Genomic DNA, 115,876 nt, shown 5'->3' with positions numbered 1-115,876 from the left:
TTCTTTGATGCTTGCATTACTTTTCCATTTATTGTACTTAGCTTTTCTGACATTTGTTTTTACTGTTAACTTTTCAGAATAACCTTTTATATATTAAAACGTATCGTTAAAGATTAAACAAGTGGCACTCAACCCGTTTGGCTTGTGACCCCTTACAACAAAGCAGTGTTTAGTCGGGGCTCCTCGTCAAGTTTCTAAAAGGAAAATAGATGGTTTGATTTCAATAAGTGTTTTAGACAAAAAGAGATAAATTTCAGTGTTTCACACAATAAAGATTAGAGAAAAGTCCAAGATATCAATATAAATTTGTGTAGCCCATTAATCATCTCCTGGACCCTCAGATATTTCTTGTGACCCTTTGAAGGGGACCAACCCCTAGGTTGGAAACCACAGGACTAAACTGTATATAAATTAGTTAAAACTAGCTCCATTTCGAGCAGCTACAACAGTAAAATGCTGCTTACACAGTGATGCATCAGTATTAATCTATTTTCTTGCAGCACGCTGGGTACTTACATGCAATTTTGGATTGAGGACTTGTAATGTACTTGTAATGGATGCTTTTAAAAGCTCAGAGTACTTGTTTTAAATAAACCATTTTCAGCCAAGTTCAATATTATAAATGCAAGGTTTTTATGGTATACAAAATACTGAGCAGTATCTATCAAGAACAATATAAAAAAGTGATTCAGATGTCTGAATCTTAACATGAAATCACATTCATGAGGAACACTTATCTTTAAAATCAGTGAGTATAAAAATACTATTAAATTAAAATAAATAAGAAAAGAATACAGTGGGTTATTTCAGATTGTATTTAGTTAGTTTGGGGACCCTCTTCAGGGCTTTGGCATATGATGAAAATTCATTTACAAATATATATTTGCATATATGAATGAAATACAATACAATTATATTATTAACAACAAATTCAGTTTATTTTTCCTCCACAATAATTCCGTATTGAATACTTTTAAATGTAAAACGTGTACACATGTATTAATTATTCCAGCTTATCTTGACTGTTTAAGGAATGGGAGTAGATTTACATGCTAACTATGCTAACGCTAGCATAGTTAGCATGCTAGCAGGCGTAGCAGTGTTTGACGTCCCCCGGAAGTTGTTCTTCTTCGTGGGAGGAGGAGAGTGTTGCTTAGTGCCACGTTGATGGAGACCAGTGGGGACGTGGAAATCTATCTTGAGTCCGCAGCCGGGACCCGGTAGCCTCCTCTTCTGTTTTTACAGCCGCAAATCCTTAAGCAGAACCGAAAGGGGAACTTGTACGGGTGGACGGCGTTTGTGTTTGTCACCTATTTTATGTGTGCGTTCATGTAAGAAGGAGCAAAAGAGGGAAGGTAAGCCGCTTTTGTGAAGTAATAAGATATGTGAGTGGGTCTCTGTGAGTGTGTAACTGTCTTCCTACTGTTGTATTTTGCCTGCACAGGCAGCTAGCAGGCTAGAAAACATAATGTCCCCTAGCTTTAGGACTTATAAGCACGTACAAAACGTGACAATAAACTGCAGACCGTTTTCTGCTTTTTGACTTTAATTTCTGCTACTGCTGAGGCTCCTTATTGCCGTTGCTGTGCGGCTTTTAATTGGTCCACCAGCTGTTAGCTTGCTGCTAGCTTGTACTGTACTTTTTGTTTGCTAATGTTAACCTTTGGTTCCCCAGTTTCTTGAGAGCTAGACAGTGCATTTGTAATGTCATTGCTCTAACACAGCTCTACAATGCATTGTGATAGTTGGTGTCAGTCAAAGTAGGCCTTTGTCTGTAACTCTTAACTAGTGTATTTATTACAGTAGCGGGGCTGAATGGTGCAAATGCACTATACAGAAGTGGGAGTAAAACCTGAATTGCTTGCTTATAAACCAAACCAATCTTATGCCTTGACTAGTTTGCCTCCTCTTAGCTTTTAAATGAAAGGTTCACATTTTTTCACGTCTATCTTAACACAACACTTACACTCAGTTACCAGTTTCTTAGGTACAGCTAGCTAAGTCTAATACAACAGTCCTGCAATAAATCCTACCTTCATGAAGGTTATAATAAAACTGTTTTGGAGGCTGTAGTTTGTGCTGCTGTTGAACTGTATTGCATTATACAGAGAGGCGTTTCTGTTATTTAGTCTACCCTCATTTATACAAATGGGGTGGACAAAATAATAGATATATTAATAAAATAATCAACTCCTCTCTAAGGTAGGGTTTTTATTGCAGGACTGTTGTATTAGACTGTATTAGTTTTAGCTAGGTGTACCTAATAAACTGGTAACTGAGTGCACATGCCCATATTCCGACCTGATACTACGACCTGTTTATAGTGTTTTATAGTGTATCATATTGTTTGTTAGTACTTTCTCCTGTGTGCACTGACGTAAAGGCGAGCTACTGTAACAAAGAGTTTCCCTACGGGGATCAATAAAGTATTTCTGATTCTGATGTAGGTTGAGTTGTTAGTCTCTGTAATTGTTGTTGCTGTCCATGCTGGAAAATATCCGTTCCTGCTGCGACTACAGTGTAAGTGATGGGGGACAAAATTCAGTCAGTTCTGTGTTAAAATTCATTTTAAAAGTGGGTATCTTTCAGAATTACTGTCTTTCTAGTCTCTCTGTGTTTCATCTTGCCACCGTGGCTCAGCAAGGAAACACAAAGAGAGAATTTCATACTAAATACACATGTACTATACATTGGAATCACATTAGGATGTAATCTTTTCAAAGCCAGAATGGACAGCGACCGATGACTCTGTACATATGGGCATGTGAGTGTTGTTTTAAGAAACACTTGGAAAAAAATTGAACCTATCCTTTACCGCTTAAACATAATGTAAAGTCCAGCAATATAAGCTCTTTTTTATGCATACTGTCAGAGCTAAAATACATCAAACATCGTATGCTCTGTTATCTGTGGTGACTCCTGCAGAAGCCGCATGGAGAGGAACAAAAATAAGATTATAATTTACTGTAACCACTCTGTAGTAATTACTGCATGTTCCTTCAAACCGTTTTTTCCAGGATGAAACTTAAAGAGATCAACCGCACAGCCATCCAGAGCTGGAGTCCTGCACAGCACCACCCCATCTACCTTGCAACAGGTATGAGCATGCAGCAAGCACAGGCCTGCTGCTGTCGCCGCCGCTATCTGGTGTTTTGACAGGACGTTGTATCATTTTTGTCAAGTCTTCCAGCCACTTAAACTAATCTGAGTCATAGAGCATGCACCTCACTTGTTTGCCGTTTTGGTTCACTGGAAAATAATAATAACAGAAACTTCACTTTTACTTCTACTCGCTAACTTAAGAATGAAAGCAATTAAAATTTGTTTCGACTTAAAAAAAAAAACTCCAAGAGGTCTCCAGAGGTGCACTACATAAACAAGAGGTGAGCATAAACCTCCTGAGTAGGGATGGGACGATATTTCCGTATTTATATTACCCTGAAGATAAGTTGATCGTGGTGAATTTCCATTATCGCGATAATTGTGAATATCCTCACGAGTGACTTGAAAAAGCTGTTTGGCTCGCTAACGTACAGTCCTATATTAATTTTCTGTTTTCTTTTGAATTGCCACAAGGGGGAGCCCTCATCTTTCCAGGCAGGGGACCTTATGATTTAAGATTACCTCATTAAGATTGTTTGCTTTTCACTAAAAAAGATGTGTGTCCTCTCTGTGATGCAATAAAAATATTTGTTTCTTAACAAAATGTAAGGTAAAGTGATTCCAGCATGTTTAGTGCCATTTTAGGAGTTTTAAGCATATTTTGATGATTATCAGGATAACATCGTGAATCTCGGTTATTTTGGCCAGGATAATCGTGGCATGAAATTTCGATATTGTCGCATGCTTACTCCTGAGACATGTTTTGGAGTGACTGTACAAAATATACTTGGTCGTGATGAATATTATGTTATCTGAAGCTATTATTTGCATTTGAACATTGAATAGGATGTTACCCCTTTTTGTTTTTCTGGGGGGTTTTTGGGACATTGATCAGGGGTGCAAACAACGCTTTCCATCCATTTTCATTGTCTGCACTCAAAATGCTACCAAATTCTCCTTATTATATGTTTTGTCTGATTTATACCAGCAGCAGAATTTCTTTTCTGCTCCAGTTGGGTTACATATGTTTTTGCAGAATAACGCTTCACTATGAAGAGAATGAAGAGAAGTGTGGTCTCTGATTGGCTGTTCCTGCTCAGAGCAAACATGTTATTAATCATGTGATGACTTGAGAGCTGCTCTTAAAGGTTACCCTTACACTTTGCTGTAGTTAGGAGTAAGTCTCTTGATAAATGTGTCTTATTCTTCACGCTCAGCAAATAACTTTTCTTTCTTAGTTGGCTCTTCACAGCATTCTTCAGTGTAATTTCTAGAAGTTTGATAGATACGAGCCCTGGTGACAAGTCAACATCGTGTAATATGCGACAGAACAAAAGCTTCCTGTGCTCTCTTTCTGCAGGAACATCAGCCCAGCAGCTGGATGCCTCCTTCAGCACCAATGCCTCCCTGGAGTTTTTTGAGCTGGACTTGACTGAGCCATCTCTGGACATGAAGTCATGTGGCAGCTTCTCCTCCTCTCACAGGTACTGAAAGCAGGCTGACTACACTCACGTTGTTGACTTTTCCCTTTTAGTGCAGCTCTACAAGTTTTGTTCTCCTGTCTCCCCACAGATACCACAAACTTGTATGGGGTCCCTATGGAATGGATGCCCAAGGTCACCCATCTGGGGTCCTTATTGCAGGAGGCGAGAACGGCAACGTCATTCTGTACGACCCTGCAAAGATCATCGCTGGAGAGAGCGACGTGATCATTGCTGAGAGTGACAAGCACACGGGGCCGGTGAGAGCTCTCGACGTCAACCCATTCCAGGTGCGATCCATTTAACTCCAGTGTCGGTGAATTTAACATTGTGTTCGTGCACTCAGTTTAAAAACAAATGCAGTGACTCATTTTGTATTTTTTCCTCTGCTGCAGACAAACCTGGTTGCATCAGGTGGGAATGAGTCTGAAATCTATATCTGGGACATGAATAACTTTGGCTCTCCAATGACACCAGGACCTAAAACTCAGGTGTTTTTTTTAACTACATTTTACATGTATCTTCTACTTTTATTTGTAAATGTCAGTGATTCATTTAAATGTACTTTCTGCATCTTCAACAAGGTCAATGATTTAGTGATTTCTGCTGTCAAAATGTGAAATTCCTCTGTGTGAAGTTCTTTTTTTTAAACAAACTCTGTACATGTCATTTGACTTAATTATTTCTCAGACATCACCATAATTAAGTGATAATGACTATTTTCAAACATTGAGTAGTCCGATGCTGTTTGTGACATAATCTGTATCATCTCATGCATGTAAATGATATTTTTAACAGGCTGGATGACTGTAATGAATATATAATGACAAAAAGAGCTCATGTTTTTGTCTTCAAGCCTCTGGAGGACATCAGCTGTGTGTCGTGGAACAGACAGGTACAACACATCCTGGCCTCTGCCAGCCCGAGTGGCCGAGCCTCAGTGTGGGACCTTCGCAAGAATGACCTCATTATTAAAGTTAGCGACCACAGCAACAGAGTACGTTGTTTGTTTTGCACTCAGATGAAGTCTTACGCATGCTGTCTTGGACAAATTTTTTGTTTTGCATTTTCTCACAATCCTTTGGTGCTGTCTGCTCAACTTAAAATGTCTACTTTTGTGTGTGTGTGTCTTTGTTTTTAGATGCATTGCTCAGGGCTGGCTTGGCACCCAGAAGTGGCCACTCAGCTGGTCTTGTCCTCGGAGGACGACCGGATGCCAGTTATCCAGATGTGGGACTTACGTTTTGCTACCTCTCCTTTTAAGATTTTTGAGAATCACACAAGGTAAACACACCTGTTATATTTGGCACCAAAGCAGCATAAAGCTTTCCTTTGCATTCTTAAAGAATAAGGCTGGTGATATTTTATATTTTTCTTATTGTCAACAAATCTCACGAAAAGACCAAAACCAACAAGGAATGAATCTACCAATAAGTATTATCTGTGTATCCAAAAGCCTGATATATCTTCTTCCTCTGTGCCGTAGAGCTCCATTGTTGTCCAAAAACTATTAAAAACACATCAGTGAGCCGCTCTGTTGCACTGGGTGACATGTTCTTTCATCACCATGAACACACACACTGTAGTTTATTCTGACTCAGTCCCACATACACCGTCCTGCTGCCCCAAACACTCACTAGAGCACCAAATGTGGATTCATCGGCCGCTGAAAGTAGTCCCCGACAAATGCACTATTTCCTCCTGTTTGAGGAACAATTGCTGAATTATAGCCTCTTTTTTTTAAATGAAACACTTTATTTGTGACCTGTTTTTAAAGATTTACACTTTCAGTAGGAACCAGTGGGCTTGGAGCTGAGTGCCACAGAAAGACTGGGAAAGTCAGAAAGTATTGAGAGACGGACTAACACATTGCTGGTTTTGGTCTTTTCATCATCGTTTGTTGACAATAAGAACAATATAGAATATCACCAGCCTTATCCCTTAAAAACCATGTGGCTTTTTAAGAAAACTGTGCTGTTCTTTATGTACAGGGGTGTCCTGGCCATCGCCTGGAGTCTGGCTGATCCTGAGCTGCTCCTGAGCTGCGGGAAGGACAGCAGGATCCTGTGCTGGAATCCAAACACAGCAGAGGTAAACGTTTACTGTATTTATATGCAGGTTATTGACACAACCAAAGTTGAAAAAAAAAAAACCTTCTCTACTGTTATCCCTCTGATGTAAGTAAATCTTCTACTTGACTCTTCAGGTGCTGTACGAGTTGCCCATCAGCAGTCAGTGGTGTTTTGACATCCAGTGGTGCCCCAGGAACCCTGCAGTGCTGTCGGCTGCAGGTTTTGACGGACACATCGACATCTATTCCATCATGGGAGGTAGCAACCAGGCACAGAGCCAGAGACACGCTGACCAGGTGAGATTAAATCTCCTCAGACAAAAAACATGAGTCTGCTATGAACAAAGTTGTATATTCTGTCAGAAAACGTGCTCAAAGAGATTTCTGCAAAAGCTATGCGAAAATCAACTGCAACCTGCACTTAAGGGCATAACATTTGATTGACAGCATGTTGAAGATGCGATGATTATTTTAAACTGAAACGTGAAATATGTTAATCAGCAGATTTGCTCAAGCCAAAAAATATGCAGACCTCATAAGGTCAAGAGACTCAATAAAGCCACAATGATCCTGTTAGCGTATAGCAAGTATCATGATAAAATGTCGTTGTCATCTTTTATATTTTGCTATTATATTTTGCAACTGTTTTTTTGTTATTATTGATGCCTTTTCAGATACTATGTGATCGCTTGGTTGCTTAGAGCTGAACATCATGAACTTGGCTGTAAATTAGATTTCTGGCATCTCAAACATCATGCCTTTGTGTCTAACTTGACTATGGGTGTCTGTTACAGATTAGCAACTCGTTTGGGAACATGGATCCTTTTGGGACAGGACAAACTTTGCCCCCGCTGCAGCTACCCAAGACCACTGCCCCTCCAGCTACAATCAACCCCCTGAAGAAGCCACCCAAGTGGATCCGCAGACCTGTTGGAGCCTCGTTTGCTGTGAGTCTTGTTTCTTCTAACCCTAACCCTTTGTTTTACCATCTGAATCACTCACATTCTTTTGGCTTTTGTTCACTCCTAGTTTGGTGGGAAGCTGGTATCTTTGGAGAACACAAAGCCGAACCCTCAGCAGCCTCAGCAGCCCACTTCACATGTTGTTCATATCAGCCAGGTTGTTACAGAAACAGCCTTTTTGAAGCGCTCCGATCAGCTGCAGGCCACTCTGAGTGCAGGCAGCTTTGTGGATTTCTGCCAGGAAAAGATCGATGCAGCTGAAAATGAGTTTGAAAAGACTGTTTGGTCTTTCCTCAAGGTATGAAATTTTGAAAGAATCTTTTTCTAGAAAAATCTGAATAAACTTGGAAATATACAGTTTTTCAATGAATAATGCTGTCATTCTTTAAGTTTTTTGTGTGACTATTTTGTGTTTTCAGGCAAATTTTGCAAGTGACATTCGCAGCAAGTACCTGGAACTTCTGGGGTACAACAAAGAGGAGCTAGCCTTAAAGGTGAGATGTATTTTCTAGGCTACTGTATGCCCCATATGACACTATATATATAATTTGCTCAAAATATTTTCTCTTTAATAGTTTTATCAAGTGTGTCTTTCAGTACATCCTTGTGATAAATGTGTCCTCTTTGTTGTCAGATTTCAGCAGCACTAGAGGAAAAGCCTGCTGACCCTCCGCAGGTGAGTTTGTGTAGAGCAGTCACTCTTTGTGCATTTTAAAGGCGTAGTTTTGACATTTTGGGAAATACGCTTATTCGCAGTTTTGCCGAGAGTTAGATTTGAAGATTGATACCACGCTCATATCTTTCCATTAAATATGAATCTAGAGTCAGGAGACTGTTAGCTTAGCTTAGCATAAAGACTGGAAAAGCCAGGCTTTAACAGACACACATGAGAGTGGTATCGATCTTCTCACCTGTCAGCAAGAAAGTGAATAAGTGCATTTCACAAAATGTCGAACTATTCCTTTAACTATTAGCAGTTTATCTCCAGGTAGTTTAAGTCATGTGGTTAAAAAGATCACCTCCTAATTGAACTAAATATTATATTATGTAGGTTTCTAATTTGCTGCTCGTTCTGGTGCCCGCATATATTTTTATCAGATCCAGTGTGATGATAAGCCACCACTGTTTCTTACAACATACAGTGTGATGTGATGTGATGCAGTCCCAGTAGAATGGTGTTATTTGGCCTTTCCAATGAAAATTACATTTGAAAAACTAAAAGAAGTATAAACACAAAATCTGCAACTGTTTTAAATCCAGAACAGGGAAGAGTGTCCCAGCCCAGTTAGTAGAAATGCTTCCAAATTGCCCATTATCACACTACACTGTTCTCCATTTGTTCCTGCTAACTGTGCCGTTCACATCCTTTTACTGACAGTACAACAAAACTGACCGACGACTGTTGGCAGCAATTAGTGCTTCAGTTCTTGGCTGAAATGCTGCAAACTGTTTGTCTCTGTCTTACATTGTGTAATAAGGAAGTGTTGCAAGTAGTCATAAATTAAGCTTTGTATCAGTGCTACAAATAAGACTTCACTTTTTGAAACTACTCAGAGGAAGCTTTGCACAGACTTGATTTTACAGTGACAGTGAAAGAGTTAAAAACTGTTTATTCTGTTTGATTTCTTACATTTTTAAGTGCACACTGTGCGCTGACTCTTTTCTGTGGATGTGGATGGTCTTTGTGAACTTCTCTGTCTCTCTGTGAGGTGTAAATGTATTGTCTATTCATACACCTTTTTCCACCACTGAACTCAAACGTGACCCTGACTACAGTGTAAAATCCAAAATTAGTGCTGATCTTGAGTTTTTCTTCAGTCTGAAGTTGCCTGGGTCTACTTGCTTTTATGCCACCCACTGCTTGAAAATGGCCTCCAGCCTGAGCTCTCTTTAATTTTATTTATTTGGCATTTTAATTGGACCAAAGAGCCGATCCTGAGACATCTTTACTCTTAAAAATGAAGCAAAGTCTTACCTTAGCCAGCTGATCCCACAGTGTGTGAGTTTAGTTTTGTCTAATTTGAACCTGTTGGTGCACAAATCCCTCAATTATTGATTTTTTTTTTTTTTTTTTACTTTAATTTCACATATCGAACACATCCTTCCAAAAATGATTTAACTTTGGACATGACCAGTAAAGATGAGCATTGTTGCCAATTTGCAGTCCACATTTTCTCCAGCATTTGTTTGACCTCCATTTTGCTGTTATCTGTGGCGTCCGGAAGTATCGTGTTATTACTTTCCATTTAAACTCCCTCCAAGTATTTGAATTGGTCACCAAATGCACCTCCCTACACACTTCTCCCCAAATATCTAAGGATGTCTCTGAGTTCATTTCAGCCTCACATTTCTCCTTTATTTTGCAGTTGAAAAATTTTTGTCCCTGACTTTAAACCCATATCTATCCTCAATATTCAGGTGGAGATACCTGCTCCAGCCAGCCTGCAGCCTTTAGCAGACCTCAGCCTCGTGCCGCCTGCTGACACACCTGAGGCAGCGTTTGACATGATTGCTGCGGCAAACCTTCAGCCAGAAGCCACACTGGTACTAGACTCCACTCCTGAGGCAGCGTTTGACATGATTGCTGCGGCAAACCTTCAGCCAGAAGCCACACTGGTACTAGACTCCACTCCTGAGGCAGCGTTTGACATGATTGCTGCGGCAAACCTTCAGCCAGAAGCCACACTGGAACTAGACTCCACTCCTGACCCAGAGACTGAAGAGCCTGCAGCAGCAGCAGATCCAGAGGACGCTCTCACCAGCGAACCAAAAGAAAATGTGGATCAAGTTCTCCCAGAGGAGGAAGCAGAGGAAGAGGAGATCCTCTTGGAGGAGGTACACTTTCATCACTGCACATTTCCGTAGATGCAGTCGTCTAGCTCAGTTGAATTCCCTTCAAAATTACTGTTGAACTCATGCTTCATCTGATGTATGCACTGTTAAAGACCCTGCACACCATAGTAAACACGCGCGGGTGATTTTAATTATTTTGATTGATTAGACCTTTTCTCAGGACTGTGTGGGCATGTACAGACTGGGTCTGTCCCAATACCCACAGGTATTTGTGAGTAGTCAAGTAGCTACTTGCTTGATGTTTTTCCTGGTAACTGCCACAGTGCCCAAGTGCCCGTTAAGATTGAGGTTTATCAGAGCTCACTGAGACACGATTGATTAATGAGAACATCCGTCAGCACATACTGAACAAACAGGTTGGATCACAAACACAGCATTAGGGATAATCAGATGACAGAGGAGTAATACAATTATTTAAGCAATTAAATCACGTTATCTAGAACCATTAAGGTCTACTGTACATAAGAGACATATTATTTTGAATGGTTTCTGTCTGCTCTAATATTTAGGAATTTCTCAAAATTATTGATTAATGATATTTAATCTTTATTTTTACAATGTCAGTCAAATATTATTGTTATCGCTCATCAAGAAGTATAGAAAATGGATAACCAACTTTGGAGGTTCTACGATGTACCAGATGACAATGTGACAATGTGAAAGGGGTCGAATTATCACCTGAATCTGCAGCTCCACTCAGCTTTATGGAGCTTTATAGTGAGTTTCAGCTCATTGTTCAGCTGTTTGGCTGCAACTTTACTGTTTTGGTTCACTCTCACCGCTCTCAAAGTGTCGTTTTCGGCTGCAGCAGGCAGCTGTTTTCAGTGAAAAAGCTCTAAGAACCCACTGTACACCACCTGCTCAGCAGCAAACAGCAGACAGACACAGTTAGAGACCAGCTGGTGAACACAGTGGAGCATTTAGCAGCTAAAGAGCCAGATATTTCCCTCAGGAGTTGTTTGAGACCTCAAAGAGAGTGAATATTGGACTTGTTGCTCCGTAACTGCTGTCAATAAGCAACTGTTCGCTAACAAGTTCGCCATATTAACTTAAGAGGTGATGATATGTCAATGTTGTGCTCACAACTTGTTTCCACTGCCCCCAAGTGGCCAAAAAATCTGTTATTTTATATATTATATAAATATTATATATTTTATTATAGGTTTAAGGGTAAAAAAAAACAACCCAGAATAATCTGATTGTTTGTGTGTTATTTCTACTTCTCACGTTGGGTTAAATAGTTTCACTGTTTCTTGGTTTTATTTTAATCAATGAGCAGAATCATTTGGTGGTTAAGGAACATTTCATCAAGATACTTATAGTTTTATAATTTTCTTCTGTTGTGATTTAGTACTTTAACTACTATATATCAGCATACCATCTGTTCTAGTTATTATGTGTTTTCACTGGCTGTCTGTACAGTTAGGATCATCAAAATGAGTCAGTGTCTTGCAACACATGGGGGGAGGAGAAGAGTAAACTTGAGACATGACAGGATGTTTCTCTGGTGTTTCAGGAGACAACAGCACCAGTGGAGGAGGAGCCCAGTCCTGCTGAGACCTCAGCTCCAGTTGAGGAGCCCACTAAAGTTCCAGCTCCAGCTCCAGTTCCAGCTCCAGCCAATACAGGAGGAGTCAGTCTCAGCATCAGTCAAGGTAACAGCTCTTTCAACGTTTCATGACGTGAACCTACAGCAGCAGACTTCACTTCACCTTCAGCCAAAGAAAAAGAACTAACCAGTTAAAAAGAATGTGTTGTTGTAGTGTTTAATTATTGTAAAATATTAACTTTTTTTTGTTTTCTTGGAAGATGTGGACGGGCTGATCACACAGGCCCTGCTGACCGGAGACTTTGAGGGAGCTGTGGAGCTCTGTCTCCATGACAACCGAATGGCAGACAGCATCATCCTGGCCATCGCCGGAGGGGCCGAGCTCTTAGAGAAAACCCAGAAGAAGTATTTTACGAAAACACACAGCAAGATAACCAAGGTAACAACTGAAGGAGAATTTTTACTGAGAGTTTATTGTCGATTTATATAACTTGTGTTTTTGTCCTGCAGCTGATCAGTGCAGTGGTGATGAAAGACTGGCATGACATCCTGAAGACGTGTGACCTGCAGAACTGGAAGGAGGCTCTGGCTGCTGTCATGACCTACGCTCAGCCTGAGGAGTTCTCGTCCCTCTGTGGTTAGTTTAAGGATACATGCATATTGTTGTTTGATAGACCTCACTAGACCACAATGTGGCTTTTTCCTGTTTCATTGTTCTAACTGACATGCAGCCTGTACTCAGAGTTTCATCAGTGCCTACTGCCCCTTTTATTAATATTCGTTGTCTCTCAGCTGTGAATTTGCGCTCTCTAACTGAGCTTGTCTGTTTATTAGACCTTCTCGGGGACAGACTGGAGGCAGCAAAGAACGCCCAACTGCAAGCCCAGGCCTGTCTATGTTACATCTGTGCTGGAAATGTGGAGAAACTTGTGACTTGTTGGACCAGAGCACAGAACGGACACTGTCCACTCTCTCTCCAGGTGTGTTGAGATAGTGACTCCAGCTCTGTATCTTTAAACCTGATTTCTTTAGACACTTGGGGGCAGCATCTCTGTCCATCTGATGAATTTAAATCCATAATTCTCTCTCTTGTAGATCTGTTTTTGGTCTCCACCAACTCCTGAGAGAATTATCGGGCTCTTCAGCTGTTAATTGCTCCACTATGTTCACCAGCTAGTCGCTAACTTTGTCTGCTAAACAACACTATGAGAGCAGTAAGAGTGAACCAAAACAGTAAAGTTCAGAGAGATAAACAATGAGCTGAAACTCATTATAAAGCTCCGTAAAGCTGAGGGGAGCTGCAGATTCAACTGATAATTCTCTGTAGGTTCATCACTATGAGCAGCACCTTTCACATTGTCACATTGTCATTTATACATTATTATAAAGCTATCGATTAGAGCTGCTTTAAAGCTGCACTAGTCAACATTTTTGTATTAATAATGGGTCAAATTACTAAGTGTAATGTGTAAGGTGTCCCTCGTAGTGACAAACCCACAGAAAATCACCCAACTCAGCAGTTTCCCTCAGCTCCACAGAGCTTTTTAGCTCATTGTTTTGGTTTTTCCAGCGTTCAGACTCGGCTGTTTTCAGAAAGAAAACTTTGATAAAACCCACTTTACGCTACCTACCCAGCATCAAGAGGCAGACACACACAGTTAGCGATTAGCTGGTGAACACAGTGGAGCATTTAGCAGCTAAAGAGAGAACATCTTATAGAAATGGAAACGCAGGAACCGTAGGAAAAAGAAGTGGTCGGATTTTGTGCTTTCAGCTTGTTCTGTTGCTCCCAAATGACCAAAAAATCTGTTAATGCAGTTTGGATGTTCATTTTTAGTCATGCTAATGTGCTGAGTTTATATTCCTCAGGACCTGGTGGAGAAGGTGGTGGTGCTGCGGCATGCAGTAGAGCAGACCCAGCGCTCTGGTCCCACTGCTATTGGCATCCTGCTGGCTGAGAAGATGAGCCAGTATGCCAACCTGCTGGCCTCCCAGGGCAGTCTGTCCACTGCCATCACCTACCTGCCTGACAACACCAACCAGGTATGTAACACATCAGGACTGGGCTGCACCAGCTATTTGTAAATCCATTACTAAGTTTGTGTGTTGAGTTCTTCCTAAGTTCTTAGTAATAACAATGCCTTAGCTAGTAAAGCCTTTAGTAAAGTGTAAACAAGTTGCTGTGAAACATCTTTTCCTTCATTCAGTCGAAAGTTCAACCGACTATGTAAACAGGAAGTCGCTGTAGTATCACAAGCTGTCACAAAACTGCCAAAAATAACAGTTTTAGGGGGGCAAATTATATATAACTTAAAATCATTTGAAACATCTCTATGTATGCATATATAGATAAACATTTATACCTACATTTTCAGAGATAGTATTCATGCAGTTTTTATTGAGTGGGAAATATCTGATTATGCTAACCTAACCAACATTATGTGATTGTTATGTCTGACGTTATTAGCATAAGGTTTTGTAATTTGAGCTATATTATTTTATTTTTGTGAAATATGATTTAAAATCAATATTAAACAGCATTTTCAGTGTCAGGTCAGATATGTCGACCATATTTCATATTACCTCTTTTAGTCTTCATCCTAAACGGGTCATATATTAGCAAGCTATCGTTAGTTTTGTCAGTTAAGCTAGCCAGTTCAGTAACCTATGCAACATTTACACCTGGCAGTTACTGGGTGTAAATATGTAGTAACAATTAATTTCTATGTAAGAAATAGTTTGTGTGGTGCAACCCATTTTGATTTAGTGATGTCAGGGTGTCTGCAGGACTTGAAAAGTCTGAGTTTCCTCAAAGAAAGGCCTTAGGAGGTAGTAAAAATTTCTAAATTTAATTTGAAAAAGTCTTAAATATTTCGTCTTACCTGCTGTTGGCAGTAATATTAGTTATAAAATGTTTTTGTATCTGATTGCGGGCTGTCGGGGGGCATTATACACCTAAAATTGGGATTGTTTCAACAGTGGATTGTGCTGCAGGAAGCTGTTCGATCCTCTTTTGTTTCAGTCAGCACCATCATAGTAAATATATGGCAAGCTACAGTAGCTAGGAAGTGCCGATTTTAGCAAAGACTTAAATGAATTAATAATTTTTAATTGGTTAATCGATCCATCCATTTTCTTTTCGCTTATCTTGATCCATGTCACATCATTTTTAATTAATTATAGATGCTGCTGGGAAGTACTGAAAAAATTTAATATGATAATAAATAATAATAGGCCATATCATTAACTGGTATGATTATGAAACGGATATTAAATTACATTCTATGTGGTATTTAAAAGGTCTTAAATTTAACTTGTGAACTACACTTCTAATATAACTAGTCTAAGTTTGAACAGAGAGCCGGTGCAACCGACTCCTGGTGTGCAGTTTACTTAAAATTAATGAGACATGGAGACTAACTTAAGTTCACATTTGTCATTTGACTCCACTCATTTGGTCCATACAGGTTGCCATACAGCAGCTTCGTGACCGTCTCAGTTGGGCTCTGGGGCAGCAGGCGGTGGCTCCTGCAGCTCCGGTACAAACCCAGAGACCTCAGTCTCGGCTGCCCGCCGCCACTCCTGCTCAGCACGGCTCAGCCCTGCCCCGGCATCCATTCACCCCGGTCCAGCCCGCCATGGTGCCTCAGCCCGCTGCAGCAGCTCCAGTACCTGCTGCCTCCGCCCCAGCACAGCCGCAGTATTACCAGCCAGTACGTGTTTCTATAGTATCACATAAGTGTTTTTACTCTTCTTCACTTTGACATGATATTACTCATAAACCTGAATCTGTGTGAAACCTGGTGTCTTGTGTTAAAAGTTTTTATCATTAGACATCAGGTTTCACGCAGAATTAGGTTTGTGGTTTTATTAAACCTGAGGGCAAACAGGTCTTTTTCCTTTTCTTCCTCTTAAAAACTGCCAACATCTTCAGGTCACATGGTAGAGATGGGTTCCAATAGCTGGTTCCCAGTCGGCAAAATACTCGTTAAGCTCCGACACTAACGAATCTCTTATGAAACCTTTCTTTTCTCCTCACGAAGAGTAAAGGAAAACATAAAGGTAGCAGCTTCTCATTTTTAGATTATATCAGCTGTAGCTAATTAACAGCTAAAATTAAAAGTTTGGCTGTTCTCTGGTTAATGTGCTCTCTGCAGCTGCTGTCTGTATTCAGACAAAGATTGTGAGTGAAAAGACTTGGTGGTCTTTGTGTTTTGGTAGATCATCAGACTCAACAGTCTCCACTCTGTTGTGTCTGATGATCAGCTGATCACCTCATCAATTTGAGAATCTATCACTTAAAATTTCATTCATATCAAAATTTGTAACTGATTAAATTAATAATTGTGAATCAGGCTAGTAGCTGGTGAAGTACAGGAGGCTACAGCTTTTAACATTTCATATATTATATTGCTCATCTCATTTTCAGGTTGTAGCTACAGGTTGTAAACATTCATTAAGCTGCCACTTAAAACTGTTGTTTCTGCCTTCTCAGCCAACAAAATGTCATTAGACATCTTTAAGTTGGAGGTATTTTAGCATTTAGATACTTGCAAATGTTGACAGGTAAACCTGATAAGATTTGATAAGGCATTCGAAAGGATTTGCTTTCAATACGTGGATTCTGTACTGGATTTGAATTTGATAAAATGCTATCAGACCCCATCCCTATCACATACTAACTAACCACCTGTTGAAGTGCTCATTGCACTTTCCTTTTGTGTTGTAGTCATTTCATTGATTGGATTTCCATTCTAGCCAGGGTTTAAATCACATGCTGATTCCTAAATGTACTTGTGAAATATTAATGATGAATGTGCCTATTGTGGGAGCAAAATGTACAAACTTTCTTTTTTGGGAGGAGTTGTGTTTGTGTAATTTGAACCCTGGCTCCGGTCCAATGTGTGTGTGTTGTGGTGGTGTTGTCGGTGCCCCCCACACACCCCCCCCATGCTGCGGCCATCATTGGTATGTGCCGTGTGTCTCTGTGTGCTTCAGGTGAGGGCTGCCTCCACTGTCACCTCCTGGAGTAACCAAACTCCAACAGCCCTCCCCAATGTCCCTCCTCCTCTACAAGTAGGCAGCGCCTCAGACCAGCAGGTACACTGACCGCCCACCTGACCTCGACACACACCTTTGCTGATGTTCACAGATGTTCTTGCACACAGGCTACCTTGATGATTGCAAATGACAAAACTGTGTTTTCATTGATCGGATCAACACCTGATATCCCAAATTCTTTTTAGCTGCTGTGGTTCGTCTGTGGTAATGCCTTTCGCCTGTCTTTCCCCATCGCCATCCCGCTTCCTGTTGATACTCTGACTGTTGATGCATTCACTGTCTCCACTCTGTCTTTCATTTCTTTCTCCTGCACTCGGATTGTTGTGATTTGACTGTATAGACATCACACAGGCGGTTTTCATGGATGGATGGTTATCGATCTTTTGTTTTGAAATGTGGTTTCAGATTTCTTATTGTTTTTTTTGCAGGCGGAGCCTTCAAACCCCATGTACGGGATGCCACCCTCCGGCACAGCTGCTGCACCTCCACCCTCCTCCACTCCTGCATACATGTACTCCCATCAGTACCAGCGTAAGTGTACATATTACATATGTGTACATATTCTACAGGCCGCAGAACCTGAAGAGTTAGCTGTGTATTACGAGAGTTACTGACCTTAGAAAGAAATCAGTTTCAGATTAGAGTCTAAGGTTAAATGTCATCAAGCAACCTTAAGTTTATATTTAACTGATTTGTTGAGGATATTTTTATATTAAACATATCTGCAAACTGTTCACTCCCACCGCAAAATGTTCATACTGAATGTAACACGTTGACAACTCATCCACTGATTCAGACCAGAGCAAACGAGCTATAGGTTTGAAAACACCCTCGGTCCAGTTGTTAAATCAGCACCAGAATTTAATTGACAGCTTTCACATCAGCCCAAACAAACCGAACCAGACGGGTTAGATTTGAAAGCACCTTTAGTAGTCTAAACCGAACAACATGTGGGACGCAGGACTCCTGTTGGAGTCAAACTGCTGAACATCCAACCATCAACTCTGACCTCAGAGGCTGCAATTATTTGGTAAAGTGAATTAGTAGTGAAATACTAGTATATAAACATTATTTGTAAGAGACAGGTTTGCATCAAGAGGTGGCACAACACCATGCAACCTTTCTTCTCTCTTCTTTAAAACACTGGCAAGCATTTCCTTTTGGAAATGTTTGACTGTAATATCTGATCACCTTTATGTTACTCACTAACAGAAAATGAGAATGTCTTGGTCGAATAACATTTTTACATGTTTATCTCTTTGCCTGTTGAGTCTTTTATAACCTACAAACATAAAGCACTTTAGCATGCACTGTACTGTAACCTGTAGTCTTTATCTGTTTATTAGTCTGTCCTGTTGCATGATACAGTTAGTATAACATGCACCAGTTTTTCACTAACAGCTGTTGAATACTGTGTGAATCCCAGCCTACCCCCAGGTCAGCCAGTACCCACCTGGAGCTGGGGGGGCACCTATCTATCAGCCTCTTCAGTACTCCTCGGCTGCTGCTCCTCCTGCAGAGCCCCCTGGCTTTCTCTCTCAGTACACACAGCCCCTCCCCCCTCAGCCAGCACCTCCGTTCTATCCGGGACAACCTCCCATCAGCCAGTGCCTGTCCTCCTCTCCTCCCTCTTGTTCCCCTTTCTTTCCGACCTCCTCCTCCTCCTTTTCCGCTGCTCCACCCTCCGGAGCGTCTTTCCAGCATGGCGGGCCGGGATCTCCTGTGTCGTACATGCCTCTTCCTCCACCGAGCGGAGTCTCAGGTACACAGCTAGACCCTGACCCCGGGCTGATCCCCGCCTCGCAGAGAACAGGTCTGCATGGCTCTGATCATCCTCACTGTGACTGTCCTCCTCACAAACTCACTCAGCCTGTATGTTCAAAGACAACCGTGGTTCGAATTTCTAATTTCCCGCAGTAACCGTTTTTACTCTCAGTTCAACATGCTGCCTAACTTAGACAAGCATTTTACAGTATGTACAATAATTTCATTAATTGATTAATTAATCAATTAAATTTGCATTGAAATGATACATTAAAAAACGAAGTGAAAAAATTATATTAAAAAAAACTCACAACATTTGCCATTTAATAATTATATGTTTCATTCTGTATTTAATTTAATAATTAACACGTGATTTTTAAAATGGATTGCAAAATATATTTTAGAAAGGCTTTAAAATGTTTAAAACTTTAAAACTTTTTGGTGTTTACTTGTCAATAATTGTTTCCATTTCATGATTGCTTCAATTTAAAGAAGAAATACATTTCAAAAAGAACTAATTTTGTGATTCAAATTTAAAATTATTCAGTTATTAATTTATCATTAAATAGAGTAAGAAGATAAATTATTACTTGTCCCATTTACTTTTTTAACTTTTAATTTTAAATATAAATTTCATTGATCGATTTTAAAATGGATTTTTACATTTATCAATTTATGAATTCATTACAATTAGACACTGTAAAAGTGGCACACTGTATACAGTAGCAAGGACAGATTACGTCTTGGAAAAGATGGCAGGGACAGCAAGCAGTCTGGTTTTGTTTTATTTTAATAATACTACCGGTATTATTACTATTATTATATACTATACTACAAGGCTTAGGAACTTTAAATGATCACTATACAAACCTGCATATACTATATGTAACTATACCTAAAGTCTCTTTGTCTTTTTCAGCAAGATGACTCAGGACATACTTATTTATTGACTCAAGAATGACGGCCATCTTTGTCTAATTTGTAGTTGTAGAAGAGAGTTCATCAACTGTCTGCACACAGGCTATCCCAGACTAGACTTAATATAGATATTAATCTTATTTAACTCATATTTTGAAATTGTATACAACTTAAATAAAAGCTGTGTGCTGTTATGTGGATTAAACCATTTATCTTTGGAATAGAGATAAATGCTAAATGACAGATGCAGGTAATCGTTGTACTTTATTACTTAGATCAAAGTAACAGGAAGAGCTCACAACTATAATTCCACCTAAAGCTTGCAGCAATCATTAATCTGAAAAAGCTTTTCTGAAACAAATTTGCACGGCTTTTTTCCAGTTAGTAATTCACATGGGTTGATTGGCTAAATCCCTGAATTTAACAATCTGTGAGAAATTTGTTTTGAAGCTACATTGAAGATCTTTATATGATTATAAATTACATTACGCTAATCAAAATAAAAGTGTTTTATTAGCCATACTTGAAGCACAATCAATGCAACATTGTAGATTTGTAGTGGGGCTTTAAAGGAATAGCTCGACATTTTGGGAAATAAACTTATTTGCTTTCTTGCTGAGAGTTAGATGAGAAGATCAGCACAACTCTGGTGTCTGTCCCCTTAATACGAAGCTGCAGCCAGTTAGCTTAGCACACAAATAGTGTCCGGCACATAACGCCCTGTAAAATCACAACGTGTCGTTTAACATTACTGGATTAAACACACAAGTTAATTAGTAATCTTAAGAAGTGCTGATAGGCAGATTTTTTTTTTTAACCTTTGAACAGAGTCAAACTAGCTTAAACCAGTCTTTATGCTAAGCTAAGCTAACACCTGTAGCTTCTTATTAAGCGCTCAGACATGAGTGGTATCGATCTTCTCATCTAACTCTAAGCATAAAAGCGAATAAGAGTGTATTTCCCAAAATGTATAGCTTTTCCTTGAAATGTTACATGTATATGATCAAAGCTATGGCTAACAAATTGAATAATTTTCTAACTCTGACACATTTCAAAACATAAAATAGACTGTTTCCTGGTAGTGTGAGAATGAGTGAATGATTAGGATGATTGTTTTTTTCTGTAGGACCTCAGAATGGCTGGAATGACCCTCCGGCCCTGAGCAGAGCATCAAAGAAGAAGGTAAGTCTGCTGACTGAAGTACGTTACTGCAGTCTGTCAGTGAAGACGGTACACATTATGTAAATCTATTACATCTCTTCTTGCAGACAGAGACAGAGATGAGGATGTTGCATGTTTTAAATAACATGTCTTTGCCATCATTCAGCAGGTTCAAGAGAATTACACCCCTCCTGCCCCCATCACTGCTCCCATCATGGCTCCGCTGGGCAGTGACCCTCAGGCCCAGCCGGTATCCTCCGGGGCCCCTCAGGGCATGGTCCAGGGCCAGCACGGTGCCCAGGTACCCTACTCAGGCATGCACCATCAGCAGCTTTCCCCTCCACCCATGAACCCTGCAATGCCCAAGACCAGTATGGAGGGGGCACCAGGAGCACCTACTGGAGATGTTATACAGGTACGCAGTTTTCTACAGATTCTGATGCAAAGTGGTTTAATTTGGAAATATTAAATAAATAAATTGTTTTCTGTGATCATGATGAAAAGGAGAAAATAATTTAGTTGTTAGCTCTTGTGGCATGCAATACACTGCTTTACAAGGATGGTCCCACTCGCACATTTCTTCAATTTCTATTTAGATTTTTGTCGGAGGGGGCTTTTCTCCTTTTAGGTCTACTGTTTTTAATTTGTTGTGTTACACCCTCAGAAAACTGATTATTATCTGTAAGAGTTCATTATATCACACCTGCGGCTGAATGATGGTCACAAAAGCTTTAATGTTGTATAAAATACACAGTTCTGTTGCTCAGACAGACATAGTTAGAGACTAGCTGGTGAACATAGCAGAGCATTTAGCAGCTAAAGACTCAGGAGTTGGTAGAAACCAAAAACAGAGCTAAAAGAGAGAGAATTTTGGACTTACATTCATCAGGTGACACAAACACAACTCTAAATTAATGGCCACATTGCACCTTAACTGCTGTCTGTGTAAATAAGCAACTGTTTGCTAACTAGTTCGCCATATTAGCTTAAGAAAGAGATGATATGTCAGTGTTGTGTTTGACTTGTTTCTGCTGCTCCCCAGTGGCCAAAACAGTCAGTTATTGCAGGTTTAACCAGTTTTCTTTATTTTATTAAAACTATGAAAAGCTGTTTATAATGTCACTCAATTTAAAAAAAAAAAAAAAAAAAAAAAGAAAACGAGATACTGACCAACATTGTGGCCCAATCAGCCAGGTGCTAAAAAACACCAATTCCGACAACAAATTGTTAGTCATTTACACATTAGGCTTGAAATCTTCTTACCCTGTTTAACCCTTTCAGCCGCTGCAGTCCATCCCTGCTGAGAAAATCATGAAGAAGCCCATCCCCGATGAGCACCTGGTCCTGAAGACCACATTTGAGGGGCTCATTCAGAAGTGCTTAGCTGTAGCTACCGACCCTGTGAGTCTATCTGATGGGGATAACAATTCAATTTATCTCTACCAAACAAAGTCAATCACTGGATGTGTAATCATCTATTTTATCTTTTCACAGCAAACTAAGAGGAAGCTTGATGATGCCAACAAACGCCTGGAAGCGCTCTACGACAAACTCAGAGAGCAGACGGTGAGTGTCCCGCTTGGCTTGGCTTCTTGCACTATGACAGATGACAATAATAACAAGAAAGAAAAGGAAGAAGAAGATAAAAGATAAAAAGAATTTAAAGACAAAAAGAAAAGTCAGAAAAAGAAGTAGTGGAAGAAGAAGTTAAGAGAAAAAGAAAAGTGAGAGAAAGAAGAAGTTAAGAGTAAAAGAAAAGTGAGAGAAAGAAGAAGTTAAAAGAGAAAAAGAAAAGTAAGAAAAAGAAGAAGTTAAAAGAGAAAAAGTGAGAGAAAGAAGTTAAGAGAAAAAGAAAAGTGAGAGAAAGAAGTTAAAAGAGAAAAAGAAAAGTGAGAGAAAGAAGTTAAAAGAGAAAAAGAAAAGTGAGAGAAAGAAGAAGTTAAAAGAGTAAAAGAAAAGTGAGAGAAAGAAGTTAAAAGAGTAAAAGAAAAGTGAGAGAAAGAAGTTAAAAGAGAAAAAGAAAAGTAAGAAAAAGAAGTAGTGGAAGAAGAAGTTAAGAGAAAAAGAAGAAATTAAAAGAGAAAAAGAAAAGTAAGAAGAAAACTAAGATGAGGAGGAAGAAGAAGAAGGGCTAAAAGAAGAAAAAGATGAAGAAGAGGAAGGATTAGTTGCGACTTATTCAGAGCGAAAATTTTGTCATAATCCGTCTGCCCAGTTTGAGAGGGCTTGGTGAATCCGTCTTAGGAACACCCGCACGAGCAAACTTCATCGAAAAAAAGAATGAGAGGTTTAGGATAAGAATATGAAAATGTTCTTGCATGAGGCCAAATGAGAGATCAGGACTGATCCTGCTAAATAACTGTGTTTGAGGAACTTTCTAAAGGATATCAGAGCTTTGATTTCCTCACCAACTTTTCTGCTGTTCTTCCCTCCAGCTCTCTCCTGCCATTGTAGGAGGACTTCATAACATAGCCAGGAGTATAGAGTCCAGATCCTACGGGGAGGGCCTCAACATCCACACCCACATAGTCAGCAACAGCAACTTCAGCGAGACGTCAGCGTTTATGCCCGTACTCAAGGTGGTGCTGACACAAGCCAACAAACTCGGGGTCTGATCGGGCAGAAAATCCCAACTCCAAACTCCTCCGAGTCTTGGACGGCGGAGAACGACTGGTCAGGGGTCGAGCTTGTTTCACAGGGAGCTGCATTTGACTCACAGCGCAAATGACGAAGAATTTTGAGATGTATGAAAATCCTGTTAAATTCTTCTTCGTGCCATTCATGTTTTCTGACACAACTCAAACACAAGCCATGCTATCAGTTGCACTCAGTGGTGAAAGTAAATTCTGAGCCCTGTGCAAACAAACGCACACAACAAATAAAGGGCTAGAGACTGTTTAATTCAAGTACCACCTTAATCTACCAACATGCTAACAAGTTCCACTAAACATTTGTTTTGAAATCAAACTTGGATGTAGAAATAAATATAAATAAATATGGAAAAACCTCATTTACAGACCGGTATTAATCAGGAATGAAAACAAAAATAGGAAAAGCAATAGGAGATTTGGGAATTTTAAGGGCATTTCTATCCACTTGTGTTGAGATGATCAAAATAAATGTAGTCAATTTAAAGAATAAAGTTCTTCTCAATGAATTAAGTATTAATAGCAGACTGCTGATACAGCAGTGCAGCATGCTTTTAGCTCACAACTGCGCGATCATGCAAACAACAATTATTTAAGAAATATTAGCTTGTTCATCTTTATAGTCTGTCAATATTTGTGCACTACAATAATGCTCAGATACCTTATAATCCATAAACACATAGAATTTCCTCTTTAAAGTACAAAATCATGCTTTATTTTTACATATAAATGCATCGTTGCCTGCATGCACTTTGCAGTAGACCTGCAAATGAAGCTACAGATAAGTGAGAGATTATAGAGAAGATGTCCATTTTAACAGCAAGAGACAGAATATGGATTAATTTAAAAACAGGCATATCAGATTGGCCGTCAAAACCAATAGACCAATATTAAAATTGACGCTTCAAGTGCCAGTTTATTTAAAATGTGACTAATATGACTTTTGTTAGTACTCTAAACCCCTCTTTCTGCTTTTACTGGCTTACTTTCACCCCTGGTGTCACTACATACAACACGTTGGACCAAGATGTTGTCAGTGTGTGGGATATGTCAATGCAAAGCAATGCAGTCCCATTTGTTGAGGATGTTTAATGTTGTTTTATTTCATTTTATTGTTTGTTTTTTTTTCAGTGTAATCATGAGGCTCAGCAGAGTGCAATGGACTTTTAAAAAGAGACAGTGCTTTTATGGAATTTTAAAGTATGCATGCTTAAACAAATGCTAGCAGTCGTCTTTAATGGCATTCGAGGTAATTGTCTGCTAATTAATCAGACCTCAGAAGGAAACTGGAAGAAGACTTGTTCTTGATTTTCATTCCAACTATGATGAGGGCTGTAGTCTGAGTGGTCAACCTCAGTTCATGTTGTTAATAAAGGAAAACAAGACTTTGTTTTAGATCGACTACATGCAATATTTTCAATAAATAGTATTTATTTACAATATGATGTTGCGTAGTTTTAATTTTAGTGAAATAAGATGCAGGTACAGCAGCTCTGCATGCAGGAGAGGGTTTCATATGAGTAATATACGTTTGTGTATATAGATAGATAGATATCTATATATATATATATAGAGAGAGAGAGAGAGAGAGAGAGAGAGAGAGAGAGAGAGAGAGAGAGAGATATATATATACAGTACAGACCAAAAGTTTGGACACCTCCTTCTCATTCAAAGAGTTTTCTTTATTTTCATGACCATGAAAATTGTAGATTCACACTGAAGGCATCAAAACTATGAATTAACACGTGGAATTATATACATGACAAAAAAGTGTGAACTGAACTGAAAATATGTCATATTCTAGGTTCTTCAAAGTAGCCACCTTTTGCTTTGATTACTGCTTTGCACACTCTTGGCATTCTCTTGATGAGCTTCAAGAGGTAGTCACCTGAAATGGTCTTCCAACAGTCTTGAAGGAGTTCCCAGAGATGCTTAGCACTTGTTGGCCCTTTTGCCTTCACTCTGCGGACCAGCTCACCCCAAACCATCTCGATTGGGTTCAAGTCCGGTGACTGTGGAGGCCAGGTCATCTGGCGCAGCACCCCATCACTCTCCTTCTTGGTCAAATAGCCCTTACACAGTCTGGAGGTGTGTTTGGGGTCATTGTCCTGTTGAAAAATAAATGATGGTCCAACTAAACGCAAACCGGATGGAATAGCATGCCGCTGCAAGATGCTGTGGTAGCCATGCTGGTTCAGTATGCCTTCAATTTTGAATAAATCCCCAACAGTGTCACCAGCAAAGCACCCCCACACCATCACACCTCCTCCTCCATGCTTCACGGTGGGAACCAGGCATGTAGAGTCCATCCGTTCACTTTTTTCTGCGTCGCACAAAGACACGGTGGTTGGAACCAAAGATCTCAAATTTGGACTCATCAGACCAAAGCACAGATTTCCACTGGTCTAATGTCCATTCCTTGTGTTCTTTAGCCCAAACAAGTCTCTTCTGCTTGTTGCCTGTCCTTAGCAGTGGTTTCCTAGCAGATATTCTACCATGAAGGCCTGATTCACACAATCTCCTCTTAACAGTTGTTTTAGAGATGTGTCTGCTGCTAGAACTCTGTGTGGCAGTGACCTGGTCTCTAATCTGAGCTGCTGTTAACCTGCGATTTCTGAGGCTGGTGACTCGGATGAACTTATCCTCCGCAGCAGAGGTGACTCTTGGTCTTCCTTTCCTGGGGCGGTCCGCATGTGAGCCAGTTTCTTTGTAGCGCTTGATGGTTTTTGTGACTACACTTTCAAAGTTTTCCCAATTTTTCGGACTGACTGACCTTCATTTCTTAAAATAATGATGGCCACTCGTTTTTCTTTACTTAGCTGCTTTTTTCTTGCCATAATACAAAGTCTGTTCAGTAGGACTATCAGCTGTGTATCCACCTGACTTCTGCACAACACAACTGATGGTCCCAACCCCATTTATAAGGCAAGAAATCACACTTATTAAACCTGACAGGGCACACTTGTAAAGTGAAAACCATTTCAGGTGACTACCTCTTGAAGCTCATCAAGAGAATGCCAAGAGTGTGCGAAGCAGTAATCAAAGCATGTTCAGATGGATTCTGACTTAATAGCTTTCAGGCTACAGCTATTCTGCGAGATGAAGAGCCAATGCAGAAGATTAGCAAAGTAACAGAATGCACATTGAAACAACTGTTCAAGTTTATTGAACTTGAACAGGTTTAAATGCTGAAGGTTTAAATGCTGTTTCAAAGCCTTCTCCACACAGAAATGTTGAAGCTTTTATTTATTTATTTTGTTGTCCTAAAACAGCCACAACAGCAGCTTTGTGAGGCAGAGTAGTTAGGCATGTCATGGCTTTAGCTAAATGCTAATGTTAGTATGCTAACATGCTCGCAGTGACATTGTTATAATGTTTAACCTTGTTCAGCATCTTAGTTCAGCTTGTTAGCATGCAAACATTTGCTAATTCACCAATGTGAGTACAATTCATTCTGAGGGGACCATGAATGTATGAAAAAAAAATTATGCCAAACATTCAATAGTTGTTGAAATATTTCAGTCTGGACCAAAGTGTTGGACCGACCGACAGAGATTGCAGCTCACTATGTATTTTAGCTACTTTTTATTGTATAAAAGGAGCTAAATATAGTCTATCAGCTAAAGTTTTTATACCATAGGTGGTACATTATATCCCTCTTTATTTAAAGAAGGATTTACACAGTATACATGATAAGATTATAATCTTTTAAAACAAGCACAAATAGACATTTTGTTTAACTCACAAAAAGCTGTCGCTGTGTATATAGGAGTCATCTGTGTTTATCAATGCCAGATTATTCTGCCCCCCCGGGCATTTGCTGTTGAAGTTTAAGTATATTTTGATGCTAAAACTTTTGTACTTTTACATAAATAAGATTTTGAACGCAGGACTTTTACTTTACGAGTATTTTTACACTGTAGTATTGCTACTTTTAATCAGGGGTGGAAGAAGTATTCAGATCCTGGTAGCAATACTAGTCTGTGAAAATACTCCATTAGATGTAAATCCTGCATTGAAAACATTACTTAAGTACAAATATGTATTATCATCAACAAAATGTACTTAAAGTATCAAAAGTAAAAGTACTCATAATGCTGAAAAATTACCTCTGTGAGTGCTTTACTATTATATATTGGGTTATTTTTACTGCATTCATGTGTAATTAACATTTTACTGTTGTAGTTGTTCGTGGTGGAGCTGATTTGAATTATTTTTTTATACTGTTGGGTAGTTTCATATATTTTACTTACAAAACCTATTATGAACTTAGAAAACATGATGCATTATGTTTCATTTGTATGTAAAATCTGAGGCTGCAAAGTAACTAAAGCTGTCGTAGTGAAGTAAAAAAGTACAGTATTTCTCTCTTAATTGCTTTTACTGAAGGATCTGAATACTTCTTCCATCCCTGCATGTATACAGGATACTGTATTTATTTATTTACTGGTATTTTTGAAGGACAGGCGCACAACCCGGAAGTCATGTCCTTCCAGGAAAACGACGACGAGTTTATACCTTTAGTAGTGTGCGTTAGAGCTGTTAACGATTTACGATCGATCTGACATTTATTACCGACCATAAATACAGAGAAAGTAAATGAGAACTTAATATTTACAGTCTCCACCTACAACTGAACCGCGGAGCGCTTGGACCTGTGACAGGTTACCCACAGGACGGACAGGTACGGTCGACAGTTTACGACAGTTATGCTCTATTTACAAACCGACGACAATAACCTGTTTCCATGGTTTCCTACCGTTAATATTTACGTACACGTGGAAAAGTGTTTCTTTTGACGCGTCTAGATGCTTGCAAGATTTGTTACATAACCAAGAAGTTTTAAACCCAAATCTCGCGAGAGTTTCCGCAAATCCAGGGTTACCATCTAGACTCACTTCCTGTATAATGCAGTTCGTTAAATACATATCAAAACTACATAGAAGTACTGTATGATACAGGTGAACTAAAGCCTGAAATGTTGATGCTGATGTGTGTAAATGTTGTGCATTTCCCACCATCTCCCTGACCACAATACACATCAAACATATTTACCAAATTAATGTCTTCCAGACAAACCAACACATTTTCTTCTTCTTCTGTGGTGTCAGAGGAGACAAGATGTGGATTTGTAGCCCGTGGGCTCTTCTGCCTCCCATCTACTCTGTGTTCACTGCTGTGGGACTATGGGTGGTGTAAGTTCTGTTAATTATAGGACTATATTTAACTACCTTTAACTATCAGTTTGACAGCACAACAGCTGTAAGAAAATAAAACCCACATCTCAAGCTATTTTATATAGTGTGTAGAGCCCGACCAATATGGGATTTTTGAGACTGAAACCAATTTTAGAGGGGAAAAATTCACCGATTACAGATATGGCAGTCGAAATAGTGAATTTTTGAGCTGGAATGAAAATAGACCTTTTCTATGATATGACTATGCAAAGGTACTCAGAAGGCTGCTTTCTTAAACAAATAACTTTATTAAAGAATATTTCTGTTAAAAATTCTTTAACATATACACATAATTTAACAGATACATTGTCAACCTATTATAGAAATTTTACCACAAGCATTTTTGTCTGCATTATATACCGGAAAAAAACAGTTTTCATATCAACGCATATCATACAACATATACTGATACCGATATAACAATACAATTGTGATATGCCAATAATATTGGCCGTGCACTCTAGTAAAGTTTTAGTGTCAGTGTGGATCTGCTGTAGCAGGAAGCTTTGGACAGGAGTCAAACAGCTTTTCTTCATCTCCAATGTGAACTAAATACTGAAGTTAAGGTGCACTTTTTGAGCCAACAACAGCACCTGAGAGGTCCGATTCACCTGGAAAATGTCACTGAAAGAGACACAAAAAGACTACAAAGAGACGCAAACGACTAGAAAAAGATGCAAAAGGACTACAAAAAGACAAATGACTACAAAAAGATGCAAAAGGACTACAAAGAGACAAATGACTACAAAAAGATGCAAAATGACTACAAAGAGACACAAACGACTACAAAAAGATGCAGAAAGACTACAAAGTAACACAAAACAACAACACAAAGATGCAAAACTACAAAGAGACTCAATAGACTACAAAGACTCAGATAACAAAAAGACTACAAAAAGAGGCAAAATGACTACAGAAATACACAAAACTACTATAAATATTCACAAAATGAGTGCACAGACTCAAAAGACTACAAAGAGACAAAACAACAACAAAGTGACGGAAAACAACTACAGAGATACAAAAACGACTTCAAAGACACAACATTACTACAAAGACACAAAAATAACTACTAGAATGCACAGAACAACTACAAAGATACAAAAATGACTTCAAAGAGACTCAAAACAACTATAAACACGATCCTGTTGTCTTTCTGTGTAGAAGGGGTGGGAGGCCTTTTACATATCTGTGCCCAGGGGCCCATTTTCATAATTAATTAATTTACATAATTAGTCCATGTCAGTCACACATACACCACACTGTATATTATAATTCTATTGATCTTTATTATTTATCATTTTAATAGATACTTTTTAGCTGTCCGTGATGAGATGATAGCACCTCTGGGTTCAAAATACAGGTAAGATTTAAACAATATTAAGTACAGCAAATAATTACTTTTTTATATTTTTAGATTAAACTTATCTTTTTAAATTTGTTTATAGGAAAATAAATGGATCCTTTTATCCTCCCTACATTAGGTACATACTCATAATTTCCTTTTAACAATAAAAGTATAGTTATTGTTGTAAACAATCTTTATTTTTGAACAGCAAATACAAATGTCTCCCCTTTCAGTATTGCAGGCAACTCTCCACCAGCCAGCTGCATCTTCAGCGAGGTCATGAACTTGGCTGCGTTTGTGGGTAAGAGCAGTGTTGATCATGTAATACAGTTATTAGATCTCACAAATGCAAACACTGATATTTAAAGGATAAGACTGACAATATTCTATATTTTTCTTATTGTCAACAAATCCCATGAAAAGACCAAAACCAACACTGTGCTAGTCCGTCTGTCAATACTTTCTGACTTCCTGTCTGTGGCTCTCAGCCCCCAAGCCCATTGGTTGCTACTGAAGACGTAAATCACAAATATGTAGTTTAATTTTTTTTAAAGGCTAAATAATTTCCTAAAAAGCTGGTCACTTTAGATTTTAACAAACGTTACTCAAACAGGAGGAAATAGCGCATTTGTTGGGGACTATTTTCAGCGGCGGATTAATCCACATGTGGTGCTCTAGTGAGTATTTGAGGCAGCAGGACGGTGTGTGTGGGACTGAGTCAGAATAAACTACAGTGTGTGTGTTCATGGTAAAGAAGTCGTAAAAAGGTTTAAGTCGTAGTCATCTGGACACTGTTTTCCTTACATTTTAGTGAAAAAAAGAGAACCCCTCTTTGAACAGAAATGGTGGTCTGAGATTCAATCTGCCCGAAGTCTATCACAGTGTATTAGCACCTTGGTCACGCCAATCATATGCTAATCAGGTACTTAACAGTGATGAGGGAGGTGCAGCCAGATAACAATAGGCCTGATTACTGATTACTGGGCCATCTTGGAAACAATTAGGTCAGTTTCAGGTGAAACTAGCCAATCAACAGATACTCAGGTAGATTCCTTCCTGAGGGCAGGGCTTATGTAAGACAGAGTAGAATTTAAATTTCTAGTTCCCGTCCCATTTTTTCGCAATTGAGAATGACTTCCAGATGGGAGCCGAAACATCTTGATTCTGAAAACAGTGTCCAGATGCCTACGACTGAAACCTTTTCTACGATAGAACACTCCTGGACGAATGAAGGACTACACCGTCCCATGGTAAAGAAGGGACATGTCACCCAGTGCAACAGTGCGGCTCATTGATGTGTTTCGGCGGTTTAAGATTATTTTTTGGGCATTTTTGTCTTTATTGGACAGTAACAGCTGTAGATAGAGACAGGAAAGGCAGGAGAGAGAGAGGATGACATGAGGCAAAGGGCCCCAGGTTGAACCAGAGCTGCTGCGGTAAGGACTCAGCCTTCATGGTACGCACTCCACCAGGTAAGCTACTGTGGCGCACCTCATTGATGTGTTTTAATCTGTTTTTGGACAACAAAATGTGTTCTCTATTACAGGGCTCATCATTGCCGTCCTCAGATACCTTCAGCTGAAACACATAATAGACAAAGTGTGGCTGAATGTCGGTAGTCTGGTGATTTTCTCTATTGCCTGCTTTGGAATGACACTTGTAGGAAACTTCCAGGTAACATACACCGCTGACAGACACATGTATTTGACAGTTTATCGATGGACTCACCTACAGGTTCTGTTCCAGAGACTTGACAGGTAAAGAGTGAGTTAATTGATTGATTTTGGTTTTAGTTATTCACTCAGAAGATGATCCACAACATTGGCGCCTTCCTGGCATTTGGACTGGGAATGTTATTCTGCTGGGCGCAGTCCTATATTACCCTGAGAGTTAACATAAAGAATGAGGGGAGGAAGGCTGCCATCATTCGTTTCCTGCTGTCTGGATCCATCACTGTCTGCATGATAGCCTGTATCCTTTTACTCACACCAGTTTAACAGAGTAATGAACATATTTAAAACGCAATGAGTTTTCTTGCAAAGATATTCAAAGCAGCAAATCCCGGAACCATCAAACATTTGATATTTTTACTTGAAAAATTACTTGTCGATTGATCTTGTGTTGACTGACTAATTCATTAGGCAACTTATCAATTCAGCTCTAAAACAATATATATTTATAAAAAGGAACAGTTCAACATTTAGGGAAATACCCCTATTCGCTTTCTTGCCGAGGGTTAGATGAGAAGATCAATACCACTCTCATGTCTGTGCGGTAAAATATGAAGCTACACTCAGCAACCGGTTAGCTTAGCTTAGCATAAAGACTGGAAACAGGGAAACCATTAGCCGTTACACTTCAGTTTTTGTACAGATTAAACAAATGAAATATAACATGTTAGCTAGTTATCTTGGATTTTGTTACCTTCAGATAGAGCCAGGCTAGCTGCTTCCTCCTGTTTCCAGTTTTTATGCTAAGCTAAGCTAACCGGCTGCTGACTCTAGCTTCATAATTAGTATACAGACATTACATGTGGTCAGTCTACATTTTAAGAAGAAGCAGGAGCTAACTGAGGTCGTTACAGAACTACTTATCCATAGCAAATTAAATACTACAAAGTATTAATATTTATTTAACTAATTGGTTGTCGATTGACTAATCGTTTGATCGACTAATTTCAAAACATTTGCCCTCTGCTCTCAGGCTGGATGGACTTTGTATCTGCGCAGTTAGTGAATCCCACATTTAACTAGATGCAGATTGTGCTAGCAGAATATGAACGTGTCAGTTCACAGGTTGCTATGTTCTGTTTTCATGGCCTGTAATCTTAACTCACATGATGCAGACTTCTCCCTGATGTCTCAGCGCCTCCACATGCAAGCAGCTCAGTGCCAGTGGGCGCTGGTCATGTTCTTCCTCATCTTCCTCGGCACTTTTGCCATCGAGTTTCGTCACAGCCGCTTTGACTTAGTGTGCACGGACGACTCTGAGCGTCCATTAAGCCAGGGAGAGACTTTCTCTGAAGTGTCCAGGTACGTGCCGGACCAACTGTAGGGATGTTACACTGTCTCACGTTTGAAGATGCTCAGCTATAACTGCACGAAACGACGCATGGATCGACAACGTACTTTAAGATGAATTTATTCCATCAGAGCAAGCTTGCAAATGTTTTTGTTAAGCTGCTGTTACCATTGAAGATCACCACTATATGTTACGTATTTTTTACCTACAAGCATTTAAACAGTTTCTTAAAAGCTACACCAAAAATCCTTTTCCTTTGTATGCAAGTATGCTTTGATGAATAGGTTTTGACATTTTTGAACACCTATTTTTATACTATTACAAACTTCGAGATTATTTTTGTAAATTTTCAAATGTTTTAGTTTGAGTCCATGGCTGTTATGACTTTAATGCAATTCTTAAAATGCAAGTTTGCATAGTATGCTATCAGTATCAATAAAAACACAGCAAAGTTTGTCTAAAGTGAGGTTTGTGGATTATTCAGAGTAACTGGAACGTTGTTTTTGGAAAGATGTGAACGTAAAGACTGGAAACTGGGAATCAGCTAGCCTGAACCAATATGTTTTAGGTTCAATTCAATTCAGTTTTATTTATATAGCACCAATTCATAACAGAAGTTATCTCATTGCACTTTTCTTATAGAGCAGGTCTAGACCGTACTCTTTACATTATTTACAGAGACCCAACAATTCCAGTATATTGAGACTGATGTGACTACAAACAAACAAAGACCAACAAAATAAATAAAAGGAATTTGCCAGCAGCCAGTTAGCTTAGCTTAGCTTAGCACAAAGACTGGGAACGGGGGAATCAGCTAGCCTGGCTCTGTCCGAAGATAACAAAATCAGCCTACCAGCACCTCTAAAGCTCACTAATTAACATGTTATATCGCCTTTGTTTCATCCTTACAAAAACCAAAGTGTAAAACCGACAAGTTGTGGTTGTCCACAAATTGTACTGGTAGGCTGACTTTGTTACCTTCGGACAGAGCCAGGCTAATTGTTTCCCCTGGTTTCCAGTCTATATGCTAAGTTAAGCTAACTGGCTGCCGGCTTTGACTTCATATTGGACAGACAGAAGTGTGAGTGGCATCAATCTTCTCATCTAACTATTTCCCAAAATGTTGATCTATTATTTTAAACAACCTCCATTGTACTGGGATGGGGCGGCACACCTTTCTTGGCCACTATTTATAGAAAACATTTTGGGAAATACGCGTATTTGCTTTCTAGCAGAGTTAGATGAGAAGATTGATACGACTCTCATATCTGAATGCTAAATACGAAGCTATCGCTAATAGCCGTTTGGCTTAGCTTAGCATAAAGACTGGAAAATGGGGAAACAGCTAGCTTGGCTCTGTCCAAAGTTAAGAAAATCCACCCACCAGCACCTCTAAAGCTCATTAATTAACACATTATATCTAGTTTCTTTAAATTTAATCATTTATTTGCTTTCTTGCAGAGCGTTGGATAAGAAGATTGATACCACTCTCATTTCTGTACGCTAAATATGAAGTTACTGGCAGCACCCAGTTAGCTTAGCTTAGCATAAAGACTGGAAACAGCTAGCCTGGCTCCATCCAAAACAAAATCAGTCTACCAGCACCTCTAAATCTCACAAATAAACATTATATCGTACGGACGTCGCAGTAGTATCACTCTTCTCATCTAACTCTTGGCAAGAAAGCGAATAAGCGTATTTCCAAAAATATCAGCATTTTGGAACATAAAATCAAAACTAGGATCTGTATGGCTCAACAGCACTAGGGATAGCTGAAGAACTTATTTTAGGATTTTCGTGAATTGACCCTTTAACAGTTTTATATTTACAAAAGTGTTTTTCCAGCTTTTCCATTACAGGGAACATCAAGTATTTTTTAGACACAGTCGAACATAAACATTTGGACTGAGGGAGTAGACAGACTTCTGTGTGAGACAAGGCATTTATTGGAAGCAAGTTTTTAGATTTCGTTTCCTGAATTATACCAATTATATTTCACACAGAAATCATCAATTTGGCAATTTTTAGGTAACTTTCCAACACCAATATTACAGATGATCAACGAGGATGGCACATTTAAATAGACACTATTCACCTGCGAGGGGAATAATTAAGACATTCAAACAACGTTTGAAATGAGAATTTTCTGTCAGCAGCACGACTGCCGGGTGCATCTATACTGTAGTTCTACTTTCTAAAACATTAACAATGTTAAACGGTTCAATCACTGGATAAAACTTCGTACGTCTGCAACACGTGTATGTGTAGAAGGAGAAAACGGCACATGAATGGAAAATGTTTACAAAACGGTGACAAATACAACATACACACATACAGTTGGAAAGTTTTGACTAACATCGGAGAGTTTCAGAACTGGCAACAGAATACGGTTCATCTAAAAGGTAAAAAGGTAAGGTAGCTTTACAGCTCATGTGCAGTTTTCCTCAGGCTCGTTGCTTCTTTTAGCGCTGCACCAACAGCTTTTTCGTTCTCTTTCCAGTCATTCAAATGGTCCAATGAGAGTAATGTTCCATTTGAGTTCCTATTACGCTCCGTAGAGCTGTTTCCATACATGTGAAAGGCATCCTGAAAGACCTGGATAGATTAAATTCTTACAGGCTTGGACTTCAGTAGCCCTACTTGTGGCTAACTGTAGTCTCAGCAGCCGCTCCTACACTTCTTGAACTGTCAACGTGGAACAAACAAAAACATCAGAGTTGCGGGGAGGGGGAGGGTGGGGGGGACAAAGAAGAGAAGGAACAGGTCAATTATGAAATGAAGTCAGAGAAGTTCTCCCCATCTTCCTCCACGCTCTGTGTTAAGCACGTCTTTTCAGTTCAAGTTGGCTAAAGGATGTAATGAGGTTATAATGGGCTCTCTCGTCATCTGTCAGCTCCATGTTTCCAGGCCTGACCACCAACGTCACGTTCACCCCGGCTTCTTCAGCTGCTTTAGCCTCTGTAATGACAAATCCATGAGTGAATATATATATCCTCAATTTAATCCCACATTAATAGAGCCTTACTGCAAAGTGAAATGCATTTAGATGTTTTTTTTTGGCATGCCGTGCCCATCAAACTAAATGTAATCTAGAACGTCTGGGCTTCCAAAAAAGATTCCCTGTGGAGATTTTGACCACTATTAGCACTATGGAGCCATGTTTTCATGTGTGGGTCCCTGTTTTGTTCCAGCCAATGGCTTCACACTATTCCACTGATCAACAGGTGGCGGTAACGTGCCAAGAAACACACTAACGCGCCAACAAAGCAGGAAAGAATAAGACCGCAAGCCAGTGAACACGGACGCAAACAATGCAGGTTTCAAACTTTAAAAATAAATCTGCTTTACAATATGTTTCTTAAACCTCAGGGATACACACAATGCGTTTTGGTGAGTAACACTGAATGTGAACAGAAACTTTGTTTATGTGAAAACTCCACACTAAGACTAAGTTTAACAACACTAAGAATCTACAGCCATGCTATCATCAGCTTTGTGAGGAGGTGCTTGCATGCTGATGTATAGCAGGTACAATGTTTAGCGTGTTTGCATGCTAACATTTGATAATTAGTACCAAACACAAAGTACAGCTGAGGCTGATGAGAATGTCAGTAGTTTTGCAGGAATTTGGTCATAAACAGAAATAGAAATTTTAATCTTAGAAGGTTTTTCACAAAGCATATAGAGGGACATAGAGGGAACAAATCCTAACAGCTACGTATTTCCAGTGCACAAGACTGTCTAAAAAATATTATTGCTAGCATACTTACCTCGAGTCACGTCCGTCAAGAATGTGATTTCCTCAGGTTGACAACCAATCCTCTCAGCAATTCTCTCATAGCTTTTGCCGTCTACTTTAGCTCCTATACTGGTGTCAAAGTGACCATCAAATAACTGAAAGGATTTTTAAAAAACATCTCATTAGCCACAATATCCATAACATTACCAGCATGAGTTTACAATTTAACAAATTAAAAGCCAGAGTCTATGTTGGAATGGAAATATCTTAAGTATTAAATTCATCATGAGAGAGGCGGCTGTACTTACATCTAAAACATCTCCTTCGACAGAGTATCCAAACAGAAGTTTCTGTGCCTCCACGCTTCCAGAGGAGTAAATGTACACTTTTAGTCCTTGTCCTTTCCATCTTTTGATGGATGGAATTACATCCTGGTAGACCCTGTTTGCAACAAGACCACAATCAGAACATAAACCTAATTTAATTACTTTTATAAAGCTTATTGACCCTAAATAGCAATTCAGCATTAAAAAAAAAAGCTACTCTCCTGGACTTGAAGTTCTCTGTGTGGAACACAAACACACTTTTCAATTCAAACCATGTGAGTCATTATGTCTTCCAACTTCCCAGTTTTAAATGCAGTAATGGTGGTAATAGATGTTGATGAGCTGTTTGGGTACATGCAGTATTCATGTTGATTGTGTTTCTGGAAACCGTGCCAAGTCATTACTGCAGTTTGAACTGAGCATCTGTATAAATGTATGAATTTTGAAGTGAGGAAAATGATCAGTGTACTTACTCGCCTTTGATTCTCCCAGAAGCATAAGCTGCTCTCCACATGTGACCTTGGAGCTGTTTGAGTGCTGTTGATTTCCTGTCTGCAGCCATCTGCCACAGCACATTATCCACGACTTCCCTAATGGCCTTCTCCTCGTCCGTGTGAACCGTCTGGTCCACGGTGTGGACAGGGCACGAACGATTCTGTTTCATGTCCTCTTCAATCTGCCACGACAGTCAGGCTTTTTAGTAAAGTGAGTGTTACAGCATGTTCTGTGTCGTCTTTGCCTAAATAACATTAATGATCAGGTGGAGGTCAAGTGCTTCAGTAGGTTTTGTATCACAATTATTTAATCCAGAAAATAAATCTGGCTTATTTGTCGTCCACAGGTGTATTTGACATATTATTACCACAAACCTTATAACATTTTTTAAGTACAGCAATATAATATTACATTTCCGGCTTCAAGTCTCAATAATTTGAGCAAAACGGACGTTAAACTTTTTACTTTCTGCTCTAATTTAACAGTGTTTACATCCATATTGTTTGTAGAAAATATAATCCTTTTTACACATAGTCCCCAATTTTAGGGGGACCAAATGTAATTGGACAAATTAACAAACTTAAATTCACCATATGTAAAATCTGATTGCAAATGCTTTGCAATACTATTAATAAAATACAACAAATCCATCATCTGAACAAATCACCAGCAATGAAATGATACAACAGGAAATAGGCTCATTTGAAATAAACAATTCTCTACATAATGTAATGCCGAAAAAAGGTTAGTTGGAAAAATGTATATACATATACACACACAGTATATATACAGTATATACACTCACCAGCCACTTCATTAGGTACACTTGTACAATCTAATGTGATCCAACACAACAGCTCTGCCATAAATTCTGCCTTTACAAAGATAACAATGTTCGGTTTTGATTGACACTGTCAGAGAGGTATTAATTTAACTATTGAGGTTGTAGTTTGCAGTGGTGCTGAACTGGACCGCATTACACTGAGAAGTGTTCCTAATATTTTGGCCACCGCATTTACATACACGAGGGGGGCAGAATACTAGAAACACATGTCAATATAATGAACTCCAGTACAACACCATCACCCACTACGACCTCAATAATACACATAAAGTAGAATTATTACCTTTCTGACTGCATCAACATAACGTTATTGAGGACGACGTTACCTGTTTCTTTAGGAGATGGACGTCTTGTTTGCACTCATCTTCTTCCCAGTGAGTGGACAAGTAATCCTCAAGATGCTCCCTGATGTATGGAAATAAGATGTCCTGAAAATGACAAAGTAGAGCCATTAGGTGTGTTTATCAGAGGGTTTTTAGAGAAAAAAATTAATAAATCAGACACGAAATGTATTGGTTGGTTCGTATTTATGTACAAAATTAAGATTGAAAATATATTATTATTTTTTTATGCCTTTGGTGCAGAATATTTCTGATTCTGATTAGTTAGTTCCCATATTAACTGTTATGCTGCGTTCACGCCATATGGGATGGATAGTAAAGACAGGTACGATTACAAGGTTGATGTGTGAGAGCATTTACAGTATAACACGATATCCATTAAATTTGGGATTAATTACTGTACATTCAACTATTATTTTTGGCTGACATGAGTTGTCCATGTTTGTTTGTTTGTTTATCAGGCACTCCCTTATTATAAAAAAGTCAGTTTCCCAGTTGATGTTGACGGTAATGTTATTTACAGGTAAGAAACTTGTAATTACGATAACTCCGATATGACCTGAACGCCGCATATCGGTCTGTTTTTAGTAGTGACTCTAAAGATTCGGACAATTACATTTTAAACAAGTTGGTTATCTAAAGCGAATAGAAAGGGAATAATGAAAAAAGACAGCAACGAAGTATACAAGCAGAAAAGACAAATAGCGTTACGTTGAGGTATGACTCTGCTACAATGGTCAAGCTATGCTGGTTTAGCTAGCTGCTACTGGTGACAGGCATCTGTTAGCTTGGCCGTGGAGAGTCGTTGTTGGGCGCTACACAATTAGCTAACGATGCTATTAAATCAGTATGCTGAAAACAACATTTATGTCTAATGTGACTTACCTTTACAAATGTGATTGGTGTGGTTGTTCCTTCAATATCCAGCAAGAGTGCACTGGTACAAGCAGGAATTGAAACAGTGGCCATTTTTAGGAGAGTCTGCAGCTGGCTAGCTGACGTTAGCTTAATTAGCAGCACCACAGTGTTAAAAGCCAGGCAACGCTGCTCCTCGCTGGTTCGCTAACAGGTGACAGGTGAAGCAGAGCAAAGATTACCTAAGCGCTAAGACGTGTACCACCTGGTTAGTTGTTAGCCACTAGCTAGTTATGCTTGCCATCACCTCGCCGCTAACACTGACTCGACTCGAAAAAAACAGTGAGCACACATGTTCGGAGCTGTCACTTCCGCCTCCAGCTCGGTGGGTGGCGCTACCGAGCGCGTTTCTGCAATTGCGAGAAAGACACGAAGAAGAAAATGCGATGAAAACAAAACGACTCTCACAAAACACCCTTCAAATTGTAGCAACTGAAACTAATTTCTGCCTTACTGAAACACAATTTTGCCTAAATTCAGGTCAACGTTACAGCTTGATTCACTTAGACTAACTAGATAGCTTGCTCTGATTAACTCCAAGAGGCACAGCTAACGATATATAATAACAGAATATTAGCAAGCCGCTAGCTAACATTAGCTGACAGCAAAGCCAACTAGCTTAGCTTCTACAGTTTCCGTGCTGTTTGGCGACAACTTTAGTTAGCAACTAAACATGTCGGACGATTATGAATTCAGCGATGACACGACCATGATGAGAATGGAAGAGGATGGGGAGGCAAACAGTGATGACCCGATGTCTGCGGCTGGGGACTGTGGCCCGATGGGGGGCGAGGCCGAGGGATCAAGAATTGACGCCAGTAAAAACGAGGAGGATGAGGGGTAACTTACGGTTACATTAGACTTATCTTACAGTTGTAATTAGTCTCCACAATTAAACATTTAATCAACCGGTATGACACCATTAGGATACTACAACGGTGTTGTAAACAAGTGCTGCTTTCTCAGTCTGCAACTAGTTATGGCTTCCTTAAATGTGCTGTTTTGTCAATAGGAAGATGTTTGTAGGAGGGCTCAGCTGGGACACGACTAAGAAGGACCTGAAAGATTACTTTTCCAAGTATGGGGAGGTTGTAGACTGCACATTAAAACTGGACCCCATGACTGGCCGTTCAAGGGGCTTTGGCTTTGTGCTCTTCAAAGAACCTGACAGTGTTGACAAGGTATTGTCCTGCTCCCATAAGTAGTGTTTACATTATATGTATGAACTGCAAAACAAGATACATATAATGTTACATGCACAGTACTGACTTATAATGTAATATAAAGCTGTCAGATAGGGAATGAATCTTGCCTTATTGCTGTATTTTAAGAAGCCTTGCTTGTTTTTAGGAAAATCAGATAACCCGAGAGGCTAAATCATTGCCCACATCTCCGTATTTATCAGCGAATCACATCGTGAATGGATGAACTAGAGCTGAAACGATTAGTCGACCAACAGGAAATTAATTGCCAACTACAACTGTTTTGATAATCGATAAATCATGTCTTTTCGAGCTTAAATGCCAAACATCTGCTGTAACCAGCTTCTTAAATAAGAGTGTTTGCTGCTTTTCTCTGTTATGTATCATTGTAAACTTTGAGTTTTGGACCGTTAATCTTGACAAAATTAGCAATTCGAATACGTCACTTTGGGCTCTGTGAGCTTGAATTGCGAACGTTTTCGCAATTTTCTTTTGACAAAATTGACAAATTAACTGGCACATTAACTGATAATGAAAATAGCGGTTAATTAAAACAAAATGACAATCCAGTCTGATTATTAGTCAACAGCAACTAAACATTCGTCACCTAATAGAAGTTGTGAATTAACACTTAAAAATGATTTTTCTGTATGACCCCTTTTGTCAATTGATTAATTTGTTATGAAGGTTGTTACCCAAAAGGAGCATAAACTCAATGGAAAGGTCATTGACCCCAAAAAAGCCAAGGCCATGAAGAGCAAGGAGCCCGTAAAGAAGATCTTTGTTGGTGGTCTCTCTCCAGACACTCCTGAAGAGAAAGTCAGAGAGTACTTTGGTGCCTTTGGAGAGGTATATTTTTTCTAACATTCCCAGATTTAGCTTTTAGTTGGTGCTTTTTTTAATCCCTTTTATGAATTTCTTTCTAGTGGGTCTGCATGGCTGTGCAGGGCCCATTGTTTCCTTTTATAAAACACTTTTCATGAAGACTACTAAATGTTATTTTAAACATTCATTGATAATGTGAACAGGTGGAGTCAATTGAACTTCCCATGGAGAACAAAACAAACAAAAGGAGAGGCTTCTGCTTCATCACATTCAAAGAGGAGGATCCAGTTAAGAGGATCATGGAGAAAAAGTACCACAATATTGGACTAAGCAAGGTACAGGCTCTTTTTTCTCTCAGATAAAACTTTATTACCTGGAAATTGGTTTGGCACACATTATGATGTCTTATAACTGACACATGATCACTATGGAAATAAATCAATTTAATTGGTGTTCCTTTAGTGTGAAATAAAAGTGGCAATGTCCAAAGAACAGTACCAGCAGCAGCAGTACTGGGGAGGCAGAGGTGGATACTCATCCAGGTCTCGAGGAAGAGGTGGTGGTGAGTGGAGAAAACGTTTATGTTACATATAAAGACAAATGTAAATAATGCTACCTATTCGCCGAATCCCTACTAAATAGTCAATTCTGACAGATGAAACTTTGGAATAAGAAAATATAGTGTAAAACATACTTAATCTAATATTTTCGCCTTTCTTGCCGAGAGTTAGATGAGAAGACCGATATCAATCTCATGTCTGTACGGTAAATATGAAGCTACTGCAAGTAGGTGGTTAGCTTAGCATAAAGACTAGAAATGGGGAAATAGCTAGCACCCCCAATGCTCACTAATTAACATGTGGTATCTTGTTTTGTTTTTTTATCCGTACAAAAATAGGAGAGTAAAGGTGACAGGTTGTGGTGTTATGGGGGGGTTATGTCCCGGACTACTTCTTGGCAGGGCACAGTGACTTCCTGGAGTCATGTCGTCACCTTGAGGTTGCCAGGCAACCAACAGAGACTCCAGTAAGTCACTGCCCCCGGCCAAGAAATAGTCTGGCACATAACCCCCGATAAAACCACAACCTTTCATTTTTACTCCGTTGTTTTTGTACCCCGTGCTGTAATAAAGAAAATGCCCAATAATGTAATAATAATAATAATTTAAAAACCTTGATACGAGTTTTGCTTTTTTAGTTTAAAAAAAAAAAAGAACTAACTGCTTGTGAAAAATAAGCACGAGGTTTTGAGGCTGAAAAAAGTTTTCACTTGAAGTTTGAGTGGAGCGAAACAGATGTGAGGTTGTGTGATCAGAAATGTGAAGAAAAACATTTCATTTAAATCCTGTTTAATTGCAGGTCCCAATCAAAACTGGAACCAGGGTTATGGCAACTACTGGAATCAAGGCTATGGAAATTATGGCAATTATGGGTACAATAATCAAGGATATGGAGGATATGGTGGCTATGATTACCCTAGTTACAACAACTATTATGGATATGGTGACTACAACGGTAAGAAAACCCATCAATAACACACCTTGATGAGCTTCAGTTTCATGTCAACTATTCCATTTCTTTTCTAAGATTTTCTACCGCACCTGTAGATCAATCTGGTGGATATGGCAAGTCGCCACGGCGTGGTGGTCACACCAACAGTTACAAGCCGTATTAATGGGGGAAACCCTCATCTTCAAGTAGGTATGTAAAAACAAAAATACTCTACTTACTGTAAACTTAAAGTAGTCATATTTACTTTGCTGTTTGGTAACATTATTTGTAATTTCCTCTTATAAATTTCTTTTTCTCAGCACCCTGAAGTGCTTTACAGTAGTGGTAACATAGAGGCTACACTCTTGTGGCGATTATTTTTAACAGCTGGCCTTCTGCTGCCTCTTTTGCACCTTCATTTTTTTTAAACTGTAAAGTTAACAGGTAAAGTACTGCTACTACAGTAAATGGATGCCACAGAAAAGGAAGTATGTTGTCTCCTAACTCTGACATACCTTGTTTGTACCTGCCAGCGGAGCTTCCTTGCAGGCCATGAGCTGACTCCCAGATACTCTCAGGGCCCGCTCAATGCGGACCGGGTACGAGAAGCATACGCTCTCGAATGCTGCCATTTGGTATGGTCTTACAACATCCTGTATCAGCATTTCTAAACTAAAACAATATGGGACACGTCCAGCTTTGTCATCTTTCTTTCCATTTTAATTTGTTTGCAACTGTTTGTAATGTAAAACTTAAAATATACACATGTAATTGTCATTTTTTACAGGCCCTTACTCCCCCACAAGTAATGATTATAAATATGAAAAAATAACTATTTGTTTTTCAAAGGATATGTACAGCATTCTCTGGACTTCCCAGTTCCTATTGTTAATATATGCATTCCTAATCTTATCTAAAATGCTTGTTTCTTTATTTAGCTCTTGTAGCCAGTAGTCCATGAGCTAAAACCTGGTTCGTAGTTGGACTCTACCGTGTTGGGGGATAAAGTGCTTTACTTTGTGTACATGTATTGTTCTGTTTTGTGTTACTGACAGCGATGGAAAAGACTCCTCTTTTGTTAATTTTCTTGTAACGAATTTTCCTCTTATAACCTTTTGTAAAACAAGAAGTGTCACTACATTTCCAGAAATTTGCATGTAATGCTTCTTTAACGTGTATTTTTGACCAATCGAAGGTTTCTTCCATTTAGTATTTTGGCTTTGACCTCTTCAATTTATTGCACTTCAGGATTTCTAGCTTATGGACTAACTTTTTTTAACTGTAAAATGTTAAAATAATTGTTCTCAGTTTGTTTTTTCTTATTGTTTTTTTTTTTTTTTTTACATTGGACATTATAAACACGGGGGATTCCTATTTTTTTAATTAATTTAACAGTTTTTTTGTTCATCTATAGCTGATTTGTTTTTGTTTGTTTTTCACAGGTTTCAGAGTGATGAAAGACAGCTGTGGGCTGGTGGAGCATTGGCCAGAGAGTGATGATGGTATCCAGCAAAGATCACTAGCTGATTGTAAGAAAATAAATGAAGAGCACTTTGACCTACAGCACATTTCCTCTACATTTACCTGAATATTTGTTGTATCTTAAAAGTTTTGGATTTTGATGTTTTGCATTTATTTAGATTACTGCAAAGTTTTAGCAGTTTGCGTTCCTCATCCCTTCTTGTTTTTGTATTTATTGTTCTCAAACGCTATCTGTGAATTGCTTCATTTATTACATAACTGTAATGTTAGATTGGTTGGAACAGATCACACATATATATAGTACTGTGGTAGCAAAGATATAAAATGCGTTGTTACAATTTATCCTCTTTATCATAGTCATCAGTCATAATACATATGTTATTACAGAGTCATAAACATACAGTATATATACACAGGTAATTAGATATAAAGAAATGCGACAAAATAAAAATAATAAACACTAATTTGGATTTGTGATCCTTTGTGAAATAATGTTAATGACTGGAGTGTTCAAGGAAGGATTTCAGCCAAGTTTCTAACAATTTAAGCTCTGCAGTTCTTAATTTTATCCTCACATCATAAGCTTTTATCGCAGAGTAACCTAATCAATAAACTCGCAAATGTTACAAAATCATGTACCTTTTGAATTTACATACGTATTTTGATCTTGAAATAAAACACATCTGTTTGCTTGAACTGAAATGATCAGAGACTCTCATGAGAGTAATTCAATTCTAAAATGCTCAATAAACGCTGTCTGTAGGTGAGCTTCATCCACCAGCTCGATTGCCTTCAGTCCTGAGCTGGTGAAGGAGTACAGATGAGGATTTATATAACATTTGTGGCAAAGAGGATGATGAGGATAACGATGATCAGCACAATCACACCAATTATAATCATCATTTTAATGTTTTTCCACCAGTATTTCCTGGCAACCCGTGTGGATGTTCTTTGGAACGAGTCAGCCTGAAAAGAAACAAAGGAAATCTAATAAAACACCAGTGATGGTGGAAGAAGTACCCAGATCCTTTACTTAAAGGGGAACTCAACCAATTTTACACATCAAAATCTGTTTACATGTGTTGGGGAGTACTATTGCATATGTGAAAAAAGTTGTATTAAGTCTTTTGTGGCTTCACGGGAAGCTGTGCCAAATCTGATGAATTTCAGTTGGGTCTGAAGACGAGCTACCGGACCTCTGTAGCTCCTCGTCTCTGCTGCAGGCTGGAGGCTACAGGCTACATTAGCCGCCACTAGCATAACACACCTGAATCTCCCACTGAACTGTCAGTGACTGAGTTGGATTGTGGGTAATGTAGGCGCCAGATTTTGACCAGGAAGAAGAATGTGTGGAAAAGTGATGGGAATCACGGCTCTTTGAAGGGAGTCGGATCTTATGGCTCCGTTCCTTTCTGAGACTCATAGTTCTTTCTTTTTTTTTTATAGGGGGCGGTGGTTTTCGAGGTTTATCTGTGAAATAATCACTAGGATAATGATAGGGTAAGATTTGGATCAGATTCAACTTAGACATCCCACCAATCTCATTTTATTTCGTATGTGTGGACTAGGTTTAGCAGCACTAAATTACTCGTATTGCCAGACCTAATGTCAATGATCTGCACTGTAAACGTTACAGAAGGTGACGCCATATCCCTCTGCTTTGTCAGTGATTTTACTACTTTGAATTTACCCTCTGTATGAAATGTGTTATGTAAATAAAGTTATATGCAACACTTAATATTAGAAAACTGTTTAACTCCGCCCAGCTGATGCGACAGCAGCTTAAGCCGGGTTAGTAATCAAGTGGAACCACTATCACGCTGTGAGTCCTAGACAGTTGTTGACTAGAGTGGTGACGTTACTGGTACACTGGGTTTAGGGCAGGCAGTGAAATTTGGGCACAACGATAGAAAGAACGGCTCTCACCAAGTACGACTCGGTTCCCTTCGTTCGTACCAAAGAGTCGTTGAAAAGAATCGGATCGTTCGAGAACATAACGTCACTAATGTGGAATAACAAAGACTGTATCTCTGGTTCTGCTGTCCTTTTACTTTAAACTGTCCACCATGAGTCCGACAATGTCATACGACTGCGATGCTAAATCAGTGGAGTACTCTTTTAAGTAAAAGTACCAATACAATAATGTAAAAGTACTTCTTTACAAGTAAAAGTACTAATTCTGCAGTAAAATGTCCCCTGTGACTGATATATTACTATATATGTGACATTATTACATTGTTAACACTGATGCATCAACATTAGAGCAGCATTTTACTGTTGTTGCTGCTCGAGGTGGAGCTAGTTTTAACTGCTTTATTTACAATTGTGGATCCTGACCTAGGGGTCGGGCCCCTCCAAAAGGTCACAAGATAAAACAGGGACTGTGAGGTGATTAATGGGAGAGGAAAGAAGAAAAAACAAAGTTCTGGTACACAAATTCGTTTTCAATTGTTTCCCTAATCTTTGCCTTTTTGTTAATTATTGATCATTTTATCTCTTTGGACCTAAAAAGGTATTTAAATGAAATCATCTGAGAAGTTTAAATGCATCTCTGATTAACTCATAAACACCTGAAACATGACAAGGGGCCCCAACTAGATACTGATTTTTTGTTTTTGTCACAATGCAAAAAGGTTTGAAACCACTGTATTTTATAAGCTTATTATATGTTTTTTATGTTACATCTTAATCTGAAAAGTAACTACTCACTATAGCTGTCACATAGCGCAGTAAAAAGTACAGTATTTCCCTCTGAATTGTAGTGGAGTAGAAGTATAAAGTAGCAGTAAGTGTCTCAAAATTGCACTTCAGTACTTGAGTAAATGCACTTTGTTACTTCCCACCACTGTAAAACACATTTTTCTTGTTGTTTTAATGAGTCACATATGAAAACTTGTAATCTATAAACAGCAGCAGTAGAGAGCTCAGCCTGCACAATCATGATCTAAAACTTACAGAAGTCTGCAGGTCATGAGTCTTGTCGATCAGATCATCTAGTCTTTCCCCCCTCTCCAGCACTTTGCTGATGTTGTCTTTCAGAATAACTTTAACCTCGTTCACCTGACCTTGCACCTGGTCGAGTTTGGCCGACGAGCCAGAGGCCGGGGGCTGAGAGCTTGGGTCAGCCTGCGAAAAATGAGGGACAAATTGCTCAATTTTAGTCACAATCTCCACAAATGTACAAGCACACAAACCGCACTGAGCTATTTTAAAAAAAAACAAAAACAAACCTCCCTTCCTGCAACTGAGATTACAGGAAAAGAGCACCATCAGGTGTGAGTCTGTGAAAATCTAAAAACACACACTCACTGTGGTTACAAAGTAAACCTGGTTAACAAACATGGACGGACCTATAGAGAATAATTTTAGATACATAATAATAATAAAACTTTATTTATAGAGCACTTATCAAAACAAAGTGCTTCACAACAAGAGAAATAAAATACACAAAAGCAATCAAATAAACAGCCAGAATATGCTTTCAGATAAAAAAAAATGTGTTTTGAGAAGAGAAATTCTCAATTGTCTGTTGTTTAGATGATATCAAAACAATAGTGATACCTTAAAAAAAAGTATAAAAAGTACACAACTTACCATAGCAGCACTGTTTCTCAGTCACAACCAACAGAACAACTCGGCTTCATACAAAAAAAAACAACAAAACCCTCCACAGAGTCCTGTTATCCGGTCCTGCCAGTGTTAAAAACAAACGCAGCGATCTGTGCTTCTTGTGTCTGTATGAGTCATACAGTAAGACCTGAACAAATGTCTGCTGAAGGTTGCACCTTTCCTGCGTTACTCATTAACTAACCTGTTGCCTCAATCAAAGTCTCATTGGCTTTACAAGATCCGGTCACCGTCGCCACAGAGAACCTGAAAAACGCAGTGCTTTCGTTTCCTGCGTTTCAGGAAGTACGCTGCCACATATCCATCACACAAGAACAGAAATATATCAACACTTTAAGGTGGTTTAGTTATTTAAGAAAAGAAAGAACACATTTCACTCTAACCGACTCAAACGTTCCTGTTAGTGCCTGTTTAATGTGATCTACATACCATCAGCTGCAACGGATGCAGGCCTGCTGATCTGATATGTCTGGCCAAAGGGCTCTGTGTTCAACACAGGGATATTTGCAAGGCAATAAAGGAGTTGCTTCACTTCATTTCCTCATCCTGTGTGTGCAGTTTGTTATTTCAGCAGTACAGCAACCAGCGCCTGACGGTTTATGCTTCCTTCATGCTGTTTTGAAGCATGAGTTTAGCTCAGGTTTAAGTAGTTATTTTGTAACAGTACCTCTGCTTTTTAAAATGTTTACTACCTTAGTTATGTAGAAGAACCGTGTCTCATAAGTACAAAAAGATGTATGTCGCATCGCCTACCAGCAGTCTGTAAAGTAATCTGTGTTAATAAAACTGACAGGGGTGGGAGAAGTATTCAGATTATTTATTACATTATATTATTTATTATAGTATTCCTAAAAGTAGCAATGCTGTAATATATAAATACTCAGTTACAGGTAAAACTCCTGGATTTAAAATGTAAATACAAAAGTATTAGCGGCAAAATGTACTTAAAGTATCAAAAGTTTTCTAATGCAGAATAAATGCAGTTGGTTTAGGTGGAGCTCATTTTAATTATGTAAAAATTAAATTTTGTATACTGTTTGGTAGTTTAATCTATAACAATGCAACATATTTCATAAACTCTTAACTCTTAATTTGAAAATTGCTAAATTGTAATGAAGTGAAAATATAAAGTAGCATGAAATGGAAATACTCAAGTGAAGTACAAGTACCTCAAAATTTTACTTAAGTACAATACTTGAGTAAATGTGCTTCCTTACTTTTCACCACTAAAACCTGACATTTCATTCTGAACAACAACAAAAAAACAAGCTGACATGAGAAATTTCATCTTCTGTCATATTTGAGTATCTTCAAAACAGATTTCTAACACAGCTTGTAAGCTTAAACAATGTTTAATCATGTTTGATAGAGGAAAACTGAAACTTTGAACCTTCTTTGAATATATTTATTGGATGAAATTACATATTCAAGAGATAAATTGCACTTACTCTAATTAGCTTGTTAATAACAGTACTTTTAGCATTTTTAGCGATGGAATAGCAACGTTAGGCTGTCAGTCCACCATTTTGGACCAGATTGAAATATTTCAACAACAACTGGATGCATTGCCATGAAATTTTGTAGACGTTCATGGTTCCCAGATGATACATCCTATTGAGTTTGGTGACGCCCTCACCTTCCCTGTAGCGCCACCATGAGGTTGACATTTTTGGTTTTGAATTGCCATGAAATTTGGTACACACATTCATGTTCCCCTCAGGATGAATTGTAATAACTTTGGTGATCCCTGAACATTTCAACTAAATTAATAATTCTTTTAACTTGTCCAATACTTTGTTACGACCAAACAGCTGCAAAACTAATGACATATTCCGATCAGCCTCAGCTGTAGCTGCTGTGATAATTAGCAGATATTAGCATGCTAACCGCTAAACTAAGATGGTGAACATGGTAAACATTATACCTGCTCATTGTGAGCCTGTTAGCATGCTGATGTTAGCATTTAGCAAGAGTCTTGTTATCCCAAATACATTGGGTGCTGCTGTAAGAAGCAATAGGGTTTGTATGCTTTGCATCTGCAGTGTAATATATATATATATCGCATTGCTTCATTCACACCACATAACTTTAATATGATTCTAACTCAATGCTAAATCCTTCACCACTTTTTCTTCCGCTCTGTGTGCTTTTTACCCTCGTACATTGCAACACAACAATCAAAATGTGTGTGTGTATAACAGTGTGTATCATCAGTCCTACACAGGGAAGTAGATAGCAGGGTGGGGAGGAAGCTGAATAACTGTAGCCTGTGCAGTGGCAGTAACAGCAGTGGTGGAAGAAGTATTAAGATCTTTTACTTAAGTAAAAGTAGCGATACCACAATTTATAAATACGCTGTTACAAGTAAAGCTCCTGCATTCAAAATCTTACCTAAGTAAAAGTATGTAAGGATCGTCAAGAAAATGTACTTTAAAAGTAAAAGTACTCACTATGCCGCAAAAATCGGCTCTGTTGTTGTTACATTATTATATATAATACTAATAGATTATTGTTATTGTTGCAGTAACATGTAAGATGCATTTGACATGTTTGTTTGCATATTGAAGCTGGCTGCAGTCGAGCTAATTTTATTTATTTTTTATTCTGCGGTTGTTTAATTTACATTATAGGTTTTTAAAATCTTCTTCTGCAAAGTCACTAGTAACTACAGGTACGTCTTAAATGTAGTGGACGAAAAAGTAAAATATTTCCCTCTGAAATGTAGTGGAGTATAAAGTACCATAAAATTAAAACTCTCATATGAAGTACAAGTAACTCAGAATTTTACTCAGTAAATGCACTTAGTTACTTTCCACTCTCGAGTGACAGTAACAGAAATCCATATATTCATTCTATAGTGCTTAAACAGGTCAAACAATGCCTCGATAGTACTTTGTTAGTACTATGTATGTACTTCCCTAATAAAGAGGATCTGGCCGTGAGTCATGCAAACTGAACAGTGGGAGTGTGCTCCACTTTTGTTAAATGCTTGCCAAATACTAAACAGTACAGGCATGTGACTGCTTGAATTCAAATAAAAACATGTAAATGCAAATGTACTATTAACTTAAGTGATCAAGACCCAATAGTAAAGACAAACTGTGCAGTATGCAACCTTGCCATGCTGGCTGTGCCTTACATAAGTAACCGTAGTAATCTTGGACTTTGTACAGTCGAGACATTTGACTTTCATACTCAGTGTGATTCACTGAGATATTATATGCGTCATGGTTTTGGGCTTTTGTCTTATTATTTCCTGTTTTATTTTGAAGTGTTCCCCTCTCCTCGTGTGTCTTGTTGTTTTACTTACAGTCTTTGTTTGCGTTTCCCTCCAGTTTTGATTGTTTGCCCCGCCCTAATTAGTTGCACCTGTGTCTCGTCGTCTCCCCTACCGAAGTGTATTTAGTCTGAGTTTTTCTTTTGTTCAGTGTCAGTTCGTCATCTGTACGTTGCGCTGCCGTGAAGCGCCCTGGTTTGTTGTCTCCCTGCACTTTGCCTGTTTGTGGATTTTGCCTGTCCACTGTTGGATTTTGTTTCTTTTGTTTGAGACTGCTTACCTGCTCCCTGTTTGCCTCTGTTGGACTGCCTGAAATAGTTGTAAACCTTTTTTTGTTTGTGAGTGTTTCTTATCATTAAATGGTTGATCTGCACCTACTTTGCCTACCTGTCTGCGTTTGGGTCCTTTCCCTGCTACCCTTCTTGCCATACTACAACAAAAGGCCAATAGCAAGTGCACGGAAGTATTACAGTTAGAACACAATAAGCACAATGGTTCAATATTGTAGGGGTTAAATACAACAACATGATCACCTGTACAATATAATGCATTTCATTATTCTAGCCCTGCAATAAATCTCACCTTTGTGAAGGTTGTGATGGTGAATTTTTGTTCACACAGGTGTTTACTCAGCTGCTGTTAGCGTCTGTGTACTAAATAACATCTTCAGAATCAGAATCAGAAATACTTTATTGATCCCCGAAGGGAAACTCTTTGTTACAGCAGCTCGCCTTTACGTCAGTGCACACAGGAGAAAGTACTAGCAAAAAATATAATACAATACACTATAAAAAACTATAAAAACAGGTCAGAAAATAAAATAAGTACCAGGTGGGTATAAGTATAAAATAAAATAAGTGTGAAGTACCAAGTGGGTTTACCAGTATAATAATGCAATGTAATAATATAAGTAATAAGTAGTATTGCAACAGCAGTAATGGAGGTATGAATAATAAATAGGAAAAAGCTAAATATTGCACATGAGTATTACACGGATATTGCACAATTATTCAAGTAACATTACATTACTTACATTATATTGCAGGTGTTTTTGTCCCCATGGATAAGACAGATAAAATAGCAGAGACTGCTCAATATAATACAACAACACCACAAATTATGTCCTCAAAAAAAAAGTTCCTACAGTTGAATCCGTGGCTGGATTAACCTGTTGACCTCGAACAGCTGCCTGTTTACACACCGAGCCGACATGAGCATTCATTTGGAGTCATGTTTGTGTCACCTGATGAATGTGAGTCCAACATTTGCTCTCTTCTAGCTCTGTTTTTGGTCTCCGCCAACTCCTATTATCGCTTTTTTGGCTGAGCTGCCTGCTGTGGTAGAAAACAACGCTATGGGAGGGGTGACAGTTGAAAAACAAAAGACGGGCGACGAAGCAACGAGCTGAGAAATGTATTATCTGAGAATTACACCCCTGTGAGCCACTGATGAATAATATGGTGGGAAAACCACTCAACAACACAACATTTGACCCATGATTGGCATAGATTCATTTTTAAAACTGTGACAAATACAGGTAAAGACTATATTTGGGAAACAATACCAGCAAAATGCTTAAGGGAGTAAATAAATAAAGCCAGTGTATCCGTAACAAATCATTGGATATCCACTGGACATCACGTGAAGTAAAGTTTGCTCTTTAAAAAGCATGTTAACAGTGATTATTCAGCTCATCACGCAGAATCATCCAGGTTGTTTTCAGTGGTGGAAAGTATCTAACTACATTTACTCAAGTACTGCACTTAAGTACAGTTTTGAGGTACTTGTACTACTTTCTACCACTACAGTTCAAAAGGGAAATATGGTACTTTTTACTCTACTACATTTATTTTTATAGCTTTAGTTACTTTGCAGATTCAGATTATTAATACAAAATATAAATCAACTAACAAATTGATATATTATATTATATATTATTATTATATTATTATTAAGCTACCCAGCAGTATATAAAGTAATTTAAATGAGCTCCACCTTTACCAGCTGCAACATTAAAGCGATGAACACATTAATGCATCAATAACTGGGCCATTCTGCATAAAGAGTACATTTTGGAAATTTAAGTATATTTTGATGCTAATACTTTTGTACTTTTACTTAAGTAAAATTTTGAATGCAGGGCTTTTACTTGTAGCAGAGTATTTCTACACTGATAATCTACAATATTTCACCAAATTTAAAGTGAGTTATTGTATTATATTAAATAATCATATTATTTCCTTATATTGTACAATATTGTATTATATGAGAGGGACCCAGGTGGGACGGTCACAGGGAGCAGAGGTGAAGAAGGTGCAGGACTTTAAGTACTTAGGGTCAACAGTTCAGAGCAATGGAGACTGTGTGAAAAGAGGTGAAGAGGCGAGTGCGAGCAGGTTGGAGCGGGTGGAGCAAAGTGTCAGGTGTGTTGTGTGATAAAAGAGTATCAGCAAGAATGAAAGGAAAGGTGTTGGAGACGGTGGTGAGACCAGCGATGTCGTACAGCTTAGAGACAGTGGCACTGAAGGAAAGACAAGAGGCAGAGCTGGAGGTAGCAGAGCTTAAGATGCTGAGGTTCTCTTTGGGAGGGACGAGGACGGACAGGATCAGGAACGAGGACATCAGAGGGACAGCTCATGTTAGATGTTTTGGAGATAAAGTCAGAGAGGCCAGATTGAGGTGGTTTGGACATGTTCAGAGGAGAGACTGTGAATATATTGGTAGAAGGATGCTGAGGTTGGAGCTGCCAGGCAGGAGGTCTAGAGGAAGACCAAAGAGGAGATTTATGGATGTAGTGAGAGAGGACATGAAGTTAATGGGTGTGAGTGAAGAGGACGCAGAGGACAGGGTTAGATGGAGGCACATGATTCGCTGTGGCGACCCCTGAAAGGGAACAGCCGAAAGGAAAAGAAGAAGAAGATTATTTCCTCATATTATTATTATAATGACATCATATTATGTTATAGTTAACATTTTGATGTTATAGTTGTATTGTTATATTATAATAGCAGCTGTACTGTTCTCAGCTGTTGCGTCATAACAGCGACATCTTGAGGCTGTCCTGGCTGCTGCCTGAAGGACTTACACTTAGAAATTCCTCCTTTGCTACTCGGCAATTTACAGAAAGCCCACCGAAAAGGACACTAGTGCTTAAAGTTGTAGTTTCGTACGGATATTTCCTCTTCCTGTTTGAAGTTGTTGAGCTGCCTGCCGTCTAAATGCTTCTTAGCTCAACCTTCAGAGTTAATTATTGCTTCTTATAATCAGAACATCAGAGGCTGCCTCCACCCGTATTGCGACGTCGCTCCGCCACGTTTAGCCGGTTTTTAGTTCCGTTAAATTCAACTCTCGTGCACCGACCGACCGACCGACCGAGCTGAAGATGAACCCCAGCGGAGCCCGCAGCGGGAAGACGTTCCTGTTCACGTCCGAGTCCGTTGGAGAAGGACACTCCGGTACCGTACGCATGTTTACCCGTGTAACTGTACACCGAGTACTGCATGTACTAATACTGCATGTATTAGTTATGCATGTACACCGAGTACTGCATGTACTAATACTGCATGTATTAGTACTGCATGTACTCAGAGTACTGCATGTACTAGTACTGCATGTATTAGTACTGCATGTATTAGTACTGCATGTACACGAGTACTGCATGTACTCAGAGTACTGCATACTGCATGTACTCAGAGTACTGCATGTACACGAGTACTGCATGTACTCAGAGTACTGCATGTACACGAGTACTGCATGTACTCAGAGTACTGCATACTGCATGTACTCAGAGTACTGCATGTACACGAGTACTGCATGTACTCAGAGTACTGCATACTGCATGTACTCAGAGTACTGCATGTACACGAGTACTGCATGTACTCAGAGTACTGCATGTACACGAGTACTGCATGTACTCCGAGTACTGCATGTACACGTCTGGACATGCACAGGCTGTTATAGTCAGCGGTGGAAGAAGTACTCAGATCCTGAACACTCCTGAATGCAAAGCTTAAGTAAAAGTAAAGAAGCACTGATTATTGAGGTACTTTTCTTGAGTATTTACTTTATACTTCACTACACCTCAGAGGTACATATTGTACTTTTTACTCCACTACATTAATTTGATAACTTTAGTTACTTTCCAGATGCAGATTATTAATACAAAATGTAAATCAACTAATGAATTACCATTATTATTATCATGGGTTAAGATACACAGCTGCATATAGAGCTGCAACATTAGTGATGCTTACACATGAATACATCAATAATTATAATCCAGTAATATATATTATTCAGAAATGGGTCATTCTGCATAGTGAGTACTTTTACTTTTGGTAATACTGCAATGTATTTTAGTATTTTTATACTGGGGTATCGCTACTTTTACTTAAGTAAAAAGATCTGATTACTTCTTCCACTTCACTCGATCATACCACTCTCATATGCTAAATATGAAGCTGCAGCCAGGAGACACTTAGCTTAGCTTAGCATAAAAACTGGAAACAGCTAGCTGGCTCCGTCCTAAAATAACAAAATCTGCCTACCAGCACGTCTAAAGCTCACTAATTAACATGTTTTATCTTGTTTCTTTTGTACAAAAACTGTAAAAACAGCAATGGCTAGCTGTTTCCCCCTGCTTACAGTCTTTATGCTAAGCTAAGCTAACTGTCTCCTCGCTGTAGCTTCATATTTTACCGTACAGACATGAGAGCGCTATCAATCTTCTCATCTAACCCTCTTAAAGTAAGTGAATAAGGGCTTTTCCCAAAATGTCGAACTATTCCTTTAAATTGAGCAGTTCTTTCAAGGAAATTCCTCAGGAAATACGGCATTTTATTTCTTTAAATGCTGTTTCAAAGCCTTCACCATGCTGCCAGGATAAACTGAATCCTTTATTTATACATTCATTCATTCATTTTATTAGCCTAAATGTAGTCAAATTTAAACATATTGAGTCTAAAAATACTGGAATCAGCCTAAAAAATACCCATTATATGTAAGTTTTTAACTGTAGAGTGTTATTTCTCCCAAGATTGATTAAACTACAGAGAACCCAAAGTCAATATAGATAAGTGAGGGCTTAGCCTGATGATTTGTTTTTCTTGTGGACACAAGACCTTTGTATAAAACCCTCAAATTCCCAGAAAATAATATTGAGAACTCAGTGTCCTCAATGCTACGGCTATTATAATCTCTGTATTCAAAAACATTACATGTATAGTTATGTATAGAGGCCTCTGTCCCTGTTCTTTCCTTTTACGTCTCTGACTTTGTGTTTACAGACAAAATGTGTGATCAGATCAGTGATGCTGTACTCGATGCATTCCTGAGTCAAGACCCTGACTCTAAAGTGGCCTGTGGTAAGTGTTCTGTCTAATGATAGTGATGTTATCATGTTACTTTCATTAGCCAGGTTTCCATCCAAATCCCGCCTAGTATTTGCATAACAGTAGCAAATGGAAACGTGCATTCATTCGCATTTTCCTTTGGCAATTTTTTAAGAAATTCATTTGAAACCTGCAGTGCACATAGACAGAGAAGTGACTTCACTGACCAGCAGTTAAACTTTTGAAATGAACGATGTTTGCATATTCATAGATTCTGAGTTTTTCGGTAAAGGGAGACGAAATATATGTCATTTTAAGAATTGTTAACAAGGTAAATTAACTTTCTTTCTGGAAAAATCATATTAGACACAAATTATAATGCAGAATAGAGAATTTTAATGTCTTAAAACACGTCTGGAGGGGATCTTTAAGTGTTTTTTGACAAAAAAAACCTATTGGAACAATTAAATATGAAGCCAAATCCATTGAATGTTTTGTTTTGAGGCTTCACAGGAGTACTATCTAATCTTAACAGATATCACTAAACCCTTAACATTGGTTTGTGTACTCGCCAATCTGGTCTTTCGTCTGTGAACTAACTGAAAAGCAACACGAGTGCTTTAAAATCAGAAATCTTGCCCTGTGGACCACCGGAAATATAAACACTAATAGTAGCAAACATGAGAATAGTGTAGCCGTCAATACTTTTTTAAATCTGATTTTAAACGTATATTGATAACTAATAATTAAACAACCATTTATCTTAGACTGGATCAGTTTTTGCCCTTTAGATCAAAGTTCAGTACAGCGTTATCTCGCTGACATTCATCTCCCTCTGAAACATCTTAACTAACAATAAATCTCTTTCTACAGAAACGCCCTTTGTGCTCTCTTCTTGTGACTTTTTTAAATTTATTTTCTATGAAGCTGCTTCAGACTTGGTCATAAAAAAATGCACAACTATTGACTGTTTTAGAAAATTATGACCAACTATGCTTATGTAATGCATTCAGTAAAGCAGTTTGCTCTACATGATACACAGACGCTAAGTGCCTGAGTCAGATTCTCGGCTAGTAAAAACATAATGTCTTGTTGCAGAATGTGTGGCGAAGACGGGCATGATTTTACTGGTTGGAGAAGTGACATCTAAGGCCAAAGTGGATCTCCAGTCAGTGGTCCGAAATACTGTTAAGAAGATTGGCTATGATGCCTCTTCAAAAGGTGCAGTATGGTGGGATTTAAAGGGATAGTTCAGGGTTTTTGAAGTGGGGCTGTTTATGCGCTGTTTCGGTGTAATACAGTGTGCTGTGAAGCAGCGTGTACGCGTAGGAATACGCAAGTCCCGTGCCAAAGGAAAGGGCTGTCTGACCGCACGGTAAAGCGGTGAGAATTTTACTTTTATATGTACACTTAGACTGATTTTTTTAGGTCGAACTTTTTTTGGCGGTTAAAATACGTCATACTGTTGATCCATATTCACACAAGTACCTCATACAACCCCACTTCAAAAAGCCCAAACTATCCCTTTAATATTCTTATTTAATAACTTTAAAGGACATTTCACCGCTGGAAAGATGGTATTTTCATAAAACTCGTCTGTCTATGCAGTAGAAAGACGTAAATATTTTTGAAATTTGTGTTACATGACCAGAGGAAACAGAGAAAAGGGGCTGTGGTATTCCCTTTTGCTCAAAAGTTAGAAAACCTACAACAACCAGAATGCACTGGGCCAGTTGCCTTCCAAGGCCACACCCACTCCCAAACAGCCGGTCAGAGCTGCTAATGTTAAGCTAAACTCTGATAGCACCGCGTGGTGACAAAGTGGCCCGCTTGTATGTACTAAGCCTCATAAAAAACATGTATGTTTTCACACTGTAACATTGCCGTGCTAGTAACAAAACACTGTTGCTATTGCACTTACTCTGTGCTCAGATGTTTCTTTCTGGGAAGTATGTAAATGGTACTTGTATAGTGCCTTTTCTAGTCTTCCGACCACTCAAAGCGCTTCACAGTCACACACTAATGGCAGTCCAAAGAAACAAACTAATCATTCACACACCGAAGGTACAGCGATTTGGCCTCTGGAGCGATTTGGGGTTCAGTGTCTTGCCCAAGGACACTTTGACACGTGGGCTGGGGGAAGCCGGGATCGAACCGTCAACCTTTCAATTGGTGGCTTAGTCTACCACTAAACCACGGCCACGCCGAGCACTCCCCTGGCCATATGTGGCCCAAAGCACAGCCACTCCACCTCAGCGGCACCACCAGTTGTCCCTGGCACAGGGCAGCTCTGCGCCCCTTTTCTCACAGGCTGGCGGGGCTTGACTCTCGGCTGTGGCGGCCTCTTCCTCCTCCATACGCCGTAATTCCTCCGCACTGTGTTCTGGCTCATATAAGTAGCCCTGAATGTCTGATTCCAGCGTTACGCTGTTAAAATCGTTTTCTTCCATATCTACAGGAGCATTGCCTTCAGCCAGTGGTTGTTGTAGCCAGTTGATTTTGGACAGGATGTTTTGATTTTGGAGCGGCGAGGAGCCGCTTCTCTCTCGATCCGTCTGTCCGTGGAGGCAGGGCATCCAAAAAATGCAGTTAGTAGTTCAAACCAGAGGCAAGCTCTGTTTGCAGGCAACATGGAGGGAAGTTAACCATTGTTCATTTGCATATACTACCCACATTGTAATGATACAAAGCTGGTTGAAAGTCAGCAAAGTTTCCCTTTACGTTTGTGCAGCATCTTCCCGGGAAATTAAGTGAATGAGTCTCAACTGTGATCTGCAGGTTTTGACTATAAGACCTGCAATGTGCTGTTAGCGCTGGAGCCGCAGTGTGTGGAGATATCAGACTGTGTGTTTGAAGGCAGGGATCAGGAGGACATCGGTGCCGGGGACCAGGTTCAGTATTTGACCTTCAATCCTCAACTTCAAACTACCATGTGACTTTATCCAAACTACCATGTTTCGCCACGTGGTTTTAGAATTGTTTGCTTTTATGTTATGAAGATGGTTGTTAAAAGTCACTTTGGTATAGGAGCCATAGTACATTTGCAATACAATCATATAATTGTATGTAAAAGATTGTTGTCATTCATTGTAGTTTGTTTTGATTCATTGTTATTTAATATTAATGTAACAAAAATATTTCCTTAGGCAACAATTCGTTAAACAAGACTCTACAAGAGTCTACAGCGACTCTATGAGGCTGTACTAGCTAAATGCTAATGTCAGCATGCTAACATGCTCACAGTGACAATGCTAACATGCTAATGTTTAGCAGGTATAATGTCTACAATGTTCACCATCTCAATTTAGCGCATTAGCATGCAAAAATTTGCTAATTAGCACTAAACACAAAGTACAGCTGAGGCTGATGGGAATGTCGTTAGTTTTAAGCAATCAGTGTACAAAACACACAAACATCTTTCATGTCCAAAAGTTGTACGGTGACTTCTGCTTCCAAAGACTTGCTACACATCAGGTAGGTATCTGATACCTTTGTACCTGATGAAGAGCTGATTTGGGCTTGAAACATTGAACTTTTTCTAAATGTAATAAAACATTTTAAAGGGAGCATTTGCAGTGTTGCGAGCCTTCGAGAAGCAGAAAGGTCATTAGTAATTTGGTAATAAACCAAAGTATTGGACAAAGTAAAAGTTTTAACCTGATGGTGGCGCTAGATGAAACGTTATTACAAATGATCTGATGGGGAACATCAATGAAATTTTAATGACAATCCATCCAATTGTTGTTGAGACATTTCACTTGAAACCAAAAATGTCAGCCTCATGGTCGCGCTCTAGAGGAAAAGTCAGGGGATCATGAAAGTCATTAAGATTCATCCTCTCAGGACCATGAATGTCTGAACAACATTTCATAGGAATCCATCCAATAGTTGTTGAGATGTCATGTCAGACATTGTAGTGTGGCTAATAAAGAACATTTATCATTTACAGGATAACATTTAAAGGCTCATTTTTAAATTGCATTTACCTCAATTTAAATATTGGAATGTGAATGCGAACAAAACTTTTGACTGCTCAGACTGGGTTTCCATCTTGTCTCTTCAGGGTTTGATGTTTGGCTACGCCACAGATGAGACCGAGGAGTGTATGCCCTTAACCATCCTTTTGGCTCACAAACTCATCTACAGGATGAAGGAGCTGTCACGCAACGGAGAGTGTCCTTGGATACTACCAGACTCCAAATCACAAGTGAGCCACTTAAGAAGAAAAAAAAAATGGGGGGCATCTTAAAAACCTTCAGAGGAGCGCACTGGTGGACTTGGGGTTAAAGGCGCCGACCATGAACCGCAACATTTCTGGTTGGACTCTGACCTTTGTTGCATGACACTCCCCATCTCTCTCCCCTCATTTCCTGTCTAATAAAGGCATAAAAATGCCCAAATGTTTAGCTTTTTGCCCTCTTTTCTGCAGGTCACAGTGGAGTACAGAGACAACATGGGAGCCATGGAGCCACTGCGTGTTCACACTGTGGTCATCTCAGTACAGCACAGCCCGGACATCACCCTGGAGGAGATCAGACGCAACCTGATGGAGAAGGTGGTGAAGGTCATCATTCCTGCCAGGTACTTGGATGACAAGACCATCTACCATCTACTGCCAAGTGGGAAATTCCTCGTAGGTGGCCCACAGGTGAGTAAGGACTAAACCACAGAGGGAAAGGTAATAAAAAAAGATAAATCGATGTGATTGTCTGATCGGTGTGTGGGCAAGCGGGGGGTTGACTGATGGTTTTGTATCACCAGAGTGATGCAGGACTCACAGGGCGTAAAATCATAGTGGACACATATGGAGGATGGGGTGGGCACGGAGGCGGGGCTTTCTCTGGAAAAGACTACTCCAAAGTGGATCGGTCCGGAGCTTATGCGGCACGCTGGGTCGCCAAGTCTTTGGTCAAAGCCGGACTGTGCAGGAGGGCCCTCGTTCAGGTGAGGAAGTTTATAAAGCTGCACGTGTCACTCACTTTTTGTGTAAGAAAATTTAAATAATAAAACTGCGGCTACTGTGCATCATTTTACATTTTGCAAAAGAGGATAAAACCGTTTTTTTGACGTATTAGTAGAAACAGCATCTAAGTTTGTGGTAACTGTTGTAAATATTTGGCTGCTGAGCTATTAACCTTATAACAGTTCTTGAAAAGGCCTAGTTTTGCACTGATCTGAACGAAACAACTTAAATCAGCAACACACTGAACGCACTACGGAACATAAGACACTCAGAGGCGTGACGTGTTTGCTTACTGATGTACGTACTTGCTTGGCAAAAAAAAAGCAATAGTCAGTGACTACAAATCTTTGAACTAAACTGAGCAAAATAAATATTAAAAATATTGTTGCTTTTATGTTTGCATTTATTAATAATATTTAAGGTATAAGTTTACAGTTGGTGCCCAAAAAGTGTTGCATTCATGAGCAATGGCGACAAAAAAATCAAACCTAAAAGACAAACAATCACAAAACATAGACGATGTAAAACAGATTATATGAATTTGGTAGTTTCTTGCATTGAAATGTTACTCCTGCACACTCTGCTCAGAGCAGTGTTTGTCCTGCGTTATAGAAAGGATGGGATCTAGCTACAGTACATTAGCCGTCTCTGTTTCATGAGTCCAGATGTGATGATGGCAAGTCAGAAGACTCACAGCGACGGGTAGTCCTGTAACCTCAGCACTCCTGCAGCACAGTGCTAAAATCACAAATGGGACTAAGCTACGGCTAACAACATCCGCACCCAAGCTAGTTAACTGCCTGTGTGGCCGTTGGAAGTGAAGTAATATAACAAACAATTTTTAATTCCACCTACAAAAATATTGCACCAGTGAAACTGCAGTGCCAAATCAAGTCAATTTTATTTATCTAGCCCAATATCACAAATTCGCCTCAAGGAGCTTTACAATGTGTACAGCGTACGACACCCTCAGTCCTCAAACCCTCGATTCGGATAAGGAAAAGCTCCCTAAAAAAAGCCCTTGGGAAAGAAATGGAAGAAAGCTCAGGAAGAGCAACAGAGGAGGGATCCCTCTCCCAGGATGGACAGACATGCAGTAGATGTGTGTTCAGAAGAGACCAACTTAATAAAATTACAGTCAGGACAATCAGTCGGTAACGTTTTGGTAATTACATTTTGACCAAATAAGCACACAAGTCAAAACAAACACTGGGGATATGAAAGAACTCTAATTTCTCAGCAAAAATTGATTTAATTTTGACCTTAAAAGAGCCGAAAGACTCATTTCTGGTCATGTCCCCACTCTTGAGTGTAAAAATACTATATATACATTTACATAAACACTGGCGTCAGCTGTCTTTCTGCCACTTATTTTAAAAAAGCAGGTTATTATTTTGTATCTAATGTGCAATGCTTCTTATTAATATTCAAAACTGTATATGAGATTAACGTTAGAAGATTTCCTGAAAGCTGATCGATGATGAGTGAAGCATTGGTGTCTTGTCTGTTGTGCCCTTTAGATCTCCTATGCCATCGGTGTGAGCCAGCCCCTCTCCATCTCCGTGTTTCACTACGGCACGTCGAACAGGGATGAAGACGAGCTGCTGCAAATAGTGCAGAAGAACTTTGACCTGAGGCCTGGGGTCATTGTGAAGTATGTGTAATTTTTCATGGCTGCAAACATTGTATTTCTGTCTTTTTCTGTAAATATAACAGTGTAATGTGTTTCTTTTACAGAGAGCTGAGTTTGAAGCGGCCAATTTACCAGGCAACCGCCTGCTACGGTCACTTTGGCAGAGAGGAGTTCCCCTGGGAAAAACCAAAGTCTCTGGTGTTTTGAGTTTGGGGGTCGATCACATTTCCAGTTATAAAACAATCAAGAGTCTAATTTGAGTCACAGAATCCACCTAAAAACTGCGTAACTGAAAACATAAATGTCTTTTTTCTGTCATCTCTTAATTTCTGACCTTTGCTGAAGAATGCATTTTGATAATTTTGTATGAGAAACTGTAGTTATTGTTTAAGAATAATTATGCAATAAATGTAAAATGTTTAGCATATCCTGGATTAACTGTCAGACGCTGTCAAATTTATGAAAATCATGAATTTTGGTAAAATGTAATGAATAATGTTTGGTGATTAAAAAGCTGCATAAAAAAACTCATTATTATGTTTCATTACCAATGGTGGAATGTAAGACTTCCTAAAGTACTTCATTTTAAATTTTAGGTACGTTACTTCAGTATAGTTCTTCTCTACTACAGTTCAGAGAGAAATATGGTATTTTACTGTAGTATAGTACAGCTATAGTTACTTAAGATTAATATTTAATTAGCGCCAATAGCTGCTTAGCTTGGCACAAAGACTGAAAATGGGGAGATAGCTAACTCGGCTCTGTCAAAATGTAACAAACTCCGCCCACCAGGACCTCTGAAGCTCACTAATTATCACAATATATATATTGTTTTAATAACTTATTTGCTCTCTTGCTGAGAATTAGATGAGAAGATTGATACCACTCCTGTGCGTGTGCGTTCAATATTAAGCGGTTAGCTTAGCTTAGCATAAAGACTGGAAGGAAACAGCTAACGTTAGCCTGTCCAATGGTAAAAAAATCCACCTACCAGCACCTCTAAAGCTCACCACTTATTAAACAAACTAGATATAATGTGTTTATTAGTGAGCTTTAGATGGACATACACTCACAGGCAGTAGTGGAAGAAGTACTCAGACCTTTTACTTAAGTAAAAGTAGCAATACCAGTGTAGAAATACTCGAGTAAAGGTCCTGCATTCAAAATGTTACTTAAGTAAAAGTACAAAAGTACCAATCAAAATATACTTAAAGTACCAAAAGTAAAAGTGCTTATTATCAAGGTGTAAGGTACAATTAATAATAATAATCATAACATAATTATTATGCAGAATGTGTATATCACTTTAATGTTGCAGCTGGAAAATGTGGAGCTAATTGTAATTACTTTGTATACTTAATATGCTGGGTAACTTGTTAATTTCACCAAGGGATCAATAAAGTCTTATCTTAACCTATAATAATACATCATCATTTATTTGTTGATTATATTTTGTATTATTAATCTGAATATATGCAAAGTAACTAAAGTTATCAAATAAATGTAGTGGAGTAAAAAGTACAGTATTTGCCTCTGAGATGTAGCGGAGTAGAAGTATAAAGTAGCAGAGAATGGAAATACTTAAGTAAAGTACAAGTACTTCAAAATTGTACTTAAGTACAGTACTTGAGTAAATGTACTTCCACCACTGCTCACAGGGGCCGTCTTTCTGCACTGAGTACTTCTACGTTTGATACTTTAAGTACATTTTGCAGTTAATACTTGAGTACTTTTACTTAAGTAACATTTTGGAGTACTTAAAAAGTACTTACCGTTACTTTTACTTAGGAGCTTCAGTACTTCTTCCAGCAGTGGCTATTACTTTTTATTCATCCCTGCAAGAAACTTTAACTGCCACTAGATGGCATTACAGGTTACACAGCATTTTTAAGGCAAAAGGACAACACTGCAGTGTGAGTTTGTCCTTTTTATTATTTATTTTTAATTTTATATGTATTTATTTTTCTCATCTTGTTGAAATAAATTTAAAAAATCTCACAGCAAAACAAAACAAAAACTAAACTAAACATGACAGTGTGAGAAACGATGGAAAGTTGAGCTGCTGCCACTTTATGTCAAACTTTACAACTTAACCGGAAGTGTGCTCTAAGCTGTCTTGAACCTCTGAAAAACCCAAAATAAAAAGAGGCAGGATATAGTCACAGGACAGTATGTGTGTTTTCCAGCTGAGGACAAGGAAGATAAACAAAAGCGAAGGTTTCCACCAATCATAAACGGTGAGACAGAGATGTCCGGATGTTACAGAGGACTGGATTGGCTGAATCTGGAGGTGTGGTGTGTGTCAGTGATGTGTCGCTCGCGAACGAGCCGGCTCTATGAACCGGCTCTTTGAAGTGAACAATGGGAGGAAAATGACACTTTTGAACAGAGTGGAAATATTTTTTGTTTCCTATTATATCAAATTTAATTTAAATCTAGTTGTGTAATTATTTATTAACAACACTATTTCATAAGTAAGGTGTTATTTTTGTTTTACAACTACGATAGTTTTTTCACTTTTTAACCATCAACATGACAGAATATTTCAACGTACTGAGGAAGAATCTGGCATGTTTATTTCTCCGGTGACCAGCAGAAGTGGGACTAAATGAAGAGCCGTTTGGGAGCCGAAAGAGTCGGAGCCATAAGATCCGGCTCCCTGCAAAGAGCCGAGATTCCCATCACTAGTGTGTGTGCCGCCGTACTCCCCTTGGAAAGTTGCGACTTTTTACACGAGCTTCTGACCGACAGGGTCGCTGCAAAACCCCGCAAGACTTCACACATGTGGATCATCTCTTTCCTGGGTGGGAGTTAAAGTCAAATAACCCGGAGGTTTTACAGGAGAAAAAACATCCAGGGTGGTGTCTGGAGATTCAAAAATCAAACTTTTTTTAATGCTGGTTGGAACATGTTGTTTTTGTTTTTTATTCTTTGAAGCGAAAGGAAAGAGAAAGTTGGCTGAAACCCCGGAGCCACCATGCCGGGGGATGGTGGCGTATACGCGGTGAAGAAGAGGAAGAAGCCCGCTCAGAAAATGTAAGTTTTAATGTTTAAAAACGTTTTTTTTTTGTTGTTGTTTTTTTTACTCCTTTATATGTCACCAACAGGCTTGAACTCTGTGCCCAGTGGCTGGTCACTGTCAATGGATCCATCAGTCATCACCACCGTAATAATGAATGTGTAATTATTAATTACTATTTAATTATTATTATTATTATTAGTAATTCTCCTAATCCTTTTACTCGTGTCTCCACTGAGGCACGAGACAGGCAGGTTGTTGTTCAGCTTCACTTGTGTGATTTTTTTCCACGCAGGTGGGGCAGGTAGTTTACCTTCAGCAAATGTCACGCAAAGGTAATGACGTCAAGAGTAGATAAGGTGAGTCGGACAGGTGACGGTGGCTGCGGCGGTACTCAGGTCTCTTACTTAAGTAAATGTAGCAGTACCACAGTGTGGAGATACTCTCATACATTCAACATTTTTACTTAAGTAAAAGTAGAAAAGTATTAGCATCAAAATATACTTAAAGTACCAAAACTACTCATTTTGCAGAACAGCCCATTTCAGAATCATATATTATATTATTGGATTATAATTATTAATGCATTAATGTGTTCACCGCTTTAATGTTGCAGCTGGTAAAGGTGGAGCTCATTTTAATTACTTTATATACTACTGTGTAGCTTAAATTATAATAATACATCATAATGTATTAGTTGATTTATATTTTGTATTAACTAAAGTTATCAAATAAATGTAGTGGAGTAAAAAAGTACAATATTTGCCTTCAGATTCAGAATCAGAAATACTTTATTGAAGAAGAACTAATAGAAGAGAAATAGACGTAATAATAAATAAGTCTGCAAGCAATCGAAATGATACACTATAATACACCCAGTCAAAATAAGTACAAGTGGGTATGAAGTATAAAGCTAAGTAAGTGTACAGTACAATGTAATAATATAAGTAATAGTGCAATAATGAGTACTGTCAAGTTGAGTGTAGCAGACTTAACCAGCTTATTCGGCGGTGGATATTGCACAGCAGTAATATAGTTTAATAAATATCAACAAACATGGAATTGAGAACAGAGTATATTGCACAGGAGTATTAAACACAGAATATTGCACAATTATTTCAAGTATTGCAATAATGTTAATGATCCAATGTCCAGTTTAGTGACTTAGGATCACACAGACTGACACTTAGAGGGAGGAGTTAAAGAGTCTGATGGCCACAGGCAGGAATGACTTCCTGTGGCGCTCTGTGGTGCATTGTGGGGGGATGAGTCTTCCGCTGAAGGTGCTCCTTTGTTTGACCAGCACGTCATGGAGCGGGTGGGGGACGCTGTCCAAGATGGCGTGTAGTTTGGCCAGCATCCTCCTCTCTGACACCACCGACAGAGAGTCCAGCTCCACCCCCACAATGTCACTGGCCTTACGGATCAGTTTGTTGAGTCTGTTGGCGTCCGCTGCCCTCAGCCTGCTGCCCCAGCATGCAACAGCATACAGGATAGCACAGACTCATAAAACATCCTCAGCATTGTCCGGCAGATGTTGAAGGACCTCAGCCTCCTCAGAAAATAGAGGTGTCTCTGGCCCTTCCTGTACAGAGCTTGTTCTTAGCCCAGTCCAGTTTATTGTCCATGTGTACTCCCAGGTACTTGTAGTCCTCTACGATGTCCACACTGACCCCCTGGATGGAAACCGGGGTCACTGGTGCCTTGGCCCTTCGTAGGTCTACAACCAGCTCCTTAGACTTTGTCGCATTGAGCTGCAGATGGTTCTGCTCACACCATGAGACAAAGTTCCCCACCACAGCCCTGTACTCAGTCTCATCACCACCGCTGATACATCCCACCACAGCAGAGTCATCAGAAAACTTCTGAAGGTGGCAGGACTCTGTGTGGTGGCTGAAGTCCGTGGTGTCGATGGTGAAGAGGAAGGGACGGTCCCCTGAGGGGCCCCAGTGTTGCTGACCACGCTGTCCGACACACATTGTAGTGGAGTAGACGAATAAAGTAGCATAAAACGGAAATACTCAAGTACAAGTACCTCAAAACTGTACTTAAGTGCAGTACTTGAGTAAATGTAGTTAGATACTTTCCACCACTGAAAACAACCTGGATGATTCTGCGTGATGAGCTGAATAATCACTGTTAACATGCTTTTTAAAGAGCAAACTTTACTTCACGTGATGTCCAGTGGATATCCAATGATTTGTTACGGATACACTGGCTTTATTTATTTACTCCCTTAAGCATTTTGCTGGTATTGTTTCCCAAATATAGTCTTTACCTGTAATTGTCACAGTTTTAAAAATGAATCTATGCCAATTGTGAGTCAAATATTATGTTGTTGAGTGGTTTTTCCACCATATTATTCATCAGTGGCTCACAGGGGTGTAATTTTGAGATAATACATTTCTCAACTAGTTGCTTCATCGCCCTTATTTTGTTTTCGTCTTATTTTCCTCCTGATTCTTGTTCTCTTATTTGCCATGTTTCATGTCCTCATTCCTGCCTGCTTTGTTCTCCCTCCATCTCTTTTCTCAGTTCTCTGTGTTTAGTCAGGGGCCACACAGGGCTGCTGCATGTCCTGGCATGTTGGAGAGGAATTATGTTGTGGTAATTGGTAGTAATAAAGGCACAGGCCGGGTGGAAGATCAACAGACACATGCTGTCTCAAAATTATGATGTAACTTTGGGGTCATTTCGCTGTTCCACTCCAAATATCTTTATTTTTAGCCACGCTAGCCGCATGACTGTCGTTCGGTTGGTTGACAACTTCGCTCCAGACTGAAATATCTCAACAACTGTTGGATGGATTGCCATGAAATTTGTTGCACTCATTCATGTTCCCTTCAGGATGAATTGTAAAAACTTTGGTGATCCCCTGACTTCTCATCTAGCGCCATCATCAGTTTAATTTGTCCAATACTTTGGTTTATGACCAAACTGATGACATTCCCATCAGCCGCAGCTGTACTTGTTTGTGTTCAATGCCATTAGCAAATGTTAGCATGCTAAACTAAAATGGTGCACATGTTAAACATTGGACTTGCTTAGCATCAGCATGTTAGCATGCTAACATTAGCATTTAGCTCAAAGTACGGGCCTCACAGAGCTGCTAGCATGGCTGAAGAGTCTTAGTACTTGTAGATTTATAGTGACAGTTCTGAGACAGTTTGTTTATCTTTTGTGCAGAAGACGAAAATATAACCTAGCTCCATTTTCTATTTTGTGCTCTTTTTTTCTTGCCACAGTGCTGTGTAGCTTAGCACCATAGCAAACCTACCCAAAGGAAGGCTTTTGTTATTAGCACTCGTCTCCTGCAGGTCTCAGTGAAACAGACTGGGGCTGCAACTAATTAGCAACGATTATTTTCATTATCCATTAATCTTCCCATTATTTTCTAATCTAATCGATTAATTGTTTGGACTATCAAACATTAGAAATCAGTGAAAAATACTCCTCACAGTATCTAGAGACCAAGGTGACTTCATCAAAAGTCTTGTTTTGTCCAGCCAACAGTCCCAAACCCCAAAATATTCAATTTACGACTAAGGAAAGCAGCATATTCTTACATTTGAGAACCTGGAACCAGCAAATGTTTGGCATTTATGCTTAAAAAATGACTGAAACAATTAACCGATAATCAAAATAGTTAATTTTCTGCTCTAAAACAGACTAAGCTGCTTATACTGATGAGTACTTACTGCTGATTCCCCTTAACTTTGTGGATGTCATTTTCAATAATGAATTCTCAGTAACTCTAATATTTCCAGGTATTTATTCCAATCGAAGACTGACAGAGTGAATGTGCTAACTAATGTAACAAATAACATTTTTCTCTGTGTCTTGAAAGTATGACCCACACTTTTCAGCCTCTGCTGGCTCTTAAAACCAGGAAGCTGATGCTTCGTTTGATGTGGTTCAGAGTTTATTCAGAGAAATTCAACACTGTAATTTTCAACGGATGTATTGTTTTCATTAACAGGAACAGACAGTGTGTCACTATGACACACAAGTCTCCTACATCCACGCTTACAGACGTTCAGATGTACTGCTTGTTACAGGATATGCAAAAATTACCTCGTAAAAACTCCCACTTAAATTCTAGATAGAAATTCCACGGTGTGTTTGATTGTCAGGCAGACGAAACATGTTTTAGCAAGCAGCATCACTGAGTATATCTCTCTTGTCTTGTGTGTCATTTTAGTGCGAAGCCTCCGCCTGTGAAGACCAATCCGTCCAAACGCCACCGGGACCGTCTGAATATAGAGCTGGACCGTCTGACCAGCCTGCTGCCTTTCTCCGAGGAGGTCAGAGGTCGTCTGGACAAACTTTCTGTGCTCCGGCTCAGTGTGGGATACCTCAAGGTTAAGAGTTACTTCCATGGTCAGTGACCTCTACCTCACTGTTTTGTGGTAGTTGTGGCAAATAAGAGTAAAGGTTACACAGAAAAGGTCGTATGAAACTCGCATACGTGTGTGAAATATTGAAAGTGACAGACAGTATGTGTGGGAGGTGTGAAAATATGCTGCTCCAGACATTTTTGTGGCTGAGCTCTGAGTGTTTGGGGTGTCACAGAGGGAACTTGACACTGCGAATAATGAACAGGAGCCCTGCCGGGAGGGAAACAGGAGGGTGTGCTGCAGGGCAGATGGGGTCTTGGCAGAGAAACATGAGACGGGCAGACTTGAATAGTATGTCTTTATTCTGACACTGATCAAATACTCACTCAGTCAAAGGTGGCAGTTGGATGCCTACACCGTCAGTACATTGTCCTGGTGTCACTGAAACGATGGAGTCGTCTTCCTGTTAGCTCAAAGTGTCATTAAGGTGTTGAAGTTAAGACGGTGTAGTCCCTCATTCGTCCAGGAGTGTTTCATCGTAGAAAAGGTTTCAGTCGTAGTCATCCGGACACTGTTTTCAGAATCAAGACGTTTCGGCTCCCATCCGGAAGTCATTCTCAATTGTGAAAATGGTCTGAGAACTCAGAAATTTAACAACACATAGTAGCTTAAATTTCTGAGTTCTCAGACCATTTTCACAATTGAGAATGACTTCCGGATGGGAGCCGAAACGTCTTGATTCTGAAAACAGTGTCCAGATGACTACGACTGAAACCTTTTCTACGTGTTGAAGTTAAGTTTAATCACATATGTGTTTCACGTGCTTATAATACGATGTAATAATATAAGTAATAAGTAATAGTGCAATAATGAAGAATATCTTCTTCCTCTGAGCCATAGAGCTCCATTGTTGTCCAGAAACTATTAAAAACACATCAGCGAGCCGCACTGTTGCACTGGGTGACATGTTCCTTCATCACCATGAACACACACACTGTAGTTTATTCTGACTCAGTCCCACACACACCGTCCTGCTGCCCCAAACACTCACTAGAGCACCACATGTGGATTCATCCGCCGCTGAAAATAGTCCCCTACTCATGCACTATTTCCTCCTGTTTGAGTATCGTTTGCTAAAAACTACAGTGTCCAGCTGTTTTAGAAAATGATTTAGCCTTTTTAATGAAACTATATATTTGTGACATGTTCAGTAGGAACCAACGGACTTGGAGCTGAGAGGACGTAGGAAAGTGTCGAGAGATTAATATGATATATATAACATGTCTGCTTTTCATGGGTTTGATTTGACAACCAAGACAATAAGAAAAGTTTAGAATAACTCCAGCCTTATCCTTTAAGTTTTGCCATGCTTCATGAGCTCATTCAGTTCATTTGGATTCAAGCTAGATCACAACTTTAATATCGGGCTACGAACATTTACATTTTGAAAGGATTTCTGCCAGTGTTAACAACGGGTACTCCAGCAATTTAGTATTGCACTTCCGTAAAGCTGGAAGATTCAAAAGAGACTAGATTTAAAAAAAGAACGGTCAAAATCAAAGCAGCAGAGGCCGAGATATTCTGATTTTAAGTCCCTAATGTGGCTCAAGCTCCAAAAACACTGCATCCTACATTTCCCATAATGCAACTCAATTGCATCTTTCATTAGAACCCTCCCTACCTAGTAATCACCCACATCTTTCAAACTCCACACCACTCCACAAGCGATCTGCTATAAATTTGAAGTCTCCAAGCCCAAATTAACCTTGACGACATCACTATGACATCATACGTGGTCATTTTTTTCTCAGGCTTCACAAATCTCCCCCCAGAGCCACAGACGACATTAGACGACATACTGCTTTTACTAGTAAACTGACCTTTATGTGTAAAAAGCTTCACTTAAAATAATGGTGCGCACAGTTTTAATGGTATGTTAGTCATTCACAACATAGTCAAAGCAAACCAAGAACAGCTAAGCTAACAGGCTAAGCTAACAGGCTAAGCTAACAGGCTAAGTAACATTGGCCACAGATTTTACACTAAAGAACAGCAGAGTCCAGCAGGCCTTTCCTCTCTGTTTGTGCCTCTCTGGCTCTGCTATCAGCCGGCTGATCACTGCTGTTGATGAAGCACAGTGGCGCAACATGAGGGCGCTTGACAAAGTGTGTTTGTGAATGGAGACGTAACAACTTACGCACTCAGTCCCACTGCAGCTTCACATTACCTGGGTGTTTTTTTATTTTTATTATACAACCCACAATACTAGTGAAAGTCTGACCAGAGATATGAAGATGTTTTAATTAGGGCTGCACAATTAATTGAAATATTATCGAAATCGCAATATGGCTAAGTGCCGTATCCAAATCGCAGAAGCTGCAGTTTTTTGATGAAGGTAAAATGTGTGACAAAACAGCTTTATAATGAAGTACTGTAGTGCTGCAGAGATGCTCTGGCCTACAAATCTTGTTCTCCAGGTGTAAGAAAACATGTTTGTTCGGTACAGACCCCAACAAATGTCACATCATCATGATTTTCATAGTTTTTTCCGTGAAAATGAAAATTGTGATGCAAAAATTATCATTCCCACTAATCATGAATCATATCGCAATCGTTATATCTGTCAAAATAATCGCAATATGATTTTTTTTTTTTACCATATCATGCAGCCCTAGTTTTAATAATTCAGCTCACCACAAGGTTTACATAAAAGTAAGGGAGATGAAAACAGAAAGAGTTGAGAGATGTAGTATAAGAAGAATACGTCTGTGGTGAAGCCGGTTGAAGTCGCTCTATTTTGAGGCCTATCAGATGAAGTCTGTATCTACATCAGCACGTTCTGCCCTGTGCCGTCATACATCATCAACATCATTTTATCTCCTCTCAACTTTGATGTTCGTCCAGCCCGACATCACACACAAGCTGCTGTCAAGCAACACTGTGCCTTGTGTAATGTCACCTGGGAAAAAATGGATGTTTAAGTGTCAAACTCACAGGCAAAGCTCATGTAATTATTTGTGAATTGACAGTAAATCCCTCTTGTATCATACCAAACCTACATCTAAAGTCAGGGGCCAATCAACCAAAACAAACAAACAAAAAGACAAGTGAATGCCATTTCCTGAATGTATATGTATTTATATCAATCTAGCAATTTCCAAATTACAGTATGACAAAAGTGATTAACATCATAATAATAGTAGCATAACAAAAAAAATCCTTGATAGAGACCATATACATGATAAAATATGTTGTATTTCCATCTTTATTACAAAGAGCACTGTTCTCTACTGCATTTTTTTTTGTTAAATAATTTTTCAGTAGAATATTGACTGTAAATAAAAACATAGATTAACAGATTTTTTTTTTTAATAAGAAAAGCATGCAGAGGAGTTGGCAGGACTTTTTAAAGCCCTGAGTATCGAGACTGCATACAGCCCTTAACAACCTCCAGCAATAAGATAGAGCTGATTGTATGCAGCCTGAGAGGCGAAACCCAGGGCAAAAGAAGTACAAAGTCCCTCGTTGCGGCTGTAAACCTTAAAGGTGCCCTGTGGAGTTTTCATGTAAACAAAGTTTCTGTTTACATTCAGTGTTTTTCACCAAAACATTATCATTATCCTAACAAACATGCTGAATGCATTTCCTTCCTCATATAACATATTCGCTGTCCAAAGAAAACCATGTATCTCTAAATTTGATGAGATGTGCTGTTCAGAAATTAGTGGTTTGAGCTTCTTATTAGTTTGATTATGCTCCTGCCGAAAGTAACAGGCATCTTTTCCTTCCTTTGGGGCTTGAAATAAAAAGGTGATACTAAATCTTCTTGACCCAGATTTGGTCATGCAAGGCAGAGAGGCTATTGTGTATGTGTTCAGATGTAATCCAATGACCCATGAAGAGTGTATCTGCCCTACCTTACCTTAACCCTACCTGTTCAGTGTAAGACCACATAGCTGAGCGTTTAGTTCTGACCTCTGACCTTTCAGACTGACTTATTTCCTGGTTGTGACAGACATGGTCTAATTATGTAACACAAAAACCATTTCACATCTTTAACTAAAGCATCAAGACCAAATGTTGTGCTCAAATACACTGGGTGGAAACAATAACATGAACACCTCCACAACCCAAGAAGTATAACACACCTGTAAGAAATACTACTTCTGTTAAACTTGTAATGTTCGATTTTTTTTAGAGCTGTTTGTGTGTGGTCTCTGATTGTATTGTATGAGGTGTTTGTGTGATTTTGTCCACCCTCTGTTTTTCAGTGAAACAAGACTAAAACTGGATTTACACTTAAGGGGTTTCAAGTTTCTGATGGCTGCGCAGTTTGTTGATAGTGAAGACAACCTTAAGGATGTTTATGAAAGACTCTAAAGTCTGCAAACTTTCTGTATTCTATCCTATTCATTAATGAGTCAAGACAAACCTGGATATAACATATATAAGTACGTCTGTAGCCCATCGTCACTTTACATCACAAAGTGAAGTGAAACAGTTAACTGTGAGGACGATAATTACAGTTTCAGCTGATGGGAATGTCATTAGTTTTGAAGGTATTTGGTCATAAACCAAAGTATTGGACTAATAAAAAATGTCGCCCTTGTGGTGGCGCTAGAGGAAAAGTCAGATGATCATTAAAGTCTTTAGAATACATCGTCTGGGAACCATTAATGTCTGTACAAAATGTTGAGTTGTTGATATTTCACTGGATAAGTGAAAACGTTTCCGAATCGAGGGTCTAAGGATATGCTGCACAGATTGTAAAGCCCCTTGAGGCAAATTTGTGATTTGTAATATTGGGCTATATAAATAAAATCGACTTGAACTTTTACCAAGTGATGGCACTAGATGAAAAGTCAAAGGATCATCAAAAATATTACAATTCATCCTCTGGACACCATGAATGTCTGCATCAGATTTCATGGCAATCGATTTAATAGTTGTGGAGACATTTCACTAAAAAACAAAAAGGTCAACCTCATGGTGGCGCTAGAGGAAAAGTCAGGGGATAATCAAAGTCAGACGGCTTTGTCCCCTGGGGATCATGAATGTCTGCACAAAATTTCATGACAATCCAGCCAATAATTGTGGAGATATTTCAGTCTGGACCAAAGTGGTGGACTGACTGACATTACTCTGCTAGCATGGCTAAAAACACTGTTGATCATGAATTTTCCAGGATGAAAGCGTTGCCGTTTTCATTGTTTTTAGAGAAAAGACCTCTCGGTGGCCTCCTGAATTTCTTCTAATTCTCCATCTAATCTTCCACAACAGTTTCCTCTGATTGTGGAGGATGTTTGTTCAGGGCCTGATGTTAAATGACAAAACCTTAAAAATAACACAAAACTTTCATACAGTCCTCACGCAATCTTTGATGCCTTTTTTAATTGATAGTTGAAGTGTGTTTGGATGTTTTGAATCTGTTGTTACATCAAGAAGAGGGAACAAAAACAGGAAAGGGCTGTTGTATGATATGCCTTGTTATAGTTCAAGTGTGTAAGATGAAAACAAATCTCTTGTTCGACTCTGAAACACCCCTGTGTGCAGTCACCCATTACAGTATGTGTCACCTTGAGATATCAATAAACAAAGGTATATCAGACTGTCCTCCAACCAGGTTTGTAATCACAGGTGAACAATTTACTTAATAAACTATATTTCTATTTTAAAAATCAGATTTTTTTGAAGACTAATTCTCTTCCTTTCACACTGATCATTTCCACAAAGTCAGTTCAGTTCACGTGAAGATTGTATTGAGGTGGGCTCAACATACCGTACATCATATACAGTATCATAAGGGAAGTCCTAAGGTCTTCTCTAAGGGTTCCTCTGGGGAACATGAACTTGCTTAGTACTTTTTATGGCTATTTTCGCGTCACACTTGGATATCTGGACATCTGAGCACAGACTTGTCTGTTGCTGTTGTTTCCTTCACTTGCCTCTGAATGAGTCCCAGGTGATGCTGCTGCTGCTGCTGCCATCACCTGGAGTGAAGGTTACCGTGGAGAGCCCTTGTCACCATAGCAACAGAGTCCAGAGTCTGAACTGCTCAGGAAGTCTGACACCACGGGGCGGTCTGGTTTGGGCTGTGGCTGGCCGGTGAGCTGGTTGTTCATGTCTGCTTCCTGTCGATAACGTGGGGGAGAACGAGATTGAATCGAGGTCAGTGCTGTCATTGCTCTGCTGAGACATAAACAGGCCCGAGACGCTGAGGCCTTATACAGGCACCTTCTGCTTAATTTGGACAAATATTAAATGCATTAAGGAAGCAGAAATTTTAGGTAGTTTGTTTCAGGTTTGATACTGATAGTGTTAGAATTAGAGTAGATAGTAGATTTACTCAAGTACTTTACTTAAGTAAACATTTGATGTACTTGAGTTTTTACATTTTAAGCTACTTTATATTTTTACTCCAGTACATTTCAGAGGGATATTTTCTACTGTTTGTACTTTTATCACTACAGTTATTTGACATCTTTGGTTTCAAGTTACGTTTAAGATAAACATTTTATAAACCTATGAGTTTCTAAAGTGGTATATTGTTAGGGGTTAAACTACCAAATATTAGTATAGAAGTAAAGAAGCAGTAGAATTTATGTGATATTAACTCCTAAATTGAGCTGAATTGAAAGAGTCTAGTTTCATGAACCCTTATCTTGAATTTCTGAAGTTTCAGTGATTAAGTCTTATGCTAGTTTCAAGAAATCTTATCAGGTCTTTTTTGCTTACGTCAATTAATTTATGTTTGACACTCGCACATTTCTCTAGATAACACTTGTTTATAGAAGGCGATGTTGTCGATTCCTAGTAGCCTTTAAGTCCTTTCTACATTTTCTTTCTCTGGAGATATCTCAATTGAGATCACAGGTGCCATATTTCAGCCATATCCTAAATAACAGAACCACAAAAACAAGTATACCTTTAAATTATAAAACTCCACTACCAGACCAGAATGACCAGTTACTAACCAACAGCTTAACCTGAACCCAACCCCCCCCAAAAAGAGCACAATTTGTCTCCTCCGCAGACAGTCGGTTAGTGCAGTCAGCCACCTCTGAACACAGGAAGGCGATTACCGATGTGAGAAATGTGGTTGCAAGATAAGCAGATATGACAATCAGACAGACTGCTGGCTCTGCAGCGTATCTCATAGCACACAGCCCCGACATCTGGCTAGTTCTACCAACAGCAAGTTACTAAGTATTAGCAATTTAGTCATGGTTAGTAACTTATTTAGTAAGACATGAATCAATAAAAAGCAAAATGTGAAAAGTGAACTTCTGGTCAAGTTTGTTTTGTGCATGTTATTCTTACTTTTAGAGCTTCTCGGTATCTTATCACTGAATCAGGTTTTAGTTTGCTGGTGACGTGGCTCTATGTTGGGCATCCTTTTATCCATCCAATATCGCAACAACTATTGGATGGATTGCCATGAAATTTTGTACAGACATTCATGGTCCCCTCAGGGTGAATCCTAATGACCTGACTCCCCCATCATCAGGTCAAAATTTTCATTTGTCCAATAATTTGATTTATGACCAAATACCTGCAAAACTAATGACATTTCCATCAGCCTCAGCTGTACTTTGTGTTTAGTGCTAATTAGCTAATGTTAGCATGCTAAGACGCTGCACTAAGATGGTGAGCATGCTAAACATTATACCTGCTACACATCAGCATGTAAGCATTGTCATTGTGAGCATGTTAGCATGCTGATTTAGCTCAAAGCACCACAGTGCCTAAATACAGCCTCACCGAGCTGATAGCATGGCTGTAGACTCTGTAGGGTCGTGTTATGCTCGATCAGAACTAGTTTGTAAGACGTGTTGTTCACTGTCAGTTTCAGAAAGTGACAGAAATTTCCAACATTACAAAGATGTTTGGGGAGGAGGTTTCCGAAGCTGTTCGACCATCTGACAAGCAGTTCTGATGAAGCATACTGGCAGCTTTAGTATTGTTCCTCTCTCAGCTGTTTCCACAGAGTCTGAAGGGTTACAGCTCTCCACACTTATCAGCCCCCCTCCTCTCTCCGGGACCAGGTCTTTGGCGAGGTGTACTGACTCTGCGTGTGAACCCTCTTCCTTAGACACTCCACAGTTCTGAGCAGAGGAGGAAGACAAAGGGAGAGAGAAGAGGAGAGGAAGAGGAAGGGAGGCAGGATATAAGTGGAGGGGAGAGGGGAGGCCAGATTCCCGATTAAACCGTTAATGAAAAAGTCGACTTTTCAGTAAAACTGTCCCGTATGTTTAGTCTTTCACATCACTTTTGTATGCTGTACATGTGTTCAATTTTTCTGTGTCACACTGAGCTTAACACTTGGCGATATGTTGATGTATTACACCAAATTGAGCAGATCCCCTGAGTTGGTTTCAGTTTATGCTGTAAAAAGAAACTTGCGATTATTTCAGTCGTCTGAGTTTGTAGAAAGCTGCTCTCGACCAAGATGACAGGGCAAATTCCTGGGTTTGTGGGGGGGGCGAGAGGCAGATTCTGTGGGTTTGTTTTAAAAAGGGGAGGGAGAGTGGAGGGAGGGGGAGGGAAGTTTGTTAGCGTGCCGTAGAGCCATTACTGTAAGGAAAGGAAAGGCGGTTCTGCTTAGTTGACTATATGCCAGCGATCACAGATTAGACCACACAAGATTCTAAAAATCACTTATTTTTACCACAAAGACAAAATGCCATTCAATCCTGTTTGACCAAAATAAAACTGACTTTCTGCATTTCTGCAAATACAGTATTTCATGCTTATATTGATTAGCTTAATTTGCACCTAATTCTGGGTGAAATCCGCGTCCTGCTCATGGAGGTAAAAGCTGCCTGCATTTGTGCCTGTAGGACGTCGCTGATACTTTGTCTGTTCCACAGATAAACCAGTGAAACATTAGCAGGGATGCAGCAAAGACACATGCAGCGAGTGGACACACTGGATACCCAACAGTGTTGTTGCTTTTGTTCACTTTGGCTGGAATGTTTCTCTGAGCAATAGCATGTAATGACAAGTCTTAAATTACAGAGTAAAGTTTGGCCAGTTAAGAAGACAAACCAAAGAGATGGTGACACTTTTTAGGTTGGCGATTAGTTTAGCTCATCATGAGTCCAATATTCTCTCTCTTTTAGCTCTGTTTCAGGTCTCCACCAACTCCTGAGGGAAATATCTGTCTCTTTAGCTGCTAAATACTCCACTATGTTCACCAGCTAGTCTCTAACTGTGTCTGTCTGCTGTTTGCTGCTGGGCAGGTAGTGTACTGTGGGTTTATCAGAGCTTTTTTGATGAAAACAGCTGCCTGCTGCTGCTGGAAACGACACTGATGAGAGCGGTGAGAGTGAACCAAAACAGTAAAGTTGCCATTTAACCAAAACAATGAGCTGAAAGACCCTCAAACGCTCCGTAGATCTGAGGGAAACTGCAGTCAGCTCATAATTCTCTGTGGGTTTGTCACTATGAGCGACACCTTTCACATTACACATAGTCAATTTCTCCATTCATAAAAATATTAATTATAGCAGCTTTAACAATTACACTAATGCCAGCTAACGTCCACTGCCAGCTTAACTTTATAGACTTAACTACATAGTTAGAAAAATAGTACATTTATGCAGTAAATAATCCACAAGAGCCGAAAAAATGTGAATTCCGATTTAAATAACCTGCAAAACACTTCCATAGCTGCAAATTAAAGGGTCTGTTCACACAAATTACTAAAAACAGACAAACAAAAAAATATTGCTTGAGATTTTACTTGCCCAGGTTTTGAGATTCCCACAGAGATTTTTGTTGTCCCCCCAATGCAGTGAAGGAGTATGGAATAACAGTTGTATGTGGGACTCAGAGCACTTAAACAATTATTTTTAAAGATTTCAACAGTAACATGTGTTTTGGGAAACAATGTTCCTGTTTCTCTGGATAATCCAGACCTCACTATCAACAATTTTTATATGGACAATTTTATGAAAACTGTTGACAATGAGACTACATGAGAAAACATTTTTTTGTATAGTAATTTGGGTGAACTAACCCTGTAAGTATCTCAAGGCTTGTAATGAGCTCAGTTAGGGACATTTTGACATGTACTTATCCTTAGTTTGGTTTTGTTTTATTAGATATTTTGCCGGTGTGCTGTTCAGTATGTTTCTGTCCTCCTTGTATGATGAGCTCACTTGTTTCCCTTTTGGCAGCTTCAGGACATTGAAAATAAATCTTTTGAGTTGTTTTTTTGCCTCAGTTGTTTGCTTTTGTATATTGCAGCAGCGCTCCAGAAGAACGCGAGGTCCGCTCCTCTTGTCTCTGCAAACAACAGAAAAGGACAGTCTGAGTCCCTGGACGGAGTCAGTTTCTCAGAGGGAGAACTCCTTCTCCAGGTACAGCAACAAAACATTGGATTACATGCGTGCACAGGTGTGTGTTTGTCAGTGTGCATGTGTGTCATTCTGTATTTCCATCTTTTCCATCTTTTCTGTAGGCTTTAAATGGTTTTGTGTTGGTTGTGACGATTGATGGCACGATCTTCTACACATCCCCGACCATCCAGGACTTCCTGGGCTTCCATCAGGTAAAACTGTGACACCAGTGTAAATATCTTTCTTTGTACCAGTGGTGGAGGAAGTATTCAGATACTTACAGTGGTGTGCAAAAGTGTTTGAAGGTTGTTAATATTAAGGGAAGACAAAATCCAAACCTACATGGCCCTGTGTGAAAAAGTGATTGATAATAATAACAACCTTCATTTAAAAACTGCATTTTGTGTTTACTTGTATTATCTTTGACTAATATTTAAATTTGTTTGATGATCTGAAACATTTAAGTGCGACAAACATGCAAAAAAAAATAAGAAATCAGGAAGTATACAGTATCACCACTGTAAGTACTTATTAGGGTGGTGAAATTAACACCCACCAAGCACCACTTGCAGGTTGCTTTTCCGTTTGGCGAGTAAAATCTCGCTACTGAAAGTGCTATAAAAGCTTTGCGAGTAAAAATCCAATAAGACAAATTTATCAAAACATTTAGCGCCTTAGAACTGATCAGTATGTGTTTTAAGGAGTGTCAGCCAGAGAGCGCAAAAATGAAGGATGGGTTTATTCTAATTATTATAATGGCTCCTTGCGTCTGATTTACTGAAGACAAAACAGCTTATTTAATCACAATATTTACCGCCCAGTGAAAGCATGTTTTAATTTAGCATTAACATTAACATAAAAATGATTTTTAAATCTTGTTTTGTGTTTTGCGCCTGACTTAGTAAATCAGGGTGAGTCTTTATTTGTATCGCAACACTGAGAATTAAAACTTACCTACAGAGCGAACTCTCCCCTTCTTAGTTCTCCTCTTTCTTTAGGCCGAAACCCAAAGTACTGCCAGATGGGCGAAGTGGTACCTTTTTTAGCGACCTAGTTTGTTGTCACTGTAAGTCAATGCAAGGTGATTTACCACCGTCACTGATCAATATCCGTTCACATTCGCTGGGCTGCCTTTTTTTATTGTTTTTTTATTCTGCAGTTACATCACCATGACTAGTACTTAAAATGTTTTTTTATTCCCCCCCTATTTCCAGTCTTCATGCTATGCTAAGTTAAGCTAACTAAAGTTAATGGAAATGTAATTTAATTTAAATTCCTTCCCCCTCCCTTCCTTTCTGTCATCAGTCCGATGTGGTCCACCAGAGTGTGTACGATCTCGTTCACATGGACGACAGAGAGTTGTTCAAATGTCAGCTCCACTTCGCCCTCAACCCGAGCGAGACCGACTCAGACATGAGAGCAGAAGGTATTAATTCAACCTGCCTGACACAAATGTAATACATGTTTCATTCAGGTATTAGCTCTTGATTTGTGGTTGCCAACCTTTTTAGCTCGTGACCCCTTCAAACGAAAGCAATGTCTACTTGCAACCCCTCGTCAGCATGTCGCCGCTGATTGTAACCAGTTCAGCCTGAACATGATTCTGTTTCATTTGTTTTATCTGAATCATTTCCAGAGGCCAGGAGAAATAACATTATTAAGTAATTTACAAGAGAAAAAAAGCAAACATTAGAGTGAAGTCTGAAATATAAACATCATTTTGTGAAGCAGAAATCCTTAAGATGGGAACTCACTTTGTAGTAAGTTCAGTATCAGCACTGAGTTGTCTCATGGTGTTCAACAAAACCTGACAATACAGAAACTTTGGATATTTAAAGCTTTGGGTTTTGGGAAAGTAACATGACTGAAGAATCACTTTCTGGGTATTTGTCCATTTTCCCCCTCAGTTGGTTAAGTAGTGTTATATACAGCTGTGGGAGTACTAAGTACTAATACCACACTGTGAAAATACTCCACTACAAGTAAAAGTCCTGCATTCAAAACCTTACTAAAGTAAAAGTATGTAAGTATAATCAGCTAAGTCTACTTAAAGTATCAAAGTAACCCCATGACCCACCACAGTGGGAGTTTGAAAGAGTTTTAAACGTGCAGATTTCACATCCATAAAAATAATAAAAAAGTACAAAATTAATGGGATCCTGATAACCATCTAAGATCAGAAGTGTTATTTTTTACAGAAGAGGGTACTGTCCCTTTAAATTATCTCCGCTCTTATCAATTGATAATATCAGAAAATTAATTTGCAACTATTTTGACCGATCAATCAATCATAAATGCCAAATATTCCCTACTTCCAGTTTGTCAATTGAGAGGATTTTATTTGTCTAATGTGACACTAAACTGAATATCTTTTTGTTTTGGTCGAACAAAATGAGTAATTTGATGACGTCAACTTGGGCTTTAGGAAATTTTGACGAGCATTTTTCACTATTTCCTAACATTTTTTGGATGACTAATCAAGTAAATAATCAGAGATTAATCATTAATGAAAATAATTGTTAGTTGCAGCTCTAATTAGAACATCTTTTATATTGTCTGCGTACAAATCAAATGTCTGGGTTTTTTTATGCTGTTCAGACTCAGAAAGATACAGTATTTGCCCTACGTGGAGATGTAATTGTCAGAATATCAGATGCTGATGAACCTAGAAGGCAGATATGGTGGGATACAGTATAGAAACACACCAGTTTGAGATTATTGTTGTTTCTCTGCAGATGGGCAGCCTAGCAGCAAAGCCTCGAGCAGTTGTGTGAGCCTGTTGCCTCAGTACATCCCTCCAGAGAACTCCTCTTTCCTGGAAAGAAGCTTCTGCTGTCGCCTTCGCTGCCTCCAGGACAACACCTCTGGATTCCTGGTACCATAAAGAATACATTTGTTAAACTGAGAGTCTGCAGCCACGCTAGCAGCTCTGTGACGCCATGCTAACATGCTGGCAGGTATAATGTTTACTAAGTTGGACAAATACACTTTTGACCTGACGATGGAGCTTTATGAAAAGTCAGATGAAGTCAGAGGATCACCACAGTTATTAAGTTTCAGCATCTGAGAACCACAAAATGTTGTGGCAAAGCATCTGGTAGATGTCGAGATATTAGTGAGGATAAGCGAAAACTTTGACCTGCTGGTGCCGCTAGATGAAAAGACAGAGGATCACCAAAGTAACTAGGATTAGTCCTCTGGAAACCATGAATGTCTGTACAAACTTTCATGGCAATCCATCGGTCTGGACTAATGCGATGGACAGACACTGCCATCCACAGAGCGCTGCTGCTAGCATCACTTGTTTGTTTTGTTTGTGTAACTGCATTCATAAATGTAACTTTGTCTCCTCCAGGCTTTAAACTTCACCGGGCGTCTGAAGTACCTGCAGGGAAACACAGAGGCTGATGGGACTGTGGCTCCTCCTCAGCTGACTCTGTTTGCCATCGCCACACCTCTGCAGCCTCCTTCAGTCATGGCGATCCGGACTAAGACCTTCCTCTTCCAGACTAAACACCGAATGGACTTTGCTCCTGTGGGCATAGACACCAGGTTGGCATGTTTGGTGAATCTCTAAATATCTTTTTTGACACCAGATTGATGATGTGTTGACTGTCAGTGAGGCAAGTTAACAGAGGTGGAACCAGATCAGCTCCTATAACGGTCTGTCCTTGTGTTTGTGTATTTGTTTCTTCTCAGAGGGAAGCTGGTTTTAGGATATTCAGAGGTAGAGTTGGTCACAATAGGCTCTGGCTATCAGTTCATCCACGCTGCTGACATGATGTACTGCGCTGACAACCACCTCAGGAGTGAGTTCTCCTAAAAGACACATACACTTTCTACTTCTCAGTGCTGTTTCTGTGTTAATTATACACTTGTTTTTAACCTTACATCATTGTCAGTCTTACGGTAGTCTTGTGTCCACCTGCTCCGTCCTCAGTGATGAAGACTGGAGACAGTGGCTTCACGATCTTCAGGCTGCTGACCAAAACAGGACACTGGTTGTGGGTTCAGGCCTTTGCCAGGATAGTCTTCAAGGGAGGGAGACCAGACTTCATCATCGCTCGTCAGAAAGCCCTCACGTAAGCATCAGCTTCTTATCTTAAGCTCTTATTGCTCAAAGGCGTAATTTCCACCAAGGATTTTCTTACTAAAATCTCTTAAAGGATAGCTTCACCATTTTTCAGGGCCATCTAAAAACAAAAGTCAGGTGCCCATATGGACATTGCAACAGTTTTTGCTTGTAATCATTCCTCGTGTTCTTACTGGACATTAAAAGATCCTTCCTAGCATGCCTCCAGTATAAGTAATGGGAGACAAAATCAACACTCCTCGTTCTGTGCAAAAATGTATTCAAAAGTTTATCTGCGGTTAATATGAGGCTTCAGCAGTCGGAGTTAGACAAATCTAGTGGACTTCCTCTAAAGGTAGTCTTTTTAGTACAAAATTCCCTATTTTTGTTTCTATCCTTTCACAAAGACAGACACAAAGAGGGAATTTTGTACTAAAAAGACTAACTTTGGAAGATATCGACCTGATTTGTGTAACTCAGACTGCTGAAGCCTCATATTAGCTTCAGATAAACTTTGCCCTTGTGTAAACCTCTCCTTTAATGTCCGGCTACCAAAATCCAGATGAGAGAAGAGAGGTGTTGATAAAAATGTTGATGGGTTCGTCTAAATTGGCTTCAGTTATTACCTCACAGCAATAAGCTTAACGAGCAGCTGTGAGCTGTTTAGCGAGGGATTTTTTGCCCCAGGTTTTGCTTCTTAGGCTACACGTTCCCTTACCTTATTGTTGGTGCTGTACGCAGCCTGAGAGAAACACTGCAGGCACTACTCAGGGCTGATTTATATATAATATAATAATTAATCATAAAGTATTAGGTTTCTGTCAAGGAAAATAATTTTAATTAGGGCTAGCATATTAAAAATTGAGATATTGTTATTAAGATATTATGGAAAGCGGGAGAAGCAATTTCATTATAGTTAGTTAATTGATGGAATGATACAGATTGAAATTGCAGTCACTTTTTTTTGGTTGCCCCCCTCTTCTGAAACCAAACCTACACTCTTGATTTAAGCATTTCAAAGTACAGTATTAGAATTTGTGGCGTTAATATTAACCTTTGCTTGTTGCTCCCTGTTTGTCTGTAGAAACGAAGAAGGAGAGGAGCACTTGCACCAGAGAAGACAGCAGCTCCCATTCAACCTTGCCACCGGTGAAGGCGTCCTGTACGACATTTCCCTGGATGCCTTCTCCATGCCTGGTCCTCCTGGCTCCGGTGCACCGGGCACCACGGAGCCCACAACAGAGAAACCTTTGGACCCCGCCTCCCTTCTGGGATCCCTTCGCCGGCAGGACCACTCTGTTTACACCCAGCCACAGAAACCCAGTCCCCAGCTCCCAATCTTCACCCAAATAGAGGACCTTGATTTCCAACAACCCTTGGAACAAGCCTTCCTGGACAGCCATGCTCTGCTCAGTGTGCCGGGCCAGATCCAGGCTTCACAGCAGACGTCTGTCACAGGGGACCTGACATCGAAAGCCATGATTAACTCGTTGGAGCAGATTTTGGGGGATATTGGGGATGGAGGGATACAGGGTCTTGACGTTGAGGAGACAGAGCTGAGGGACTGGGAGAACACCATCGACAGGATGAAGAGGGAAGACGCATCAAGGGAACTAAATCACATCCTGGCCAATGACGTGTTCTCATATGTGGAGGAGGCTCTGAAGAGAGATACTGGTAGGTATGCGCAGGGTTCAGATCAGACTGGGCCTCATGTTTCTGGGAACAGTTTATCCATTCAAGGACAGCATCCTGGGTCTGTGTTTTCAAGGAATGAGCATCAGTGGCAGCCAATGTCGGACATGAAATCTGGATTTGCAGAGCAGACTCTGTTGGGGGATGTTCTCTGTGATGTTGGTTGTTCAACTGGACTAAAAGAAGCCTCTCAAGTTGTGTCTCACAGGGCGGCGCACACACTGACACCCACACAGTGTCGTAACACTCACCAGGGACACACCTCTCGATCGTGGCCTCCAAGCAGCAGCAATCACCACTGTGGCAACCAACTGATTTCAACACAATCCTGCCATGCTGTTCATTTACAGCCTGACGTGACAACGAGCCAACAGTCTTGGCTTACATCTGTACAAAACACCAACAATATCCACAGCAGCCTTCAATCTGGCTCGGAGGTGACAGACCAAAGTGTACGATATACGCCAAACCAAACTGGTTCACAGCAGACTTACATGGGGCCGCAGCTTCAGAGCCCTTCTGTGTGGCAACAACAGCAGCTGCCGCAAAGTTTTCACCATCACGCACTGACACATTCCTCACACACACCAGGCGGCGTGAACTCAACAGCTCAGTCACTCCAGCCGCAAATGCAGCGATTATCTGGCAGCTGCATGTATGAAAAAAGAGAAGGTCACATACCGAATGCTGCTAATGTTCCTACCAGACAGAACGGGCCTCTCCCGGTACCTACGTGCTCCAGAGGACCCACACACGTTGTAGGGACGACCACAATGGCTCCCTTCACCCTGTCCCATGGGGACATGGCAGTCGGGGTCTTCAACCAGCGGATGATGCAGTCGCCCGGTCCCAACTCTCACGTGGTTGCCTGTACAGATGTGGGCGACATCAGTTTGGTTCATCTGAGTGGAGACAACACTGGCCTGGGAGCAGCCCGGTCAGATTATCCTCCTCATAATTGAAACATTACAGTCGTCGTTCTTCTGTTGGAACGGTGAAGCTCAGGTAAAATAAGACAAATTCTAAGTAATTTCGAGGTCATTTGGGAAGGAAAACAATTGGAAATGTAGTTATTAACTAAAGCCTGGCTCAGATGTCAGGATTACTGGTACGAGTACTTCCCAACTCTTTGTCCAGATGGTTATAATTTGTCTTGGAAAACACATTATATAGGCCTCAGGCAGTTCTTGCCCTGTTTTGATGAGCCTCTCCTCCATCTCAGCTGTCCAGAAAACACATAGAGTTGTGAAGTGAGAGGAGTTCGTCCCATTTCATTTTCTGCACAATGTTAAGTAACTTATAGTTGGAGCACTTCCAAGACTTGAGTGGGCATGAAATTCTCCAGGTTTAATCATCACTGCGTTAGAAAAGATCTGGTTATTTGAAACATCCAGGCTTAAGGGAATAGTTTGACATTTTCGGTAATACACTCATTCGCTTTCTGGTGGAGAGTTAGATGAGAAGATCAATACCACTCTCACCTGTCTATGTAAAATATAAGGCTATAGCCAGTTAGCTTAGCTTAGCATAAAGACTGGAAACAGGGGGAAACGGCTAGCCCGGCTAATTAACACGTTATATATATTCCAGAAGTCTTGTTGTCACTGCACCCGGCCAAGAAATAGTCCAACACAAAACATTAAACCATAAAACCGAAATCAACACAAACAGTAATTTTCTGTGAATTGTGGTTTTTACACATAGGTTTTTGTGTAGATTAAACAAGATATAACATATTAAATAGTGAGCTTTAGAGGTGCTGGTAGGCGGATTTTGTTACCTTTGGACAAAGCCAGGCTAGCTGTTTCCCCCTGTTTCCAGTCTTTATGCTAAGCTAAGCTAACCATGAGCTGTCATCATTAGTCTTAGCTGCTATGTAACTCCACAGTTAACAGGGTTTTTAAATATGGTGATTTCTATGTTTATTGCTTATTTGAAAATGTAATATCAAAATGTAGCCTTGTTTTTGGTTGATAAGGTTCAGGTGATAAGTTTTTCCAACAGGTTTGAAATTATTAGGACAGCTCGTTATTCAATTGCTATACTTCAGTACAAATTTTAGGTACTTTTACTTTACTTGAGTCTTTTCTTTTCATGCTACTTTATACTTCTACTGCACTACAATCCAGAGGGAAATATTGTACTTTTTACTCCACTACATTTAGTTACGAGTTACTTTTTCAACACAAAACATGTGAAAATGAACAAGTACAGCTGAAACGAATGTCAATGAATTAATTATTTAATTGACAGAAAATGAATTGGTAATTATTTTGATAATCGTTTGTCATTTTTCATGTAAAAACATTTCATGGTTCCAGCTTCACAAGTGTGACGATTCGCTGCTTTTCCTTTTAATTATCTTAATTTATTTTTAATAATTTTGATAATTTTTTTAACTTAACCTTCTACAATCCGATCCAGCTGAAGGCTTTAATTTTCAGGATAATCACGGTATTTCTACACTTTTCTTCCACAGATCCCCAAAGTTACGCTGAACGCCGTTGTTGACCCGTTTTCCTTCCCTGCCCTGCCTACTGGGAGCATCAACCTTACCCAAAACACCGGCCCATAGCCGCTCAGAGACTCTGACTGTAATGACAGATAAGCACGAGTGTGATGAAAGCACTTCTGAGATTATTCCTATAAACAAATGAAGAGATGATGAGGAGTTTCCCTTCTTGGATATCTATATTTTATAGATGTTATGTTATATGAACCTTCTCATTTCAAACTCAAAAACCTTTGCTGCATTACAGTCTTTTGCTGATGATGTATGTCCAGTCTCTGGGCTTTTGTTGAGCCTTGACTCTTCAAATATTTATCAAACAACCTTATCCAATAATTAGCTTTTTACACATATTCATGCTGCAAGTAAGTGTCCTGTCAGCAGAATGGAAGCAGGACCCAACAGGATTTATTGCAAGTGGAGACCAGAAGAAATCTTGATTACAGCTTTTCTGTATCACGTGAAGTGTGTGGAATAAAGAAAATGTACAACTGCTCTTCATACGGAGGACCATTTCACATCAGTTTAACTCGTCCTACTGTACATCACAGTGTGACTCTGTGAACTCCCTCATCTGTAAACCTTTATGTGGTTCTTTGAGAGGACGCATCATAGACAAAGAGGATTTTTTAGGTCAGGTCACGCACCTTGTAATATCATTCATTTCTTATACTTAGCTTTAAAAGTAAAGCAAATGTTCGTTTTCATTAATATAAAGTAAATGCAGCTTCTTATTATCAGTGAACCCAACCAAAAGGGAGTTAATTAGCTTTAAAGGGTTCACACGTCCATATGTACAGTGAACCAGTTTCTGCCTGCTGTAATTGTACTGACATGCTTCCAATGTAAGTGATGGGGGACAAAATCCACAGCAAAAAATATATTCAAAAGTTTATCTGAAGTTAAAATGAGGCTTCATCAATCTGAGTTACACAGCGAGTATCTTCCAAAGTCTTTTTAGTACAAAATTCGCTCTTTGTGTTGGTATCCCTCCACTGCAGCTCAGCAAAGAAACACAAAGAGGGAATTTTATACTAATCAGGCTGTAACTTTGGAAGATATCCACTAGATTTGTCTAAGACTGCTGAAGCCTCATATTAACTTCAGATAAACTTTGGAACATATTTTTATGTTTATTCTTATGGAAAAACATGCACGGGGAGCCCTGCGCAGTGCCTGCAGTCAGCCTGCCTCTCAGCACCAACAACCTCCACCAGTAAGGTGGGGGAACATGTAGCCTAAGATGCAAAACCTGAGGCAAAAAAGTCTCACAAATCACGCTTCTAATCACTCCCAGTCAGACAGACCAAGTGAGGCTCTTCTAAACTTTGTTTCCCTGGATAGTGTTTCCCTCTTGAGCTGCAGTGAAAGGATGGAAACAAAAAGTAACTTTAGAAGAAGTCCACTCGATTTGTTTAGCCTCATATTGGATAAACTTTTGAATACATTTTTACACAAAACGACGACTGTGGATTTTGTCCCCCATCACTTACATTGGAATCATATTAGTAAGGGATCTTTAAATGGCCAGTGTGAACAGGAGGAATAATTACAGCAAGCAAAAACTCCGTCAATGTACATATGGACACCTGATCATTGTTTAAAGAAAGACTTTAAAATTTGTGAACCTTTCCTTTAATTAAATCTAATAGTTTTTATCTGCAAAGACGTTGTTTGGCTTTGATTCAGCTGTGAAACTAAAGAGTGAAATGTAGAAACTAATCTTTTCCCAACACTAACGCAGCTCTGTGGAAAGAAATGTGACGCGGAAGTTAAGATGTTCCACATCTGACCATTTAGACTCGCCAATTATCTGGCAATTTTAAAAGAACTACAATATAATTTTGTTTTGTATCGAATAAGCATGTTAGGCATGAAACGCGCACAATGCGGTATTAAAATACTGTAAAATCTATTTAACTTGAGCATTTTTCCCTCTTTGTGTTTATTAATGTACAGTATTTTTTATATATTTTCTATGGTTACAACTGTGTTCATTATCTGTTTATACACCAACATCCAGTTACGGATGCTTCACAGGAGAAGTTATAACTAAGTAATAAAGACTTAAAAAGGTCCTTATAGCTTACAACTACATTAGAGTGAGTTGTAGTTTGTTATAAAGCATTTATTAATTGTTTATGTGCCGATACTGCTTGTAGATGCTAAATTATATTTAAACTTAACAATGAATTGGTGGATGAATCTTCTACAATAATCAAACTGGAGATTAATTGTGTGCATGAGGGTAATGGATTAATTAAAGGACTTAAAGGTAATTAGGGCTGCACAATTAATCACAATATTATCGAAATCATAATATGGCAAAGTGCAATATCCAAATCGCAGAAGCTGCAGTTTTTTTGATAAAAAGGTCAACTGTGTGACAAACCAGCTTCATAATGAAGTACTGAAGGGCTGCAGAGATACCCTGGCCTATAAATCTTGTTCGCCAGATGAAAATTGTGATGCAAAAATGATCGTTCCCACTAATCGTAAATCATATCACAATCATTATTTCTGTCAAATGTTGGCTTTTTTTAACATATTGTGCAGCCCTAGTTGCAACCAGTAATAAATAAATAAATTATTTCTAATGTTTTCATTTCAGAATATGGGAGATATGGCAGCTCTGGTGCTCAATGTGAACAGATCTAAACTAGGGAGTCAGAACTATAATAACATACTGTATATTTTCAGTTTAAATCATGCGTCCATCTCAGCTGAATCAAAGAAGAACTTGCCTTGACAATTAATATCATATTCATAAAGTAAAATGTGCACATTTTTGCATTTTTGCCCGTAGGAGATTGCCATATTATTGTGCTTCTGTAATTACAGGTAATGTTACACTCTGTAGCTGCTTTGTATTCCTTGTGTACAAGATATAACAGTTGGGGACAAGTCTAATTTATTTTGCCATTAAAGCTGTAACCCCCTCATGTTAGCCTCATGTATTATTCTCCATGCCGCACATGAAGTATTATCTCTGGAGGAGTTCATGTGAGGACAGTGTGATTTCAAACTGGGTCACCCGCTGACATTATAACTTGAGCAGGTATCAGGTTAAGACCATCGCTCTGCGTGGAGCTCCAGTGCCAACTTGTATTGTTATCTGTGGAATATCTGTGTGCACGCTGGCATATTTAATGTTTTTGTTCCAGTCTTCGTGCTCCCACATCATCCCTCCTCTGAGATATGTGTTCCCGCAAGCCATTATGTAACCGCCAGCAGCATCCCTCCTCTGTCTGCCCGTACACAGCAGATTCCCCTCGGCCTGTTCAGCGTCTCCTCTGGGCAGGACTGTGTTTTTGATTGGATATAAAATCATTTAACAAAAGGCAGCTGACAGACGCCTAAGACTAAGAGTCTACAGCCGTGCTAGCAGCTCTGTGAGGCTGTACTTAGGCACAGTGGTGCTTTGAGCTAAACGCTGATGTTTAACAGGTATAATGTTTTACCAAAATAAAGTTATTACAGTGAATCTTGAGGGGGACAAAGGGATGTGCACAGACCTTTAGAGGGGCTGTTTTGCTCTAACCTGTAAAAAGGCAACGCCCCCCAACCTGATTTTAGGTGTCACCCATCAGCATGTACCTAAATGGTTTTAAATATGGTCATTTAATTAATCACAAATCAATTTTAAAAATTAAGATTAATGAAATTTTAAAAACTGCACACTGTGTGTAAGTTAACACATTATTGCGGATATAGTTTCTTGTAACTGAGCTTAACACTGCCATCTATTAGTTTGATTGATCACACCGTTTCAACATGGCACAAAGGTCCTTCTATGTAAAGCATTCGAACTTTGAGGAAACATTTTTTTAAACCAAAAAAGTCAAAACCACATTATTCAAACTTCAAACATAAGCTCTTTGAACTCAGACGATTATGCGTTGATATTGTGTACATCGTGTAAAGTAAAAATTTAAAACTTCACTGTATCATCCAAAACCAAGTTTTGATTGTACTCTCTGTATCTCATATCTCCATGAATTAATACCACAGAATGTCTGGATTTACTTAATAAACATTTCTGTCTATGAAATTTTCAAAAAACAATAATATAAAGACAGTACCAGGCAAAATGCCATCATTCGTTTCAGTCCAATTCCATTTTATTTCTATGGAGCTTTAACAAAGTGTTTGTCACAAAGACACTTTATAGAAATACATACAATTTATAATGATGTAATGTCAGCATGCTAACATGCTCACAACGATAGTGTAGTAGTGATAGTGCTTAATGTTTAACAGGTATACCAAATGTTCACCATCTTAGTTTAGCGTATTAGCATTAGCTAGCATTAGCTAAGTAGGTAAGTAGCACAAAACACACTCTTAAAACTCAAAACTCTTAAATCATCATAGTATGTACAATACAAAACAAAATGGGGGTTCGTTCCACTCATGGGTATTGTAGTATTTCGAGCCAACAGTCATACCAAACCGACGGAAACAAATTATATCTTAGAAAATATATTAAAATAATGAGATCTGATGACCATAACATAAACCTGTAGCACTGTTAAATAATCCATAGAAATGTTTATCATGTTCACCATCTTGGTTTAGCGTGGTAGCATGCTAACATTTGCTAATTGGCACTAAACAAAGTACAGCTGAGGCTGATGGGGATGTCATTAGTTTTGCATGTATTTGGTCATAAACCCAAGTGCAAATTAAAGGTTTGACCTCATGATGGCGCTAGAGTGCAAAAAATGAAAATGTGAAGGGCAAAATTACTCACACTGAACTACATTTAAAAACCATTACCTCAGGGGTGTAAATACTTAACATCTTGACATCATCGGGGTTATTTTCTTTTTTTTTTCCAGCGTTAAAGGGGAATTGTGCCAATTTTACAAATCACGGTATGTTTCCAGGTGTTGGGGAGTACTACTACATATGTGAAAAAAGTTGCCTTAAGCCTTATGTGTCTCGTGAAATCTAATACATTGCCTCAAGTGATGTCACTTGAGTCAGCGACTGTCGAGTTGCATTGTGGGTAATGTAGGCATCAGGTTTTGACAAGAAGAATGCGTGGAATAAAGAAGACGATATCTCTGGTTCTGCCGCATCAAGTTTGATCCTTCTTTAAAACTGTCCATCGTGAGTCTCACAATGTTATAGGAGTGTAATGCTAACTGTGTAATGCTAGTACTCTTTTAGCTCCCTCCAGAGCAACAGAACACATTATACAACTGTTTTCACAGACTGAGTAGTGCTCTTCATGACGAATAAACAGATTTTTGTGTGTAAAATTGGTGCAGCGCCCCTTTAACAAGAGCCACTTTTGTACATAGGTAGTTTTAAATGCAAGTTAAGTGACTTCAGGGTACTTCAACTTAAATAGGATATTCTAGTACTCTTTCCACCTTTGAGTAACTGATGGCCTGTAAATGATCATAAAGACTTCAGAGTAATCACATGAACTCCGCTTTGGTAGTCAAGAACAACATACTGTAGATAGATATTTATATAACGTGTAAAAATCATTTAATAAAAACAAATAAAAATAATTTTGGTTGGAAACATCTGCTCCTAATTTGTTTTGTGACATTAATAGTTTACTATGAAGATACAGTACATATACTAAATTAATATTTATCACTTTCCAAATTAAATATAATTGACAATAGACACAATTTCCTTCCTCCTGTGAGACGTAGTCATTGAACATACCTTTCCTTTTTGAAACAAAGAGGTTAATGCATCCTGCTTATCTCAAATCCTCAGATTACCATGTGTGTTGTGCTTAGAGAGTCCTGTCTAAGTGAGAAATCTCCTAATGCCATGCTAAACCATTATTTTACTTTTGGAAAATACGCAAAAGATCTGTATTTTAGCTGGGGGGTTTTGTGCTTGTCTAAGTCCAGCTCTGAAATCCGAGCTGTCCCCGAAGAAAAGGCTCACTGGAGTGTCTGAATGAGGGATAAAAGAAAAGGAAAAATAAAGTAACCCAATATCACAATCAATCGGACCCGATACGACGTTCTCACGCGAGGAATCTGATGCTCTATAAAGAGCAAAAAGAAAGAGAGGAAGATGGGCTTGTGAGAAAAGGGGAGATAGAGAGAGGGGGGGAGGAAGTGGCTCTAAAAACAAATGGTTGGTTCATAAAAGCTAAAGGCAGTAATGACAAAAGGTAGACTAGTGGGGAAAGAAATGCCTCAGACAGAAGATATTAATCAACTTTCCATGAACTTCCTGTCAGTTTGTATGCAGTAATGATATGAATTTTGCCTAGAAGTAGTTTGTATGTGAGATGAATGGATTAAAATAAAATTTAAAATGTTTTGCAGGCTTGCCTCAGGCATTTACTGATGTTTTTCTTATTTTACGAAGTGCCTTATCATGTTGCCTTAACAAAATCATTGACTCTGGTGCAGACGTATTCAGCTATTCTGAATGTCCTAAAAATGAGTAGCCTATGGCTGACTTGTATTTTACTTTATAAATACAAGTATTTACATTTTCTATTACTTTATACTGCTACGTCACTACATTTAAGAGGATATATTGTATTGTGAATATTGTACTTTTTACTCCACTGTGTAACTTATAGTTACTAGTTACTGTCTTAAGATTAAGATTTGTGAGAGTTACTTGGGTCCCATTGTCATGTTTCAGATGTTCAGGGTTGTGTCTGAAATCAGAAGATAAATGTTAATGCACTATATGGTAAATAGGGAGTTAAAGTAGTTAAAACTAGCTAACTGTATATAAAGCAGTTAAAACTAGCTAACTCCATATGAAGTAGTTAAAACTAGCTAACTGTATATAAAGCAGTTAAAACTAGCTAACTGTAAATAAAGTAGTTAAAACTAGCTAACTGCAAATAAAGTAGTTAAAACTAGCTAACTGTAAATAAAGTAGTTAAAACTAGCTAAATGTATATAACATAGTTAAAACTAGCTAACCGTATATAAAGCAGTTAAAACTAACTGTATATAAAGCAGTTAAAACTAGCTAACTCCATATGAAGTAGTTAAAACTAGCTAACTGTAAATAAAGTAGTTAAAACTAGCTAACTGCAAATAAAGTAGTTAAAACTAGCTAACTGTAAATAAAGTAGTTAAAACTAGCTAAATGTATATAACATAGTTAAAACTAGCTAACCGTATATAAAGCAGTTAAAACTAGCTAACTGTATATAACGAAGTTAAAACTACTTAACTGTATATAAAGTAGTTAAAACTAGCTAACTGTATATAAAGTAATTAAAACTAGCTAACTGTATATAACGTAGTTAAAACTAGCTAACTGTATATAAAGTAATTAAAACTAGCTAACTATATAACGTAGTTAAAACTAGCTAACTGTAGATAAAGTAGTTAAAACTAGCTAACTGTATATAACGTAGTTAAAACTAGCTAACTGTATATAACGTAGTTAAAACTAGCTAACTGTGTATAAAGCAGTTAAAACTAGCTCCACCTCGAGCAGCTACAACAGTAAAATGCTGCTGTAACATTGATGCATCAGTATTAATAATCTAATAATGTCAGATAGAATAATAGTCACAGAGGCCATTTTTATGCGAGTACTTGATGCTTTTAAGTACATTTTGCTGTTAATACTTCTGTACTTTTACTGAAGTAGGATTTTGAATGCAGGACTTTTACTTGTAATGGATTGTTTTTACATCCTTGTATTGGTACTTTAACTTTAGTAAAGTACCAGTATGGCATGCCTTGGCCTTGCACTGCAGCAGAAAACAGTCTGACCCGGTCTGCAACTCAACGCCAGAATGCTACTTTGGCTCCATCATGTGGCAATGAACAGTCAGACAGGAAATACTAAAGATGCCTAAAACAGCTGTGGTTCGAGAAAGGTCAAGGTCATGGCAGTATTTAGACATTACATTGTTGAAATTACATTGATAATACTGGTGCATCACTGTGTAAGCAGCATTTTACTGTTGTAGCTGCTCGAGGTGGAGCTAGTCTTTAACTGCTTTATACACAGTTAGCTAGTTTAGTCCTGTGGCTCCCAATTTACACTACACAGCCATGAGATAAATATGAGGGGTCGTGAGATGATTAATGGGAGAGGAACACACATCTGTTTTCATTTTTCTGACATTTGTTTTCTGTTTTCTGTGAAATACTGAATTTGAACAGTTATTTAAATGAAACCATGTGAGAAGTTTAGAGGGGAATCGTCTCTTTGGGGGAACTGAAATCAACAATAGATATCTGGGACACAGCTAGACACTGATTTTATATAAGAGGTCAAAAAGGATGGAGACCACTGGCTTCATCTTATAATGTATCTTATAAGCTTATTATTATGTAAACTCTTAATTTAAAAAGTGACTATAGCTGTCAGATAAACGTACTAGAGTAAAAAGTACAATATGTGCCTCTGAATTGTCGTGGAGTAGAAGTATAAAGTAGCATAAAATGGAAATACTCGTGTACAAATACCTCAAAATTGTACTTGTACTTTCTTTCCACCACTCTCTTCTTTTACAAATTGTTATATAATAAAGACACATGTTCACTTTCATCTGACAAGTCCAGAGTGATGAGATCTATTATTCTTAGGAAGTGAAGTCCTACTCTGAGGGAATACAGAGAATTCAGTTCCCTGCGGCTGGTTTATTCATTTTTATCTATTCACATACTGAACGTACATTATATTGATGCAGGTGAACTTGTTCTGCAGATGCACCACCTACCTAAAGACGGCGCTGTTGCATTATGAGTGGGATGAACCACAGTTTTGGATGTAGCTGCTGTACTTGGGGAGTAATGTCCCCAAACAGGAAATTCACAGTCAGGGCAAAAACACACGACATACAGCTACTGACTGAACAGTTACATCAGCTGTTTCCAAGAAACTGATGACTAATTTCATCACGCTGTCTTATTTCAATGCAGAAAATGCAGAAAATGTGGGAAAGAGAAAACCACTCTTCTTGAACTTTAAAATATTGACAATTTACCTGCAGCAAAAACAGCAAATTTCTAACATTATGCATTCTATGTTGGTTTCATGAAAATAAAAGTACAGTTAATTAGAAGTTTAACGTCTGTTTTCACGCTCAAATCCGTCTCAGTGAGTTGACCTCCAGTTGTAGTCATTACTGTGTGCGTATATACTCCTTCTTAAACACTTTGCATGCGTGTGTGTGTGTGCCTCTGTGCATGTATCAGCTACAGTAACACAAAAGCAATACTAGGATCGTAAAGTTAGCTGAACTACAGTCTGCAGCGTAAACAAACCAAGAGGATGGGTCAGTGATTCAGTGATTCTGAAATTCGTTCTAAAGACAGCGATCCTGATCAGTGGTGGAAAGTAACCGAGTTAGTTTAGCTTACTAAGTACTATATTTAAGCAGTACTTTACTTTGTATTTTTACTTGAGTGTTTTCATTTTCTGTACTTCTTCCTCTCTGTATTTCAGAGGTAAATATTGTACTTTTTGGGACCATATTTATCTGAAAACTACTGTCACTAGTTACTTTTCAGACTAATAATTTACTTTATGTATGAGGGGGCCTGTGATGTGTGGTGTTTGTGCCTTCTAACAAACAAAAGTTATGTTTACAGTCAAACAAACTGTGGGACTCCTTTAGGCCTAACAAACGTGTTGAATGCATTTCCTTCCTGGACAATTTTTTGAATATTTAAAATCATTATGTCCATGTTTTCTAGCTTGCAGTCTTCTTCTTCTTCCAATCCAAATTATGTTTTTGTTTTTTTTTGCTTGTTACCGCCACCAACAGTGGATTAGCGGAATAGCATGAAACCCTGAGCGGCTGTGAACCGTTCTGCTCATTAAAGCGTTCACAAATGTTATTAAAAATATCTGTAAGTAGAATCTTAAAGTCCCATCAGAGGAATGAGTGTCTCTAACTTCATTCCAGTAGTGACGTGCACGTCACTGGAAACCAGTCCTCCCCAGTTCAGAGTGGACACGAGGAACTGACCTGTGCCGTGATCAGGGCCCTGTTCTTTATAATTATAATGTTGATGATCTGACGCGATTCTGGATCTTTTGGTTCTTCAAAGCTGGTTTGAAATTCATCTGGAGCTGTTGTCAGAGCAACAAGTCCTCAAACCCGAACCTGCAGCCTATTGACGGTTAGCTGGATCATGACCAAGACGATTCAGGCTGAACCCCAGATTAGATTTATAATGAAAGAGTGTTGATATGATTATGATTTTAGCTGAGAACATGCAGGTTATTAAGAATTCATTATGATCTCTTGGTGTCATCACAATTAAGAGTTACCTGTACTTAGACATGATAAACTCTGAAACGGCTGCAGACTGAACAGAACTCAGCTGCTCGGCTGTTAACCAGGACCGAGAGGTTCGACCACGTCACACCTGTTTCAGCCTCTTTACATCGGCTCCCTGTTGGTTTTAGGATTGATTTTAAGATCTTATTGATTACTTTTAAGGCTCTTCGTGGCCTGGCTCCAGACTATATTTTAGACCTTGTAATCCCTTATGAACCTTCACGTAGTTTGAGATCTTCGGGCAGGGGTCTCCTGTCTGTTCCTGAGTCCAGGATGGAAACTAAGGGGGACAGAGCTTTTGCCATCAGGGCCCGAGGATCTGGAACAACCAGCCCGAAGAAATGAGGTTGTCTGAGTCAGCGTCTTCATTTAAGTCTCTTCTCAAAACACATTTTTATCTGAAAGCAGATCCTGATTTTACCTGAATTGGCTGTTTATTTTACTGTTTATTTTATTGCTTTTATGTATTTTATTTCTTTATATTTCATCATTCACTGTGGTATTTTATTTCTCTTGTTGTGAAGCACTTTGTACTTTGTTTTGATAAGTGCTCTATAAATAAAGTTTTATTATTATTATTATTATTATAAAATATACAACAAAATAAAAGTTTATACATAAAACAAATGTAGTTTGAGAAACTGAGCAAAAAGACCAATGGAGCCAGAACATCTGGTCGATTAGTGGGGAAAATAATCAGCTGATTAATCCATAATGAAAATAATCATTAGTTGCAGTCCGTTACAAAATAGTTCAAAATGAGCTCCAGCTCAGCCAGCTGCAGCAGCAACATCCTGCTTTATATTAATGCACGAGGAATAATGATCTGATGATAGATTATATAACAGCACAGCAGTCACAGAGGACATTTTACTGCACCGAGTACTTTTACTTTGAATACTTTAAGTACATTTTCCTCATCATACTGACATACTTTTACTTAAGTAACATTTCGTATGTGCTCAGAACAAGGGATTGTAGAGGAGGGTGACCAACTATTTCACGCCAGTAGTTATCCAACTGGAGAGTTTCTGTTAATAGGCTGGTGTATTAACATATGACTTCTCCAGGGCAGTGGTTCCCAACGTGGGGGTCAGGACCCCCTTAAGGGCTCGCCAGATAAATCTGAGGGGTCGCCAGTTGATTGACAGGAGAGGAAAGTGGAAAAACCGTGTCTGTTACACAAAGTTATTGACATTTTTTCAGATATTCCACTATTTTTTTTGTAAATTACAGGCCAGTGTTCTTTCTTCAGGACTCTAAACAACTCCAACTAAAACAGGCAAAAACATCACTCTTTATCTGAACTGGTCATAACCAGTAGACATAAACAACGAGTAGACATACACAACCTGTGACGAGAGGACGTTGCTTTGTTCTATCACAAGCCAAAAGGGTCGGGAAGCACTGCTTTAGACTGGCTTCAGATTTGGAGAATTTTGTTTTTTATTATCATAATGACGTATCTCATTTGGGAACGAGGAAAGAGTTTGCTGGCAATCCAACCGCATGAACTCCAGTGACAGCTCACTGCAGAGACACAGCCTCCACACGTACTGTAGAAGCGTCAGTAGTCCACAGGTACAGCGTTATTCATCATTTCATGCTAATGGAAAGAACAGGAGGGCGCTGGGAAGCTCATTATGTGAGTGTTGCACACTGTGAGCTAACCTTCTCTAAGCATTTATATAGTCACAGTGACAGTGAGACAACAAAGGCTGTTACGGTAAAAACTAGAAGAAAGACATGATTTATTAACATTTTTGATCCTAATGTTTTAAATATTCTCTTGAAAGTTCTGATGTGTTTCACATCCTGTGCTGATTTTTTTATGACAGCACCACTATGACTGTAACTTTGCAAATTATGGACATTTTTTACATCTTGTGCATCATAACTTTGATCAAGTTTTGAACTTTCTATACTGTAACACTATAATACAGCTAAGATAAATTAAGTACAAAGTGGATATAGGTATAAAAGCTAAAACAAGTGTAAGTACCAAAGTGGATTTAGAGGTTGATAAGTATGTACGGTAAAATACAATGTAAGTTTGTATGTTTATTGTTTTGCACCAAAATACCAAAGCAAATTCCTTGTATGTGTAAACCTACTTGGCAATAAAGCTGCTCTGATTCTGATTCATTTTATATACATTTAACGGTACTTCAGCCTGACATACAGGGCGTAGAGACAGTGTAATAAATAAACATACAAACTAAAGCAAACTTTCAGAGCAGCCCTGCAACAAATGTCAACTTTGTTTAGCTTAATGTTAATTTTCTGTGTCAGAGAGATTTAAACTGTTGTGTATATTGTGAGGTGTACATAATATTTTGTCCATGTTAACATATTGTTATGGCCATTAACTCTGGTTCATATCCAACAGAAACCACTCGTTTTTACATCATAGCCTATGAAAAGAGATGGCCTTATTTTCCACATCATATCTTTCATCTTTTTTCCCCAGTAATGAGAAATTGTCAGGTATTTATTTGACTTTTGGCTTTGTTTTCAGGGCAGAAGGTTTGTTATGGTCAGGTTAAATTATCTGGTTTAAGGTTAAGTTACAGTTTTGCACACTCATCAGGAGGTGCACGCACATCCTTACGTTCTTTGCAGGTGCTTGGTAACAATTATCTGTACAAAAAGACAAAAAATAACCCAAATCCCAAATGGCTTTCATTAATTTTCTCATGAACAAACACACATTGGACCCATCGTTGGTCAGACATGTTCTCAGACATGAGTGAGCATAATTAGTATGCATCTGGAAGGAAAAAAACAACAAAAAACAGACATATCTAAATACATTCATGTGAAAAATGTATAAAGGAGACATGTATACATATGTATACACCGACCCACACAACTGCATGAGAGAGAAATAGGGATGGTGGATGGATTAGGACATACTGTATATACATTATATAGAGGAGAAAAAAGAAAAAGGAAAAATAAAAATAATAATAGTAACTATTAGGAGTCAATCTGAGAACAAAAAAGGAATATTTAAGTAGAAAAGAAGAAATACATTTTGTTATCCGATCCAGTAAAAGACTGTCCAGCAGAACAAAATCAAAAAATAAATGAAGAAAATAAAAGAAACAAACAAAAAAAACAAGATTTTTGCCAAGTTTTGTCAAATTTTGAGGAACCTTTCAGTATAAATCGGATACGTAACTCTTTAAATCTTTAATTCTACATGAACATGGTCTCTCCATGTAGAATAAAAGAAGAACTGGGAACAAAACAGATGTTGTGTGTATTTTTTCATCTTTTAGGTTTTGCTTACTTCACGTACAAACCTGCCTTCACTGACTCTTCGTGGTCTTTTTGGTATTTTTCGCACATGTGAAAATATGACGTAATTTTTCGTTCAAAAACAGACTGAATGTGTACAGTTGAAGAGGTTAAATGTGAATTATCTATAAACTTTTTCAAGATCTTCTATCTTATAAAATACATTTCATATTGCACGGTGAATGGCTGATATATATGGCAGGGTATGAAATGAAATATCCACTCTAACAATGCGTTTTGTGAAATCCTGCTTTTGTTCTCACATTTTACCTCTCAGTCCTTCTCACTCTGTCAAAGAAATTATTCATAATATTCAATCAGCAATTCGTCAGTGTTTAACAGTAATTGAATTTTGATATGGGGGCAATTATTCATCATTTAAGGTTATTTGCATTAATTTGAAATATTAATGGGTTCTTTTGGGTGAGAGAAGAGATGAGTATTTGGCCACAGAGGAGCTCCACCACTCCAGGCATATATCCACTGACATTACCCAGCATCCTCTGCGCCGTCTGCATGGCACACGTCGAAAGAAGGGAATTTCGGGGGGTTTGTTGAAAATGCAGAGAAGAGTTTAAGCAAAATCCTTCACGTAGTCTCTTGAAAGTGTTTCCTCAAAATTATAATTGCAAATGACATTTAATGTCATTTAATCTCGTCTATATTCCCTCCAACGAACCTGAAACATACACGTTGTCATGGTGACCATGACATTTGCCAATCAAACTCAGTTTTAAAAGAGTATTTCTCAGACTGGTTTCCTCTCTATTGCCTGAGAGATATAGTTCGGCAAACTGTACAAATGTAGAACATAACATGTAGCTTGAGTTTGCGTGTTTTTAGCCACGCTAGCATCATGGCTCTGTGTTGGGCCATCACTTTGGTCCAGACTGGATGGACTGCCGTAAAATTTTGTACAGACATTCATGTTCCCCTCAGTTTAGCGCCATCATCAGGTCAACCTTTCAATTTGTCCAATACTTTGGTTTATGACCAAATATCTCAACTAATGACATTCCCATCAGCCTCATGTGAAGCCTACTTGTGTTTAGTGCTAATTAGCATATGTTAGCATGCTAACATGCTAAACTAAAATGGTGAGAATGGGAAATATTTTACTTGCTAAACACCAGCATGTTATCGTTGTCACTGTGAGCATGTTAGCATGCTATCATTAGCGTTTAGCTCAAAGTGCCACTGTGTCTAAGTACAGCTTCACAGAGCAGCTAGCGCGGCTGGTTTTCCTTTCGATTTCCCTCCAAGTACCAGAAGATAATAGGCAATCCTGGTGGTGTTACACTGTCCCCTCAAATTTCAAGTATAATGAGATTTTGGGGCTGGACACCGAAGAGAGGTTACAGTATGAGCAGAGTGTGAGATAAGAACAGATTAATAACAGAGAGAAGACGGTCTCAGCCTGAAATAGCTGATTTTCTGATTCAGCGCTCAGTGTCAGATGTCATAGCCAAGATTGTTTTGACATCCCGTTAAGAAATTCAGGAGGAGGATGGCCAGCTCATGAAATTTGCAGATCCTGATTGAATTTAGGATATTTTCATAAAGGCCATAGGCTGTGTGTGTGTGTGTGTGTGTGTGTGTGGGGGCTGTTGTTGGCTGAGATGGGGGTGGGTTTGAATGTCTTCCTCAGCTGTTCTCCTCCTCTCTTGTGGGATTTGAGAGAGGAGGGGGAGACTCCTCCACCCATCAATGTAGGCGCTCTCTTACATCAAGCAGACAGATATTGGATCTTTTTTTTTTTCTGTCTTACACACCTCTCTGTCTGGTCACGCTTGACTTTGCTCAGTCTTTGTACGTTTTGACAGACCTCAAAAGGCTTCAAAGAGCCCAAGTTCCCCCAAAACACCACCCTCCCACCCACCACCACCGCCACAGAAATGTCTGAACAGACTCCATAAGGAAAGTCTCAAAAACAAGTTTCATTGCTTGGAGTTTTCATATTTGTTCGATTATAATTTCTGTAAAATTTATATCCCAACATGAAGGTTTAAAGCCTTTTTCACAAAGCCAGGAAGAAATTTCTGATTGGGAAACAGTGAATCCCTTATTTATGATATTTTTTGTAGCATAATAGTGGTCAAATTTAAATATACTGAGTCTATACTGGAATCAGCCAAATACCCCACTATGTGTAATTTATTAAACCTGCACTGATCTATTTTTTGGCCACTTGGGGGCAGTTCAACAAGCTGTCAACACAACACTGATTGACTGATCACCTTATAAAGTCGATATGGTAACATTAGCGTCCATTTGGAGCTGTGTTTCTGGCCACCTGGCGAATACAAGTGTAATATTCATTCACATTTTAGCTCTGGTTCTGGTCTTCACCAACTCCTATCTGGCTAAATATCTGGCTCTCTAGCTGCTAAATGCTCCACTATGTTCACCAGCTAGTCGCTAACTGTGTCTGTCTGCTGTTTGTTTTGGTGCAGGTAGCGTACAGTGGGTTTATTCAACAAGTCCTCCAAATTAAATGACAGAATACATGATTAGTATTTGCTCTCCAGAAGGACTCACAGTTTGGGCTAAAATAACCACTTAGTTAAGGTCTGGGAACGATCATGGTCCCATGTCTGTCATGGTTTTGGGTTTGTGTCCAGTTGATTTCCTGTTTTATTTTGAAATACTCTCCTTCCCGTATGTGTCTGGTAGTTTTGCTTCCTGTCGTTGACTGCTTTAATTGTTTTCAGCAGTGTCAATTAGTTTCACCTGTGTCTCGTTGTCACCCCTACCAGAGTGTATTCAGTCTGTGTTCTTCTTTTGTTCTGTGTCAGATCGTCGTTGTACCTTGTGTCAAGCGTCCCGGCTGTGGTTTCCTGTGCTTGTGCGTCGTTGTACTGTTTGGTTAACTGGATCTCACCTGCTCTTCTGGTTGTTGGACCACTGCTTTTGGATTTAGGATTCTGGATTTTGCCTGCTCCCTCTTGGACTCATTTGCCTGTTCGAACTGCTCTCCTTGGTTTATTGCCTGCCTGACTACCCCTGTAAGCTTGTGAAAACATTATTAAACAATTTATCTGCACCTGCCCTGCCTACGTGTCTGCATTTTGGGTCCTGCTTTCCTGCTCGACACATCACAACAATGTCCGAATACCCGAAACTCCTCCTTCTGCAGACTTTGAGACTCTATAACGCCACACTACTTTCTTCTTTGCTCCTGAAAGTCTAGAGTCATAATTCCTACAGCCACTAGAGTGCTTTATCACTTGAACATAATCATGCAGTATGTTGTTTTTGGGGATTTGCTGCAACGACTGATGCTGTCGTCTTTCTTGGGAGGACAGTCTCGGTTTGTCAGAGCTTGTTCCTGCTGCAGCTGGAAGTTACACTGATGGGAGACTGAACCGAAACAGTAAAGTTGCGGGCCATGAAACCAAAACAATGAGCTGACCGATGCTTAAAAACTTTGTAGAGCCGAGGGGAACTACAGAGTTGATGAGGTTTGTCATTATGAGCGACACCCTTAACATCTCACACACACTTGTTATATTAACAATGGATCAAATATGAGTCTTCAGCCATGTTAGATCAAAAGTTTTTGCAATTCACCAAATGGGGAATATTAATGTCTGTAGAGAATTGCATGGCATCTGTCAAATAGTTGTTGAGATATTTAACTCAAAACCACAAATGTCAACCACATGGTGGCGCTAGAGGAAAAGTCACAGGATCAACAAAGACATTATGGTTTAGTCCTCTGGAGACCATGAATGTCTGTACAGAATTTTATGGAAATCCATAAAATCCACTTATGTCGCTATTGTGGCAAAAAAATATGAATTATAGCAGCTTTTAATATCTTGCGTTTGTACTAGAATCTGAATAGAAACCTCTCCCTGGTTGCTGAAACTCCCAAATTCACAGAAAGAAATGACTGACCTCTGTGTCCTCAGCCCTGATACTGTATTTCTTGTGAGATCCTGACATCAAGTATTTAGTACGTGACTTTGTGAAGTCAGAGCGATTCATTTTCACGTCCTAAATCTGCCATCCTCTCACAAAACCCACCTCCTGGAAATGAAGAAATCCCGCGGATTTCACTGACTGAAAGATGTTGGCTAATATGCAGATCAGGGGCTGAAGCTGATACTTTCCCCTCCTTTAACTTCTCAGTTTTAATGTATCACCTTGAGATCCACAGGGCATCCTCCCAGGAGTCCCTTTGTCTATGAATGCTAATGGGATCTCTCTATGTTAATAATAAATAGCTGCTGATAAAATAATAAATTTCTAATGTCCCTCTCAGACCTTTTCTTTCGCCTCCATCTCAGATTAGTTTATCAGGGCTTTGCCGCCCCAAACACTTTGGGCTTAATTATTTAAAATGCCTGAAAAATTCATATCCTTCTTTTTTTGGGTGCAAAAGCCATCGTTCAGTCTGTGAAAATTTGGAAAAAGGCGGAGGGGGATGAAATATTCAGCAGCGTGCAGGCCCTTCAATTATTTTTGAGATGCATGATTGTTAAAAAACACATGCAGACTGAAATGAGCATTTTAAGGCAGAATAATTCCTACAGCAATATAATACAGCATTGTCAATTATTCAGGGATAAATCTCCCCGCCGACACTTTACACATTTATGTTTAATCACATTCAGGGAATTTGGATACAATCACTTGGCTGTCATTTGTTTTTTTCACCCTGAAGCAATGCAATTAAGTGTAACAAAAAAAAGATATTTTATGTTCATTAATATGCTATATTAAAAAAAAGTGTGTCCATTTGGGAGCAGAGCCCAGTGCTCCAGTTTATTGCTCGCAGGCTTCCAGTTCCTTTACTGGTCAAACACTTTCTCGCTGCCTCCGTCCCCGCTGGTTTGGCTCCCATCAATGTTTAACAGACAACAAAACATCAAAATAAAAAAGATGTTTCCATTCTCATCTGTAATTTAAGCATTCCTCTGTGTTATATCCCATCCCCGGTATCGCTCTTCTCTACACAAATGCTTTTGTTTGCTGGCTGTCATTGTGCTGTATTATTCAGAGGCAGAACAAACAGAAAGCCCTCGCTTGTCTTCTTCTCTTCTTCCTAATTCATTTGAACACTGGCTCCTCAGGCCTGTCAGTGTATCTACCACAGGGATCAATTTCACCACTGCAAACCCACTGGATCAGATCAGGTGGGACGCACACACAACTCAGACGCCCACGCTATCTTCGGTGAGCACAGGCCCCTCTGAGGAGCAGGGTGACGACATCTTTGGGGGGCTTTTTCTTCACACTGAGACGACTTGGAAAAACTTCTCAGCAAAAAAAAAAAAAAAAACTCTTTTTGAAACTTTCTGATTAACTTTTTGGAGGAGAGGAGAGGTTGCAGTTTAATAACAGTTTAAAACTCCTTCATGTAATTGAAAAGAACATAAATGATGATGAGAGTTAAATGATGGGCTTGGAGACGTATTTGAGTCTCAAATTAATTTAAATTGCTGCCTGACATGCCCAGAGGTTCTGGGTCAGTTTTTTTTTTCTCCCTCCATCTCGTCCTCTGCCCCTTTTTTACCCACTATTTAAATAAAGAATGAGGAAATAAAACAGACAAGATTTAAGATGAATGAGATGAATCTTTAAGAGACATGTCACACAATTGCTCTTAAATTTAATCTTAAAGTAGAGCTAAAACAATTCAACAAAACAATTAGCCTATCGAAAGAAAGTTAATCATTTTTCTATCAAAAACGCCAAAAGTTTAATTGTTCCAGCTTGTAAAATGTGAGGATTTTCTGCTTTATATTATATTATAAACTGCCTATCTTTGGGTTTTGGGCAAAAGATTGTCAAAACAGTTCAATCATCTTGGCCTTTAGTAAGTTTTGACCTTTTTTTTAAAAACTCTGTCAGCTTTGCAGCAGCAACTGTAGCGACAGCTTGCTAACCCACAACTTAGCTAAGCTAACCCACAACCTAGCTAACGTTAGTTACATTACTTGCTGTGTCGTTGTTCGCTCTATATCATGGTATTTGTCATGGTATTGGATTTCTCCAGAATCGCATACCCCACCTTTAATCGAGAATGAATATAATTGTTAGTTGCAGCCCGAAAAAGGAGATTTACTGATCACATTAGACTATGAAGCTAATGTAGCCACAATATAGGAGGAACGGGCTGTCCTACAATATATTTTTTAATTATTTAACCATTTAAGTGTATTAAAAAGTATAAAAATATAACTATAAGTGGATCTTGAAACCTCATTGTTGCACTAAGAATAAGAAGAATTTAAGAAGTTTGGAACAGGTGCTTTAAAACCCATGAAAACTTGGTTTCAAAAAGTATTTCTCTCTACCAACTCCTGCTAAGTGCTCCACTATGTTCTCCAGCTAGTCGCTAACTTTGTCTGTCTGCTGTTTGGTGCTGAGCAGGTAGTGTACAGTAGGTTTTTAGAGCTTTTTCGCTGAAAACAGCTGCCTGCCACTGATGAAAACAGCAACACTGAAGCAAAACAGTAAAGGTGGGGGCCAGAAAACCAAAACAATGAGCTGAAAGATACTGAAATGCTACATAGCGCTGAGGGAAGCTACAGAGTCAGGTGAGTTTGTCACTACAAGCGACACCTTTCACATTACACGTAGTCACATAATGCATTTGTCATGTTCGTGGAAGTTCGAAGAAAAGTGATACTTAAGTTATTTAATAACCCCTCCACCTGAGTTTTGAGAGATTTGTAATTTGTATTATAAAGTGTTACCTATGTAATAGTCACTGGTCAAGCTTTGGAAGAATTTCAGTGGACGGTGTGAGGACTGTACAACAAACCCTACAACTGGAAACATGGAAACACTCCTCCACAACATTAAAACGTGTATCAGAATTTAAACTAAAGTCTCAAATGAGCTTTTAAAGACTGTAAACTGTGCAATAAACTGAGAAACAGCCATAGCACATGTAGTTTATTAAATTTCCCAGTGAACCAGCATGACAGCTTGGTCGCGCTTGAAATGTTAAACTAGAAGATGGACGATATGACATTTGACGAATGAGCTGGTTATTTTTTTCAAAAACTACAAATGAGATACTAAAATCAAGTCTGTGATGTGAGTGAAAGCATTCAGCTGTGTTCATTTGTGTTACACTAATAGATTTTGAAAGCGGACAGATTATTATAACATTCATTAACCTGCTTCATGCAATAAATTATTCACTTGGACAGCTCATTTTTAAAAATCATGTCTGGTACATAGCTTACATTATTATAATAGTCTTATATTAGCATTCTAGCATGAATTATTAAGGAATATGGTTATAGTCACATCACATTAAATAGAAGAAGAGCTTGTGGTGATGAGCAGAATCACACAAATTCAATGCTCAGATTTTCAAAATCTCAGGATAAAAGCAAAGGATTGAGTGTACTAGTGTTGATGTGTTTTAATTAAAATAAATCTCAGAAGTATAAACCTGGGCCACATTAAACCCAGTATTTTTGGTGTTAGTGGTGCAGTATACGCATGCGGGTAATGCAGTGGCGTAAGGTAGTTAAGACAGGCCCCAGTGCACGCTAGTTATCTATCTGTATCTACACTCGAATGAGTTAGGCTATTGTATTGAGAAAGTAGAGGTCAAAGAGAACGCCATCAGAACCATGGATAACGCCTAAACTAGCTACCGTATATCGTATTGTCTCGTCACATGATCAAATAGACATTGGACAACATCACATATTACCGAGCGATCATCATTGCATATCTGTATATGACAAAAATACCAAAGAAAATAAGAAATTATTCATTAAATTGAATAGGTTTTTATAGTTTATGTAGAAAGAGTATATAATTTTGTCATAGACTGCTACTGACTATTTCAGCAAAAAAAAAAACAACATAGAAATGGGTTTAACTTTTTTTAGAGGACATGTATAGCAAATGGCAGCACTTTAATGTATGTATTTAATGTGAGCTCTTCTTTGAACACAGGCGTATTATCTGTTTCCACCCAACTCATAGTTGGAGGGCCTTCTCTCTCTGTGGGCCCCCCAGTGCAACTGCACTTTCTGTATTTACGCCCCTGGGGTAATGGTTTTTAAATGTATTTCAGTGTGAGTAATTCTGCCCTTCACATTTTCATTTTTGCACTCTAGCGTCATCATGAAGTCACATTTTTAATTTGTTCAACACTTGGGTTTATGACCAAATACATGCAAAACTAATGACATCCCCATCAGCCTCAGCTGTACTTTGTGTTTACTGCTAATTAGCAAATGTTAGCATGCTAGCACGCTAAACTAATATGGTGAACATGGTAAACGTTACATCTGCTAAACATCAGTGTGCAGTGGTGGGACACAGTCATTGTTGTTGCAAGTCACAAGTAATTCTTGGCTTTAAAGTCCCAAGTCATTTGCTCATTAGCAAATGTTAGCATGCTAATACGCTTGATCGTGAACGTGGTAAACATTATACCAGCTAAACATCTGCATGTTAGCATTAGCATCTAGCTCAAAGCACTGCTGTGCCTAAAGCCGTGTTCACGTCATATCGTTCAGACCACATTTAGAGTCGGAAAAACTGTTCATATCACCTCCTGGTAATTCTGAATTGGAGATATTGGAAATTACTGGCAGCAACGATACAGTATCTCCAACTTGTGGAAAGTACTACTACGGTTTCCACAAAACGGTGGTAAAATGGCTGCAATAACACCACCGCTTGACATTGAAATAATATCCAACAATAACAGTAATATGATGAATTCTGCTAATTTTGAAGGAGCCACGCTGTTTTGTGTGTGGTTTAACTATCACTACAAATCACTGCAAATACGTAACACAGCAAAAGTAGTTAATTTAGGCTGTTTAAATAATGTGACTGCAAGGCTGGCAGTGGGGGTAATCATGTTGGAATAATGTGTGAGCATTTCTATGTCGGAATAACAGGAGGTTTTCCTGTTCTTCCCATTGAATGCAGCATAAATAGAGCCTCACACAGCTGCTAGAATGCAGACCCTCAGCATTTTAGTACATTTCTATCTTTGAATTTTTATCCTTTTCTGTTTCTTTTTCTTTTCCCTTGTTAAGATTATTACTATTACACACTAGCAGAGCCTCAAGAGTACGCCACCCTGCACTTCACTGCACATACTGTATGAGCTTGTGACAAATAAAACCTTTGAATCTAAAGAGAGGCTTTTCCACTTTTTATTTTAAATTGTTGTAACCACTTTTTCTTAACATTGCACTTCATTGTATAGAAAAATACTTTGAAAGTAAGTATGTATGGAATATTAGATTGAGGAGGGCAGAGATTTAGGACTGGAGGTGCATAAAGAAGTGGGCAGCAGAGATCTGCAGGTGGAGCGCAGAAACAGGAAAGGAGACACAGGCAGAGGGCAAAATATGAGAAAATACTATGTTTTAAACATTAAGTGTATGCAGCACTGACGATGAGGTGCGGGTACAGTTACAGACACACACACACACAGACTGGCTTATAATCCCTACAGGCCCCGGGGCCTTGCTCTCAGGCCCCTCAACTGGGTGACAACAAACCTGCCTCTCTGATTTATGGAAATGCAGATGGAGTTTTTATTACGCCTCCTCCTGACACACACACACACACACACATCCTTCTCGGTTCGGCTAAAAAGAGGACAAAGGAGGTCAAACACTGGAAGAAATGTGTCAACTCTGCAGCGAAAATGGTGATTAGATTATGGGCTGTGAGTGCACGTGTGTTGGGTCTGTGCACAAAGACATCTTGATATTTAATTGCTGTAATTAACATGTTTAAGGACACAATAAATTATACAGTATCTTAGGCAGCAGATAATTCATGCTCAGGTCAGTGTGTTGGCTGCATGTGAATATTTGTATCTGTTTGTATTTATGGGTTTTCTGCGAGTATTTATATCCTTTACTAAAGTAAAAGTAAAGAAGCAAAATGGACTTTCATAAGCTTATATTTTATGTAAATTCTTAATCTGAAAAGTAACTGTCAGTAAGTATAAAGTATCAGGAAATGGAAGTAAAGTACAAGTATTTCAAAATTATACTTAAGTACAGTGCCTGAGTAAATGTACTTAGATCCTAGATTTCATACGACGACACTTCTTATATTGGCAGCAGAAATCGGAAATTGCATGCAACACGACCAAAGAGGAGAATATAATTTACAACTGAGCTTGTTGTTCTGAGAGTGTTGTTTTGGGGGGGGGGGAGATCAGAGGTGTGAGAAATCCAAATGAGATCATATGTGCATTTGTTTCTTTGAGCTGAATATTCATAACCCCCAAAATCATCTGTGGCGAAGGAGGGAAGGAGCACGGTGGGGGGAGGTAAAGGTGCAAAAAAAAAAAGAGAAAACCCTGCTTGGTTTTCATTATCAGGAAACATAATCCTCTTTGTGAAAGATACTTGTACTCCGTGTCAGTCTTTGAAGAGGAAGAGGAACAAAGAACGAAAGTGAGGAAACAGTAAATGATGAAGGAAAAACAGGAGGAGCACTAAAATGAAGAGCAGCGCTCTGCTTGTCCACACACTTGTGAGATAAAAACACATCATTCATCCGCTGTTCCCGTGGTGATGACTCTGCCAGCTCCTGAAGACTTAAATATAAGAGCTCTCACCTCAATCCCCTTTCCTTCTCCCCTCCTCCTTTTTTATGCTCTTTACTATCCATCCTTTCTTTATTTTTCACTTAAATTTATTTTCTCTTTCCCCCATCCTCTCTGGAGTGCTCTTTATCCCCCCGTCCTCGGTATCCTCCCACACCCTCCCCTCTCTCCCTCCCTTCTCTCTCTCATCTCATCCCCACCCCTCAGCGTTTAGTGATTAATGCGAGTTTTAATTGTCATGCTCACTTTTATGCTCATTAAAGTGTATTATGCAGCAGTTAGGGTATTAAAGTTCAGCGAGAAATTTCATGCATACTGATGAGAATGCAAATGAGCCCAGCGTGAAAGGATACTATGGTTTGTGTTGTGCGTGTGTGTGTGTGTGTGTGTGTGTGTGTGTGTGTGTCTGATTATCCCCAGGAGTGAGCCAGAGTGTCATTATCACCCGTACTAGCCATCTTAGCAAAGCAGAGCGAGTCCATCCATAGAAATCATGTTAATGATCATCTTAAGGCATTCTTTATGCCTGAATACCTGAATAGTATTTAACATATGATGCTGTATGTTGCAAGAAATGCTGCATGGGCTTTATTAGGTACAATCAATTTATGTACACATGCAAGTCGTCTACATACAAAATAAAACTGCAAAAGTTGAAATTGAATGTTTAGCATAGATATCTGCTACAAGATTTGTAGGTGTGCCATGTATAGTGTTTGTGGTGTGAAAAAAGAAAGAATGTGTTAATGAGGATAAAAAAGCAGCTATGTAGCAATAGCTTGCATACAGTTACTATAGAGACAGAGCGCAATTAAGTCCTACCCACACCAGAGGTGAAGACAATTCATCGCTCTCCATTGACTTTGTATTGCGTGAAGGTGCCTCCTTGTCACTTCGGTCCGCTAGCAAACAACAGAAAAATGCCTAAAAGCTGCTGTGTGGTGGGATGCACTACCAACAGGGTAGAGAACCCAGAACCAAGTTTTTATAAGCTGCCGAACCGAAAAACTGAGCTTCTAAGAAGACAAAAGTGGATAAATGCATTGAGTCGTGAGGCATCAGCAGGAAGGACGGGAAAACTGGGAGATCCTGACTCTCAGTTACGTGTGCAGAAAGCATTTTGTCACTGGTCAAATGTCCAAATGTCAGTTTTAGGCTAACTATATTTCTCTAAGTTAAGCTAAAGCATTTTGACAGTATGCAACTTGTGTTATAATGGACTGTGGATAAATCAGAAAGCTATGACGTATTATTTTTGCTTTAGCTAACTACAGTAGCATTTCTCCAAGAAAAGCAACGTAAAGAGAAGGAACATTCAGAGGCCGACAATATTGAGTTTGTTGATATACCTTTTCCTCTCTGGTAGAGATAGGGTGCTAAAATAATCCTTTGACATGCTGAAATCTAATGTTTTTAGCTAGCTACAGGCATTTTGTTAGCGTTTGAGCCCTTGGTTGCATATTGTGGCGCAGATTGATTTTCCCCTCTGGTGGGCGTAGTTTTCAGAGTACAACGCGTTACACTCTGTCTCTATTTATTTCTGTTTGAGTTCAGTGCAAACATGAAGATTTGCTTTTTTCAGAAGCTAACAATAAACCAGGAAATGAGTAAAATGATTCCTACTACAAACGAGGAAGTAGTTCATTTCCTGTTGCGCAGTTGTGTTTCCCCCGAGTACAGAATAGCTTTTTTCCCCCAGTACACGTTGTTGAAACAGTTTTAATACAACAATGACGCCCGAGCGGGCAAGACTGATCGACATTTCAGTACTGTATCTGCGCTGGAAGCGAGTAGTAAATAACTCTGTGCTTCTGTTTCTGCAGCCATTAAAACAAGCTAGCTGGATAGCTTAGCTTAGCTTAGCTTAGCACAAAGACTAGAAACAGAGGGAAACAGCTAGCTTGGCTCTGTTTCCATGTCTGTATTTACCATACAGACATGAGAGTGTTATCGATCTCCTCTTCTAATTCTCTGCCAGAAAATGAACAAGCATTTTTTCCCAAAATGTAGAACTATTCCTTTAAAGTCAGTGACATGAGTTTTCATAATGCTCAACTTAGTAAGTAGTGGGTAATTAGACCTACCTGTCAGAGAGCAAAGAACGTACT

General features: G+C 39.0%; 7 protein-coding genes across 35 annotated transcripts; 5 read left to right on the top strand and 2 right to left on the bottom strand.

The window, feature by feature from the left end:
• The first annotated feature begins 1,104 nt into the window (after positions 1 to 1,104).
• Positions 1,105 to 25,010, top strand: sec31a (SEC31 homolog A, COPII coat complex component). Of its 9 annotated transcripts, XM_044174903.1 has the most exons (29): positions 1,106 to 1,355; positions 3,018 to 3,097; positions 4,463 to 4,586; positions 4,675 to 4,873; positions 4,979 to 5,074; positions 5,440 to 5,580; positions 5,725 to 5,867; positions 6,575 to 6,674; positions 6,790 to 6,951; positions 7,449 to 7,601; positions 7,684 to 7,914; positions 8,036 to 8,110; positions 8,251 to 8,292; positions 10,035 to 10,109; positions 10,182 to 10,451; positions 11,986 to 12,124; positions 12,279 to 12,457; positions 12,529 to 12,655; positions 12,853 to 12,998; positions 13,888 to 14,061; positions 15,486 to 15,731; positions 17,017 to 17,118; positions 17,508 to 17,610; positions 18,506 to 18,892; positions 20,888 to 20,943; positions 21,089 to 21,337; positions 22,204 to 22,323; positions 22,417 to 22,488; positions 23,358 to 25,010. In XM_044174903.1, exons 2-29 carry the CDS (start codon positions 3,019 to 3,021, stop codon positions 23,535 to 23,537), a joined length of 4,170 nt encoding a protein of 1,389 aa, XP_044030838.1. In that variant the 5' UTR covers positions 1,106 to 1,355; position 3,018; the 3' UTR covers positions 23,538 to 25,010. The 9 variants fall into 9 exon arrangements, with proteins under 9 accessions (XP_044030839.1, XP_044030838.1, XP_044030837.1 ...); XM_044174902.1 differs by having other exon boundaries at positions 10,035 to 10,451; positions 18,506 to 18,841; positions 21,092 to 21,337; XM_044174900.1 differs by having other exon boundaries at positions 10,035 to 10,451; positions 21,092 to 21,337.
• A 3,012-nt stretch (positions 25,011 to 28,022) lies between these two features.
• tmem150c (transmembrane protein 150C) lies at positions 28,023 to 33,638 on the top strand. 3 transcript variants are annotated; one of them, XM_044174894.1, is made up of 8 exons: positions 28,023 to 28,254; positions 28,682 to 28,765; positions 30,117 to 30,170; positions 30,256 to 30,291; positions 30,389 to 30,456; positions 31,702 to 31,829; positions 31,949 to 32,126; positions 33,001 to 33,638. In XM_044174894.1, the coding sequence occupies exons 2-8, from the start codon at positions 28,692 to 28,694 to the stop codon at positions 33,207 to 33,209; spliced, it is 747 nt and encodes a 248-aa protein (XP_044030829.1). In that variant the 5' UTR covers positions 28,023 to 28,254; positions 28,682 to 28,691; the 3' UTR covers positions 33,210 to 33,638. The 3 variants fall into 3 exon arrangements, with proteins under 3 accessions (XP_044030829.1, XP_044030828.1, XP_044030830.1); XM_044174893.1 differs by having other exon boundaries at positions 28,024 to 28,254; positions 28,644 to 28,765; XM_044174895.1 differs by lacking the exon at positions 28,682 to 28,765 and having other exon boundaries at positions 28,025 to 28,254.
• A 1,466-nt stretch (positions 33,639 to 35,104) lies between these two features.
• Positions 35,105 to 40,144, bottom strand: enoph1 (enolase-phosphatase 1). The gene is made up of 6 exons (XM_044174892.1): positions 39,807 to 40,144; positions 38,907 to 39,008; positions 37,715 to 37,917; positions 37,224 to 37,356; positions 36,947 to 37,070; positions 35,105 to 36,134 (listed from the first exon to the last, which is right to left on the bottom strand). Exons 1-6 carry the CDS (start codon positions 39,888 to 39,890, stop codon positions 35,995 to 35,997), a joined length of 786 nt encoding a protein of 261 aa, XP_044030827.1. The 5' UTR covers positions 39,891 to 40,144; the 3' UTR covers positions 35,105 to 35,994.
• Positions 40,145 to 40,203: 59 nt separating this feature from the next.
• On the top strand, positions 40,204 to 46,573 carry hnrnpd (heterogeneous nuclear ribonucleoprotein D). Of its 15 annotated transcripts, none has more exons than XR_006375562.1 (9): positions 40,204 to 40,676; positions 40,849 to 41,017; positions 41,726 to 41,887; positions 42,067 to 42,198; positions 42,326 to 42,425; positions 43,222 to 43,377; positions 43,470 to 43,559; positions 44,796 to 44,882; positions 45,758 to 46,573. XR_006375562.1 is itself a non-coding variant. In XM_044174887.1 (8 exons), the coding sequence occupies exons 1-7, from the start codon at positions 40,510 to 40,512 to the stop codon at positions 43,535 to 43,537; spliced, it is 954 nt and encodes a 317-aa protein (XP_044030822.1). In that variant the 5' UTR covers positions 40,204 to 40,509; the 3' UTR covers positions 43,538 to 43,559; positions 44,796 to 45,540. The 15 variants fall into 15 exon arrangements, 6 of the variants coding, with proteins under 6 accessions (XP_044030822.1, XP_044030821.1, XP_044030825.1 ...); XR_006375558.1 differs by having other exon boundaries at positions 43,470 to 43,563; XR_006375559.1 differs by having other exon boundaries at positions 43,470 to 43,988.
• On the bottom strand, positions 45,168 to 49,029 carry si:ch73-234b20.5 (uncharacterized protein LOC449923 homolog). 2 transcript variants are annotated; one of them, XM_044174897.1, is made up of 3 exons: positions 48,892 to 49,029; positions 47,791 to 47,961; positions 45,168 to 45,801 (listed from the first exon to the last, which is right to left on the bottom strand). In XM_044174897.1, exons 1-3 carry the CDS (start codon positions 48,892 to 48,894, stop codon positions 45,664 to 45,666), a joined length of 312 nt encoding a protein of 103 aa, XP_044030832.1. In that variant the 5' UTR covers positions 48,895 to 49,029; the 3' UTR covers positions 45,168 to 45,663. The 2 variants fall into 2 exon arrangements, with proteins under 2 accessions (XP_044030832.1, XP_044030831.1); XM_044174896.1 differs by lacking the exon at positions 48,892 to 49,029 and adding an exon at positions 48,430 to 48,862.
• A 5,757-nt stretch (positions 49,030 to 54,786) lies between these two features.
• Positions 54,787 to 64,196, top strand: mat2al (methionine adenosyltransferase II, alpha-like). Of its 3 annotated transcripts, XM_044174732.1 has the most exons (9): positions 54,788 to 55,194; positions 57,025 to 57,102; positions 58,168 to 58,290; positions 59,848 to 59,960; positions 61,133 to 61,276; positions 61,499 to 61,717; positions 61,831 to 62,013; positions 63,553 to 63,686; positions 63,770 to 64,196. In XM_044174732.1, exons 1-9 carry the CDS (start codon positions 55,122 to 55,124, stop codon positions 63,870 to 63,872), a joined length of 1,170 nt encoding a protein of 389 aa, XP_044030667.1. In that variant the 5' UTR covers positions 54,788 to 55,121; the 3' UTR covers positions 63,873 to 64,196. The 3 variants fall into 3 exon arrangements, with proteins under 3 accessions (XP_044030669.1, XP_044030667.1, XP_044030668.1); XM_044174734.1 differs by lacking the exon at positions 61,831 to 62,013 and having other exon boundaries at positions 54,787 to 55,194; XM_044174733.1 differs by lacking the exon at positions 58,168 to 58,290.
• A 2,150-nt stretch (positions 64,197 to 66,346) lies between these two features.
• Positions 66,347 to 92,582, top strand: LOC122865638 (aryl hydrocarbon receptor-like). 2 transcript variants are annotated; one of them, XM_044174340.1, is made up of 12 exons: positions 66,348 to 66,469; positions 66,603 to 66,701; positions 70,886 to 71,064; positions 81,273 to 81,385; positions 81,487 to 81,576; positions 82,670 to 82,790; positions 84,100 to 84,239; positions 84,720 to 84,916; positions 85,064 to 85,173; positions 85,305 to 85,446; positions 86,521 to 88,136; positions 89,611 to 92,582. In XM_044174340.1, exons 2-11 carry the CDS (start codon positions 66,643 to 66,645, stop codon positions 88,091 to 88,093), a joined length of 2,724 nt encoding a protein of 907 aa, XP_044030275.1. In that variant the 5' UTR covers positions 66,348 to 66,469; positions 66,603 to 66,642; the 3' UTR covers positions 88,094 to 88,136; positions 89,611 to 92,582. The 2 variants fall into 2 exon arrangements, with proteins under 2 accessions (XP_044030276.1, XP_044030275.1); XM_044174341.1 differs by having other exon boundaries at positions 66,347 to 66,701; positions 81,276 to 81,385.
• Positions 92,583 to 115,876: the final 23,294 nt, after the last annotated feature.

This window comes from Siniperca chuatsi, linkage group LG18 (assembly GCF_020085105.1).
Source record: "Siniperca chuatsi isolate FFG_IHB_CAS linkage group LG18, ASM2008510v1, whole genome shotgun sequence".
In the NCBI taxonomy this organism is placed as follows: Eukaryota; Metazoa; Chordata; class Actinopteri; order Centrarchiformes; family Sinipercidae; genus Siniperca; species Siniperca chuatsi.
Note: the sequence above shows the minus strand (reverse complement) of the source record. Positions and strands in the feature narration are given on the sequence as shown.

Coding starts and splice junctions, on each gene's coding strand:
- hnrnpd (XM_044174887.1), top strand. CDS start 40,510: ATGTCGGACGATTATGAATTCAGCGATGACACGACCATGATGAGAATG. Junction 40,677..40,848: donor AAAAACGAGGAGGATGAGGG/GTAACTTACGGT, acceptor TTTTGTCAATAG/GAAGATGTTTGTAGGAGGGC. Junction 41,888..42,066: donor ACTTTGGTGCCTTTGGAGAG/GTATATTTTTTC, acceptor TAATGTGAACAG/GTGGAGTCAATTGAACTTCC.
- LOC122865638 (XM_044174340.1), top strand. CDS start 66,643: ATGCCGGGGGATGGTGGCGTATACGCGGTGAAGAAGAGGAAGAAGCCC. Junction 81,386..81,486: donor AGGGAGAACTCCTTCTCCAG/GTACAGCAACAA, acceptor TCTTTTCTGTAG/GCTTTAAATGGTTTTGTGTT. Junction 85,174..85,304: donor CGCTGACAACCACCTCAGGA/GTGAGTTCTCCT, acceptor CTCCGTCCTCAG/TGATGAAGACTGGAGACAGT.
- enoph1 (XM_044174892.1), bottom strand. CDS start 39,890: ATGGCCACTGTTTCAATTCCTGCTTGTACCAGTGCACTCTTGCTGGAT. Junction 39,009..39,806: donor CACCAATCACATTTGTAAAG/GTAAGTCACATT, acceptor TGTCATTTTCAG/GACATCTTATTTCCATACAT. Junction 37,918..38,906: donor TCCATCTCCTAAAGAAACAG/GTAACGTCGTCC, acceptor CTGTCGTGGCAG/ATTGAAGAGGACATGAAACA.
- si:ch73-234b20.5 (XM_044174897.1), bottom strand. Junction 45,802..47,790: donor CTCATGACCTGCAGACTTCT/GTAAGTTTTAGA, acceptor GTTTCTTTTCAG/GCTGACTCGTTCCAAAGAAC.
- sec31a (XM_044174898.1), top strand. CDS start 3,019: ATGAAACTTAAAGAGATCAACCGCACAGCCATCCAGAGCTGGAGTCCT. Junction 4,587..4,674: donor AGCTTCTCCTCCTCTCACAG/GTACTGAAAGCA, acceptor GTCTCCCCACAG/ATACCACAAACTTGTATGGG. Junction 21,338..22,203: donor CTACTGGAGATGTTATACAG/GTACGCAGTTTT, acceptor TAACCCTTTCAG/CCGCTGCAGTCCATCCCTGC.
- tmem150c (XM_044174894.1), top strand. CDS start 28,692: ATGTGGATTTGTAGCCCGTGGGCTCTTCTGCCTCCCATCTACTCTGTG. Junction 28,766..30,116: donor GCTGTGGGACTATGGGTGGT/GTAAGTTCTGTT, acceptor TCATTTTAATAG/ATACTTTTTAGCTGTCCGTG. Junction 30,171..30,255: donor CCTCTGGGTTCAAAATACAG/GTAAGATTTAAA, acceptor ATTTGTTTATAG/GAAAATAAATGGATCCTTTT.
- mat2al (XM_044174732.1), top strand. CDS start 55,122: ATGAACCCCAGCGGAGCCCGCAGCGGGAAGACGTTCCTGTTCACGTCC. Junction 58,291..59,847: donor CTATGATGCCTCTTCAAAAG/GTGCAGTATGGT, acceptor TGTGATCTGCAG/GTTTTGACTATAAGACCTGC. Junction 61,277..61,498: donor TACCAGACTCCAAATCACAA/GTGAGCCACTTA, acceptor TCTTTTCTGCAG/GTCACAGTGGAGTACAGAGA.